The sequence below is a fragment of the Carya illinoinensis genome, chromosome 1, assembly GCF_018687715.1.
Source record: "Carya illinoinensis cultivar Pawnee chromosome 1, C.illinoinensisPawnee_v1, whole genome shotgun sequence".
Classification (NCBI taxonomy): Eukaryota; Viridiplantae; Streptophyta; class Magnoliopsida; order Fagales; family Juglandaceae; genus Carya; species Carya illinoinensis.
Genome location: NC_056752.1, coordinates 36627792 through 36746065, shown reverse-complemented (window position 1 = coordinate 36746065; position 118274 = coordinate 36627792). Strand labels below are relative to the sequence as shown.

Sequence of the window (118274 nt, the reverse complement as noted above, 5' to 3'; positions counted from 1 at the left end):
AAAGAAGCTATAAGCGAGACACTAGAGCTGTCAATGACAATATTTAGTGCCATGAATGTCATGGTTTTGGTCACATTCGATTTGAGTGTGCAAATTACAAAAAGGCCAAAGAGAAAGCTAATGTTGCTTCCTTGACTGATAGTGAGTTTGAGTCAAGTGACTCATAAGAGAATTCTCTCATTAAGAAAAATCTCAACTACAGGGCTTTCACTTCCTCAGTTGTAAGGAAAAGTCATAGCAGTGAATCAGTGGTTGAAATTGAGAGTGTTTATGAAAATGAATCCGGGAATGAAGATGACTTGCAGGAAATCTATGAGAAGTTGTATAAGAAATGTGTGAAATTGAGGAAACTCAATAAAGCACATATTGAGGAAATAGATTTATGCAAAAGAGAAAATGAAGGACTCCAAGGCAAACTAAGAGAAGCCATTGGTCTAACAGATGAGTTACAAAAGAGGAATGTGACTTTGGAAGATAAAGTGACAACTCATGAAAGTGAGCTAACTTTGTTAAATACTAAGTTACAGAAATTCTCCATTGGGACAAACCAGCTTGACAAACTCCTAAGTTTAGGAAAGTCCTCTAGTAATAAGAGTGGTTTAGGCTACTTTGAAGATAATCCTGATGCTCCTTCAAGCTCAAAAGTCTCTTATAAAAATGTGAGAAACACAATGTTTGTTCCTGCAATGACTGAGAATAGGAAGACTCATCCATCTGAAAAGGGTAAGAAACTTTTGTAAGTGCAAAAGTCTATCCTCCTCCCAAAAGACAAGGAGCTCGCAACATGAGCCTCATATGTCATCACTGTGGAAAGATAGGCCATATTAGACCAGACTGTTTTAAATTAATGAGTCACTTTGTGCATGCTCCTACATTCATTAAAAGTATAACTGTTTATCCTTCTAGAAGGGATAAGAATTACATGAATGACCCGAAGAATGTCTCAACATTCTTGAGACAAAGAGTTCACAAAGCAAGCCCCATGTGTCATCATCGCGATAAGATTGGTACATCCGACCAAACTGTTTTCAGCTTAGGAGGAGCTCCAAGAGAATTGAAAAGCCCTACTCAAGAAAATGGGTACCAAGGTGGATCATCCAAAAGGGAAAGACGCAAGCCACACATGGTTTTGGTGCTGTAGACTAACAGGTGTGCATTATATGCATCACATGCTTTACATGCATTTTCGTTTTATTTTGTTGTTGATGTTTATTTTGTGTTTGTTAGTTGTCTAGTTTCATTGTCATTGATTGCTGCCCTTACATGCACTCCATGATTGCGCTATATGATAGTGAGGTTGTTAATTCTAAAATCTAGGTGCATGTGTCTTTTGAGATTTGTATCATATACCTATGTTTTACAAAGGTTTAGAACATGAGTATCTCTTGTAATCTGTGACTGGCATCACACACTTCACTCCAAACTCGATCAATTGACATTTTGCCACTTGTGAGTTTATTGGGGAGGCAATCAAAGGTGGTAGGAAGCTCTACCTATATATAGAATTGACCACGGGCTAGATGACCTCATTATAGTTCACTTATGCAAAAATATGGTATCTCAAAAGGAAAAGAAAAAGTGATATTGTTATAATAAAAAAAAAAGGTGAAAAACAGAATAAGTTTTCTGTTTTCTTGAACATACTGAAACAAGTATTTAAACAGAAAGATTCAGGTTCTAGCAGCATTGGGTTTGACTTTCTGTATTTTGGAAGAGCTTCCCAAGCATTTATGGTTTTATGTTCAACCCAACCCCGCTCACGCTTTACGGTTGAAATTTCTTGATTGAGTAAGGACCACTTTAAACACGCACGTCTATATTCCTTGTGATACTTTGTTTTTACCTGCGTGTTTTATGAGAATATGATGCTCCTCTGCATTTGATATGTACTCTTGGTTTGAAAATTGACTTTCCCAGCATTTATCCAAGTCATGTGAGTGTTGTGTGTTTCAAAACTGGGCAAAATATGCATTTTTAGAGGTCTCGCTCAACCCTTACTCGACACTGCTTGAGCGACAACCGCTCGACAGGCTGCTCGAGAGTTTAAGTTCACTCGAGCGAAGGCTTGTTATAAAAGCCCTAGCGCCGCTCGAGCAGTGCACGTTTTTCTCTTATTTCCTTCTTCCCGTGCGTTTCATCTCCCTTTCTAAAAAATATTCGGTTTCCACTTGTGTTTTCTTCCGAAATCATCTCCAAATCAAGGTAAATCCCTTTCTCTTTTGTTTTTTCGTGGATTGGTGAATTTCTTTTGGATGAATTTCTTTTGTTTTACATATGGGTTTCGGATTGGGGTTCTTTGAGTGAATTTCTTGAAAGTATTCCTTTCTTTTGGTTTATTGAAACTCCTTTGGAGTAATGGTTGTGTGTTTTGTTATATTTAGGAGGCTCTTGAAACTCCCAAGGGTTTTAGCCCGAGTTTCTCACCTAGATGCACTCCAAGTGTTTGGTAAAATGCCTCAATTATTTTTGTTTTCTCTTTTTCATCATACGTTGGCATAGCATTGTTTACATACCTATTTCATGTCTATCCTAGTGTTGGGACGTCGTTTAACTTGAGATTGCATTGTGTTTGAAGGTGGTTTATTTTAGAAGGGGCATGGGTCTTGCATTGCTTTTAAAAACCCAACCTTGACTTAGTTGGGTAGGAAAATGGTTTTGTGTCTTTTTCATTAGCATGGTTGGTTGGCATAGTTGCTTTAGCATGGTCGGCATGTTTGGCATGATTGTTTTTAGCATGGTTAGTCATGGTTAGTTGGCATGCATATGGTTCATTTTGGACTAGGCATGTATCATTGGACTTGCATTGTTGGTTGGCATTGTTGTGTCAGCATGGTTGGCATGAAGGTCAAGCTTTGCATTTTATCATCATCATGCATTTGACATATTAGATATGCTCACATTACCTTAGCCTTGTCTAACGTCACTGACTTTGTATACAGCAAATCCATGTCTCGACGTGTTCATCCTCGCCACAACCCCCCTGCACCCACTCAAGCCCATTTTCGTAATGCATGGGCCCAGGAGTTGTATTCTCAGAACTTCTCTAAACGTACTCCTATAGTCGAGGGTGAAGTCGCTCTATGTGAGCTTGCCGAGACCATCATTCCTCGCATCTTTGAGTCTCGCCAATGGCAAGCCTTGACCACTGGTCATCCCACTCATTCTGTGGAGTTGGTTAGGGAGTTTTACTCCAATATTCATAACGTATCTGATGATGGCTCGTTTGAGGTCAGTTTCCAGAACATTCTCTTCCGGGTAACTTCGGGCATGATAGCGGATCTGCTAAATGCCCCTCGTCTGTCCCATCATGTGTATCCCTATACACGGACATCTCCTTCCAGTCCACAAGTCATTGCTAGATGTCTTTGTGGTCGGCCTAATAATTGGGAAGGGACGACCCCTCTTTCGACTGCTCGTTTTACACCTGATTAGTTCATTCTCAGTAGGATTGTTCTTACTAATTTAGATCTTACTAGTCATAATAGTGATGTGAGTCTTGACCGTGCCACTCTACTGTATGCCTTAATCAATGGTGTTTCCATTGATCTAGGAAGTCTTCTGTGTTGGAGTTATTCTTGAGGCATATCGATCCTCCAAAACACGGATTGGTTTGCCCTTAGCTTGTTTAATCACCCGATTGGCCCTCTCCCAGTCAGTCGTTTTACTTCCCCAAGAGCCTAGAATTGCACTTAAGGCTTTTATTGGTCGTAGGACTGTCCAGCTTAGTCGTGCTCACACCATCCCACACCCTCTCCTTGTTGAGCGCCCTCTCGCTCCCGCTTCTCAGCCTTTGAGCTCTCGGCCATCCAGTTCTTAACCGTCTACCTTGGCACCATCTACTTCGGCCCTCGGTTCGCCTGAGCCCAGCTTTCAGCAGGTTCTTGAGTATCTAGCCCGTCTTAATGTCCGGTTCGATACTATGGATGCTACAGATCACATCCTCGATGTTAAAATTGATAACTTGCAGCAGTTTGTGACCCAACATTTCAACAACATCGAAGGGCAACTTAATGAGGATGATGAGGATGCAGATGGTGATGATTGAGACCCTTTGGCTGTTGTGACGAAAAGAGGGAGTAGTACAGTACTAACTCAGGGGGAGTGTGGAGTGTTAATTGTACTAACTCAGGGGGAGTGTGGAGTGTTAATTGTACTAACTCAGGGGGAGTGTGGAGTGTTAATTGTACTAACATCAACTCAGGGGAATGTTGAGGGAAAAATGAGTGTATTGGCATATTCTTGTGAAAACCTATGTAAAATAGTGTTGTAACAAGTGTTGTTGCGGAAAGGCTTGAAGTGTGCTCGTTATTGGTCAAAACAGATGTGTTCGCTCGACCCTCGCTCAATAGGGTGCTCGAGCGAACTCAGGTAGATTGTACCGCTCGATACTCGCTCGACACTGAGTTTGAGCGAACTCAGGTAGAGTGTGCTGCTTGATCCTTGCTCGAAACTAAGCTCGAGCGAAATCAGGCAGAGTGTACCACTCGACCCTCACTCAATACTTCGCTCGACCCTCGCTTAATACTTTGCTCGAGCTAATGTTCCAGATCACTTACAATTTAGGGTTTTGAAGCGTCTCCTTTGATTGGAACTATAAATAGAACAGCTTAACTTCTATTCTAAGTGTGGAGAATCAGAGTAAAAACCCTAAGGGTCTCCAAGAACTTTTTAGAGCAACCTCTCCTCCACTTGGTTGATTCTCTCTTAGATAAACACTTCTCCATCACACCATACTCAAAATCAACTTTTACATAAGTCGATTGAAGTGGACATATTTGTTGGCCGGAAGAGTCCGGAGCTGCTGTTGCTACAGAGATCGAGAAGTTCTCGTGGGAAACTATAGAAAGGTCGGAGTTCCTACACTACATGCGTGCAGAGATTGAGTGGGTCACTTCTGGTGTTGCAAGCCAAGTTTAGCTACTATGAATGTTTTGTGAGTGTTTCTAAATTGGTTGTAACGAACTAAAATTTCTATAGTAGATTTGAGGTGGTATTTTACACTCAAAGTGGTTTTAGATTTTGAAGATATTCTTCAAATGAATTTCCACTCTGTGATCAAAATCATGTGTTGATTATTTGTGTTATTTGATTCATTTACTAATTGCTTGGTTGACCAATTTTCAAAAGGCCATAAAAATTAGATTACACCTATTCACCCCCCTCTAGGTGTAGTGTTGTGTAGAACCACTGCTTTTTCATAGTATATAATATATACTATAGTATATTTTATATAGTATATATAATACATTGAAAAACTAAACCGGAACCAGTAAAATCGAAAATACCGATTTAGTGGTGTAACATGTGTGATATCGATTATTCAAATTTTAAAACCAGTGTATACCAGTTCTGTTCTAAAATATATTTAAAACTGGACCAACTAGACTGGTTACACCTCTATGTAGGAGTAGAGTACCAACAAAGGTGGAAGAGTGGGTTACAATCATTCTTATGTATGGCGAAGTATTTGTGGTGCTAGGGACCTACTAAAAATAGTGTTCAGTTAGGAGAATACCTTATGGTAGAAAGGTATCTGTTTGAAAGGATAAATGGGCCATAAACCGATAGCTTATACAGTTGATGCAGACGCTAGAAAATAGAACTACAATCTTATAAAGGCTAAGTTTGATGAACACGATGTTGAAACAATCTTTCGAGTGTATCTTTGTATGGATAATAACAAGGACAAGAAGATTTGAAATTACACTGCAAGTGGTGTTTTTTAAGTGAAAATAGCATATCACCGACAAAAGATGTTAAGGCAAAACTTCAAAGGGCTATATCAAGGGTAGTCTATGGAAAAGAATTTGGCATATAAATACACCTATTGTTGTGACACTATTTATGTGGAAAGTTCATAACAACAGTTTATCTACAAGACTCAACTTGGTTAAGCAAACAATGAGATTGACAAAGATCTTTGCCCCATATGTGGCATTGCCAAAGAAGATAATAGCACATGCTCTTTGAAATTGTGTAACAGTTGAAGATATTTAGAATATTTGTCGTTGAAAATTACAAAAGATGAATGGAAATATGGTTGGCCTTGATTTATGCCTTGATTTATGCCTTGATTTAAGTGGTTGGTTTTCGTTATCCTTTAGTTTTTATTTAATAATTTGGCTATTTTTCTCTCTCTAAAATTAATTTTTTATCATTTAAAAAAGCATTTTCATTTTTACAAATTTCTTTAATCAGAAAGTGGCAAAGAATGTGGGTGAAAGGACCCTCCCCCAACCACCACACTTGCATGGGCAGGGTGGTCACTTTCTATCCCACTCGTAGCCCCACCTTGAGCTACTGTCCATTCTCCATAGTCTAATGAACAAGCGGACTTTTCAACCCATTACCCTACTTCGTCCAACCAAACTCCATATATACAAGGTTACAAACCCAAATCTTCATATCCAACCCCAACTCTTCAAATCCTACCCCAAATGCATAGATCCAACTAGAAATTAAAAAAAAAAAAAAAAAACATCTATGGAGAAGAACATCTTAACCACAACCACGTCTTGGTTGTGGGTCTCTGTACAGACCCCTGACCAAGCCATGGTCATGGGGTCATGGGCTTCTACAGCCCATGGCTATAGCTTGGCCTTGGGGCTCTGAAGACCCATAACACTACCCATGGCCGCAAGCCATGGCCGTAGGTTGTAGTCTGTAGGGATTGATGGCCATGGTCGTGGATCTCTAGGCCACAACTAGTTTGAGTTACCTATAATCGTGGATTTATGAGAAGAAGTCTAGAAAAAGGTAACGAGGAGGATGAGAAGACAAAAAAGATTTTAACTTGAACATTGGAGGGGACCAAGATAAGAGGAAGATTTTGACTTAGCCATTGGAGGAGACGAAAATAAGAAGAAGAAGTGAGCTGCAAAGTAAAGGCCGCTGGAGGTGACAAAGAGGAAGTGAGCAGTGAGAGATTTGTGGAAGAGAAAAAATGAGGGTAAACAGCTAATGTAAGGTTTGTTTGCTTTAAATAGTGGGGGTGGAGGTTGGGTACCCATGCCTGCATTTTATATATAAGATTTTGACTCATAATATCGGGCAGGTAGTTGGCCCGATAGCTTGTGGGTGCAGGCGGTGGGTTGGGTAGGCCCCTGTACCCAACCCAACCTATAATGGACACACTAGCTTGCTACTACATCTGGGAAATATGGCCTTCAATTATGAGATTTGGGTGGTTATCCTTTCTTTTTGTATAACTTGTGTGTCTAATGCGGAATCTTAAGAAGGAACAGTGCACTAATTTGTGAAAAGACTTTTTTGGAAGGTTTTGTGACCTCTTATTTTTAATTGCATTAGAATGGAAGTTCCAAATTGGAAATCACCCAATGTAGCTGATAACTAGGAACAATGCTACAGTGACTGACACTTTTGACTGATGGCACTTTTCGAGTGACGTGGCATGTCACGTGGCTATTTATTATTTTATTTGCAAAAAATCTAAAACTAAAGACTAACAATCGGTCACTCTCATTGGGAAAACTATCATTCTTCTAACTAGAGTGCATACTGGCTTTAAAAGTACATGTTTTCCTTGTGTCATTGCTAAGTTGGCTACTGACATTGGACAAGCCCATATTCAGTATTGATAGCTTTGAGGGATAAATGCCCTCCTTATACATGATGATTTTTCACTCAAGTTAAGTACTCGAAGGAACAAGTATCAAAAAGATACTGATAATGTACATTTCTAGTTATAGTGTGGCTGCTTGCCATGCATCCAAAAGCCAGTCCTAGTTAAATTTACTACCATCAACTCTATATGTTTAATAATATTGTACTAGCATATATATATATGGCAATGCTACTTAGTCCTATCATTTTGTTGCCTCAAAGTTATCACCAGTGTAATTGTACTTTTTTCTTTCTTTTTCTAATTTCAAACATCTTTTAATCATCTTTAAACATTTAATATATATATATATACAAATTCATTAGTAGTCACTTTCTTAAACATTAAAAAAAATAAAATAAAACAAATAAGTGATCAAAATGATGAGACCATATATATATAAAAGAATTATTTTTTTGGTATATTTTTCTCAATGCTAGATAGTCTTGCTATTTAATAGAGAAATGATATTTGCAGTCATAGAGTGTGTAAGGGTCGCGCATTTTCTTTAAAAAGTAAACAAATATGAGATCTGCATGAACAAATTAATTTTTTAAAATGATTGTGCGGTGCTTGCACAACCCTTGACTGTATGCATTACTGTATTTAATAATTGGAAAACTTATTAGAAAGAAAATATTAGAGAAACAGTAGAATCCGATACTATGTTTGTAAGAATGTACAATTTTTTATCAATAAAGCAAAAGTGGAAAAATGCTTTCTAAAGTCTTATTCCAATAAAATAATTCGAAAGTATTTATACTGTTTACAAAAGGTAAAACCAAATGATTGCAGTGGGACCTACTTTGACAAAGCAAATTAAATAAATGTCTTGTAAAACAATTATAAATTGTAATACTCCCCCTCAAAATGCAGAGTAAATGAAATGGACTCCTATTTTGCATATCAAGGTAAGAAACTGTTGACTACCCAAAGCCTTAGTAAAAACTTCAGCAAGCTGATGTTGAGAAGTAACATGAAAAGTCTTAATAACTTCAGCTTGAGCTTATCTTGTACAAAGTGGCAGTCAAGTTCAATGTGCTTTGTATGCTTATATAATACAGGATTGACAGCAATGTGTAAAACAACTGTATTATCACAAAACAGATGTGCACTATCATAATGAGAGACTCGAAAATCAAAAAGTAAGGTAAGAAGCCAAACAATTTCATAAGTGGTGGTTGCCATCAAATAGTATTCAACCTCTACTAAAGAACGAGAAACTGTTTGTTGTTTTTTAAATTTCCAAGAAACCAATGAATCTCCAAGAAAAATACAATAACTAGTAATAGACGTTCGAGTATCAAAACATGAACCCCAATCAGAATTTGTAAAAGCTTTAAGCTGAAGACAAGTATTGGCTGGAAAGAACAAATCATGACCTGGAGTAGATTTTACATACTATAGAATACGATAGGCTGCTTGCAAATGAGGCTTAGGTGGCTTATCCATATATTGACTAAGCCTACGAATAGAAAAAGTTCAAATTAGGTCTAATAATTGTAAGATATAAAAGTCTACCAAGAAGTCTTTGAAAAACTGTAGGATCAGCCAATAAATCACCACTGTCTTGACTAAGTTTCAGATTTTGCTTCATAGGAAATGATGCTGGTTTAGCACCAAGAAATCCAACATTTTCAAGTATTTCAAGTGCATATGTTTGTTGGCACAAAGAAATACCTTGAGGAGACCTAGCAACTTCCAAACCAAGAAAATATTTAAGCTGTCTAAGATCCTTTAGCTTAAATTTTGTGTCCAACAACAATTTCAATTGATCAACAAAGTTTAAATCATTAATGGTAATCAAGATATGATCAACATATACAAGAAGAGCAATAAAAGAATCACCATTGGAACGTGTAAACAGTGAATAATCAGCCTTGGATTGAGCAAAACTAACTTCAAGAATTGTAGTGGAAAACTTGGCAAACCATTGACCTAAGGCCTGCATCAAACCATAAGGGAACTTGTTTAATTTGCACACTTTATAGACTCATCTTAGTATGAAAACCAGGAGGTAATGTCATATAGACTTCCTCTAGCAAATTACCATATAAAAATGCATTATTTACATCAAGTTTGATCAATAACCAATTCTGAACAGCAGCTATAGCAAGTAGTGTGCGAACAGTAACCATTTTTGCCATAGGTGAAAAGGTTTCAGAATAGTCTAAACTTTCAAGTTGGGTGTAACCCTTAGCAACCAATCTCGCTTTGTAGCAATTAATAGAGCAATCAGCTTTATATTTGATTTTATAAGCTCATTTACATCCAATGAGTTGTTTTTTTTTTTTTTTCCAGAGGGTAAAGAGGTAACAGTCCAGGTATTATTGGTTTCTAGAGCTGTAATCTCAGCAGCCATAACATCTCTCCAATGAGAATGCTTGACTGCTTGATGATAAAACTCAGATTCAATATCAGCAGTGATTGTTAAAGTAAAACATCTATGTTTAGGAGATAAACAACGATAAGAAAAAAAATTATTAAGAGGATATTGATTACCTATTGGTACAAAAACAGAACTTGTGGAGTTTGATATAGAGTGTGTGGTAATAGAGTTACAGTAATAATTCTACAAATAACCAGGGGCTCCTTGGATTCGAGATGACCTATGGATTGGTAATGAAGTTGTATGAGAATTTGTGGATGAGTCTGTATGTGGAAGTGAGAGTGTGTTTATGGTTGTATCTGTAGAAAAAGAAACTCCAATATTGGGTAAGGTTACTGTTAAAGGCATAATAAATTGTTAAGATGTTGATGATGGACTTGGAAATGGCAAAGGGACAACTAGTGATTGTGCTGAAATGAATTTAGATGGACATACAAAAGGTAAGGAAAGAGATAATTTGAAAGGAAAAACATGCTCATGAAAGAAGACATGCCTTGAAGTAAAAGTGACTTTTGTAGCAAGATCTAAAAGCTTGTAACACTTTATACCAAAGGGATAACCTAGAAAAATACGTTGTCTTGCTCTAGGATCAAACTTAGACTGTGGTCTAAGTAAAGAAGATGTAAAAAAAAAAAAAAAAAAAATCGACATCCAAAGGTTCTAAGCTGATCATAGGTAGGAGGAGAATGCAAAAGTAACTCACAACGTGACTTATGGCCCAATATGGGTGTTGGCAATCATTTTATGATATGAGTGGCTGTCAAAATAGCATTACACCAAAATGGAAGAGGTAGATGAGATTGAAATACTAAGGCCTGAGTTGTGTTTAAGAAATGTTGATGTTTATGCTCAACAACAGAATTCTGTTGAGAAGTTTCAACACATGAATTATGTTGATGTAGGACACTTTTGGAATTGAGAAAAGATGACAATGAAAATTCAACACCATGACCAGTACAAGTTTTCTTGATTTTGGTATAAAATTGACTAATTTGAAGAATTGAGGAATTATAGCTAAAAATTCAGATTTACATCATAAAAGATATACCCATGTGGCCCGTGTACAGTCATCAACAATAGTTAAAAAATATTTGTTACCTTCAACTGTAGGAGTAGAGAAAGGCCCCCCAAACATCATAGTGAATGAGGTCATAAGGAAATTCAGAAAAATGAGGATTATTGGGAAAAGACAGCTTCTTTTGTTTGGCCAAAGGACAAACAGAACATGAAAGATGAGAATCTAATAGTTTAGGAACAAATTTATGGAGCAATTTCTTCCTTGAAAGAGAAGGATGACCTAATCTATGGTGCCAAAGTTCAAAAAGTGTACATTTTGATGAAGTTGAACAAATAGACAATTGTTTAGCTAAGTTTGAAGAAAATAAAGGTAAAGACTTATAGTTATGTAAATCACTGAGGAAAGAGCTTGATTGTTGCAATACATAGAGATCGACCTCCTTTTTGTCTACCCACTCCAATGAGCTTCTAGTGAGTCAGGTCCTGTATGAAAATAAGATCAGAAAGAAAGAACAAGTAGCAAGTTGGAGACAAAGTTAACTTGCTAATAGAGATTAATTTGAAAGAAAAGGCTGGAACATAAAGAACATTTCTAAGAATGAGATTGTTAGAAATATGGATAGTGACAATGTGTGTAACAGAAACACATTGTCCATTTGGAAATTTGAGTACTGTAGTGTTTACAATTGGAACAAAAGTGGAAAAAAATGAAGTAGAAGGAACCATATGATTTGTGGATGAAAGTTTTCCTTGAAATAGGAGTACTGTGTGAAGGCCGGCCAGAAAGATGCAGGTTCAAGCTAGCTATGTACTTAATTAGTAATTAATAATATAACAGAATATAATGCATGCGATTTAGACGTACATGAAAATCTGATGCCATGCATGCAACAGGCAAGGTGGTATTGGCATGAATATCATGGCATTTTCACCAGTCTCATACTGAAAGCGTGCGTGGTTCCTGAATATTTGCCGTCAATTAATTAATCCTAGTTAGCTCCAAGTAATTATTAAACTTGCATGCCTTAAAATATGAAAAAACATGTTATATGTGCATGCTTCCTCATTTTACTACTTTTATCATCCTCAATATCTATACATTCAGCTTATATATATATGATCATATTGTAATAATTAATGTATATTTATGGTTAGTTATTAATTACGAAAATAATAATTTTTTACTAAAATAAATTCATTATCGTTGCAAATTATATCTTATCATAAATAACCATATTTTGTCACCATCCAATCCGTATTAATTGTCGCTCGATCTGTAAAGGCCGGAAACAGATCTAATATTCCATGATATATACTTGGCTTGGAGTTTTTAGGAATTTAAGAGAACTATTATATATATAAGAGAACCGTTAGACGTAAAAAATAAAAATAAATAAATAAATAAAATAAATAAAAAAATTTAAAATAAATTTACAAATTAATATAAGTTTATATAATTCGTTAGATCTGTTTTTTAATAAAAATAATATTATAATCTGACAAACCACGTTAAATTACATCAATTTATAGATTTATTTTTATATAATATTTTTGTAATTAAAATATTTTCTTATATATAATATCTCATCTTTACTATCTTAATGACACATGGTACGTATTAAAAACAGTAGTCTATAACTCTTATGGTTTTAGCCCGAGCCTCTTGATCATGATGGCTAGCTACATTTTTTTTAATTAAATTAATTAGCCCTTTTTCCATTGCTGTATGGATAACTTCTGATAACAGAAATGATGCTTAAATTTCAATGCTTTTAACACGTACGTACGTACGGTACTCAACGTATAATTAATTGCATGCATGCATGTACCTGCCTGCGTTCTTTTTCGTAGAACAAGAAGTATATATATTTATAATTATAACTAATTACTAAGAGGACTATATATAGGATCTTCGAGAAAGAATATATAGTTGCTAATTCGTTGGCAATATTAATAATAATTTGTTCGAAACGCAAGCAATGCATATTGCAGCTTTAATTAATAATCACCGCTATTAATTCCACTTCCTTAGAAATCTCTAATTAATTACGTACCTCCAATCGATCTTGCCCGTTTCCACACACGTAGGAAGCTATATGTAGTAACTGCAGCTTGTTTCTGTCTGGCTCTCCTTCTGACTTTCCTTTTTCTTTTCTTTTTTTGTGTTTCGATTCCTTTCATAGCTGTAAATTAACCAGAGAGAGATTCATTTGATTAATAGGGAACAAAGGGAGAGAGAGTAAGAATTCAGAGGACCAGAGGCCTCGCCTGAGATTTTCTCCTCTCATCTCTCTCTCTCTCTCTCTCTGTGCGCGCGCGCGCGCGCGCAAGGGAAGCCGTATACGGGCGTTCTTCCTTTGTTCTTATCTTTTATCTTCTTTTTTTTTTTATTTTATCTTTTTTTGGTTTATGTGCGTGTGGCACCTGTTGTGGTAGTTCTTATATCGATCTTGAGGTTGGGTTTGTTGGTCTGATTGAATCAGCAGATCAAGATGGCCACAAACAGCACATCTACAACGGTTTGCCCCGCACCCATGAAGGCAACCTCGAATGGATCATTCCAAGGTGAAAGTCCCCTGGACTTCGCACTTCCCTTGGCAATTCTGCAGATATGTTTTGTCGTCGCTCTTACCAGAGTGCTTGCGTTCCTTCTTAGACCTCTCAGACAACCCAGAGTCATTGCTGAGATCATTGTAAGTGAGTTATAACTATATATCTTCATTGTTGGAGACAAAATCAAGACTTGAAAGAATATAGTTATCTTGATTTAATTTTTATAAGAGTTAAGATATTTAGTTTATTTTATTTCAATAGAATTTCTCTATAAATAAGAATATATGCCTTGATTCAATTAAAGCTGTAATTCTCAAAAGCTTTTTCCCTCGTTCTATCTTCTCCATCTTCCTTTTTATTATGCTTTATATTTTGCCATCTTTATCATCACATTTTTCTATTATATTTTATATTTTTATATCATCTCATTTGCTCGCCATAAGGGTAATCTATACGTACTTAGTTATATGTATAAAATATAATGCACGCAGGGAGGAGTATTGCTGGGACCTTCTGCATTGGGTAGAAACCAGAAATTTCTCCACACGGTTTTCCCTGCTAAGAGCATGACCGTCCTCGACACCCTCGCCAACATTGGCCTCCTCTACTTCTTGTTTCTGGTGGGTCTTGAGCTTGACTTGCGTTCCATTCGTCGCACCGGCAGTAAGGCCTTGGCAATAGCCCTTGCCGGAATCAGCCTCCCTTTTGTTCTTGGGATCGGAACATCTTTCGCTCTTCGTTCCACCATATCCAAAGGAGTGCCTCACGCTCCCTTTCTCGTTTTCATGGGCGTGGCCATGTCCATTACTGCATTTCCCGTCCTTGCTCGTATCCTAGCCGAGCTCAAACTTCTCACCACTGACATTGGCCGCATTGCTATGTCAGCTGCTGCGGTCAATGACGTTGCTGCCTGGATACTCCTCGCGCTTGCTATTGCTCTTTCCGGCTCAAACTCCTCTCCCCTCATCTCCGTGTGGGTTCTACTCTCTGGTGCTGCATTCGTGCTCTTTGCCATCTTTTTCTTGAAACCGGCACTTGCTTTGATGGCTCGCCGCTCTCCTGAGGGCGAGCCCATCAAGGAGCTCTACATATGCATCACGTTGTCCCTGGTGTTGGCTGCGGGATTTGTTACGGACGTCATTGGAATACATGCACTTTTTGGGGCTTTTGTGGTGGGAATAGTGGTGCCAAAGGATGGGTCTTTTGCTCGGGTGCTGATAGAGAAGATTGAGGATCTGGTGTCGGGACTTTTGCTGCCACTCTACTTCGCTTCCAGTGGGCTTAAGACGAATGTAGCAACCATAAGCGGAGGGCTTTCATGGGGCTTGCTAGTACTGGTTATATGCACTGCATGCTTGGGAAAGATCCTTGGGACAACGACCATATCGATGTTATTCAAGGTGCCATTCAGGGAAGCCTTAACACTTGGATTCCTGATGAACACCAAGGGTTTGGTAGAGCTTATTGTCCTCAATATTGGCAAGGATCGAAAGGTACCCCCACACTATTCCTTTCTATTTTCAAGAGCGTTATTGTTTAATTAGTATAAATAGTAGAAGTAAAATCTTCCCTTACAGAAGTAAATTTATAAAGCTTGTTGAAAATTGGGGAATAATTGGCAGTCAGGAAACACCAACTTCAATGACTTTCTTTTTTTCTATTCAAATTTCAACCTGTTCATTATAATGGTATGCTAGCATACATAGGATTTATATATGTAACGTCAATTAATGTTTCAAATTTTGTAGCTAATCTTGTTAATTGATTCACTCGTTTACACCACACACATCTTTCAAATATATGATCAATCTCATCATATAACTGCATGAAATATTAAAAGATACAAATTACTCAGATCCCCAACTATAAGTAAGCGCTCTAGGATCAAGAGCTTTAGATAGGATAGTAGTTAAGAATCCGAAAACTGATCAATGGGATCCTACGTTACTGATCTGATCGGGAAGAAGTTCTGGCTCATGGCCCAGATGTGGCTTGATCGTTACATATATATATATATATACACATGCTTAATTCCTGCAATATCTTCATTCAATACATTCATTTACATCAAATTATATAAATCTCGCATGCATGAAAAAGCAATTAGAGAACAGATCTATTCTTCAACTTGGCAACTTATCAAAAGTACCAAAAGACTTGAGAAGGCCGGAGTTATAGTACTAGAATTTAGAATTCTTGATCAACAAAGCTAAAGCTCAAAATATAATTGAAAATGATATCTTGTGGATACTATAAAATTATAATTTATCAGCTGGCAGCCACTCCTAATTTCCTATTTATAATATAAAGAAAAAAATGATGTTTCTATGATATAAAATTGGTTGTCTATGCCAATCGGTACTTTGGATCTGATGTGGATTATAAGATGATATAAGATGTGATCTCTAAATAAGAGAATCAGTTTCGAACTCCCCAATCCCAACCCCAACCCCAGTATGAAAAAAATGATTCTTTGCACTACAATCCCGCCACCAACGGCTCTCATTTTGCTTCCCTATACACAATTGCAGGTGTTGAACGATCAGACTTTCGCAATCATGGTTATGATGGCGTTGTTCACTACCTTCATCACCACCCCAATAGTGACCGCCGTGTATAAGCCTGCTAGGAAGGGAGCCCCCTACAAGCACCGGACTGTCCATCGGAAAGATCCAGAAACAGATCTCCGAATGCTGGCTTGCTTCCACAGCACGCGCAATATCCCTACCTTAATCAATCTCATTGAGTCTTCTCGCGGGATCCGTAAGGGAGGACGGCTTTTCATATATGCCATGCACCTGATGGAACTTTCAGAACGATCTTCAGCAATCTCGATGGTTCACAAAGCACGAATCAATGGTCTCCCCTTCTGGAACAACAAACGCGAAGACAAAGATCAAATGGTCATTGCATTCGAGGCTTATGGACAGCTCAGTAGCGTAATTGTACGTCCCATGACAGCCATCTCCTCTCTCGACAACATTCACGAGGACATTTGCACAAGTGCGCACCAGAAGCGTGTTGCCATGGTTCTGCTTCCATTTCACAAGCACCAGCGTCTAGATGGAGCCATGGAGTCACTCGGGGGCTCTTTCCATGCGGTGAACGAGCGCGTCCTCCGCCATGCCCCTTGCTCCGTGGGAATTCTGGTCGACCGTGGCCTTGGAGGTACGACACAAGTCTTGGCCAGTGAAGTTTCTTTCAAAATAGTGGTGCCCTTCTTCGGCGGACGCGACGATCGTGAAGCGCTGGCGTATGGGATGAGGATGGCTGAGCACCCGGGGATAATGCTCACTGTCGTGAAATTTGTGGTTCCATCAGGAAAACCACTGAGACATGGTCATGTTCCATCTGTTGGTATATCGGCAAACAAGATGATGGAGAACAAGAAAACATTAGAAGAAGCCGACAAATCAGACAGTCATGATGATCGAGTTCAGGAAGTGGAAGACGATCTCATCTTATCAGACTTCGTGAGTGCATGTAGCAACAAGGAGTCGATGTTATACGAGGAAAGGAAGGTTGAAAGTAAGGGGGAAGTGGTGGAGGCATTAAAAGCCTTGAACAAGTTCAATCTGTTTTTGGTAGGAAGAATGCCGCCAATGGCACGGTTGGTAGAGAGAAGCGATTGTCCAGAGTTAGGGCCGGTAGGAAGCTTCTTAGCATCATCGGACTTCTCGACCACTGCATCTATTATAGTTGTTCAACAGTATTCCCCAAACGCAAATCTCCAGCCACTGGTGCAAGAACAAGCCAATAACGGAGACAGTTATATTGAGGTGCCTGATACACCTATGGCAAAAGTATGAGAAATATATATATATATGGTTACTTATAAGTACGTACAATGCAAGTAGGAAAAGATCAGAGACATAATATAGTACATTTTCTTCCAAGATCACTCATGCAAGCTGCATGTGGAGGCTCTGATGCATGTTTAATGATTTATTTATTCACTTATGATCATGGCCGCGGCCTTCTGCTTTTGTGTGGAGTTTGGCCCGCAATAGAATTTACCATTCGTCAGGTTCTAATAAAACCTTTGGATATGAGACAGTTCAACATTAATGTTCTTTGATTTTGAGTACAAATAAGTCCAAGCTATAGTGGTGAGTGGTGGAAACAAGTACAGGTTAAGTGGAAAAAAAACTTTTTTCACCAATTTCTATAGTGACTCGTTGGTGGCATATAATTCATGACGAATAATAATTTACCCATCAGATTTTTGTTTCATGAAAAAAGTTATCTTTTTGCTACGAAATATAACTATAGCAATAAATGTTTTTCATCGTGGCAAATTCTGTTGCCAACCATTCTATTGTGGTGACAAATAGAGCATTATGGGTGAACCAAATATATAGTAAGTATTAATTTATAATTAGATTATTGTAGTAAATTGCAAAGGATTTCATTTAAACATTTGCTACTTATTTTAATAGATTTAAATCAAATATAACTACTCACTAAGTTATAATACGAAAATAAGATATATTAAGAATATTTAAATAATATTATTATTAGTTCTATATAAAAAACTCAAAATTGTTAAATTCTTTTCTACAATATACAATATTATTATAAAGTTAAACTAATTGTCACATTTTCTATCTATACACTGTGTTTTTTCGATATGCATTTGAACTTTAAGATATATACATTGTGTTTTCTATCTATACCCGGTCTACGTGGATTATAGGCTTGTGATAATAAAAGGAGTGGCAAAATGGAAAATAAGAAAGGAGTGGGTAAAAGCATATAAGCCACGTTAATGATGGTACAAATTAAATAACTTTTTACAGCGACTTTATTCCGTGGTAAAAAGACAGTTTAACTCGTCACAAAAACTATTTTCTCATTAAAGATTCATATGCTGCCCATATTTATTATTCAGGAAATAAGTTGGTCACAAATACTACGGACGTGGTAGGAAAAAATCTTTTACCATCAAACATTATCCACCACGACAATTTCATAGAAAAATGCCTATATTTATTCTCTCCAACAGTTTTGGTGGCAAAAGGCTATTTTTTCCCACGATATTATGCTGCGGGAAAAAAATTGGTGGCAAAAGCCTCCATTTGTTATAGTGAAGTATGTTTAGCTCTTGATCGTTTTAATAAGTAGTACCTCTACGCTGGCTTGATGTTGGATCGACCTATAAACTATATCGGGGATCTAGCTCAACAATGCATGACTTGAGTGAAAATTCGATAGAATGTTTGCTTCATACACATACCATGTTATAAGCTCGAGGAAAACTACAAGAACAATGATTTGATTTACTTGAGTTTCAAGACTTTGAGAGACCTGAGTTAACTGTCTATTTATATAAGACTAATGATTCATAATTTCTTAGAATACACCCCTTGAGATATTGAGTGATTCATAATGATTCATCCTAAAAGACATTTCGTATTATTGAGTGATCTTAATTAAGAGAGAAATTATTCACTCCATAACCAGGTAATTAACTTGTTGATCTTTTGATCCTCTTCATGTTCTTGAAGATCAATTAGAGAGTTCATCAGTGTGCTAATGATTTCATTAGTGGTTCTATTTGAGTTCTAGGAAATTGAATGCGACATGCTATATCTTTCTATAATAATAAGTGTCTATCCTACTGCTACAGAAATAAATAGTAAATTTTCATTCTGTTTTCGTGTGTGATCCGTATGTGTAATGTTGTGTCTTTTTTATCCTTATATTATGTTCTTTTATGTCCGTACAAGTGAGGGCTTTTGGCCTTTTGGTGCAAGCGTTCAGAGGGCCGGCAACTAGTCTTTTTTTTCCCCTTTCACGGTCTCTTTCATCTGCATCTTCTCTTTCCTCTTCACTTTCTCTTTCCTCTTCTCTCCGAAAGCAAATGTTTTCTCTCTTCTTCTCTTCGTCTTCTCTCTTCTTTTCTTTTGTTCTTCATGTCTTCATTCTTTCTATTCAAATTTATTTTTTCAGTGTTGGTTGCTTTTTTTTTCCCTTTCATTTCATTGTTATCATGTTTCCGTTTGTTAAAGCCATAAAGTTTTTTTCTTTATTTTTTTTCTTTCTCTTCTTTTCTCTTCTTCCTCCCTTCTCTCTGTGCCGCACCCCACCCCGAGCCCTCTCTCCTTTTTTACAACCAATGTCGCCGAACGAAGGCCATCGCCTCCCAATCTCCTCCACCACGCCTTAGATGCTGCGGATTTGGACCCACTACAGCTCAGCACTTAGATCATCCATGAATCTCAACCTGCCCCTCAGATTCACTGTCGCATGGTGTCTTCTCTCTTTCGGTAGTTTTGCCCACCATATTTTGCCTATTTTATGCCTTTCTTTTACCGCATGTTCTATTTTATCTTTGTGGGATGTGAATATGAAGCAGTTTGAATTTTTTTTGTTGTTTCATTAATTCTGGAATCAAAAGCTTAAGGAGGCGGAGCTTTAGCACCAAATAGACATTGAGGACGAAAGCACAGCCGGTATGTTTTTTATTTTTTTAAAATCTTTTTATTTCGGGGTTAGCAGACAGAAAGTTACAACATGCAAGTTGAATTCTAGGGTGGAAATTTTTTGAAAAGTTTGGCTTTTCTAAGTTACCTGTAGATTCAAAAATTTGGATGGAATTGGACTTGGGCAAAACATATTTTGATGATTGGAAGCATGGAGCTGCATAACTATCTAGAACATGAATATTTTTTTTTCAAAGTTATCGAGATTCATTCTTCATTATCATGCTTTGAATTTAACTTTCCATTGTCAATAAAGTGTAAATGGTGCAGTAGCCTTGAAACTTGCATGCGTTTGTTGTAGTCCTTTTCCATCATCAAGCATATTTTTAAATATTTCATTTTTGCAGGTTATTAAAGAAATTATTTAAAGTTGCCATGTACATGATTTTACAGATGTTATCTTAGTTCATGAACACCGTGGTGTACCAGATGGTATGACTGTAAGCCATCTACCTTTTGGTCCAACTGCCTATTTTGGATTACTCAATGTTGTAAGTAGTTTAATCATACTATTATTTCTAAACTTTTGTTTTGTCCCAGTTGCTTTGGGCATTGATGATAAAATATTTACTTGTAGGTTACAAGACATGACATTAAAGACAAGAAGACCATTGGAACAACGTCTAAGGCTTACCCACACTTGATACATGACAAGTTTTCAACTAAGGTGCCATATTATGAATGGAAAATTTATTTTCTAAGTTGGCTTTTCACTAATATACTTACAAAAAAACATATTGTGTCAATCAAAATATACTTTATGTCAAGAAAGCTAAATATTTAAAAATTTAGCCAAAGGGTCTGAATATTGAGGCTCTGGTGTTCTGGCTAGTAGTGTTAGTGTGTTCTGTACTAAGGGTTACTGCATATCTTATAGAATGGGGTAAAGTTCCAGTAGATGTTGTGTGAACATTATAAATGGTTTCCCTGTTATTAGCATAACACTAATAAAAGATGACTAGATGAAGTTTAAGAAAATAATTTGAAGGATTTTACTACTAGAAACATTAGGATTCTTTGTTTTGGTGGATGTTGGCTTCACATTATAAGTATGTATTTGTTTTTTACACCTTTTATCTTCTTTTGGATTTTTTGTTTTTTATTTGCATGCATGGGATATTGAAGCAGATGACAATTTTGCACCACTGCCTCAGTCATCTTTAGCTGTTGCAGTAGCCATCAATGGGAAAAAAATAGAGAGAGAGAGAGAGACCAAATATGCAGTAAAGTGGGCACTGGAGAAGTTTCTTCCTAAGGGAAAGGCTACCTTCAGGTTGATGCATGTCCGTTCAAGGATTAATTCAGTTCCCACACCTTGTAAGCTCTCTGCCTTTACGTTTATATGTTCAGGGGGTGGGAGAATTATTATGCAGCATTTGAAAAAAAATTCATGTCTCAAAGAAATTGCAAGTGTGAATTGATATATTGTGATGGATGGTTTAAGCCATTAATGCTGCGTACCAAACCATTGTTGCATCTGATTTGTCTCCAGCCTAATTTAATTGTTTATCTTTATTTAACTGTTATTACTTTTGTGTGCTGGTGTAAAATGGTGTAACTGAATGCTGAACTATCTAGGGATGCCTAGGAATTTGGACCATAAGTAAGGCAACATTTTCTAAAGGATTTGGTCTACAAGATGATGATGATGCTTAAATTTGTATGCATGATAATGCTAATGCTTTGAAAGCTCAACTTGATAAACAGAAAACTGTTGTTCAGAATCTTGTCTCTAATACATGGGTATGTCAAAATGTATTTGTCATTTGCCATTAATGCTGTTACGTTATAATTCATGCACATGTGAAGAAGCCATGTTTTGGTTTGTGTAATAAAAAACTCAAGTTAAAAACCATATCTTTATACTATAATTGCCAAGTAGATAGAAAACATTTTTACTTTCTTAATTTTATTTGAGAATGATCTTTTTTGTTGGTAGAATGCATGTAATTTGTTGTTATTTGTCAAAAAGGTATTTTCAATTATAGGTACTACGAAATTTAACGTTGATGTTTGTTATGATAAGTTGGATCTTTTTTTTTTTTTTGTTAGCATACATTATTTTGTTAAAAAAATGGTATTAATTCTGCTCGTTAAACCAAGTCGACATGCTAATTTTGATGTAATGAATTTTATTTTTTGTCTAGACACCAACATAGGCTTCTGATAGAAATGAACTATATGCTAGCCTATGCATCTGCTGAAGCTTCTTTGAGGCTATTATAGAAATTTTAACTCTTAAAAGTACCTCTACCCATTCAAGAATAGTTTCATAGTTAAACTTCCTTTACTACTTCTCACCAATGAATTACAACTTTAACGTAGCTTCATATTGGAGTTTTTCATGATTGTCATACATTTGCTTTTTATATGAACCTTTTTTTATTTTAAGTGGAGATAAATGTTTTATGCTATTTTGTGCCCCAGTTTCTCCTTCACTTGGTTAAAGTTTCTAATTTATTCTGTTCTTTCTCCAGGGTTAGTCTTAAATCACCTTAATCGCATGGGAGAAGAAAACATGCATTTCTACCAAAATAATGGAAGAGTTTCTTTACACCAGATGGAAGAGTTTCTATGCATTAAATTATTAATTAATCACTTTTTTTTTATTTTATGAAATGCCGTACTATTTTTGTAAAAAAAATTATTGCATGCAACTAGACAAACGTGTATTATTTATATTTTCATCTACATAACTTCATAAATATAATATATATGTGTGTGTGTGTGTGTGTGTGTGTGTGTGTGTGTGTGTGTGTGTGTGTGTATAATTACCACATAAATTTTGCCTCCACTAGGCAAACGTCCATTGGACGTTATATTCTACTAGTATATATATATGTACGTAAAACAAAGTTTTAGTAATCCGATATGTATTCGAACAACTATTTTTCTATTCGAGTGGATTGATCTGAGACGAAAATATATCATCTCCAAATAAGTAATTTATCATTTGAACTTATCATCATCTGTTGGAACGAACACAATTTTCCATTCGAACGTCTAATAGTAGTCCGAATGGACATGTTGGCGGGAGAATTGCATACTTTTTGGGCGCGAAATCAAAATCACCGTTCAAACTAATTCTTAAAGTAATGGGTTTTAATACATAGTTTATATTTGAGTTTTCTTGACAATCCAGTACCAACAAATGCTTCAAGAGATGTAGTTGATGATGTCACAATAATTTATACATCTGCAATCTTCAAAATATTTTCTATTATTTTTACATATTTTATATTAAGATCATCATATAGTTTGAGGACAATTTCAACCATTCTAGAATTATTTAGTATTTATTATATTTGAATCTCATATTTATTTCAATTTATTGATTTACATTTCTTGCCAAGTGTTCGAATCACACTTCATGTGTTCCAACATATTTTGCTCTAGAGGTGGGCAGCGGTGCCCTGCACCCCGCTAACCCTCCCCCGTTCACCCTGCCCCTACATGGCGGGGCGAGTAACACCACCCCGCATGGGCGGGGGCGGGGAGGGCCCAACCCCATCCCGCCCCCTACATATATATATTATATATAGAAACATAAATATTTATATATATTCAAAAGCATAAAAGTATGTTTATATATATAAATATAAATATATATTACAATTTGTTAGACTTGTTTACAAAATATGCATTAACAAATTTAAAAATTATATAGTTTAAAACTACTACACTACAACTTACATAAAATATGTACTAGCAAATTTAAAAACTATATAATTTTTAAATTATAGTCTTATTTACAAAATTTAAATTTACAATTTGGATCTAAAAATATATTTTTAATCACTTTTGGATCTAGAAATAATTTTTAAATATAAAAAAAAAGTAGTAGTTTTTTAAAGGGAAAATGAGGCGGGGCGGAGCGGGTATTCACTCTGCACCCCACCCCCGGGATGCGGGGGCGAGGGACGGATGGAAAAACCCCACCCTCGCACCATGCGGGGCGGGGTGTAGGGAGGGGGCTACCCCGCACCGTATGGTGCAGGTAGCACCCCTATTTTGCTCTATGTTTCAAACGGAGTACTGCTTCATATTCAAGCTAGTATAGAGTGAAAATGTAATGTTCAAACACATATAGTATTTGAACAAATACATGAAAATGTAGTATTTGAACAACTACATTACCAATTTGAACAACATATGGTCTCAGTATTCGAATGCTTATTACTCCTATTTGAATGATATATATTCAGTATTCAAACACCCTATTATCCCTTCGAACGATTAATGTCCAACCATTTGAATGTAAAATATATTTTTCGAATAACGACATTAGATCAAAATTGTTCAAACTTGTTTCTCTATTCGAATGCGTCATTGGGTGTTCGAACGAGATTTAGGGATGAAATAATTTCGTCCCAAAATCCTTTTCCCATTCAAACGGTCTTCGAATGGATCGGGTTGATTTTGTCGTAAAAATGTTTTTTTGGGACAATATTAGAATTTTCATCCCAAAAAGTATTTTGGGATGAAAAAAATTACTTTTTGAGAGGAAAAAATAAAAAGTGAATTATGTTGTAGTGACACGTGCCTAAGAAAAGATATAAAAGAATTCTAAAGTTTTAGAATTGTTATGGCCAGTGATTGCACTATAGTAATTAGGGGTGTATAGAAACCAATCAAACCAGCCGGCACCGATGAGAATCGGCCACCAGAGTTAGGAATTGTCTAGAATCGGTGGAGAATCGATCGGCTGAAGGTAGGAATTTAATAAAAACTGACATCGGCCAATTCGGTTCCGATTTGAACCAATTTCAAGCCGCCGAACCAGTTGATAGCAAATATATAATATATATATTATTTTATTTAAAACAATGTTGTTTAACATAAGTGAGTTAAATGACATTGTTTTACACCTAAAGTATAGAAAAAGAAAATACAAAACGGCACCTTTTGGTTTAATACACCAAATGACGTCATTTGGATTTAGGATTTATTACCCCTTCCCTCCTCCTTCTCCCAATTCTCTCTTTCTCAATTTCTCTTTTAGACTCTCTCTCTCTCTCTCTCTCTCTCTCTCTCTCTCTCTCTCAAGCAAGCAGCCACACATCATATCTTCTCTTTCATGTTGCCACTGAGTCGATCCACCTAGCCCGGATGTCATCTCTATAGCTCGCATTCGATCTCTCTTTCTCTCTTTCAGTCTCTCTCTACCATGTTCGTGACTTCAAAGTCTCTATTTCTACATCGGTATGATTTTTATTTTTTGAGTTTGTTTGTCATGAAATTTTACAATATAAATCAATGAAATTTTTGAAAATTTTCATATTTTTGACTTTTGTTATCAATCGGGGATCGTGATTGAGTTTTGGACCTTGGTCATCTTCTGGATTTGTAACTCTATGTTTGTGTTTGCATAACCAATTGGAAATCAGCAAACCAACCAGATTCATACCGAGACCAATATTGTCGATTTTCTCCCCCTTAATCGATCGGGTTCGGTTGGCACCACCTTCTTAAAAGACTGTTTGTGCAATTTCAATCAAACCGCACCGATAGGGTCAGTTTTCAACCCTACTAGTAATCGGTGATTCATGTGAGTCATTCATCATGATTACTGTCTAGTATTTATGTCTATCAAGATTTTGTGAGAATTTTAATAATTGAATGTGGAACTCATTTTCCTTGTGTCTTGTTAAGAGACATGTGTCTTCTATCTAATAGAAATTGGACCTCAACCAAGGCAATAAAGGCATGACATCTTCATGGAAATAGAAGATGTCATGCCTTCATTGCCTTGTATATATTCAACCTCTAGTAATGGTTGGACAAGTTGTTTTATGATGAAAGAAGAGGTTGACTGATTTAGAATTATTAAAAAAAAAAAAGAATTCCTAAAAGACAAAATTCAATATCAATAAACACTTCAAATAAAGAATTAAAGTCTTTTTTTCATCCAATTATTTATTAAATATGCCTCCTTATTTTCACATTCATCATTCTTGTAGTAGGAAAACAAGTCAAAACAAACCCGATTGACTTAACACTTGGACCATTGACGGTGGCGGCTACTAGGGGGTCGATGGCGTGGAAGGGGGTGAGTTAAGGTTACTAAAGTGAAGAAGACAAAAGCAAGAGGGATCGAGATTTAGAAGTGTAAGTGGAAGATGAAGGTTGAGTTACTTGTGGGCTAGGCTAATACTTGGGCTGTAGCAAAGGGGTTGGGCCTTGGGCCCCATTATCTTTTCTTATGTATGTTTTAATTTCAATTAAGTGTAAAAGGCTTCAGCCTAGTAGTGTAGGGCTTACAAGCCCAGTGGCTTGATGGGTGCAAATTATTACAATAGAGTTACTCAAAGAATTCTCTCAATATTTCCAATTTTCTCCTAGAGGACTAGCCCCTTGAAGTGAGATTCCTATATCTTCTTCCCTGCATGTTACAGAATGGTATCTAGCTTCAAGATGGCCTACATGGCTTCAAGAAGACCACGGAATCATAGTTGAAGACCTTAGAAGCAGAGATGTTGGCAATCAAGAAGCAATCTGACTCGGTGGTGCAGCAACTGGCACCTGTCACCTTGGAATTAAAAAAAAAGAACAATGGTCATCAGCAAGAAGATTCAACATCAGGAACCAACAGTAGATTTGAAAATTTTGGGGAAGGGGGAGGTGAAATGGTACCTAGATCAGTTAGATTAGACTTTCCCTCTTTTAATGGTGAAGATCATTTGGCATGGCTTTATAAAACAAATCAGCTTTTCATGTTTTATAATACTCTACCCCACCATAAGCTTAGGCTAGTGGAAGGAAAAACCATAGTGTAGTACCATGATCTAGAGGATTCTGGTGTCATTGTGGATTGGGAGTCTTTTGTGAGGGGTTTATTGATCATATTTGGGCCAAGCACTTACGATGACCCAATGAAAACACTAACCAAATTGAGACAAGTGGGGTCGGTGGAGGTATACAAAGTTGAGTTTGAAGTAGTATCAAGCAGACTTGAGAAATTGTCTGATAATCATAAACTAAGTTTTTTTTATCAATGGCCTTAAAGATGAAATTAGGCTACCAATGAAGATGTTCAATCCCCCTGACTTATTGACTGCCTTTAGTTTGGCAAAGATCCAAGAAGAACATGTGCGGATCAACAAGAGGGGTTTTTAAAGGCCAAACATACACTATGCTAGAACCTGGGGGTAATAAAGGGTGACAGAATCATGGTTAATCCTGTGAGTCTAGCAAATCTACTGGGAAGGCCTTAGCACATATCTAGACAATTAACCCTACTTGGATGAAAGAAAGGAGAGGTAGAGGTTTATGTTACTACTGTAATTCCAAATGGAATCTAGGTTACAAATGTAAAAATCCCAAACTATTCTTAATAGAGAAAGTGATAGAAGAGGAAAATGAGGAGTTGAGAGAAATGAATCAACTAGAAAAAGGAAGAAAATTTTGGATTTTTCAGAGATACCTAAGAAACCAAAAATTTCTCTACATGCTCTCATTGGCTCCTCAAACCCCAGAACCGTGTGAGTAAAAGGAAAAATAATAGAGTAGTGGGCTGTGATTTTAATTGATTCAGGCAATACCCATAATTTTGTGGGTCCTACAATAGTTAAAAGGTCTAAATTTCCTATTTGTGTGAAGAAAAATATGAGGGTTAGGATGGCAAATGGTGATCAGTTGTTTAGTAAAGGGAAGAAACAAGGAGTTAAATATCCAAGGATTCCTATTTTCCATGGATCTTTTTGTCCTCGATTTGGCTAGATGTGATGTGGTCCAAGGTGTCAAATGGTTACAAACTTTAGGCACAATTGTATGGAATTTTGAGAAATTGACTATGCAATTTATCTTGGGGGGCTGAAATATTATATTGTCTAGACTAGCACCAACTCAATGGTTAGAAGAAAGCTCCTGCAGGGAGAGGGAGAAATTAGAAACAATGGGTGTTTTGATACAATTATTATGTGAAGATGAGCTGACTTGGGAGACCAGGTTATCGACACCAATGCAAAAAATACTACAACAGTTTGAAGATGTGCTTCAAGAGCCAAAGGGACTTCCTCCTAGTAGGACCCATGTTCATACTATCAACCTACTGCCAGGGACAAAACTAGTGACTGTACTTCCCTACAGATAACCTTTTTATCAAAAGGATGAGATCAAGAAGATAGTACAAGAGCTGTTACACTCAGGGTGATCAAGGCTAGTCAAAGTTGCTTCTCCTTCCTAGTAATTTTGGTCAAAAATGCAGATGGTACTTGGAGACTCTGTGTTGACTACATCGCTCTAAATCAAGTGACCATAAAGGATAAATTTCATATTCCTGTCGTAGAGGAATTATTGGATGAGTTGAGTGGCTCTAAGGTGTTCTCCAAGCTGGATCTCAGATCTGGCTATCACCAGATACGGGTCAGACCTACTGATGTGCATAAAATAGCCTTTCGTACCCACGAAGGCCATTATGAATTTCTAATCATATGCACTATCTACTTTTTAGAGCCTAATGAAGGAGATTTTCAGACCTTACTTGAGGAAGTTTGTGTTAGTCTTTTTCGATGACATCTTGATCTATAGTAACAGTGAGAAAGACCATTTCAAACACTTGAACTTGACTCTAGAAATTCTCAAGAAACAACAGCTGTTTGCAAAGAAATACAAATGCCAATTTGGATGCCAGGAAATTGGTTATTTGGGACATTTGATCTTGGGGCAAGGGTGAGAGTAAACCCGGAGAAATTGAAAGCTATGGTAGATTGGCCTAGACCTAAGACTTTGAAGGCTCTAAGGGAATTTCTTGGGTTGATTAGCTATTACAGATGGTTCATCAAAAACTATGGAAGTATTGTTGCTGCCCTTATAACTTTGTTGAAGAAAAACAGTTTCAAGTGAGATGCCACTACTAAAGCTTTTAATAGGCTAAAAGAGGCCCTGACTCAACCACCTGTTTTAGCCTTACCATACTTATCTCTAAACCATTTCAAATTAAGTGTGACGCCTCAAGGAAAGGAGTGGGGGCAATCCAAATGCAATAAGGTAGGCCTCTTTCATTTCTTATTCAGGCCCTCAAAGGAAGAATCATTTTGTTGTCCACCTATGAAAAGGAATTCTATGCATTGGTTAATAGCCATCTAAAAATGGAGGCCTTATTTGCTGAAAAGATCTTTTGTGGTTAAAACTGATCATCATAGTTTGAAGTACCTCTTGGATAAAAAAATAAAAAAATAAAAAATAGGCACACTCATACAACAAAAATTGTTGAGTAAGCTACAGGAATATGACTAATTTGTGGTCTAGTACAAAAAGGGTCTCGACAATAAAGTGGCAGATGCACTCTCGAGGCAAAGGCAAGAGAACGGTTCTCTAACTCTAATTTCAGTACCTTTTGTAGAGTGGGTGGAGGGGATTAGGCAGGGGTATGATAAGGGTCCTGAACTACAACAACTAGTTAAAAAGTGCCAAAAAAGGCACCTAAACCAACATCATTCTATGAGGGAAGGACTATTGTTTTATTAGGGCAGATTATACATAACTACTGTTCCATAACTCAAGAACAAATTACTCCAGTTTGTGCATGAAAGTTCTTTCGGCCCTAGGGGAGGGGGGGACACTAAGGTTTTGACAAGACTAGAAGTGTAATCAGTCCAGTTTGGTCCTTTTTTGTACAAATTTTGGAATCGGACTGGTAACACCGGTTTTGCATTTTCAACAACCAATTTCGGACCCATTCTCCTCCTAAACTTGTACTTCTAATTTTACCGATTCCAGTTTGATTTTTCAGTTTTAATCAAGTGTCAATGTCATAAAAAAATGTAATTTTCTAATGTATATTAGTATTACTAATGTATTATACATTTATCAAAATGAATATGTTGAGAATTTATTAGTCCATAAAATGTAATTAATATATATTTTACATTAATAACATACGATCAAACAAATATTCATATTTAAGATAAAACTTTATGTTATTAATTATAATATAAAATTATTTTATATATAATTATATATATAATATTAAAAATTAATTTATATATATTTTGTAAACCAGTCTGGTCCAGTCCTGAAAAGCCAAGAATTGAAACTAGACCAAATTTAAAAAATGTAGGAATCGATTCCGGACTGGACCAGTTCAAAACCAAACCAACCGGTTTGGTCTGGGCCAGTTCTTCAGTTTTCCAGTTTAAATTTTCACCCCTAACCAAGACAATACTTAAAAGTAGGAGCGACTTCTTTTGGCTTGGACTTAGAGCTGATGTGCATAAAGTGGTGTAGAATTGTGAGACTTTTCAGGTGCAAAAAACTGATAATACCCTCCTTAGTGGGTTCTACAACCTTTACAAATTCCTTCATAGCCATGGTCTCACATTACCATGAACTTCATAGACGGGTTACCCATTTCTAATGGTTTTAGTACCATCTGTCATCTGGGCAGTGGTGGATCGATTGACGAAGTACAACCACTTTACTCCTTTGGGCCATCCATACTCAGCAAGTCTATGGCACAACTTTTCATCAAACACATCTTCAAGCTGCATGGCCTTCCCTATTCTATAGTTTTTGATAGGGATAGGACCTTCACAAGCTTATTTTGGAGAGAGTTGTTCTCAGCTCAGGGAGTTTAGCTGGCTTTTAGCATAGCTTATCATCCATAAACTAATGGTTAGTTTGAGATTGTGAACAAGTGTCATAAAACATGCATATGAGGTACTTTGTGGTTGAAAAACCCAAAGACTAGGTGAAACGGGTGCCACTTGCAAAGTGGTGGTATAACACCAGCACCCATGCCTCTAGCTAGACAACACCTTTCGAGGCCTTGTATGGGTATAGACCTCATTGACTTCTGCCTTACAACCCATGACTCATTAAAGTTGAGGACGTGGATCTATCCTAAGAACACAAGACTAGATCTTACAAACCCTAAAACCCAACCTCAACAAAGCCCAAGAACGCATGAAGAAAAATGCAGATATGAAATGGAAAGAGCAAATTTTCAATGTCGGGGACTTGGTATACTTACGATTGCAGCCTTACTATCAAACCTCCGTTGCCCAACGTCGAAACTGGAAGCTGGCTCCATACTACACCGACCTATTTGAAGTGTAAGGTAGGATCAGATATGTGGCATATAGACTGAAGCTTCCAACCAGTGTGCAGGTCCATCCAATCTTCCACATCTCGCAACTCAATGAGAGGGTGGGAGACGGGATCTCAATGGCGCCACTCAATTACTTGCAGTGAATAATCAAGGGGTGCTATAACATGAGCTGGAGGAAGTTCTGAACTGAAGAATTAGACCTGTTAATGACCTGCCGGTAACTGATCTACTGATTCAGTGGCAGGGACAGAGTAAGGAAGACACATTGTGGGAGAATCACTATAAATTAAAATCAACCTTCCCACACCTTGTGGGCAATGTGTTTTTAATGGATGTGGTAATGTAACACTTGGGCTACTGACGGTGGTGGCTACTAGGGGTCGACGACGTGGAAGGGGGTTATAACCCCTAGGAGATTTGCTCGGGACCACACCTCGACACGACTCATGGAGGGTCAGGATAGTCACATGGCTAGCCTGCTTGCATGTCTTGGCTCAGACCATGACACGCAGCGGGCAACCATGGAAGCTACTAGACGTGCGCAGACCATGTGTATAAGCTTGTGCGTGCCCTTGAGCGTGCACCTGTGCGCATGCATGCGTGCCCCAGCACCACTTAGCAAGGCTAGTGGCGCACCCTCACAAGCATGCCATCCAGCGCACGGCGCCAACCCGTGCCTTGCAGGCAAGGTTAGTGGCGTGCCCCCACAGGCACGCCATCCAATGCACGGCTCCAGCTTGTGCCTTGTAGGCAAGGCTAGTGGCATGCCCACCAGGCATGCCAACCAGCACACGGTCCAGCCCATGCCTTGCGGCCCCATAGCCAAGACCGTCAGTTTGAGCCATGCATGCTCATCACCCAGGCCACCAGATTGGGCCATGTAGGACCACTGCCAAGCCACTTGACTGGGCACCACAGCAACAGCACGATAGCCCACCATCAGGCCTAGGCTTGGCACCATGCCATGCCCATTATTAGCAGGCCATGCACAGCGCCATGCCGTGCCCACCACCAGACCAACGCGTGGCACCATGCCATGCCATGTAGCAAGCTGCAGACCGAACCATGACTAGCTTAGCCGTGAGCCATGCACCACTATAGCCCACCATGGGCATTGCATTCTATGGCCACCATGGCTAATTTATCCATTTTATTATTTTTATTTATTTTATTTAAAGACTTGTTAATTATTATTTTATTTATTTTATTTTAATTTGCTTGGGGACCTTTTGAGGGTTTACACTTTGTAAACTCTATAAATAGGACCTTTAGACATTTCATTAGGATCTTTTGGCATTTTGAAAATTGAGTGGCCGGCCATAGAGCTTGGAGATTGTCATTTTCAGTGCTCATGCACTTGGACTCTTTTGGAGTGCAATTTGTGAATCCCCAAGGAGAGGATCTTCACCGTGCAATTCATAAATTGGTATTGATTCAATTTATCCTTTAATATATTGAGGTTTCCTTTCAATTCTTTGTGCAATTCGTGAATCAAAAATTGTTTGGTTCCTTTGTAATTTTCATTTTCTCTTTTTGTGTTCTTGTGGAGTTTTGTTGATTGATTTGGAGTGGAGAGGCCGAATCCTCCATTGGGATTTCAGTTTGTGTTGTGGTTTGATAGATCTCTTGTATTCATGTGATTTCTCACATGTTCATAAGATTTTCTTGAAGAATCTCATCTCCCAAACAAGCAATTCGACTAACCCTATCATTTGCCTTTTCCATCACCTTCAATTGCCATAAACCACAAAACCCTAGCCCATCCTTTTGCCCTACACGTCCCCTATCAATTCCCATAGCCAAACAAGACCAAAAAACCCTAGATCTCACAACCCACAATTCGGCCATAGCCTCCCTTTCCTAGCCCATCATTGGCCGAAATCCTAGATCCTAAAAAGTCTCACTTTCCTTTTCCATCTATAATTTGATTGGTCAATTACCTTTGATTGGCTCACTCAAATCTCATCTTCCCACCAAAACACGTTTCCCTTATCCATCCTACCCATTTTCGGCCAACCCTTATCATCCTAGATCTCAAATTTTACATTTTGAGAATTTCACAATTCTTAACTTTTAGGATCTCACAAGCCACCTTTGCCCTAGCCGAATACACCTCACTAGTCTTGACTGAACTCTCATCAAATCTAGCCTCACTCACTCATCTATAAACCCTAGCCAAGATTACCCATCATCCAACCCTAGCACACAAGTGGCGCCTAACATACCAAGGGTCACTTAGCCATGCACCATCATCACCCAAATCATGATCACCTAATCCAAACTCCATCCATACTTCCCACCATAGAACCCTAGCCTCATTACACCCAAGCTCATTTTAGGCTACAAGTGATCTACACCAAGCAAAAGAGTCATATTTGTCACTAGAGGAGCAACAAAGTGAGGTTGGACCCTTAATGTTTGGAGGCTTGACCAAGGTCTCCAAAAGGCGAGTTTGGGTTACTGAAGTGAAGAAGACAAAAGCAAGAGGGATCGGGACTTAGAAGTGTAAATGGAAGATGGAGGTTGGGTTACTCGTGGGGGCTGGGCAAATACTTGGGCTACTGCAAAGTGGTTGGGCCTATGGCCCGTTATCTTTTCTTATATTTGTTTTAATTTCAATTCAGTGTAAGGATTAGCCCAGTCGTGCCCATGGCTTGATGGGTCTTTTATGATTACCTGTTATTTTCCTTAGGTAGGGTACTTTTAAATTTTTAACGGCTTGAGGTTTATGCAAAATTATTACAATACAGTTACTCAGAAAAATTATCTCAATATTTCCGGGACTCTCCCCTTGAAGCGAGATTCCCTTCTCTTCTGCCCTGCGTGTTACACTGTTACATGTTACATTGACTGAGGCAGTAACCCCAAAATTTTCTTATTCCCCTATACCAAATCCAAGCAAAAAGTAGAAAACGCGGTAAAATGGCCGCCGCAAGAGCATCGGGATTGGTAGTACCACGGCCGGTGACCTTCGTGACCGGCAACGCCAAGAAGCTCGAGGAAGTCCGAGCCATCTTGGGAAACTCCATTCCTTTTCAGTCTCTCAAGCTTGACTGTAAACTTTACTCTCTCTCTCTCTCTCTCTCTCTCTCTCAACTAATTTTTATTTCTTTATTTTTTTTAATTCTTTTCATATTTCGCAGTGCCAGAATTGCAAGGTGAACCCGAGGATATTTCCAAAGAGAAGGCTCGTTTGGCTTCGGTTGAGGTTCTCTCTCTCTCTCTCTCTCTCTCTCATGTTCTGTACGTACGTATATATTTCCAAATTTTGATCTATATGATTTTGAATGGGAAGGTGAACGGTCCTGTACTGGTGGAAGACACTTGCCTCTGTTTCAATGCCTTAAAGGGTCTACCCGGTACGTAATTTTTTTCCCTTTTCAAGTTTTCCTTGGGTGCCATTTAGGTTCATTTATTATATACACGCATGCATGCATCTATTAATCATCTTTATAGTGATTGATCATTGATTTTTTTTTTTTTTTTGGTTGCTTGAAACTATTGCAGGGCCATACGTGTAAGTTCTATTTTACTCTCGTTCTTAGTGTTGAGGTGAACTTCTGTATCTCATCAATTTTTTGAGGGCTCTTGCCCATGCCATTTGTGTCTGCTGGATTCAATTCTTTACTTAAATCATCATTTATAGGACGAGTAACAGCATTATAAGAATCTTAATGGCAGAGAATATGAGAAGGCATTCTTGAAATTGATAAAAAAAGGTGCAATGGATATATGGAACGGAAAAATAAAGTTCACGCATTCTATTCATGAAAAAAAAATGTCTTGCTGATTTTTGTTGGCCGATTCTTGACTTGGGCGAGGCATGTTTGTACTATTGATTTGGGCAAGGTGTATTTGTGTTCTTGATTTGGGCGAAGCGATTTGTATTCTTGATTTGGGCATGGCATATTTGTATAGAAGTCATTGATAATTGTGCATTTATGCTTCGCTGTTTTTCTTTCTTTTTTTTTTTACAATTAAGAATTTTATTAATAGAAATCTATGTGAAGCCCAAGTACAGAGTTATGCTTCACTGTCAAAATGCAGTACTTTTGCCAGTTACTTAACCTGTTAATAGTAACATTGCTTTAGGAAAAGATAGTCAACCATCCTCTTATGTGGGAATCCATTGATGCTGTTAACATTTCTGAATTCCCAGGCTCAATTGTTGTATTCAATGGGTTGTAGTATGTTTTGTCAGTTACTTCAGCTGTTAATTGTAGTACCTCACCTGTTAATTATAGCGTGTTTTGTCATGAAGAATATGAAATGAAAACTTCTTTGTTCTGTTGATTATAGAAAGTTCTTGTTGTCGGTTGGTCTCAGGGTCTTAGCCTTGCAAATTAATCATAAGATTTAATATGGTTTCCGAGTATAACCCTCTAGTGGCTGAATGACATAGGAGGTTTCCCATGGAAAATCACTCTCTGGTACTTTGTTATGGCGTACTTATGTCAATGCTGAACTGATGTTCCTGCATCTATCAGGTCCATAGGATTTCTTGCCTTCCTTTCTTCTGTAATTTTCTATTTCATTTAATGGTTATTCAAAGTACCCAATTCTCTTTTCCCTCTTCTCCTTTTCGATCTTTCGAAGTGCTGTAGTAAGTAATTAATAATCTTTTTTTATCACTTAAAAAATTATGGGATGGTTGTGATAGGTTATTCCATTAAGGATAAGGACCCCTCACGGAGTGGTGCATTGCGTGCAGCTACACTTTTAGATTGCCTGCATGTTTTTTTCTTGTAAGGGTGTTTTTCTTTACTTAAATTAGTCACTATTTAGGGGCCTAACTGGTGATGTTATTTAACTCTCTAGACAGAGTGTTGGAGGGTGGTAAATGAGATCTCATGTTCTCGAGAAATTGAATTTTTTGCCCTTTATTAAGATGTCAATGGACTCTAATCATAACCTTAATTGGTCCTTCTAGAATATAAGCTCATATGTGGCTTAGGTTAATACAAAGGGTATCAAAGCCAAGCCAATTATAGTCAAAAGTGTAGAACTTGTGTCATGCCACCCATAATGGAATTACTTGATGAGGGTGTCAAGAATTGAAGTTGGGATTGACATGATTAGATTTAATTGATCGAAGCATCATTAGAAGCTTGTGGGGATATCCATATGTGGGATGGAGTTCCTTGCATCCAAAGGAGCATTGGGAGGTATTCTTATTATGTGGGATAAGAAGGTGAATGAGTTTACTGAGGACTGTATTGGGAACCATTTGATGGCTTGTTCTTTTAAGGATGTGGAGGATGAACCCCAAGGGGTTGGCCCAAGTGGTGAAGGCCTTGGTCTTGGAGTATCAGTCCCTTCAAGGTTCAACACATCATGGGTGCAAACAATCCTTTAGGGCCACACCCCTTGATGAAAAGCCAGCAATTTAACTAGTTTCGTGTAGGGAAACTTCCAAGGGTGCGGTGCACAGAAACGGGGTTTACTCTGCAGGGGTGGCTCCCTTCGGGCCTTGCCTCGGAAAGGTTTCCCAACATTTAAAAAAAAAGAAAAAAAAAAGGAAAAAAAAAAAGAAAACAAAAGAAGAAGAAGAAGAAGAATATGGAGGATGGGCTTGACTGGGCTTTAATTGGTGTTTATGGGCTGAATGCGGACAGCAATAGGCAGGATCTATGGGTTGAGATAGCAGGTTTGTGCAGTTGGTGGGACTTGCCTTGGTGTATTGGAGGTGATTTTAATATCACTCGGTTTCTGAGTGAAAGATTGGGAGAAGCTTGGCTTACTCATGCTATGACCAAATTCACTGAGTTTATTTTTTATTTGGATTTATTGGATTTACCTCTGACTGGGGGCATGTGCACATGGTCCAGCAATTGGGCTTGGTCTTGTTTGGATAGATTCTTGGTATCTCCTTCCTAGGAGGCTTAGTAAGAAAAATGGGGAAATTGTGGATTATCTATAGTTACATTGTGAGGTAGCCATGTTTTTTCCAGATGATATCTTCAGCCAGATTGGTGTGGCATGGGTTATGCCTAGAAGGGTAGTGGATATTTTAAGTGTTGGAAAGGCCTCAAGGACAACATTCGCATTGTTGCTGTGTGGAAAATGATTCCTTGTTTTATTATGTGTCTTTGGATGGAGAGAAATGGCAGGTGCTTTGAAGACCAGGAGTGTCCCTTGGATGAGTTGAAGAGATTCTTTTTCAACATTCTATTTTCTTGGGCTTTTGTCATTGATTGTAATGGGGCTAGTTTTCATAATTTGCTTGTATCCATCACTAGTGCTTAGTTGTTTCTAGGTGAATTTCGTGTATACTTCTTGTGTACTTGAGCAATGTCTTTTTCTATCAATAAAGTTCTATTCTTCTTAAAAAAAAAAAAATAAGTGGGGAGATTTTACACCCTGGATTGAGTATAGGAGGATGGTGAATGACATCCCACTTTACCTAGGTGGGAGAAGTTTTTATCATTTGTAATTATTCCAAAGGGCTGCAATTGTAAAACTGACTAATTTTATTTTAGAGTGCAAGCCCAAATGTGGCTTCGACTTTCCTTGGTTTCGTTATGTGTCAGGCCCTTATGCTATAATGGGACATCAGTATGATGTATTCTTATGATAGGATATAGATGGGCCCTGGTATGCCTTTAAGAAGTGAACTACAACCCTAGTGACTACACTTCAACATGCGTACCTCAATTACTCTAAACATTATACATTGATATCAATAGGAAGCCTGGGAGAAGAAATCTTTTGTGCATGATTGGCACTTATGTATCTCTCTCTCTCTCTCTCTCTCACACACACACACACACACACACATGCAGATTACAGCACTGGTTCTATTTTGTACCCTTATCCTTCCATTCTCCAGGAAATAATCATGTGATTTTGAATCAGCATGATATGAGCAACTTACTATCCATAAATATTGATTTGTGTTTTTAACCTCATGTGATTGGGTCCATTGGCCTAATAATCAGCAATTGCAGATATCCGTTATTTTATTTTATTTTTCCTGTAGGACACATGACAGTTAATTACATTTTCTCATCACTGCCCTTCTTGTGACCTTAAAACATGAGCAATTTCCTTCTTGCCTGAAACACATGTTTGGAGTACAAAACTTCTTCATAGTGTAAGTCATATGCATTTGCTAATTTTAGAAGCAAGAGGACTATGCAACATTCCTACCAATATTGTAAGGAGTCTATCATTTACTTGGAGGAAAGATCTCCAAACATGATATTTCTATCACACTCTTTTATATCTGCCTTTATAAGAAAGGCAACTTTTTCACAAAGATTTTTTGCCTCACCCAATTGTTCAAGCGATTGAAATGATTTAGGAAAAAAATGGTTCTGGTAAAGTGGTTCAGGTTGCCCAGCTGTTTAGAGCAAACTTGATGCCCCTAATGATCCTTGTTAATTGTTATAAGTCTCATCATATAAGAGGTCCACATGGGAGTCGGATCATCAGAAACATTTTCTGATGTAGGAGAGTCTATCAACATCTCCATTCTAGTGGACTTAAGTCGGGAAAATGAGTTGTTTTAGAAATGTTAAATATTGAAGAATGGGGATTAGGTTTTGTAGCTTGAATATGGATTGGAAAAATCAGATGTAAAGGGTGAAAACATGGCTGAAAGTGAATCCAAGCATTTTGCTTGATTTTTATGAATGAGATGTTGAGCTGGGCAGACCTGTTTATAATTAAGATAAGTTTTGGGGGAAGTATCGAATCATTCCATGTGCTGTCATGCGCTATTCCATAGGTTTCTAACTTTCTCAAGTTGATCCTTGTAGGTCGAGCTGTAATCAAATGGATCCATCCATCCATATTTTGTCAATTTATATCAGTCATGCACCCAAAGAAAAAAATGGGATGGTTTCTCTGTGGATGGATAAGGCAATCCACTAGCAAAGCTTGGAGATTTGACCTCCATGTCCATCACCTCCATTGGCCGTGGGGAGATTTTGCAAGTTTTAAATTTTTTTCTTCGGGGCATGACTAATATTTCACAAGCGATCTACTAGAAATTGACAAAATATGGATGTAAGGATTTATATGATAACATATATACAGCACAAATATATTTGATAGAATTCGAGATTTGATGAGCTTTTGATAATGTGGCAAAGCATATTTACTGATTTTGATACTTAGTGGAGTTCTTTTCTTGGCAAATGGGACTAAAGATGGCATTTATTGGCTTTTAGTTTATTTTGTAGAATGATATGGTGGGAAAATCTCTTCTGATTCTATTTTTTATGATTTGGAGCTCTATCAAGTTCAATCTTTGGTCTTCATTGTTATCACTGGTCGTTTGTGTTCCTGACTTTCTTGCTTTGACTCTGATGATTAATTTCTAATAAGGACATTATGCATTGCAGCAAGTGGTTCCTGCAGAAGCTTGGTCATGAAGGTTGACACTGCTCTATTGCCTTTGTTCTTTTGTTACACTTTTTATGCCCAGCTGCTTCGATTTTTACTTGATGCTAATCTCAACTCTTGTAGGTCTGAACAATATGTTGATGGCATATGAGGATAAGTCAGCTTATGCTTTATGTGCATTTTCTTTTGCTCTTGGGCCCAATGCTGAACCAATTACATTCCTGGGGAGAACTCCGGTACAATTTTGTAGTTGTGTATTACATACTTCTGATGAGCAATTAAGATGTACTTTAAATTTATTTTCAGCGGTTGTACTCGAGTAATCTACAATGAATTTGACCATCATAAAACATGCATGCTATTGTTTAGGAGGCATGCTTATTCTGCTTGAACTGAAGTATGAGCAAGTTTGAGATGTGCTTTTATTTGGTAACAATGATAGCTCCACAGAAGATGTAAGTTGGTTTACTTTCAAAACCAACAACATAGGCTATTTTCAGTTGTTTAAATTTTTAAATGGTCCTTTTGGCCAAAATCATTATAAGAACTATTTGAAAAGGAAACGATGGCTTTGCAAGTAATTTATTTGGCCTAGTAGTCCAGATTTAAAAATATACCAGGCATTGATGGTCAGACCTGATTAGTTGAAGTTATAATTCTTGGTAACCTTCTCAAATAGAACTGCCAGGTAAGGGCTGTACAAGGGAACGAGAAAGGGGTTTGAGACTCTTCCCTTTCCACTTACAACATAGGGGGCTGAGTCTAGATACACTTTGCTTGGAAAGTCATGCCTTGCACTTGTCTGGGCCACACAGATAAACCCCTTTATGGACTAGAGTCTGCTAGCCATATTTTTATGTTGGTGAAATTATCAGCTGGGAGAAACATGAGTTTTGCACTTGTTAACAGATGGGATTTAGCTACTTTTTCCCAACAATATACAATGACTTTGTTTATTTTTTATTCCCTTAAACCTTTGTCCTTAACTTCTTGGAAAGATTAACTTCATGCTTGTTTTGTGGCTGATTATTTTGTTTTGTTTAATCTGATATTTGTAATTGAGCAAACAATGAGCGAACAGAAATTTTTAAGAAGCTGATATTCATATCAATGGGACTTACATATTATTTATGGCTCACTTGTTAGGGGAAGATAGTTCCTCCAAGGGGACCTAATGATTTTGGATGGGATCCTATTTTTCAACCTGATGGCTATGGGCAAACGTAATCCCATGCCTCCCCCGATTTGATTTCTGCTGTTTTGTATCAATGCTCAACAGTAATTTCAGCCTAATTGTAGTATTTGTCTTGCTACAGTTATGCAGAGATGCCAAAGGAAGAGAAGAACAAGATTTCTCACCGCTCAAAGGCCCTTGATCTGGTAAAATCTCATTTTGCAGATGCTGGATACACTTTCCAGATAGACTCTGTCTGAGCCAGCGACATATTTTTCTTGTTGCAATTGCATAATGTATCTTTTGACAACTGCAAGCTGTTCATCTCAACATTAACGCTTCTACTGTAGACAAAAAACTATAGACATTCAGTTGGGGAAAGAACAGAAAAGGGAAAGAGAGTAGGTTTCCCATTTCTTATCTAATTTGGGTGGAGAACGGTGAGTAGCGTTCTTATCAAAGAGAGATTGTGGTTGACATTATCATTATTTTAGGGCTCTTTATGAGCACGCTCAGATGGAATACCAGATAGCCAAATGCATTTTGACATACTGATCCCATGTTTATTCACTGATCATGGTTGCTAATGGTGTCTCGTTATGAAATTTTGAGGTTGTGTGCCCATACGAAAATTCAGTGACCCAAGAAAGAGAGTATTACTATTCATGGAGAGTAAATGCGACATGAAATTTGACCTTGCAGCTTGTCGTCGCATGAAAGGAAGGATCCACAAAGGTTGGCATTGTGATTAACACAATGGACAATGCTAGGTTGCACACAAAATGTGCAAATGGTTCTTCTTCTTCTTCTTTTAACATACTTAATAAAAATAAAAATTCACTAACAGTCACTTTCTAACCATTAAGAAAAATTTTAAAAAAATTAAAATATATTAGTAGACATATTTGAGATTCATACTAGAATTTTTTATTTTCTTAGAGGATGTAAAGAGACTCTATGAAGGGATTATACAAAAGTAATTTTACAAACTGACGTGGTTTATAAAAATAATTTATATTTTATTATAAATTAAATCTGATGAATCGTATAAAGTCACGTCAATTTTTGTAATTATTTTTATATAATTTATTTGTAGTTGTAGTACTCCCAAACTACATTGGCGGAGTGACTGAGGAAGAGTAGGATTCTTTGCCAAATTACTGATTTGCAGGATATCTGTCCTTCAATTTTTGAACCAACAGTTGCTTTCGGCTGCCAAATAAAGTGGCTGTCTTTCTGTTACCTAATTTCCTCAACAATTTTGGCAGCTCTTGATCTTTGAGGGCAAAAGGTATTAATGTTTACCAATTTGATGGCTATAAAGTATGGGTAGTGGTACTTGTCTCAGCCAAGGCCCAAGGTGTTATATAGTTCTACCCAACTGCCGGCAGATGGTGGCACCCTCATTTCTTCTGTTATCAATATGTTCAATCATATGGCCCAAAGGGGTAAAAAATATAATTGCTTTATTATGTTTTATAATAAGGTTATGTTTGGATTTAGAAACCGTTTCATTTCATTTTATTATTATAATTTTTTTAAATTTTTTTATAAAATATAATAAACAATTCAACTTTTTCACATTCCAAAATAATAAGTAGGCAAAGTATAGAGCAGAGTCACAACTGCAGTTGAAGGATTAGGCCCTAAACAGGAGTTAATTAGCAACAATAAACCATGTTATCAGGTACTATCAGACCATGACTGTACATGCGATAGTAGTTAACGGAAGGAAACTTCTCATATCACGTTAATGGAAGGAAACTTCCTCAAGGCCGCCATGAATGGTCTTCTGGCCGATTGGAAAAAAAATTAATAAAATAAAAACATAAAAAGAGCCCGATAGAAGAAAGAACAATGAAGGCACTCATATGTACATGTTTGGATATTGCTGGAATATCTTGATCATCGTACCTAAAACTTAGTGGTGTGGTGTTTATAGCATATTCTCATAGTTGTGTTTTTACTCTTGTAAACTCTTCAGTGGAAACCAATAAGAAAGGGAAAACCTTTTGGCTTTTGTACATCATAGACATGGTTTCATCGTGGCCATGGTAAAATCTTGAGTTCTCTAACGTGATATGAGAATCACATTCGAATGCCAGGCCCTAGTCAAATCCTAAACCTTTTTAATGAGTTCCAAACTTAAGTTGTTTTCAAAATTTCATTTTGAGTTCGACAATGAATTTTAGAACATTATGGATACTTTGATTTTGTATGATTTAGTATGGAGGTGAATAAGAAAAATAGGCCACGTTAGGCTTATTGAGGAGTGAATATAGATTGCTATGACCTAACAATATTGACGTGTTGTGTTTTCTTGTCTTTCCTCTTTTCTTTTCCCATCTCAATTTCTCTATCACTAAAACACAAGCCTCGCAAGTTGGAAAAATGAATGAAAAGGGTCCCATCTCTTAAAGAGAACATACTCCTCACATGCCGCAGGGTCCCCACTCATATACAATTCATGAATTTTACATCATCAAACCTGTGAATTAGGTCTCAATTCTCATTACTGCCTTGGGTTCGGGTCAATCGAGTCGTTCAGTTAGCCATGAACAAATCACCACAGACATGTTAAGAGTGGGGGTCATCATCGTTAAGTCTTTGCCTAGAAGCAAACTGGTGGGGGATTTGAAGTGCACGTGGGGGTTGAGTCACTGCTTCATGTTCTGCATCTACTTTTTCCTGTTTGAGTTAAATGGGTTAATATTGTTGCTAACTATGGAATGTTTAGGGATTTATTGGAAGTTCTTGTGACTACTCCTTTTCATTTGTTTTCACTTTACAAAATGGGAACTCATGATTGAGCAGAAGAAGTTCCTCGACAATCAAAAGGTGAAAAAGTTAAAGGTCATCATGTGATGTTAGTAAGGTCGTTAAATGAGTTAATGTCATGTGGGTGTGCATGGTGCGCACATGGAAGAATCACAAATGCCGGTAGAATAAAGAACATCGACATCTGAGCATAATGATAATAATAACACCACAAAGATAACACACAATCTCAACCCAAAAAGTAAAAGATTGCTTGAGTTGATTGCCAAGGAAAAAGCCAAAAGGAAAAAGAGAGAAAAGAACATCACTGCTATTGCTATGCATCATCATCTGTAACAAAAGTCTTTTGGTAATTCCAGTTTGACATTCGTACTTTTTGCTTGTATTACTAGACCCAAAAAAATAAATAAACACATCGAGAAAAGGAAAGAAGAAGAAGAAGAAAAAAAAAAAAGACACGAAGAGAAACTCAAATCATTCAAATGCTATAAAACCAAGAGACAACAGCTTGTGGGGACCAAGATTGACACTGGAAAGATACAGATGGAGGACCAATGGTGGTTAGAAGGCTGAGAGGGGCAAGAAGGAAAACAAATGAGAACAACGCTTCTGCACCAGCTCCTAAAAATAGGGTTTCTTTCATCAAGTTGAAGCAGGCCGAGGTTGAGAAGTAACAGAGGGATCAACAAACTGGAATTTTGGACAAGGGTGCAACAATATAATGACATGTGTAAAAAATGTACACTTGTCAACATATGTGACACAGGGAGATGATGAAACATTGGATGTAATGTGGATATTGGATTCTTGCTGTAATATAGTAATATTGAAAAATCAAACGAAGAGAATGACTCTCTAATGGCCTGTTCTTGGGCCAATTTAATTGACATGGGATGGATGACACTAGCACTGGTGGCCTCTGCGGCAACCAAGTGGACCGGCACCAGATGTTATAGAGCCGACCATAGAAGACGACTTGGCACCCAAGCTTGAGGCCTTGGCATAGCTGGCTGAAGCTCCAGCTCCTGATGGAGTGAAATAGGCACCATTCAACAACAAATCCCCCTCTGATCTCCAATTCCAGCCCTTCCACTGGGTTTGAGCTGTCTCCACCCTCTTTGTCACCTGCCCAAGGCAATGTATCATTCACAATCAATGAATTTAAGTATGTGATTTTGCCTCATTTTAATGACAGAAGCCCATGAAACTGACAGCAACAGGCTATGAGTTATATGCAATACCTCTTTTGCAAAGGGATTGGTTGGTGCAGCATATCTGTTACCCTGGCTATTGATGGTGGGTTCAGCACTTCCACCAATGGCATACATCTCCCAGTGAGTGTAGTCATTGTTCACAACATGGAAGTATCCGTGTCTACACCTGGAGTAATAATATATTGGAATCTTGTCAGATTAATCAAACGCATTATAGAAAATTAGCCAAAACAACCTGAACAAAGTCTTCTTTTATTTCTTCTTAAATAAATTCTCAGCAGCATATTCATGTTCCAGTCGGCAACCACAAGGCAAAATCATGATTTGAACAAAACTTCTTATCATAATAAAGAGTGAAAGATGCATGTATCAGCAGGACAGCATCTTGACACCGGTAACATGAGGAAATTATTTTCTCTGTAATAGGCAGAAGTAAAGAAAGAGAAAACAGAGAGTTTTTAATATGAAAAATAAAAGTAACATGGTACCTTGGCATTCTCTGGATAAGTCCCTCTCCAAAATGGTTGTAGGCAATGGTCACTTGCATCTGCTTGTCTTTTGTGTAAGAGTCGCTATGGCCCAACAGCATCACCTTTTTTTTTCCCCCGAAACATAAATAACAGTGTGAGTGTTCCAATTACAGAAGCACATTTTAACGAGATAGTCAAGAGTAAATGCAATCAAACACACCTCATTGTGGTGGGTAAAGTGGTTGTTGGAAATGGTAATTGCAGTTGAGCCCATGACAGCGTCAACAAGGCCATCGGCACAATTGGAGAGGGAATTGTGATCAACCCATATGTGACTCGAGCCAAAAATGGAAATGGCATCGCCATCAGCCATTGTCCTCCAACCAAAGTGACTTGGGGAGCTCCTCACCATGGCATTGCCAGTTGGCTTGCAGTCATGGATGTGCAGACCATGAATGATAACATTAGTAACATATTGGATCGTGATGCATCCTCCATTAGCAATGTGGACATTGACCCCACGGGCGTCAATGGTCTTGAAGCTGTTCATTATGAGCTCCTGCTTCAATTTTATAACCATGTCACGCTTGAACACAATCCAGAGAGGCTTGTCCTGGATAACAGCATGGCGCAAAGTGCCAGGCTTGGGGTTGACAGCGTCATTGTCGCTGGAGTCGGTGACCACATAGAAGCGGCCATCACGGCCACCTATGGCATTTCTTCCAAATCCAATGCCACAGTCTGCAAGGCGCTTGCGGTTACGATGCCAGTTGGGGTCACAGCGCCAGCAGTCGTCAATGGGATTGCCGGTTCCGCACGAGAAGAAGCCCAGCTTCCTTCTCTCAGTGCTATTGCGGATGCTCCTGCCATATCAAACACACTGATTTAATTCCCACCATTAATGTTCCAGAAGCAGTTCAAATATCGTTTAAAACATAGGATATATGCAAAACTGCTTCTTATTCAGTATGTTAATAACTGTCTCAGGCGAAAGATGCTTCGGAAATTCAACTATTTGTTCATGTTTATTGTTTTCAGTATTATTCTGTAACACAATTATTAGTGTGAAAAGACTGGGAATTCCTCTGTAGTGTCGGTGGTTATAATTTTCCTCCTCTGCCTCTTTCCTCCTATTAATTTGGGTTACACCTACCAAAATCTGAGCTTTGAACAGGCAACGTACAAAGACAAAATAAAAATAACATTTTTCCAATGATCACAATTGGGTCATTATCAATATAATAGAGTAACTGAGCTTTTCTTCCCACTGCTTGGCATTATGTTATGCAGAAATAAATATTCAACCACAACGGATGACAATAATTATAATAAACTTGGAAGGATGCTCTAATATCAACAGGTTTCTGTCAATATCATCTTTTGACATGGAGCCACCCATTTTTGGAAGAGCTTGTATCATCTTTGTTAGCTACTTTTACAACAAAGATATTCCACATCCACTCGTACAATATAAAGCAACTTTCCAATCAGATTACAAACCGACATGATTAAAAAGTTCAATGATTCTTCAAAAACAGTTGCCTATATGGAGTAGAAGTAGATGTATGAGCATTCACATCCTCTATTTCTAAATATGTATGCTCTCCTAGTGCTTGAAAAGGTACAGTCCTTTGCCGACACGGTTGGATGCATAAGAGTATTAGAAAGCAGTCCTATACATTTAGTATTATCACTTTCTCTTCCGCTAAATAGATTATGGGTAAATCAGGGCTGTGATAATGTTTTATTATTAATAAAAATGAATTATTTAACAAAATGTAGTTTTTGTTAACGTGTCTAACAAAATATTTTTTGAAAAAGGCTGTCCCATATTAAAAAAGTACATGTTTGTTTTATAGCTTGAAAGAAAAAAAATAAAAAGGAAATAGACGGATGCTAATAATACTCTTATGCATCCAACCGCGTATGCACAGAAGCATTGTACCTTTGCAAGTACTAGAAGTGCAAGAAATACCGGGATAGAGGAAGAGACAGAGTGAAGGGACTGTATCTAATGTACGAGAGACACGGATCTCATTTCACCAGGGCATGGGAGCGTGGGAAAGAACATGATAACTTGTTATCTCAAAATGCCTTGTCAAGGAATAGCTATCATCTCAAAATTTTTATTATTTTTATCTCATTCTATTTCATTTTTTAAACATAATTCAAATATAAAATTCTTAAATTCATTATTACAATTTTTTTAAATTTAATCATTATAATTTTTTCAAATTTTTATATAAAAAATAAAAAATAATTTTATCATTTTAAATTTTTAAATAAAAATAATATTATAAAATTATATTTTAATAATATTTTAATTTTATAATATTTTTATTCGACTTTTTCTCTTGTTTCTCAAAATTTTAAAAATACTCAATTTAAATTATCACACTTCTATTTACAAACTATCTTACTACTATTTATAAATATTTTATCTTATCTCACTTCCTAAACAAACCCTTTAAGACAAAAGATTAGTATGAATTAATATAGAACATAAAAAAGAATAGGAAAACGTTGGTAGACTTATTCCTCTCTTTTTTTTCCTCTCTTTTTGAGTAGCCTCACTGTAGAAAAGTTAACAACAAAATTAAAGACCTCAAGGGCACAAAATGCAAATTAGAATGAATCAAAAGTACAACATGTTCAAACTCATACACAAAGAAAAACTAGTTAATGTGTGGGTGATTCTCATTAACTGCTAAGAAATGTGCTGCAACCAAACACTTCAAGAAAATAGCAAATGGGTAGGTATTGAAAAATGTTATTTTTATCTTGGATTTAAGGTAAGAATATGATTTTAAAAAGGCATGATGACTGATGAATAAGAGTAACAACAAAATGATGATTGGGCTTTATAGACGTGAATAAAAGATAGAGAAAAAATGGTGAGAATTACAGAGAGAAAATAATAAAGAAGAGAGAGAGAGAGAGGCCCACATGTCGACCATGGAAGCAATCTCGTCTGGATTATCCACTGCATGCTCGTTGAGTCCCTCCACCTCTATATCCGAACTGGAATAACCAACCGACACACAGCCCCAAAAAAACAAACAAACATTAATTAATTACCGTAACAAACAAGGTACAAAAACGTACAAAGTAATTTCCAAGTAGGGGTATATTATCTACGTGGAAAATTTAGAAAATGACACGTGTGTATATGCGGAGCGAGTAGTGGTAGATAGAATGGGAATTGAACAATGCTACAGCAAGTACAGTTGGGGACAGAGCTAGTATTAGTGTTGGTGCGCAATGCTCGAGGTCATTTACTCACTCCCCCCCTCCTCTCGAATAAAAAAAACTAAAAAATACAGTTTCTAGAGAGAGAGAGAGGGGGGGGGGAGGGCAACGACGAGCCAGTCGTCGGCGGCCAAAAAAAAAAAGAACCCTAAAAAAATTAAAATTCTTTCATTACCCCCCAGTGCCCAGAGGATATTCTTACAGAATTTTTTATTCTTGTTTTCCCTCTACGTAACTAAATAGATGAATGTTATATATCATTTTATATTATACATTTTATATATTAAATATTATTTTTTATTTTATTTTATTCTTATTAAATTAATTAAATTATTCTATTTATCATCCACACATTATATATTTATTATAAAAAAAATAAAAAAAAATAAAAATAAATGATGTGTGAAGTATGAAGATGATAAGAAAAATTTTCTAAATAACAAATACATTGGAATTTAAGTGATTGTGTGATGGTAAATATGGGAATGTGTGAAGAGAGAATTTCAGTGTTCTCTCTTCCCTCAATCCGTTATTACAGGGAAGGTATCCAAAGAACAAACTTAACGGAATAAACGATCCAGATCAAGGGATCTGGATCTCAACGGCTGAGATTGTTATCTTAAGGTTGGACACGACTGTAACGTGAGAATTATCCAACGGTCTAAAACACAACACACTGGACAAAACCAACGGCTCAGCTCAGCAGTGATGTTAACGTTGGGCCGGGTGGTTTGTTCTTTGTTTGGTAGCTCAGCCCCTAACAGCTTTTTGAGAGAGTTAAATATATTGTCACTGACCTCGCCACCATTGACGAGTTGTTGCTTGAGCTCTGCAATTGTTCTGTACCTCCATTGCTGTAAAAAACGAAGGAAAAAAAAAGTCAATATCTGAGCCTAAAAGTATCATGAAGGATTTGTACGGGTCGTGAGTTTAGAGGAGACGCCATTACACCTAATCTAGCAGAGGCTTTAATAGGAGTATTATTAATGTGCCATTTTTGTAGGGGGAGGTTAGGTGGCCTGAGAGAGAAGATCAAGAAATGCGGGGAAAAAAGTTCACATGAAAGCTTGGGGATGAAAGAGCATTAGTTAATGGAGTCCGCAAAGGCGGTCAATGAGGAGCAGTGTAAATGTACATTTAACATGAACTTTATTTGATTTTTACTTTGTTCCAATTATTTCACAAAAAGAAGAGAAAAACCACGTAATGTGCTAAAGCGCCAGATCCCGAAAACACAGAAACATCCCGAATCCGAAGGAATGGCCGGAAATGTGATGCACAAAATCGAAACAGAGGAAAATCTCGCTCTGCTTCTCACAATGTACTCTACAAAACTTCACACACACACAGAGGAGGCAGAGGTAGAGAGAGAGAGGGGGGAGGGTGAGTGGTTGTGAAATTTAAAGAGGGAAAATTACCTGGTTTCTGGGATCTGGTCAGTCCTTACCGTAGCCATTGCCCCAACGAACAACATCATTACCATCACCACCGAGCACAGCCCGACACATTTTCTGGACGCTGCCATTGTCTCTCCCTCTCTCTCTATCTGGGGATATGTGTAGTCGAGGGAAGAGACCGACACGAATACAGAGGAGAAGTTAGCAGAGGAAAGCAGAAGGAAGGGGAAGAAGAACAAGTATGGGAGAGAGTCAGAAAGTCATCCTCAAGAACATGGCTTTTATAGGCCGATAAAGCTAAGAGACCAGCACCAAAACCAAACAAACGAAAAGAAACGTTTCCCTGCCGTTAACTAACTGTTTCTTTTTTCCTTAAAATTAAATCATTTTCGGTTTGACTGGTTGTGCGCAGTAACGACGTTAATTAACTCAGTTATGTTTACCCTGGTTAGGTTCAATACAACCAACTCCCTACACAAAACGAATCGAACCCCAACCCAGGGGCTCCACTTCTTCTACCAATCAATTAACCCTAACGGCACTTTTAGCCACCATCCCTAACTGCCACTAACCGTTTTACACTTTCATCGAACGCCACCCTTTCCCACTGGCCACTATTGTTCATGTCCGTGCTTCTTCTGAGCGTCTAACAGACTTTTTAACAGTTGTTAACTACCGTAGCTTTGGAGTGACACGTCAGCTGTTCCTCCGTCACGGTAGGATCGGAGGGGGGCAAAGTGAGGAGTACGGATGTCACGGCCTTGCTCGCTGAATTTGCGGTGATGAAAAATAATTAAAATTAAAAATTATTCATTCTATTTATTTATTTATTTTGGAGAATTTAATATAGTTTGTTTAATATTTATGAAGTGTGAAGTACATGTTGCGTGGAGGGACATGTCATTCTTCCCAGGCGGCAATCACGGCCTCGGCATCCTTTGAAGTTATTTGACTCACCCAACATGCTTCAACCATGGGAATAATAATGCTTACAGGCTGTTTTTATTTACTTTTTTTTTTTATTATTATTTTTAATTTGGAAATTTAATTTATGGGGTTGGCTTGAAAAACTGTCCATTCGATCGGTTTAATTAGCTTGAAGTATCAATCGGAAGAGGTCGGCGATGGATCGATCAATTCAGTCGGAAATCTATAAAATAAAATAAAATTATATTCAGTAAAGTAATAAAAAAATAATTTGTCAAAAATAGGGAGAATTAAAAGTAAATTGGGGTTGGAAGATAAAAAAGGGGGGGGGGGGGGGGGGGGGGGGGGGTAAATTTAGAGGAGGATATATAGGTAAAGTACTGGGCCTCTAGATCATGAGGAAATTAGGAAAGAGATGATCAGTTGGTATGTATAGATGGAAGTTGGGATGCTTGCACTGTAATATTGGATTGAGGTCGTTCCAACAAAGTACTTGAATACGAACAACAACGTTGATGATGATAGACAATCTCAAAAAGAGAGAAGTTAGAAGATCAAATAAACAAGCAACGAGGCAGCTACGTACGTATACGTACATAAGTACGTACATCTGCGAAGGTGCAAATGAGAAAACAAGGCAAAGCCTTATAAGCGCGCCTAATAAACTAAACTAACTAAATATTTCAAACAAAAATAACTAAACTAACTTAAAATGGGTAGCTCTCATGTTTTATATAATATTCTAACGTACGTACTACTGCATGTAGCCGCTAAAACATTTAATTTTCATATATTAAACAATGTGGTTTATTTTATCAGTACTTAAGTTTTAGAAAATTTGTATCATGCATACAATAAAAAATGGTAACCGTACGTTATGGGCAGTTATGGTTCCTGCAGGCCAGTAATTGGATATGATCGGCCGGCCGGGGATCACACCAAATAAATCACGTGATTTTGCACACTACATGGGATTATGTTCAGGAAAAACCTCACGTACGTACTACTGCATATATATATATATAGTACCTTAATAATTTCTTGGTTGCTGTGATCTTCAGATTTATTTAATGAATAGAAACAAAGTAATTTTATATATAAGAAATTAAGTGGAGTAGGTAGTAGTAGTGTTACGATGTGTAATTAAATGTTGGTTGTATATAATGTGAAAATATCTCATTTCCAGGTAGCTTCCAAAATGTGGGAGTTTATAATAAATGCATGCAGCTAGCCTTTTGTCCTGCATGGTTTTCATGCTAGCAGCTTCAATTTGGCTGCAGGTAAATTAATTAAGGTCAGTTTTACCGGCAAGGTTTTTGTCCTAAGTGATCATATAGGTATGGACAGTTAATTACTTCATTAATTTGGCTTTAAATTACTGGTCAACAAATTAGTTCTTGTAGTACATATATAAGTTACTTTTATATATTTTTTTTGGTACATTTTATTAATGTGATTGATTGAGTTACTATTTTTTAATATAAAATAATTATTTTGATCAATCACATCAGTTGAGTATTCAGAAACTATATAAAGTGATTGTATGTAGCATAACTCTATCTTTCGGAATTAGCTCTAACAAACATGCATGTTCTACCTTAATTAGTTTGATATTTGATTTTCTTTAGACTTGATAGTATAAATATATATAGAGTAATGCAACTCTTCATATATGCTAAATCTTGTTATTCCAAATCATACTTGATGCATGTAGGTGTCACATATTTCAATTAGTTTCTTCTAGCTATCAACTGCTTTAAATTAATGACATTAATCAATTCTTAAGTACGTACTTAATTAAGCTTATATTATTAACCGTTGGTTCTAATTTGAAACTAGGGTACATAAACGAAATAGGCTCAAAGAGTCGAGCCAAGTAAACTAGCCAGCCCGGCCAGGGAGTGTGTCCATGCTGGTAGTTTCCCACTCACTTGGCACGACAGTAGTACTACTATATACCCTTAATAATCTTATGACACACGTACTACTGTTTGTAAAAAATGAAGTTTCAATACATATATATATATATATATACACATTCAATCTAATTTCAATATGTATTCATTCCCTTGAGCTAAGAAATGAAGTTCGATCTGTCCTCGTAATAATGTTTTATGTGTTTAGATGACTTTATAAATCATCGTAGGACTAAAATCACTTATAGTAATGTTAGATACAGTTCTAGAGTGTGTAAGCAGTCTTGCACATTCAATTTGAAAAAAGGAAAAAAAAAAAAAAAGAGGTATATGATTTAAAAATACTTTTTTTCATGTGGATACTAAATTTATTAATTTTTTTCAAAAGGAATACACGAGACTTGTATACTCCGAACTTAATGTAAATATTATTTCTCTTTAAACCCCACACGAATCCCACCAGAGTTATCTTTTATTTTCTCTTCATAACACAATTAAACACGTCAACATTCTTCAACTGTTTATCATGAATCCGGTCGATTGAATCATCAAAGCCAATCATATGATGGGTCACATGATTCTATATATATATATATTTCCTTTAGTGTGGTGAGAGTTGCATAAAGATCAGTACTCGTACATCACGGGATAGGCACTAGATCCACCTCAACATGCATTACATTGTCTCTGCATCTTGGCTCTTTCCTTTCCTTTAATGTACTGATCAGACTAACCTTTTTTTTTTTTTTTTAAAGTGTAATTAATGGCCATAGTATTCATTTAGAATTTTCCAATTCTCCGCCATAACTCCTTTATAAGCTCTTCCAAAAACAACCAACTCTTGCCCTCACATGTTTTTGGTACGTAATAGAACAGGAAAATTAACGCGGGAAAAGAAATTCAAATAGTAAAGGTTTTATGGTAGAACCAAGAAGAAGATTGGAATATTAGGTGTCATTCTTTTTCCTTAGATTCTTCTTCACATGCAATTAATAATGCACAAAAAAGAAATGGGTAATTTCTAAAATTTTCAGTACTTTTCGAGCCCATGATCTTCATCAGTACTATTTAATTAGTATTTCCTTTTTCATGGGCACCATAATGTTGCCATGCAACAAGCAAGTGGCATCCATCATGGCAATTCTCTCACGCCTAGCTACACAAACGCCTCCTTTCCCTCCTATTTACGGTTCTACCCTCATCATCGTGTACAAAAAGGTACACACAAACATTATGATCTGCTTAAATACCCGCCCCCAAGGACCATTGATTATATGTGTGGACCAATCCAACTTGAGTTAAGTTTTGACTTTTAAGCTGAGAAGTTAATTCAATCCATGAGTTTAGAAGTAGTTAAACTAAATTATTATGGAGGTTGTGTTGCATGCGCTTATTATCAAAGGGATTCTCCGTAGTATCCAGATTTCTAATTTTAATTTTTTTACTCAAATATCTTCTACCATTCAAATAACAGAGATAAACACAGCATGCAAGCCTTACTGTATTTAATTTTGAATTAAATGTCAACACACATATAGCATCTAATGCAGTACTAAAATCGATCTATATGTTGTGTTTATCTCTTCCTGATTTATAGAATTTGTTTGAGGTCGAACAATTGTAGGAAATCTCAACTCTTTCCAAATCATTCATGAAATGTTTATCTTCCTAAAAAATGAATAGACGAGATTTTTGTATTCATTTGTGTTAAGATATATAGTAAATAATAAAATCTACTTCTTCGTAGATATTAGCTTAAGATTTTAAAACAAGTAATGATTTCACATAGTATCAAGAGCTAGGTTATGAGTTAATATGAACCCTAACTCTACATTTTATCCCATTTAATTAAATATTTCATGTGTTGGGTTACCTATTGAGAGAGAGTCATGTTAAGATATAAAATAAACAATAAAATTTACCTCTTCATATTAGCTTCGGTTTTTTAGACAAGTGATAATTTCACAATTTACCTTAATTCCAAAGCTGCTTCATTCACTCTATTAATGAGATTCATGCAGATCTAGTATCATTTTCATAGGATATAAGTTAAACTCTATTAAACTCTTGATCGAATTGATAGCTTGAGTACTCATGCTCATAATTGGGATGTATACATATAATTAATAATTTGGTGAATTAGGTTGCTTCCAACCTTCGGGAAGAAATGTTTCCATAATTGAATACCATCTTTTGTTTCATAATTTGATGATGCCATAACACTATGGTAACAGTGGTAAAAGGCTACCTAAATTCCCGCATTTGTAAGTTGATAATTAATAGACAACGTAAAAGTCTCATCCTCCCAACTGGAGCTCCAAATGTTTGGCGCCGTGACCCACAACTTTGCATGACGTGGATATGATCAAGTTAATTTGAGTAAATTCACACTGACCTGGATCTGAGAAAACTATAATGGCATAAAATCCAAATCGATTTGCGAGCTCACGATCGAGTTCATGACCTATATGACCCGGTTATTTTCAATTTGAGAAATAAATTTAACTTTAAGATCAGTTAATCTATTCTTAAGTCGGCATATGTAAAGTACGTACACCATCGGCCACATAATTATTGAAATGGAAAGATTTGATTTATAAGATTCAAATTTTAAAATTTATAAGTCAAATCATTAAATTATGTGTTCTATCCAAATGCGAGAACCATATTCAAACCAGGCACAGCCACCCCCTATATATAAAAGAAGAAGTGTACATGTTTTACACACCGATTTAATAATATTAGAATTTTACTTATAAAGCTGTAAGCAGCATGTCGCCTGCTTGGGTCACATTAAATTATAACCTGTTTAGTTAATCATGTCAGGCTAAGGTTAATTTTTATATAAACTAAACCCAAATGATCTGATTGACAGCCTACATGCGTTATTCCCAACCCCATCGATCCCCTTTGTTCCCGTAAGGTTAGTTTGCATATAATTTACTTATAAAGTTAACAAGCAGCGATCATTGCACGGATCGATAGAACAATATTGGGTCAACCATTGAGATGGTTCCCATTAACTGCATGTTGCTCAAGGAGGATGTGTATGCGTAATTTCTTCAAATTTAGTTAATCATGATTAGGTTCCTTCCTTAGGGAAAATTACAACCCAACTTTCCTGCTCTTTCGCTTCATAATAGTACTCTCTTTGCTTGATTTGTTGCAGCATTGATGGGTAAGATTATAGATCGAGGCCCACAAACTCAATGAGCCAATTCCATACCTTCGCACACACGCCACAGAGAGAGAGAGAGAGAGAGAGAGAGAGAGAGAGAGAGAGAGAGAGAGAGAGTTGTTTGTGTGTTAGAGGGGGGGGGGGGGGGGGGGGGGGGGGGGGGGGGGGGGACAGTGTTAGGGGGGATGGGATTGCATGCTTTATACACTTTTTCACTCAATTGCATCTTTTCACATAATGAAAAGGAAAAGAAAGATTTTGTAGGCCAAACATGTTTGCATTGTAACCAAAAATCTGGCGGGTCTAATTAAGCTCATTACCAGCTTTTTTTTAAGCGTCTACCCAAAGTGAAGTGCAGCCGGGACTTGGGGCATGAGTCTTGACTGGCCTCAAAAGTGTGCCAAGGAAGGAATGCTCTCTAAATTAGTAAATTATATTATTATATAGATCAAGGCCAGGCCGGGACCATTTGGAGTGCACCAAGAATTCCGGCAATCAGGCGGTCATATAAATATATATATTTATTAATTAAAAGGTTTAAATATTAGTTATTTTGGCGATCAGCTTATTCTTAGAGCCTAAATATTAATCCATGGCATAATGACATATATGCTAAACAAAAATTCTATTTACAGTCAATTTTTACGTACTCTTTTACACATTTTAATGATGTGATATATGAAATATTAAAAAAAATTAATGCAATCAATCACATTAGTAAAATACACAAAGAATACGTAATAGTGACTGTATGTAACATTACTCTAGCTTTATTCTAACAACTTAATGCATGGGGTGCCTGGCTTTGGATTAGGTACCTCAAAAACTTAACGTGTTATACCAATTAACCAATTAATGTCTTTACCAAATTACGTACCTAATTAAGTACGTATTTAACTAATATTGTAGAGTAATAAATGAATACCGATTACCTACTCATTTAATCCGAGATTACTTGAAGCCACATGATATATATGTAGGGTGGCTGAATACGTAGAGGCTAGCTAGGGAGGTTAACAGGGATAGATGAGGCACCAAATTACCATGAAATTTAAGCACCCTACCAATCTTTAATTCAAGAATATTCTTTAGCGGCTCGAAATATTAATCATGCTCGATATATTAAACCATGATTAATATTTCAAGCCAAGATCAACTCAGTTTAGCCACATTATATATCATGTGGGGCTACGTTTGGTTACAAGACCCAGCTGATATCAATTCAGTTCAGTCTAATTTTAAACTGAGTTTAACTTCCAAACACCCATCTCTCAAATTATTAAATTTATCTCAATTCAAAACCTTTGTACATATGGAACCCACAACTTTATTCAATTTTTCTTAAATATTATTAAATTCATATTAACATCTAAACTCATCTTAGGTGATCCCTATAAAAATACTCATTCTATAATCTCTACTCATTACTATTCATAAAAAACTTAATTCAACTCAGTTTAACTTAACATTCAAACGCAGCCTAAAATATGCATTCCAAATAATAGTACGTACTTGCATTAATTATGAACGCTTAGTTTCTATTTTTAATAAATTTTTTGGTGACCTTTTTATTTTTATTTTCTTCTTATACCTCGATGAAGCTTCTTGTGTGAAAGGAGGAAATTTGGCAGGGACCCACACCAACTTGTTCAGATAGTTAATATATATATATTGTGAAGTAGATGAATCGAAGAAGATCAATATTAAAATTAAAGCCTCGATCATGCAGTACCGTAAGAACGTTCAAAGTGTATAGAAATATTCATTGTTATCTGCCAATATATATTTCCGACTCCAAAGATGCTGAAAAAGAGACATACTTGAATCCTCGAAGTAATTATTATTGGTTACCATTTGAGGCAGATCGATGATTTTCATTTGCATTTCCTATATTGAAAATATTTCTGCATATGATCAAGCCTATGAAAATAATAATATTACCAGTTTACACTACAACAAAAATTATTTTTTGGGACGAAATTGCTTTGGAACGAATTGGAAATCGTCCCAAAAAGTGAGATTTTAGAATGAAATTTGAATTTCGTTCCAAAATAACGACGGAATGCCAGACCGTTCGAACGCATTCGAATGCTATTCTTAGGAACGAAATTTTTTGTCCCAAATAAGTTAACCGTTCGACCGTTAATGATTAACCATTCGAACGTTTAATTGTTACCATTTGAACGTAATATTGGTGCAATAGGCAAAATTATTTTGGAGGGAAATTGACAAACCGTTCGAACGTTAAATTATAAACGTTCGAATGATGCATATTCATCGTTCAAAAGTTTTTTGAAGCGTTCGAACGTGGTACCATTCGAACGGTAAGTTAATACCGTTCGAACGTATTAACTGAAAATTAATACCCTTCCCTAATTAATCCAAATTTCATGATAATAAATGTTATTTAAATGTAATATTCGGTATTAATTATATTAAATATAATAATTAATTCAATTATAATATATTTTAACTGTTAAATATATTAAATGCAATATATTTAATGCGCTTATATATTATTAAACACTATATATTATATTTATAATTTTTTATATATATAGTATATATTATATTATATTTAATTAAAATATATTATACTATTGAATATTATATAGTATATAGTATAAGTTATATTATATAGTATAATTAATATAATATAGACTACTATATACATGAAACTATGTTCATGTATTTATATAACATATATATTATATGTGATATTAACTAATATATATATATATATATAATAGTATACGTATTACATGACTTGTTTAGTATATTTTTCATATTATATTGCAGTTATAGGCTAATTAGATGACACTCTCTATTCTAGCACTATAAATGACACTATATATACTCAATTTTAGTTTTTGTATCATTATAATACACTCTAATTGCTAGTAGTATAGATGACACTATATATAATAGTAGATATCCTATTATTAAATAATATTATAATAATAATATAATATAATAAACACTATATATATATATGCATGTGATACATATAACCCTATGCTATGATACCATATATATGTTATATATAATAGGTTAATATATGTACTTGACTATAATACTAGATGTAATATGATATTTTATACTATATATGTTACTAAACTATATAATATATGTTTGATTATATATTATATAGTTATATTACTCTGTCTCTAAACTATAGTATATTTACAAGTTATTATATTTAAAGATATAGTGTAAAAAAAATACAATAAGTAACATTTTAATTTGACGTTTGAACGGTTTAAAATAACCGTTCAAACGTATAAGAAAACGTTCGAACGGTAATTTTCACGTTCGAACGTTTAATTAGAGGGGAAAAATTTTCCCGCTAATCTATTTGACGTTTGAACGTTCATTAAATAATCGTTCGAACATCAATGTTCTACATTTACACGACAGAACCTCACAATCTCGCACTCGTTCCAGTCGACTTCCAATCTCTCCCACGCTCATTTTCTTCCAACCAACGCCATTATTCTTCAATCCAGCCCTCAAATATTACTAACTTCTATCAATCTCTTATATTTTCGGATTAAGAGGTTGTTTTTACCGTTTGGTGAAGAGTATTTAAGTTTTGGGCATAGGGTACGGGTGAATTTTCCGGTTTATCTCTCCAAATCAGGTATTCTCCTTAAATATATTCTCATTTTAGATTTTATATAAGTGTTTTCGTTTGCTATAATGAGTTCGTCATATAGTTTGCTGTCTTTTGATGTAATTTGAATTGTAAATGTTGAGATTTTCGGAGGTTGAAGACGACTGTAATCTGGAATTAATCCGTTCGAACGGTATTCGTATGCCGTTCGAACGTATGTCCTTAGATCGAACAGTGACTAGCACCGTTTGAACGTTATGTTGGTCAGTGTTAAAATAATTAATACTTTAAATGCAGGAATTGAATTAAAAATTAATTATTTATAATCTACATTTAATAATACTTAAATACTTAAAAGATTAAAGTAATCAAATGAGAATGAATTCAATTACAAATTATCTAAGATTTAATAATACTTAAATATTTAATAGTTGAATTATTCAACTATAGGTTAATACAAATAGTTTTGTTTTAATAACACAAAAATACTTAATCTTTGAATTAATAAAATGAATTTTAAATAAAATACAAATAATCTAGATTTAATAATACTTACATACTTAAAAGTTAAAAGTAATCAAATGAATTTGAATTAAAATATAAATTCCGAATTATAATTAATAAAATGAATGTTAATTACAATACAAATAGTTATAATTATTAACTAGAATGTTAATTACAATACAAATAGTTATAATTATTAACTAAAATGTTAATTAAAATACAAATAGTTATAATTAATAAAATATTTTGAAAGATATAAAACAACTATCTAATTATTTAATAATATAAATACTTAATTAACATATCTTGCATTGTTTGTTTGATACATGTTATATTGAAGAATTGGTTGCAAAACAACAAGAGTTAGAGACTCAATTGGCGAGACAATGAGACATGGAAATGCACCTCAAATAACATGAAGAAGAACAAGCAGAGTTCAGGAGAGATATGCAACTCCAAATGCAACAGTACAGGCCTCCAACCAACTGATGGTTTTTTAAGTCTAGCTTATGACATTATTTAATTATGTATGAATAATGCTAGTATCATGGTTATTTATTTCTTCGCACTTATTATAAAACTTTTGTGAGTAATTAAACAGTTCCTAATTTATGTTTTTCAAATATTATGGATGTCTATTTATTTTTTTTTATAATTATTGATTTTAATAAAAATAATATCCGTTCGAACGACCTTGTCACGTTCGAACATTAATGGGTAGGCTGTTCAAACGATAATGTACCGTTCAAACATTAATGACCAAACCGTTCGAACGATACCAGATGCTAAAAAAAAACGTTCAAACGCAGGTGATTACCATAGCGTTCGAACGTTGATCAGCACCGTTCGATCTCTTCTACCGTTCGATCTGTTCCTTTAACGTTCGAACGTAATTCTATTGATCGTTTGAACGTATCTTGATAACCGTTCAAAAGATACATTAACGTTCGAACGGTAACTGAGAAGCATTCGAACGTTATTCTGGAACGAATTTTAACCGTGACAAAAAAGGTCATCGTTCGAACGGTATCAAACGGTCAATTTCAAAATCGTTCCAAAAGATATATTTTGGGACGAAATTGTGATTTTCGTCCCAATATATCTTCTGGGACAGTGATGTTGGGACGAACTTGGGACGAAATTTTTTCGTCCCAAAAAATCTTTCGGAACGAAATCTATATATTTTGGGACGAAAATTTTCATCCCAAAAAATGCTTTTTGTTGTAGTGTTAAATTTTAAGCCAAGCGTGCGCATATATATATATATATATATATATATATATATTTATATGTATGTATGTATGTATGTATGTATGTATGAGAATTATAAAGAAATTGCACAAAAGTATATTCACAAACTAGCGTGACTTGATGCAATACGTTAGATTGTAAAGTTATTTTTAATGTAAAATAGATCTAAAATATCACGTGAAACTATGCCAGTTTATGAGTTTATTTTTGTGTAATCTTTATGTATATGTGGCAGTTATATATATATATAAAATAATATTTACAGTTTTAAGATGTGTAAATTTCACTCATTTAAAAAAAACAAAAAAAAATGGATAAATCTGAGATCTACATGAAAAAAGTTATTTTTTTAATATATAGTGGACTCTACTCTTTTTTCAAGTAGAGTATATGATGAGCTTTGTAGATTGTATAATTATATCTAGCATTACTAATATTTAAATTAATATATGGACTTCAATCGGATTTTTTAAGAGTGTTCTTAATTTTAATTAGGTCAAGATTCTCTAAAATGAGTGACGCAAATATTTTCCATTTCAACGATCAGTATTTATAAATTAAAGATTGACATTTTGAGATGCGCATGATCATCATCGGTATTTATAGCTTTAGTATGTATATATGTGCTAAATTTAGTAGCTAGACGCTAACATGAATATTGCATGGTCTGGCGCAAGTAATTAATAAAATCTCAACCATTAAACTTGAAATTATTAAGCCTGCAGCTTGGTTGAGAGAGAGAGAGAGAGAGAGAGAGAGAGAGATTCCGATCCGTAAATCAAGGTGGAATTAGAGAACAGAAACCATTCTGATCAGAGAATCGTTGACGATCCATCTCGTTTTCCTCCCATTCTTTCATATCTATACGGTACTGTTCGTTGCATATAATTCCCTCATAGACATTCCAGTTGACTGCACGCTTGAAAATTCATATATATATATATATATGACTTGTATTAATCTGACATGCAGCTATTAATTAAGGAAATCGATTTTGTTCTGTGATTCCATTTTCATGGTTCCCTTCATTGTACGTACGTACGTACGTCGTGAACATCATCTATTCTCAAAATAAGCTAACAATTAAATTGATGGCCGGATTTTGACGTGACCGACATGATCAATAATATAAATGGAGATGTTAGGGAGATATATATATATATATATATATATGGGCATATTAATTATATGTATTTTTACAACTCGACCGCAAATGTCTCAACCATACACCAAGGTCGCACGTGATGGCCGGTATAAACTACATCTTGCATTTAAGATTGAGATGTGTATAATTTGGAAAATTATGAGGATGTTGTTGTTCTCCTGCGACGACTGCCATGTGCATGCAGGTGGAATATATATATTTATATATACTAGTAGTTGGGCAACGTCCAAGGGACGTTCGTCCAGTGTATAGAAATATTATTTTTATTAAAGAAAAAATTTTGAATAATAATGTAATATTTTTAGAAAAAAATATATAAATTCTAACATCAAATAGTAAAATAGACTTAAATCAGTTTTAAAGCATTTAGAATTTATAAAAAAAAAAGAATCTTGAAACAAACATGTGCAGCACAGGAGATAAACTGTTAACAGTAAAGGAACGTGCATAGCACGTTTTCTTAATTTAATAAAGCGATTATTTTTAAAAAGTAACATAATTTTTATAAAGAAATAAAATACTAAGGTTTTTATAAGATATTATTATTTGATTTTAATGTTTCATAATGAATTTAAATTGATAAATAAATAATATTTTATTAGGATAATTGTATTCATAAATGTAGTTGGTAAATATATTTAAACTTAATTATTTTACATTTCTCTTTGTTTATATAAGGAATGAATAAAAATTTTAAATCACATAAATAAATTGATATATAAATTATAATTTATATAAAAGATCATATATATATAATAGAATATAGAATATATATTTATATAATTTATATAGATATATATAATAGAATATATATATATATATATAGATATCTAATATACCTCATAAATAAATGATCATCAATGCATAGGTTACAGGATTATGCATGCTGCATGAATTTTAATAATTATGAATTTATTCATAAGTGATTGGGGAGAGAGAGATTAAAAAATTAAGAACTTTTAAGAAGAGAGAGCTACTTTAATTTATTCATGTAACTAACGGCGTTAATTTTAACGGTAAAACAACAAAAACCGTTAAACCAATAAAATTCCGTTAGATAGACACTTTATATATATAAAGATATATGGGGTATCACTTATCCCAATTATCTTTTCCATCCTTTTTGCATATATACACAACTGGAAATGCATTTTTTTTCTATTTTTAATAAAATAAAACTGAGAAGACGCACCAATATGCATGATATTATCTTAAAAATTTGATAAGTACTACGTAAGGAAAAAAGTATAGATATCCTCGGACAAAATGATTTGCGTGTCTGTTTTTTCTTTCCAAGTTTCCAAGCAGCCAAACAGGATGACACCCTAAAAGCTAGCTTGATTCCTATATATATTTTAGAATCGGTGTTCAAAGTTCAAACTGGAAGTATGGCCGCCAAGGCCAAACCGGCCCCCAAGTTTGTGCAAAATTAGGCGGGTCTCTGCTGCATGCCAAATTCAGGGCAAGTAAACGAGTTCGAAAAGCAAGAGTCAAGAGTACTCAAGAGACCAGATATCATATTTTATATCTTTTAAACAAAAAAAGTAAAATATATTCAACAAAATACAGTGGAGGCCAATGGTGGGACCCAGCACCAGCCAATCACGAAAGAAGTATTGCACAGTAACTGACCACACATGCAGTCTGCACGTGGCCAACCCATGCAGCGTCCATCAAGGGGCAGGAGAGCACAAAGTCCTTCGGGTATGAGTTTTACTACATACAAGCACAATCGCGTATTAATCTGTATATTAATATTGATTTATTCATACTTAAAATTTAAATTAACACTGTTTTTAATAAAATTTACTTTTTGACGAATCACATCATATTGATGCACAGATTAGTACACAATTATGCTTGTAACTATATTTTTCCTTTAGGTATATATGCATTGGCAAGCAATTTCCACTTTTTTTTCATCCTTTTCTGCTCTTTTGCTTACTTCCGTATTCCTTTGTTCAGCCTGTCTTTGTTTCCGCCTTTAACATGTATATAAATAAATAAATAAATAAAAACTTTGCTTGCAAGCTTGCTTGCGGAGTGATTGGCGGGGCTTTCTTTGAAATAGGAACCAGACCTCCCGAAATTCCTTCTTTTTCTCTTGCGTTCTTTTATTTGAAAGGAACAAGAAAAGGCAAGTGACACATCTCCCATGTGGTTATGAGGTTGGTTCAACCATCCGGCCCCCAACCAGCTCAAGAATCTTCTTTCTTTCTTTCTTTCTTTCCCACTGACTTCTTATCCACATGATGAAATATACAAGAAAGATTGAGAGAGTGATAGGTATAAGATCTAGTTGTTTACAACTAATACTTGTTAGGTGTGGATCAAATCAAAGTATAAAAAAGACAGGAATTCCTACATGCAAGGTGGGGTTTTGCAAGAGCATGCATACAATGGTTTATGTGTATATATAATCCACGAGAATTACACATATATCGGGTTCAATAGTACCCCACCGGCCACTCCATATTAATTTCTTGTTTTCAGTACTTTCCTTTTTCATGGGACCGGACGACTTGTATATGTTTTCTTATTTTAAGGAAAATATATTTGTAAACCTCTACTTTGTCATCCTTAATCATATTTGTTGGTAATATTATATATTTTAATTAATAGTTGTATTCATTTAAGTGATACATATATCAAATTAGGAAATTTCTATATATCATACTATCATCTCACTTGCATCTTTCTAAGTAAAATGTGTCACATTTACCACTATTGAATGATTATTTATTGCATGCTTCTTTATCATCAAGTGATAGTAAATACGTCACATCATATATAGTAAGATACAAATGGGATGATATTGTGGTATATAACATTACTCATAAAATTATGACTTAATTAAAGTATATCGTATCAATCAGCAGGTATGACTGTAGATGACAAAATCTAAAATAAAAGGTACTATTGTTTTCATCTATCTAACATAAAATTTTCACAAAACACCACGCGTATCACAATTCAAAACCTATATATATAATCTCGAAGTATATAATATATAGCATTCCTATTTCCTACGTAATTTCATGTCAAACACTCATGTAAACGATGATACAATTACGTGACTCGCAAACTAGTCTTAATTAACATCGTCATAATTAAACTGATTCAAAATATTAGATGTTCTAGGTACTTTGATCCAAGGCTTCACCGTCACATGAATGCATCCTTGGTATATAGAATTTCATATTTTTAATGTTAATATTGAGGCCCCCACAACGTGATTTTAATTTGCACTCGATCGGATTAGTGGGCTTGATGTTTTCAATGCCCGGCCACCAACCTCCTCGTTCGTCCATTTCAGTCTAGCTAAGATGTTTCAGGCCCACAGACACAGACACAGAGAGGGAGAGAGAGCCTAACAAGCCATTGTTCTTTTTCCTTTTTAAATTTTTTTTTTTTAAGTTTTACTTTGGTTTAGTTAAGAGCGGATAACTTTTTCATCTACTTGGACATCGGGCTTTACGAGCTAATACAATTGGACCCGAGGATGCTGATATCATGGTCATGTAAAAAAGGCACAAATGTGCATGTGAGATTAAAGTATATTGAACCTCGACTACTGGTTATATATTCATGTCCTCATGATCCCATGGTTGTTTGCCTAACTAAATTAAAGTAACATTATGGGGTGATGGACCAAGGAGAACAAAATGGGAATTAGTTCATGATGTACAGTACTCGAAACAGCCTTTGACAAGAGGCGCCATCGCCTTTGATGCTACTAACCCCACAATCACATGGGTTAAAATCTTTGTTGCCCATGAACCAAAGATTCTTGTAATTCCCTAATAATCCATATTGTATTCCACCAACCAAGAACCACCTAAGAATATATAACATTGTGGGCTCCATAATCTTGTAAATATTCTAAGGTGGACTTTAGTTCCTCATATCATCATGAACCGTTCTTTGATTACATCTTACTGTAATAATTACATCACCTCCCATGCATCAGCTGTAATGCCAAAGATCAACGTACTTTTTATTAATGCACTTTTTTGCTGTCTTAATGTATATATATAATATGTTATCTTGAGTCCCAAATTAATTAATTTTGGAGTCGTCATTTTTAAAAAGTCAACAGTGTTAAAAGTGACCACCAACAGATTCCTTCTTACCGTCAATGTGTGATTATTTTCCACTAAGCTAACCAATCTTTTCCCTTTTCAATGTCTTAAATTGATACTTTACAGGTCTGTCTATTATTTGCACTTTGTAGATAGATTAAGTCTTTGATTTAGTTGAAGAAGATGGAAGTTGTTTGAGCAAGTAATTAGGACCAATTCATTCACCTATATGAGATTAACTTTGACCTTTTGCAATTATTTCTACAATGCAGAAGAACTTAATTCGCTAGATGATGATCTCTAATTGTTCTCTTCAATGCAATTAGGTTGATAATTTTGCCAATACTTATCCGATCGAATGCAAGACTTTGGCATTCCATTAAAGAAATCAAGCCCACATCTTTTATGACATTCGGCATCGATTCTTTTATTGAGCAAGAACTTAATTTCGAAAGCTTGTTTTTAAAATGATTGAAGGTAGTTGTAGTATTTTGGACACATCACACATCTTAACACAGGAGTTGTGATCATGACTAGCTAGTCATGATTCTATATATTATGCGGATCGATCGATCCTCTACCAAGTTTTGCAATTTGGTCATGATCAAAGTGATAAAAGAAAACAAGTCATCAGCCTAATGTATATTTCCTACGTGATAAAAGCAAGAAAACAATATATATATTTTAATTTCTTTACTCATGATGTTTGATGTTTCCATTAACGTACTTAATTAATTTTTAGGAGACGAGTGCATGTCAGCTGTGATCTTTAAGTGCAATATATACCCAGAAGTTATACGTACGTACATGCTACATATTATCTTCCTTACTTTCTCACAATATTCCCCATCGCAACTCGTGCTCGTAAATGATCGATGTTCAACACCACGCGGTTTTCTCTCGTGATTTTAGCTGGCAATGCAAGTCTTGCCGGCCAGCTGGATCGGACTGAATTATATATAGTCAAGTACTAATCCCTAATCTTGAGGGTCAATATTCATCTAGTTAATTTAATTGTCTTGGCTCCGATATATCCTCCACAGGCGCTGCTTTAATTTATTGGTCTCGTTTCTTCTGTTCCCACTCTTAAAACTAATCCTTCAATACCATTCATCCATGCATGAATCTTTTTATTTCTAAGCAAGCTCGATATATAATAATTAAGAGATATACAAATACATGAGTAAAGGGTAGGGGATCCCGAAAAACACCTTTCTTAACTAATGCAACACTATATATATATATATATATATATATATAAAGAAAGAAGCACTAGAAACAAATAAATATTTTATTATACCCTTTATGCTAAAGAGGGAGCCGCACAAAGTAGCAGTTTTTACATAAGGAAAAATATAGTTGCAAATACAATTGTGTACTAATTTGTGCACCAATATAATGTGATTGATCAAAAAGTAAATTTTATTGAAAACAATGTTAATTTAAATTTTAAGTATGAATGAATCAGTATTGATACACAGATTAATACGCAACTGTGCTTATATATAACAAAACTCTTTACACAATTCGAGAGTAGAATTGTAGTTCCATGATTGTAGATGATGGTGATTGTATTGACTACAGTTATCTTAAAGTATTGGTTGTTGGGGGAGTCTGCTGCCACGTGTTCACGATCCTGTGACCAAATAGGATAAATCTTATAATAAAAAGTCAGATAATCCGAACGGATCGTAGTTCATAATTTTTAATTACTAGTTATTCATTTAGTACTTAATTATCTTTTGCAATCAATAAATATTGATTTGCTTAGAAGGGATCGAGGATTTAAAAAAAATTAGCAGTACCACTACTTCCTATAAAATTAATGATCATATACATTAATATTGCATGCTTCCAACATCGACAAAGACAAATTGAGGGTTATGCATCTAATTATAGTGCTAGCTAGCTACTAGTACTCAAAAATGCCTGCATGCAACAAATAAGAGCTATAACAATAATGGTCATATTTCTTTCCCATTTTTCTTTGATCTTACAAAAGTAAATTTATAAACTGATATAATTTGATGTGATTTGTTAAATTATAAAGTTATTTTTATCATAAAATAGATTTAACATATTATATATATGAAACCATGTCAGCTTGTGAATTTATTTATATAAGATCTCTTTGTAACTATAGCATTTCCATATTTCTTTTTCATTTTTATTTCCACCTCACTAAATTAACCACATTTAGAAAAGAAAGGAAAAAGAATATTGACACCCGTGCAAATCAAGTGTCGGTGTGCATTATTGACATGAGGGAATGGAAAACAAAACTATATATATTTTCTTTTGCTCCATTTATTTTGACCTCTAAATTGTCCTTGTAATGTATTGACAGTCCTAGCTCCTTGATTATACGAATATGCAAATACATCAATTAAGAAACAATGTTTCCCTCTGCCTAGTTCTGGTCCCATGCTGCGATCTACATAATTTTCTACTATCGTTTTCAATTTTAGTCCATCTTGATGAGGAGATTGGCGAGCTTGTGTATGACGATAATGAGACTGATGATGTGTTGTATGCTGATGGTCATGAGACTCTGGTCGTTTGCAAGAGTCTACTGACTCCCAAGGGCGATTCAAGGGACGATTGATTGAGAACCAATATTTTTCACATGACTTGCACAGTTACAGATAAAGTCTGCAAAATGACCATTGACAGCGGCAGTTGTGAGAATGTAGTGTCCGAGGAGGTTGTTCAGAAATTACAGTTGAAGACGGACCATCATCCTAAGCCATACAAGTTGTCATGGCTAAATAAAGGCAGTGAGGTAATAGTTGATAGGCGATGTCTCGTGTCTTTTTCAATTGGTAGAAAATATTTCGATAATGCCTGGTGTGATGTTGTGTCTATGGATACATGTCATGTATTATTGGGTCGACCTTGATAGTATGACCGTAGTGTCATTCATGATGGACGAAAGAATACGTATTCCCTTAACATCAAGGGAAAAAAGATTGTATTGGCGCCTCGGCGGGAAGGACTCACTCCTACCTCAGTAGCCAATAATTCTAACCTGCTTTTCATGTCCAGGTTTTTAGATGAGATTGAGCATGGAGATGTGGTCTATGCTTTACTACCTTGCGAGAATAGTGCAATAGAAGTGGATATAGAGTTACCAGTAGAGGTGCAGCGGCTGCTAGCAGAGTTCTCTGACTTGATGCCAAAGGATCTTCCTCCTGGGCTACCGCCTATGAGGGATATTCAGCATCAAATTGACCTTATTCCTAGGTCAAGTTTGCCGAATCGACTAGCATATCACCTCAGTCCCAAGGAGGCTGAAGAGTTGCAGCGACAGGTGGTAAAGTTGTTGGAAATGGGCTATATCCGAGAGAGTATGAGCCCATGTGCCGTCCCTGCCCTGCTAGTGCCAAAGAAAGATGGTTATGGGCGTATGTGTGTTGACAACCAAGCGATCAACAGAATTACAGTGAAGGAAACTATATCTAGTTAGAGACCGACTCAATGATACCATGTAAAGGATTAACACTGCTATTGTTTTTAGAGAATTCTAAATCTCATAAAATATATTGATGTACATAGCAAGTTTTTATACAAACCATTTGAACAACCTAATTATGGAAAGCAGTAACGTAAAATCTATATTTACATAAAGTTACAGCCAAATAAGAAATTGATCCTAGAATTATGCTTTCACAAATCTTTGCTGATTTTACTGTGTCTGTTGACTGTGGGCTGGCATTGAGTTGGCTGTAGGATCTTCCTTGATAGTATCACTGCTTCCTATAAAATTAATTATCATATACATTAATATTGCATGCTTCCAACATCGACAAAGACAAACTAAGGGCTATGCATCTGATTACAATGCTAGCTAGCTACTAGTATTCAAGAAAGCAGACATGCAACAAATAAGAGCTATAACATTAATGGTCATGTTTGTTTTCCATTTTTCTTTAATCATACAAAAGTAAATCTACAAATTAATATGATTTAATGTAATTCATTAAATTATAAAACTACTTTTATTGTAAAGTAGATTTAACGTATTATATGAAATTATGTCAATTTGTAAATTTATTTATATAAGATCTCTTTCTGGCTGTAGCATTTTCATTTTTCTTTTTTGTTTTCATTTCCACCTAACTAAATTAACCACATTTAGAAAAGAAAGGAAAAAGAATATTGACACCCGTGCACATCAAGTGTCGGTGTGCATTATTGACAGGGAATGGAAACAAAACTATATTTCCTTTTGCTCCATTTATTTTGACCTCTAAATTGTCCTTGTAATGTATTGACAGTGCTAGCTCCTTGATTGTACGAATATGCAGATACATCAATTAAGAAACAATGTTTCCCTCCGCCTAGTTCTGGTCCCATGCTGCGATCTACATAATTTTTTAGTGTCTTTTTCAATTTTAGTACATCTCGATGATCTGCAGTGATACCCCTTGGAAGGGGACCTCCTCTTTTCATAAACCCATTGGACAACCTTAATTTGGGCCTAAGTGCCCCAAACACCCTAGGTCAACAAGCCTTGAGCCGAGAACTCAGCCTACTAAAATAATAGGGTGATAATCATTCTAAAATCTCGAATAAGTTGTAATATGTTAACCACTCTAAAAGGTAATGGAAGTTCATGCAGCTATCCTGTTACTCGAATTTCAAATGAGAGATAAGAAGGTTACTAAACCTAAAAGGGGGCATTGGGGTTTTATTTATATCTGCCCATGTATGACAATGAGATCTTCTACTATTTCTTAAGAGATTCTTATTATTTTTTCTGACTAAGGTTATATTTGGATAGTGAGGTGATCTTAAATAATCTGTTAATAATAGTGAAAATGTAATTATTAAATATTAAATAATAGTGAATAATAATAATAAAAATATTAGTGAGAAGTATGTAAAAGTTAGTAATAATAAAATATTAAATACTACCCAAACACAGCCTTAAGCATCGAAGGCGTTTCTACGCACTCCCAAGCCTCCTCCCTTTGGTTGCAAGTGATTTCAGCATAAAACACATCCATAACACTCTTGTTTTTCCAATTATTCAACTCATTGTAATGGTTTATAAATAAGAAAAATAGTTTCCTTCTTTACCAAAAAAAGCATTTAATTATATTATATATATATATATATATATGAGCGCGCATGCACGCATGGAAGCGATTTATCCCACGAGTGTGTCAAGAGCACATGATTTCATGTGCAATCATTTGTACACCCTCTACATATATATATATATATATATATATATATATAACAACAGCACTTCATATTCCCGCGTGTAGAGAGAGAGAGAGAGAGAGAGGGTGCGAGTGGCAATGCTGCACTTTGAATAACATAATGGGTTCGTTCATGCAAGGTTGTCAACCATTTAAGTTAATATCGGAGTTAAAATCTTGAGAATATACATTAATTAATTAATAGTAATTCCATCTCTACCAATCCAAGCGAGTAATTAATACGAATAATTGGTGGACTCCTTTACTCAGCTAAACGTGCACGAGGCCCAGACCAACTTCCCTGGATCGGGTCGTGCCACTAATGGACCCAGATTTGGCCACACTAATGTAATTTTACTCTTTTTTTTTTCTGAATTAAATATGATATTAACCTTTTGAAACTGTCATAGTCGCATCCCCAAACTTGCTTATAGCAACCCTGTGACCACTTAAAAACACTTGCAAATAAGATTAATAACGGGAAAATATTATATTATTTGCACTTGAAAATGACAAATTGTTGTATTTTACAATCTCAATTTTAAAAATTCTTTTATTTAAATATTAACTGACTGCCTAAATTCAATAAATACTCATAATTTAAGATATAAAGTGGCAAATTACGGATCTAAGATTTAGACATATTATTAAATGGAGGCCCAATATATAGAGGTACCTGTGGCGTGGGGTTTTGGCCCAAACGCGTGCTGACAATGATATCTGACCAAACTTGCCGTTGCTTGAGACTGACATACAACCCAAATCATGAACTCTGTACAAACGCGCATTCGTGGGAAGGGAAACAGGATATTCTCACTTACCCATCCCACATATGCCAAAGCAGCCAAACTTCATCAACCCCCCCAAACCCAACATCTCCATCTCGAACTACCAAAAACATCGAAACTCTTTCCGTGTCCGCCATACAAAAAATTAAAGCCATTGGTATTTAATGTACCAAGAAGGCAAGAAGTAACAGCAACAAACAAGAAAAAAAAATAAAAAAAACAGAGGCCCCCCAATGACGGATTGTAAGTTATGGATCCCTCTGACCACTTTCTTGATCATAACAATGCTGGTTGTAACTGAAGCTCGCATACCCACTACTTTGGAAGGCCCATTTAAGCCAGTGACTCAACGCTTAGATCCTTCTTTGCGTAGAGGCAGCGATGACTTGCCAATGAATGATCCAAGACTCAAGAAGAATGTCACCTCGAACTTCCCAGAACAGATAGCTCTTGCAATTTCTTCCGCAACTTCAATGTGGGTTTCCTGGATAACTGGTACTTGTCTGTGCAATACTCTTCTCTTTTCTTTTCTTCTTCTCTCTCTATTTTTCTCTCTTTTTTCTTTTTTTCTTTTCTTTTTCTTTCCTTTTTTTTCTTTTCTTTTTTTCTTTTTCTTTTTTTATTTTATTTTATTTTATTATTATTATTATTTTTTTTTTTTTTGGGAGTTGGTAAATTGGGTTTGCCTGTGTTGGTTTAGGGGATGCTAAGGTTGGTTCAAATTTGACCGAGCTTGATACTTCGTCGGTCGCGAGCGAGGTCTGGTATGGGAAAAAAAGTGGCAAGTATACTAGCGTAGCGAAAGGGGTTTCCACCGTTTACAGTCAATTGTACCCATTTAAAGGCCTCTTGAATTACACTTCTGGTATCATTCACCATGTGAGGCTTAAAGGTATAAGTTCCGTTTTTGTCCCAATAACTTAATTTTCTATATCATACTTATTGCAAAAACTCAATTTCAATGCTATAAAACTGGCCTTAAACTAACTATGGTCCGATGAACATGTTAGTGAGACATTCTTAGATATTTGGAGATGACTAAATATATTATGATTGGCAGGCTGAATTTGCTATCTTCCGTTTATTTGTTCTCCTTTCTCGCGATCAATGCATACCACGTCTTCAAATCTAGCATAATTTTGCATTTACATGACATGATGATGGTTCAATTTTAAGGGAAACGAAATGATAATTTATTCTGGGAAGCAAGCTTTTTATGTGACTAGAGAACTGCTTAAACACAGTATTTATTTAAACCACTTGCCTAAATTATTTACCTGCTTCTAAAATAACATATTTTGAAACCTGAAGTTGTTGGTTCCAGTGGTCAAGTCTGAGGAATGTTTTGGCCTGAATTATGATTTTTGCAGCTTGTAGTAGTTTGCTAACCTGTGCTCTACTGAATTTCATAACTCCATATTCTTCATTATTTACCAATCCACTATTTAATCCGGTAACTAGATCTTTGACTGCGAGAATTCAATCACCTTAAGTTAAGAAACTTTTGCGTATAAAAGCAATTACAAACCATATCACCGTATAACAGGTGGCCGGATGGTTATGTATTATGCTCTAAAATCTCTATTCTCAAAAAATGCTTTGTCGATTCAATATGCGTAGATGGTCATCTCATTAAACAGTTAAACACACATAAGAGACTAAGGGCTCGTTTGAACACTTAGAATATCTCAAAATATTTGAAAATAGTAGTAAAAATTTTTGTGAATAATAATGAAAATTGTTTGAGTTAAGATGTTTTATTGAGTTTTTGAAAAGGAGAGAGAAAAAGTTGAATAAAAGTCTTATAAAATTAAAAAAAAAAAATTAATACAATTTTTGTTTTGAAATTTGAAAAAGTTGTATTGTTTATTGTGTTTGAAATTTGAAAAAGTTGTCTTATTTTTTGTGTTTTGTTTGGAAGTTTGGAAAAGTTGTATTGGATTTTGTGTTTGGATAATGATTAGGTAATGATTAGATGAAAAAGTTGAAGATTCAAATTTGTAAAGAGTTTTGTGTTTGAGTAATGTTTGGGAATACCTCATTGTCCAAACTATGCACGTGAGATAAGGAGACTGCACCAAGTTGAGATTTGCCATTTTTTTTTTTTTTTTAATCAAATCTATTAAGTTCAAAATGTTCTATTTTCTTCCAGGTCTTAAACCAAAAACAAAATATTACTTTAAATGTGGGGATAGCTCTATTCCAGCTATGAGTGAAGAGCATGTCTTTGAAACTTTTCCAGTGCCTAGCCCAAAAAGTTATCCCAGTCGGATAGCAGTTATTGGAGATTTGGGTCTCACAAAAAATTCTACCACAACAATTGATCATTTGATTCAGAACGATCCTTCAATGATTTTAATGGTTGGAGACCTAACTTATGCAAATCAATACCGTACAACTGGTGGAAAAGGAGCTAAATGCTTCTCATGTGCATTTCCTGATGCACCTATCAGAGAGACGTATCAACCCCGTTGGGATGGGTGGGGAAGGTAACTTTTATGCAACTTGTAAATCATTTCTGTGCAAGTGGATAGTGGGTGAACTCTTAAGATTATTATTATTATTATTTTTATAAGTAGACTCCTATATGATTATGCTGTTACCAAGTTCTGCCTCTTTAAGTTTTATTTTGCTTCTATTAGATAGGTTACGTATTTCTTTTTATTGTTGAACTCATTATAATGACATGACAGTCTTTCACAGAAACAATTATCAAACCCTGAAAAGCCCAGAAATGAAGTTGCTGGTAGATATCATGTGTGGAATCGATGGAGGAAGGATATGATCAGAACCCACTCTACTATCTAAGCAATAACTGAGGTTGACTGACAGAGAAAAAAAATCCTTAAATGCATTAAGACAATGAAGTTTTTGATACAGATTGAGTTCATGTTTTAGTGCATAATTTACCAGATGGATGGTAGGACGGAGGGAGAGAGGGAGTTGATGAGAACCTGCATTACTAGCTAAAGCAATAACTGAGCTTGGATGACAAATAAAAAAATCGTTAAATGCATTAATTCAATGCATTTCTTGATAAAGATTGAGTTCATGTTTTACCTATCAAAAAAAGATTGAGTTCATGTTTTAGTGCATAATTTAACAGCTTTCCCTTTTTGTTAGAAATGCCCATAAAGACAGTCGTTTCAATCTTAGGCAATGAGTTCACTTAGTAAAAAGTGGTAAACAGAGTCTATATGGAATGAAAGTGATGCAGGGAGATCCGAGACAGATGATGCTAAGCTGTTAGATTGCACCTTGATGGCGCTGAGATACCATGAGTTGGCAGATCAGCGCAAAGGCGGAAATTGATTGTGATATGTTCCTAATTGAGACCGTTTTGAGTGCATTTCAGTCTTTTTGCCATAACTTTGGCTACGGGCGTCGGAATCGCGCATAAGACCCCAATTCGGAAAGCTCTTTTCGGCGCACACGCTGTCCACATTGAGCATAGCTCCATGTGCCCTTTTTTCGACCTCAAATTCTGCTGTTTTCCTATCCGAATCACTAGTTTTAGTTTTTTTTTACTATTTATGATAATATTTCGTTTGTCAGTTAGGAAGTCATTTTAAATCCGATTTGGGTCCCATTTTTTGCAGATTGCTTATTTTATTTTGAATTTCAATTTGGAGTGATTTTCGGGATTTTTCTATTTTTGAAAAAATTCGGATAAACACGATTTTTGGCTATAACAGTCCGGCTTGTGGACTAAATTTTGATATTGCTTGATTTGATAATATTCAGTTAAACCCTAGAGATTTTTCTCTCTGTGTTTTTGGGCGATTTTCTCCTGTTCTTCCCTATGAATCATCTGCTGGAACTAGCCTGCAGGATAATCGCTATTCTGTCCGGCATCAGTTGGCATAAGAGCTTCAACATCTTTCTGGAAAATTTCATCAGTTTCAATGGCTGGTGGTCGTGGTCGTCATGGGCAGGTTCCGAATGAGGAAGCCCAACGCCGTGATCGCAGCGTTCAGGATGCGATGATTGAGGATTTGCAGAGGCAAGTCGCCGAATTAACCAAGCGCCTTGCGGCGCAAGATTTTGAGGATCATGAGGCCTCTGATCACGATTCTAATTCCACTTTCAAAAACCCATATCACAATCGTGGTATATTCCGGAAGCACCGTAGTCAGGAGGAGCGTCATGGAAACCTCGGTTTTTGGATCGATCTGCCCGAGTTTTCTGGTACATTACATGCCGAGGGATTCGTTGATTGGATTAATGAAGTAGAGCATATTTTTTATTATAAGGAAGTTCCCGATCATGTGAAAGTGAAACTGATCGCCATCAAACTCGAGGGCAGAGCATCTGCGTGGTGGGAGCAGTTGCAACTTTCACAAGACAGGCAAGGCAAGGCTAAGATCACTGATTGGGAGAAGATGAAGGGTCACTTCCTTCCCTTTGGGTACATGCAAACCTTGTTTCAGTGACTTCATGTGTTGAGGTAGGGTGCGAGATTAGTCGATGATTACACATAGGAGTTTTACTAATTGGTCACCCAGAACGATTTCTTTGAGACGGAGGAGCAGATGGTGGCACAGTATTTGGGGGGTTTGCGCCAGCCCTTGCAAGATGTCCTCAGCCTTCACTCATTGTGGAATGTTTCGGAGGCCTACCAGAGTGCACTTGCTATTGAAAAACAGCAAAATAGGAGACCAGTGATCAGGAGTGATCAAAACAGTCCGCCAGTTCACCCTCAGGATTCACGTCTTGTCCAGCAGTCCAACAGCCACCGCAGGGTAATTCTAACCCTTACTATCAGATATTTTCGTTGTGGTGAACAGGGGCATAGAGCGACTGATTGTAGGAAGCCTGCTAATCAAGAGGGCAAAAATTTGTTGATTGAGGAAAACGTGGTAGACGAGACTGAAGAGATTGGTGAGCCCGTGTATGACGATGATGAGACTGATGATGTGCTGTATGGAGATGGTCATGAGACTTTGGTCGTTTGCAAGAGTCTACTGACTCCCAAGGGCGATTTAGGGGACGATTGGTTGAGAACCAATATTCTTCACATGACCTGCACAGTTGCAAATAAAGTCTGCAAAATGACCGCTGGCAGCGGCAGTTGTGAGAATGTAGTGTTCGAGGAGGTTGTCCATAAATTACAGTTGAAGACGGATCATCATCCTAAGCCATACAAGTTGTCATGGCTAAATAAAGGCAGTGAGGTAATTGTTGATAAGCGATGCCTCGTGTCTTTTTCAATTGGTAGAAAATATTTTGATAATGCCTGGTGTGATGTTGTGTCTATAGATGTGTGTCATGTATTGTTGGGTCAATCTTGGCAGTATGATCACAGTATCATTCATAATGGACGGAAGAATACGTATTCCCTTTACATCAAGGGAAAAAAGATTGTGTTGGCGCTTTGGCGAGAAGGACTCACTCCTACCCTGGTAGCCAATAATACTAACCTGCTTTCCATGTCTGGGTTATTAGATGAGATTGAGCATGGAGACGTGATCTATGCTTTACTACCTTGCGAGAATAGTGCAGTAGACATGGATACAGATTTACCAGCAGAGATGCAGCGGCTGCTAGCAGAGTTCTTTGACTTGATGCCAAAGGATCTTCCTCCTGGGCTATCGCATATAAGGGATAATCATAGTCAAATTGACCTTGTTCCTGGGTCAAGTTTGCCGAATCAACTAGCATATTGCCTCAGTCCCAAGGAGGCTGAAGAGTTGCAACGACAGGTGGTAGAGTTGTTGGAGAGGGGCTATATCCGAGAGAGTATGAGCCCATGTACCGTCCCTGCCCTGCTAGTACCAAAGAAAGATGGTTTTTGGTGTATGTGTGTTGACAGCCGAGCGATCAATAGAATTACAGTGAAGTACCGGTTTCCAATTCTCCGCCTGGATGATATGTTGGATCAGCTATCCGGTTCTAAGGTCTTCTCAAAAATTGACCTTAAAAGCGGATACCACCAGATCAGAATAAGGCCTGGAGATGAGTGGAAGATGGCGTTTAGGACGCAACATGGGTTGTATGAGTGGATGGTCATGCCTTTTGGGCTATCCAATGCGCCCAGCACGTTCATGAGATTTATGCATCAGGTCTTACGACCTTTTATGGGAAAATTCGTTGTAGTTTACTTCGATGATATCCTCATTTATAGTCCGACGTGGGCTTCACACTTCGATCACCTCCGTGCTGTTTTTGAGATGCTGAAAACGGAGTGCCTGTTTGTCAATCAGAAGAAATGTTATTTTTTCACTACTTCTGTGACTTTTCTTGGTTTTGTTGTGTCTACTGATGATGTTCGTGCAAATCAGTCAAAGATAAATGCAGTCTTGGAGTGGCTCAGGCCAAGGACCTTACACGACATCTGAAGTTTCCATGGATTGACATCTTTCTACCACCGGTTCATTAGAAATTTCAGCACTCTGATTGCCCTTATCACCGAGTGCCTCAAGGGGTGTGATTTCCAATAGTCTGAGGAGGTAGAGGCCAGTTTTCAACTGGTCAAGTAGAAGATGACCGAGGCACCAATTTTGGCACTCCCTGATTTTGACAATGTGTTTGAGGTAAATTGTGATGCATTTGGCGTTGGCATTGGTGGTGTTCTGAGTCAGTCAGGGCGTCCGGTTGCTTTTTTTCAACGAGAAGCTATCGGGATCCAAGAAAAATTATTCCACTTATGACCTGGAGTTCTATGCCATAATTCAGTCCCTGAAGCATTGGCGTCACCACCTAGTACAAAGGGAGTTCATTCTGTTTACTGATCATGAGGCCCTGAAGTACATCAATTGCCAACACAAGCTAAGTAGACGGCATGCCAAGTGGGTGGCATACTTGCAAGAGTTCACCTTTACACTGAGGCACCAAGCAGGGAGTCTGAATCGTGTCGCAAATGCCCTGAGCCGTCGTACCTTACTCCTCACCACCATGAGTACCAAAGTTGCAGGCTTTGAGACTTTCACAGATATGTATGCAGCTGATCCTTCCTTTGGAATGATATTTCAGAAGGTAACTGATGGTCACCGTCATGATTTTGTTTTGCATAATGGGTATTTGTTTCGTGGATTGCAGTTGTGCATTCCAGATTGTTCATTGAGGTAGCAAATTATAAGTGAGCTTCATAATGAGGGACACTTTGGCCGAGATAAGACATTGGCCATTATCTCTTCTGACTTTTATTGACCCAAGTTGACTAGTGATATGACCCATTATGTGGACCGTTGTTATGTGTGCCAGCGGTCTAAAGAAGTTTTCACCAATGCGGGCTTATACACTCCCTTATCTGTTCTTGAAACTCCTTGGTTCGATATCAGTATGGATTTTGTATTAGGCTTACCCCGCACCCAAAGGGCCTCCGATTCTATCTTTGTTGTGGTTGACAGGTTTTCCAAGATGGCCCATTTTGTAGCTTGTAGGAAGACTATGGATGCTATCCAGATTGCCCATCTTTATTTCAGGAAGATTGTGCGTTTACATGGTGTTCTTCGATCTATCACTTCAGATCGTGATACCAAGTTCATCAGGCATTTCTGGAAGAGCCTGTGGGGGAAACTAGGAACACAGTTGAATTTTAGTAGCGCCTACCACCTCCAGACGGATGGTCAAACCGAAGTGGTGAACCGGAGTTTGGGCAACCTTTTAAGGTGTTTGGCAAGAACTAAGCCGAAGCAGTGGGATTTGGCATTGCCTCAAGCAGAATTTGCCTACAACAGATTGAAAAACAGAACCACAAGCTTAAGCCCATTTGAGATTGTCAATGGTCAGAACCCATCTGGGGTGCTGGACTTAGCCCCTATTCCATGTATAGGACGTTTCAGTCCTAAAGAAGATAAGATGGCAGAGCATCTTCGGGGTATCCATGAGCAGGTGAAACAGACCATTCATGAGAGCAATACCAAGTACAAGACTTGGGTTGACAATCATCATCGTTATATACTTTTCGATGTTGGTGATTTTGTTTGGGTTGTATTAACTCATGATCGTTTTCCTGTTGGCGAGTATAATAAGCTTAAGGATCAGAAGATTGGACCTTGTGAGCTAGTGCAGAAGATCAATGATAATGCTTACAGGTTGTGCCTTCCCAGTCACTTGAAAACTTATGATATCTTTAATGTGAAGCACCTAAGTCCTTATTTTGTGGATTCTGAGGACACTACTCTGAACCCGAGGACGAGTTCTTTCCAACCTGGGACAACTGATGTAGGGGGATCCGAGACAGATGATATTGAGCTGTCAGATTGCACCTTGATGGCGTTGAGATACCATGAGTTGGTAGATAAGCACAAATGCGGGAATTGATTGTAATATGTTCCTCATTGGGGCCGTTTTGAATACGTTTCAGTCTTTTGGCCATAACTTTGGCTACGGCCGTCGGAATTGCGCATAAGACCCCAATTTGAAAAGCTCTTTTTGGCGCGCATGCTGTCCACATCGAGCATAGCTCCATGTGCCCTTTTTTTTACCTCAAATTCTACTGTTTTTCCCTCCTAATCACTAGTTTTAGTTATTTTTTACTATTTATGATAATATTTCGTTTGTCAGTTAGGAAGTCAGTTTAAACCCGATTTTGGCCCGATTTTTTGCAGATTGCTTATTTTATTTTGAATTTCAATTTGGAGTGATTTTCGAGATTTTTTTATTTTTGAAAAAATTCGGATAAACACGATTTTTGGCTATAACAGTCCGGCTTGTGGACTGATTTTTGATATTGCTTGATTTGATAATATTCAATTAAACTCTAGAGATTTTTCTCTCTGTGTTTTTGGGCAATTTCCTCCTGTTCTTCCCTATGAATCATCTGCTGGAACTAGCCTGCAGGATAATCGTCATTCTGTCTGGCGTAAGAAAGCTAATAGACTGAACTAGTCTTCTTGCGGCTTTTTCCAGAGTTGAAAGTGGTCATTTTTCATATAATTGTTAGGTGGTGAATATTGGGTAGATCTTTGATAGTAATTTAGCTTCAGGCATAATGGCCAGAACCCTCCTTTTTCCTATCAATGGTTTATTGTTTGTCACTACAGGAAGTAGACACGAAAAATAAATCCTTTATTACAAAATAAATTATATTTTAATGGGTGATTTGTGGCCAATTGATAAATAATCCCGGTGTTTCACCTGCTTAACTTGTTTGAGTTTTCTTAGTCATTTTGAACACATTGGAAAATAAGTCCTCTTAATGCCTTGAGGTTCTTTTTCTTCTCCCCTTACTTTTATGCATTTTATGAAAGGCTTACTTGCAGCACATGAATATAAGGCATTTTTCTTTCATTTTGAATTGAAAGAAATCAAAACTTAAATGAATTATCTTAATGGCTCAGAAAAATTATTTCTTATAGAGGTTCTGGAAAGTAATAATGTCTTCCTTATATTCCCTGTTCAGTGATAAATTTTAATTTTTCTAAATGCTGAAGCCGTAATAAAATGTGAGATTTCTCATTCAACATGTTTCCTTTGACTAAATCTCCCTCTCTCACCTACAGGTACATTTTATTCCATTCTTATGACACCAAACTTTTCTGCATATTTGTCTGCTCAATTAACGTTTTTTGCTCCAGAGTACAATCAGTAAGGTGTGATGTAATGTCCTAGACCTGAAGTTTAGCTGTTGGGTAGCAATGTGCTAATCCACCCACTTGGGTGCCACCAAACATCCAGTTTATTTGTTTGAATGTTATATTCTTGGATGTTTTATATATGAAAACAAAATAAATTTTGCAAACTAACTTGTCTTAATGTGATACGTCAGATAGCTTTGCAATAAAAAAAACTTTACAATCCAACGTACTATAGAAAGTCACATCAATTTGTAAACTTCATTCTGTAGGATTTCTTTGTAGGCCAAGCTTTTGTCATAGAAATCATACAACCAGCTCCAAGGACAGTGCTGGTATCCATGCCATATGGTTCATCAAAGTCTATGTAAAATATTATAGGCTGATTTGTGGCAGTTGTTTTCGTGTGAAATCTAGCATTCTTCTAAAGTTGTCCCGCTTTTCATGATATATTATTCTATCATTTTTGTAAACTTCCATAGCTATGCATGTCCTTAAGACTCAAGTTACTTTCAACAAAAGAGAAGAAAATCATATGTAGTTACAGAAAAAGGAAGAATATTTTGTCCACAAATTAATCTTGTGGTGAACACATGTTACATTCTTTTTCCTCTGCAAACACTTAGAAACTTGAATCAGTTGAAATAGAGTGAGGATAATTTTGAACACTTTTTGAAAGTTCAGATTCATGGAGAAGTTAACCTCAAGAGTTCCTATGATGGTCATTGAAGGCAACCATGAGATTGAGCCTCAAGCTGCTGGGGTCACATTCAAATCATATATAACGCGATTTGCAGTTCCCTCAGTGGAGAGTGGCTCTAAGAGTAATTTCTACTACTCTTTTGACGCTGGAGGAGTACATTTTATCATGTTGGGAGCATACGTTGACTACAATAGTACTGGTAACTAATACATCAACCCTAGATTGATATTCAACCCAAACTCCTCCAATTCTTTTTTTTTTTAAATCAAATAATGTTGCAATGCCAAGAGTATTTCACTTTTTTCTAGGTGCTCAATATGCTTGGCTAAAGAAAGATCTACAATGCATAGACCGCACAGTAACCCCCTGGCTGGTAGCTGCATGGCATCCACCTTGGTATAACAGCTATTCTTCACATTATCAGGAATTTGAATGCATGAGACAGGAAATGGAAGCAATTCTGTATCAGTATGGCGTCGATATTGTTTTTTCTGGTCACGTAAGTTGAAATATATTCTATCTATCATTGAGTAAAACATATGATTTGTAATCAAGGACGTGCTTAATTATCCAAGATATTGACTGTGGAGCTGAAAGTTTGTTATATTCTGTGACCTTTAAAGTTTAGCTTAGTTTAGTTGGGTTTTGTTTTAGCATTGAAGATTTTGTATCTCTTGCTCAATCCCAAAGTTAAATTCCTCATTGGTGCTTTCAATTTATTTATACTGATCTTTTAACTAATTAAATAAGCACCTTTTCTAACCAATTATTCTCTTAAGACACTTATAATGGATGGCTACTGAACTTCCACTGAAATTAAAATTTGTTCTTTCATAGATAATGTCCCCTTATATGGTGACCTTAGCCCACATCTCGGTATTGTGAAGATTACAATATTTTACACGGAAATAAATAAAATGCTTTGAAGAGTCATGACTGCACCTGCTGTGGCAGATTTTTCAACTACTCATTGGTGGATATGTCTCTCTCTCTCTCTCTCTCTCTCTCTCCAGGAGTCAAAGGACCAGATAATGGGTTTACTTCGTTTGTCTATTGGGCCTGATTGATTATAACTGCATTTATAGTAATTTATTTTATTTAGTTTGTGAAACCACGAAGATGATTCAAAGAAAATTTTAATAAAGTCACTCGCTAAGGTCCCCCGCCTTACCTTTCAAACCATAGACAAAATCCAATAAATGTAGAAATATTCTTTCACAAATTCAATTTTAAACTAAGGTTTCTTCCTTGAATACAGCTTGATAAATTGTCTCCTTTGCAGGTGCATGCTTATGAGCGGATGAATAGAGTTTATAACTATAAATTAGATGCATGTGGACCTGTCTACTTAACAGTTGGAGATGGTGGAAATATTGAGGAAGTTGATGTCGATTTTGCAGATGACCCTGGAAAGTGCCCTTCAGCTGCAGACAACATACCAGAGTTTGGAGGTACATGTCATTTAAATTTTTCATCTGGTCCTGCTAAAGGCCAGTTTTGTTGGAACAAACAACCAGAGTGGAGTGCTTACAGAGAAAGCAGCTTTGGGCATGGAATACTTGAGGTACGGTCTTAGCCTTCAAATCACACACTTCTTTGGTATTTCTATCCTAGACTATGGGTTAGTTATCCCCAAAGTTTATCTCTACAGCCCAACCTTAATCCCTCTTGTGATTATATATGGAATATCTACAAAAATTTAAATATTGAGTTGCCACTTGCCCCCAGAAATTATTTATGTTCCGTAATCCTTCAATACTGGTGTTGATGAAATTAGAGAAGGGATTAATTTTAACTGGAAACTATAGAGATTTACTTTGAAGTACAAGAGATTTAGGTTTAGTAGGACTAGACTGGATATCCGGATACTAGAAGTTCACTGTTTTATCCATGCACAAGGTTTGGTAAAGATAGGTGTAAAAGGTGGGGATAATGATTAGATAATACCGAGATACTTAAGGTGACTGTTTTTGATATCTTGGTTTGGTCATTGATAAAGATGATTGATGTGAAAAACAACCATTTCATCATTCAATTCGCTTCATAAGAGACGTACAAGCCCATTCCCTGCCGTAGGGATTATTGTCATATTTAGTTGGGCAGCTCCTAAGACCTAGAGAAAGAATAGGACGTGGGCATAAGGCACAACTGACCCCAAGTTTGGGATCTGATTTGTAAGATTATTTACATATCAATACCGGTGTATGACTAAAAAAGAGTACACAAAAGAATATATTGTCAATTTGGACGCACATATAAAAGAGTGGTGTACCTCGGCTGGCTACCTTCAATGAGCAGGCTTGGTAGTTCCTATGGTTCTCTGTCATGTGTAGAAGGTTTGAGTAATTTGATTGCTTGTATCCTGATCACTGCAAGAAATTATGCTTTTTGTGGTGACAAGATTTCGTGTTGGTACACAAATTTAATAATAAAGGTTCGCATAATTTAAATATAAAAGCATGAACGACTATGCTGTGGCTCAACAGAAAGTTCACACTTATCTTGTCTATTTGGAGATCTTGCATGGCCATTGTTAGGCCTTTTAGTCTATTTTTTTAATACTGTAATGTTTCATGATTTTTGCTTCATTCATATAGTGGGAATCCTTTTCTCTCAGTTCATTAAATATCCTACCGTTTCTTAATGCAGGTTGTGAATTCTACTTACGCCTTATGGACTTGGCATAGGAATCAAGACCTATATAAGGAAAATAGTCATGGCGATCAAATATACATTGTGCGGCAACCTGAATTGTGCTCTACACTTATAAAAGTGATTTCTTAGGCACCAACGTTTTGCATACTGAAGCTTCTCCTCCTATTTTTATCAAGACAAATGTTTATACCTGTTCACAAACCAATATTGTAACCTGCAACGTAAAAGTTGTATTTATGATTTATCACTAAATTAGTTAGTCACCAAAAAAATAAAAATGAAAATAAAAAACTGCAGCAAATGCTGTTCTTTTCTTGCCATAAGCTCGTGTGGTAACTTTTACTGGTTAATGGTGTTGCTAAAAAGTCTGGTCAGAAAATGTAGGTGGTGGTCTTATTCTCTGTCTCACACTTGCAGCCCTCTCTTCTGCTTTCTCCGGCTCCCCTCCCTCCTCTATCAGTTTCTACTGCTTGTGGCCACCACCACTCTCAATTTGTAAGCTCTCTCTCTCTCTCTTGGGGTGAAAAAAATGTTCTCATACTAAATTTTTTTCTCTCAGATCTTTCTCTTCTCACCACTATTAGGGGCTCTATCTCTGTTTGCCACTCTCAGGCATTCTCTATCTCTCTGTATGTGATCTCAGCTCTGTTCCTTCCTCTCCTTCTTGTTTTTATTTTGAAATTCAATTTAACAATAGTTTTTTCTTTTTTTTGTCTGTTCCTCTTTGTTTTGCTTTAAAAAAAAGGCTTAATGGGGGCATTAGGCGTTCTCTTGGTTCAATCATCGGCTCTGCTGCTGCCCCCCTCCTATATACTTTCTACTGGAGCTATTAATTTCCTGCTTAAACTATTTAGTAATTGTTTGGTTAATTGATGCAAAGCTATCTCAAAATTGTTTGGATTTTTCATTCGATTTTCACTGCGTTTGGGAATGCTTATTTTTCCAATTTAAGTATGAAAGCGTTTATCCACTGTTGGAGATGTACAAGTATTAAACTTTTGTGCGTGTTGGCAGTTAAGATTTCAATTGATTTGGTGCTGATTCGAAGTCAAACTTTAGAGTAACTTTCTCTTTTTTCTTTCGGCTGATTTGAAGTCAAGTTCCCATTATTGAAAATTTTTGGACTTGATAAAATTTTCTCCACATTATCTCATTAATGACGAGACTTGATGCATTATATATGTAGATATTAGTGAGAACCCCTTCATTTGAGATCAACGATTCTTATACCAAAAAGTATGAACTTGGTGGAAATTTTGAAGCATTGGAATCTACAATCTAGTTTTGTTTGTCACCTCTAAGTTTGGAAAGCTTTGTAAGACTTTTTGAGGGTTTGTTTGGGATTGCGGTAGAGGTCTAAAAAGTGCAATAAAACGGTTTAAAGTGCTTAAGTAACAAAATTTACTCATTTACTCATTTGATAGTTTTAAATCAAAATATTTCTAAACTAAGAAAAAGTAGAAATACATGTTTCAACAAAAGCACTTCAAAAAAAGTAGTCCCTATTTTACCATATTATGTAATTAACAAACTGATTCTCATTATTTTAACATAATGATAACTTTGCCTATCAAAATTTTTCATTCTTATCGTATCATCTTCTCTTCACTTATGGATCATTGAAGAGATTTTCTTTTTCATTATAGTTATTGAAAAACCTATTAGACTATTTTTATTATTATTTTATTATAATATTTGATTTCTATCTAGGATATGCGCTTTTATGTCATTTCTACAACAAAAATGATTTTTTTTTAATTTATTTCTAAACAAATCTAATATTTTTAAAAGTGTTTTAGGTTTACAGATCCTAAACAATAAATAGTTTTTTAATGGTAAAGCTTTTAATGTTAAGTTCTAAATTATAAACCTTAAGTTAAAAGTAATATTTTCTACCGCAACTCTTAATATGCACTAAGTTCATCTTATTTGAATTTCAACTCTACTTTCCCTTATAACACTACTTCCCCTTATATCTTCGTTCATAATTATAAGCTAGTTTTAACCTCCAAATAAGATAATTCAGTATGTAGAGGATATGCCAACAGCCTGTGGCCTAATGGCACAAGATCCACATCTCTAAAATCGAGATCATGGATTCTATCCCCCTCTCCCAATGTATCAAAAAAATTATATGGAGGATATGAAATAATGCCTTAGTTGATGATGCTACTTTTCATCTTCAGATTATTACCCATTTTTCAATTTGCACTAAATTATGAAAATATTTCAATTACTATCTTAAACTAACAATATGTTTTACCTTGAACTCTCCATTGAGATCGTTTGATTGTAAGATTCAGCTAAGATCAATTCAGTTCAGTCTAATTTTAAGTTGAGTCTAATATCCAAACAATCAACTTTCAAATTACTAAATTCATTCCAACTCAAAACCTTCTTACATGTGAGATCTATAATATTTTTCAACTCAATACATCTTTCTACATGAGAATCATAACCTTTTTTAATTTTTCATAGATAATACTAAATTCATCTTAACATTCAAATACATTTAAACTCATTTTAGATGAGTTTCACATAACTCACTCTACTTACTCAATTTACTACTATTCAGTTCAACATCTAAACAACAGTCCATCCTTAGGAGGTGGCGCAAAATAGAGTTTCCCACCACTTAATGAAAGTTTGGCACCTTCTAACTGTTAGATATATTCTTTTCTTCCTAATTTTCAAAACAGAAATTAATTGTGTAAGCTTAGGAAATATAAGTTCAGTACAAGAACTTACAAGCTTTTTGAAAGAACAGCGAACTACTCGAAACAATTAACGGATTCCATTATTATTATTTTTTTTTTTCCAAAAAGCTTGCACATTTTAAAATGATATTTAGTCATGTTTTTAGAACTGCAGTAGAAAATATAGCTTGTAAGCTATTTTGATGAATAACTTTTAGCTATAAGGACTTAAGATAATCTATTATTGATGTTGTTAAATATACCTTCGAATATGATGTGTTTGTTTGAAAATAAATTTAAAAAGTGATTTATGAAGTAGAAATGAAAATTATTTGAATTTTTAAAAATTATTACTATATCTTTAAAAGTTTTAATTATCTTAAAATTGTATAGATATTTTCGTCTATTGAAAACATTTTTAAAATCCGAATTATGTTTCACATTATTCAAAAAAGCACATTTCAGGAAAATCATCAAAAGTAATTTTTTGCAAATGTACGTTTTAGTTTATTTGAAATTCAAAATATTTTTATATGTAACATCCAAATAACTTAATTTTTTTATTAAAACATTTTTAAAATTATTTAAATACTTTTTAATATTCCTAACGCAACTCCAAACATAAGCTTAATAGTTAACATTACTCGTTGCTCTTGACTCTTATGTACACCTCCAAAAATCCTTCCCTCTATTATTGAATTAAGACAAACACTCAAATCAATTTCAATAAGATCATAGATGCCTTTGCCTTTGTCTCTTTTGTATATTTTCCATTAAATCTCTGACACAGAATCTTCCTCTCTAAAACAAGAAGTAAGAAACAAGAACCCTTTTTTTTTTTAATCTCAAAGAAACAAAAAATAGTTATTTATAAGAATGGAAAAGACTCACTTATCCTTAGCTCTGACATTTTTTATTGATTGCCCAAGAACAACCTGAATGGATCCATTTTGGGTTTTGAAATTTTAAGATGGATGTTTGGGAGTGATGAGGATATGACATCTTGTTTTGTTAATTTGTTGTTATTTGTGTGGATGTCTCTTTAGAATAAGTATCATTTATTTTATTAAATAATAGATTTAACAACGTCGTACGCCGTCGTTTTCCTTAACTCCTATAATTGCTAATTTTAAAATATTTTCCGCCTAGTTTTTCCTTTCTTTATTTTCTTGACCGTACGGAATACTTAAGATAATATTGAATTTTTGTCCATTCCTGAAAATAAACAATGAATATTCGATTTTACAACGTACACAAAAACAAAAGGACAACAAAAGAAAATAACAATAATAATAGTAATCATTAGAAAAAAAAAACAAGAGGGTTGATTTATTTAACGAGAACGGTTATAAACACAAAAATGTTATATAAAAATAAATTTATAAATGAACGTGATCTCATGGAATATGTTAAATTTATTTTCTAATAAAAATAATTTTTTAATTTAATGTAACACATCAATCTACATCATTTTATAGTTTACTTTTATTTAATTTTATTTTTTATTAAAGTATTTCACTCATGATTAATGTTATACACTGTACTCTCATCATACTAAATAAAATGTAGCACTTTCATCACTATTAGATTATAAAGAAGTATATAATAAATAATCATTCAATAATGATAAATATGTTACATCTTATTTAATAAGATGAAAATAAGATGGTAATATAGTATATAAAATTTTCTTTCACTTGTTTAACACAAGATCGAGGTTAGCCTCACCAATCGGTCGCATTCAGATGGCACTAACTCTAAAGGATACAAGCCGTCAAGAGAAATGTTATGCATAGAGGGAGGATTCAGAGCCAATGCATTTTGTATGCACCGTACTCAATTGCTATTTCGCTAATGTTGCCCATGTGTGCTAGCTGCGCGCCCAACTCTACTATAAATTAGATTGATAAATATTCTTACATGTTTTCACATTAATCTTACATAAGAAATTATTGGATTAAAGTTATAACTTTGACCCGTCTAATTTAATTTGATAACGGACTCAATATGTGACATTTATATATTTAATAAAATTTATCAAATTTGTGAATTTGACGTGGATTTAAATGAAATTTAAGTTATAGATTAAGAGATTTGATTGGCAGGTTGCTTACATACTATCAAAATAGAATTTGATTAATAATGAAAAATTCTACTCATCATCTCTATACCACATACATTTTTATTTTTTATTTTTAACAAGGATATGCTATAAGGATTATGAGTAGAAGAACTCTTAATACAATAAATAATAACACATACAAAATGTCGATCCAACACATTGCACTGGATGTTGTATTTCCCATGCAATTAAAAAAGGACAGTGCTACAGGCACTGTTGGTGGCTCCCACTAGCTAGGCAAAAAAAAAAATGTATTTTTGTTTTTTTTTTTTTAATTTTTTTAATATTTTTAAATATTTTAAAAAAATATAAAAAATTTATAATAATATTAAAAAAATTCTTAATCATTAAGAAAAAAAAAAAAGGAGTGGTAAGCTCCAGCGGGATCCCCAGCATTTTCCATTAAAAAATGTTGGGTGTTCCATGCCCATACAGTTTGGTCAAGAGTTGCATCTTGACTAATAGACTAGTTGTTGAAGTTTAGTCAAGAGTTGTAGCTTCCACCGTCCATGGTAGTAGTTAGCAAATACTTGCTGCTAGAGCATCCCATTGTCAAGATTTGTAACTGCTTGTTCTTTGAAACCTCGCTTATAAAAAGAGAACATTTTTAGTGCAATGTGCCGTGGTGTGGGAAGAAAGTACAACAAGTCTCAATGAAAAAGAGCTAAAAAGAGAAAGAGAGAGAGTTAGGATGAACTCTAAGAAAAAGAAGAGAGTTGAGTTGAGTTGAGTAAAGTGTGACTCTTCTTCTCTGTAATATTTTCTGTGTTCCACTATATAATAATGAGGCTCTTTCTCTGTAGATATAGGAAGTTGCCAAAATCACATTAAATTCTTTGTGTCACTATGTGCGTGTGTCTTGAATTTCACTATGCAAGCATCATATTTATCTAATATTGCCTATGGATCACAACGATTTCCCCAACAAAAAATAATCTCTAAGTATGGATTTTATCCTATATAAAAATAAATTCCTCACATTCATATCCTATTACAAGATACATTATTCATTATTTTTTGGGTTTTAAATAAAAAAGTAATACTATACACCATTCTTATTTTATTTTCATCTTATTAAGTAAGATGTGTCACATTCGTCACTATTGAATAATAAAGAAATATGTAATAAATGATCATTTAATGATGATAAATATGTCATATCTTATTTAATGTAATGAAAATAAGATAGTAATATAATGTATAAAATTTTCTATTTCTAAATAACTCAAATCAATATATACTATTTCAGATATCGAGCTAATCCAAAATGGAATAGAGGACAAAAGTCGCGTGATCAGATTTCCTTTCATTGTTTACGTAGATCATTTTAATATGGAGTAATACAACCATGCTCCTAATTTATATTATTCATTCTGTCCTCTTGACGTGTGTCACACGTAGCTTATTAAAAAAAAGTTAAAAATTATATATTCAAAAAGAATAAAATAATATTAAAAAATATTAAGACTAAAATTATATATTATCTCTACTTTTTATGTTTATATTTTTATTTTTTAATAAATTAAGTAGCACTGTGCCATATTAAGAGATTAGTGAGTTAGAAATTATGGGATAGAACAGTGCTATTCTGTCACTTGCACTTGACCGCTGCATGTTACCATTAGGCTGAAATCATCCTACATTTTTTTAAAAATTTTTTATTCATATTTTTTATCATTTTAAAATATTTTAAAAAATATAAAAAATTAATACACTAATAGTCACTTCCTTAATTATTAAATAAAAAATTAAAAAAATACAAAATACATCAAAATGAGGTATCAAAATAAAATATCGAAGTAACATTTTTGTATGGGATACAGTAACTTTCTCATTAGGACAATGCTAGGGATACAATGAGCCCTGCATTGTACTAATAGTGTAAATTATATATATATATATATATATTTTTTTTTCTAAATATTTTTTAAATTCATTTAAACATTTTAAAAAGTAAGTTTTATAAATTTATTAAAAAATTCTTCTTTACCTAACTAAAAAAATAATAATCATTTTTAAAAGTAACCTTTCTCGTTGGAGCATTTTCATTCTCATTAATAGGACGGATGGACGAGGTAAGCAGCAGCGTAGCTATCAGGTACCTAATTATTAGCCACATACTTAGTATATGAAAAATAAAAATGCTATAGCCACCGATACAGTGTCATAAGGATTTCCACCGATTTGTATTTTTATTTGTTTTAATATTTTTTTAACTTAATGATTAAGTAAGAGTATTTTAATAATTTTGTGATTTTTATTTATTTTATTAAAATATTTGAACTTGTAAAACAATGTTTGAGAAAATGCAAAATAAAAGAAATTTTTTTTAACGTTTTCGGTAAGCATCATCGATGAGGATCTCGGTAACTGTAGAATGTCTCAAACACAAAAATGCTATAGCTAATGAAAAATGATGAACTCACTCCCATTTTCGTGACATTTAACATAATAATATTTTAAAAAGAGAAATTTTTTTTATAAAATATTATTAAAAAATAATATCATTTTCCAAAAATACCTGAGTTTATATACATAAGCAGCGCATGGGTGTTCAAAGTGTGTCTCAGATTCTTTCCTTCGAACATAAAAATAGGAAGAGCGAAAATGGAGTACAAGAACTTGGGACGGTCGGGGCTGAAGGTTAGCCAGCTCTCGTACGGTGCGTGGGTGAGCTTCGGCAATCAGCTCGACGTCAAGGAGGCGAAGTCGCTGCTCCAGTGCTGCCGTGACCATGGCGTCAACTTCTTCGACAACGCCGAGGCCTACGAGAATGGCCACGCCGAGGAGATCATGGGCCAGGCCATCCGGGAGCTCGGGTGGAAGCGATCCGACGTCGTCGTCTCCACCAAGATCTTCTGGGGCGGGCCGGGACCCAACGAGAATGGTCTCTCCAGGAAGCACGTCGTCGAGGGGACCAAGGCTTCCCTCAAGCGCCTCGAAATGGACTACGTCGATGTCATTTACTGCCACCGTCCGGACTCAACCACGCCGATCGAGGAGACCGTAAGGGCAATGAACTACGTGATCGATAATGGCTGGGCCTTCTACTGGGGTACCAGCGAGTGGTCCGCCGAACATATCACCGAGGCTTGGAGGATCGCCAAGAGGTTGGATTTAGTGGGGCCGATAGTCGAGCAGCCTGAGTATAATTTGTTGTCCCGAACAAAGGTTGACAGCGATTTTCTTCTTTTATTTTCTGGGATTCTCTAGCTTCTATATTGGTTCCCTGGATTTTCCCAAAACGTGGAGAGTTTGTTCCTTCAACTGCATGCCCTTTTGCTGCTCTATATATATATAAATCATCACGAGCAAATATTGGAGCAGTTACAGCCCTACGTGCACATATAAAGCTATATACAAACCACAAAGACACACATCGATCGATCACACATGCAGTTATACATCCATGTATAAGATACTAGATTTATTATTTATGATTTTCTTAATTATGAAGTATTAATGGATGCAGGTTGAGTCGGAGTACCTTCCTCTGTACACCAACTACGGCCTTGGTCTTACCACATGGAGCCCACTTGCTTCTGGAGTGCTCACCGGAAAATACAACAAGAAAGTTATACCGCCCGATAGCCGGTTTGCATTGGAAAATTTCAAAGTTAAGTTTTTGTCTTTTGATCTCGATCGTGTACGACGTAGTAGTGTTTTGGTTTATTTTATGTTTTCATAAATTAATTCTTTATTGTTGTTCACTTTTACAAGCTGCTATATATATGATCTGCTATTGCTTCTGATCTACTTTCAGTTTATTTTTAGTTCATTATTGAATGCTGATTTGAGTAATCGAATCATTTTTGGCGCTGTTTCTTGTTGACTTTAACTTCTGACGACAAAAGAAAAATCCTATAGGCTATAATCTATGAATTGAAACGTATATAGTTCTCTTATAACTGAGAGTTTTAGTTACAATTAATATTTACCTTTAAAGGTAAATATATAAATAAACAAAACATTACAAATTAAATTAAAGAAACAGTGGGGGAGGAGATCTCCCGTCTGCCCCTCTGTCGCTGGCAGCTCTCCTAACCTAAGCAACAGGGGTTTTAAATGGTTGACGTGCCGAATGTTGTCAGTGAGCATTTTTTACCATAATTTTGAATGGTCAACATTTGAACCCTGACTCATGGGTTCCGTGGCACGGGCCCATATCCCTAGCACCACTCACCACTATCCCATAAGTATAACCAATCAAGGCGCATCCCGTCACAACTTCCTATTCGGAGGCCATGCCTGGGTTGGCCCGTTGGGGCTCCCCTCCATGGAGTAGACCTCCTTCCATTCACGGTATTGGAGATTCGGAGACTATCGTTTTTCTTTTTTTTTTTTTGGGTAACTTTTATATTAAATTTTCTTTTTTCATGTTATAGTGATTTTGTTTTTTGTTTTTTTAATTATTAGGCTTCTTTTAATCTGATTTTTTGTTTAATTTTTTATTTATTTATATTCAGTTTTATATTTTTTTTTTAGTTTTTATCATTCTAATTTTTTGGACGTCTTTTTAATGATTTTTGGATTTTGGGAAAATATTCTTATGTTTTTTTTTTTTCAAATCTTTTTATAGGCTGACTGGCATGGACTCCATGCAATTGTGCATATGTGAACATGTGTCTATCTATAATTGGATCATACATGAAATGGATTAGGCTATGTGACAACCTGCTTAAAATAAATCTAGTACGAACTAGCTTAATTGATGAAAATATTTAATAATAAAAATATTGAAACCCAAAGAAATAGAGGAAGAGATTAGAGCATCTCCATCCGGTTCTTCAAAGCACTAAAATTCCCATAATTTAGGATTTATTTTGGAATTTTAATCAAAATACCCCCCACATCCAGATCCTTATTTTAGGGAAAAGGTTTAGGGAATAAACAGTAAGTCCCCATATTTGGGGACTCACTATTCAGTCCCTAAATTATTTTTATCAATATTTTATTCTAATATATAAAATAAATAATTTTTCAATCATCTACACTTTCTCTCATACTCATATTTATTATAGTTTTAAATAATAATTTTAAAAATAATTTAATTAATTAAGAAAATATAAAAAAAATTAATTTTAAAAATATTATCATATTCACAAAAAAATAATTTAAATTTTTGTTTAAAATATTCACTAGAGTAATAGTTCAAAAAATAAGAAAAAATATTGAGTAGTTAAATTTGTAAATAGAAGTGAAAGAAAAAAGTAATAAAAAAGAATAGAAAAATATTATTTAATAGAATAGAGATAGGGATGGGGAATGGGATGTAGGAGGTTTTTGAAAAATGAATAAAATTTAGGAAAAAATTTGAGAAAATGTGATTTTGAGTTAAATTTTAGGGATGGGGATGAGGATGCTCTTATAAACCAGACCACCAAGCTAGAGAAGATCTTGTAAAGAATAGTTTTATATGATTTGACCCCGTTTTGATGGTGAAAATATTTCATTCCATTATTACGATTTTTCTAAATTTTTATACAAAATATAATAAATAATTTAACTTTTTTAAATCTCAAAATAATAATAAATTAAAAAATAATATTATAATAATATTTTATTCAACTTTTAATTTTTATCTCAACTTATTATCTAAATCGCAACTTAACCTATAAAGCAGCCCAATTTTTGTTTCTAATACTATACCATACCTATAAGTTTAGTACGTGGAATGCAGACCACTCCTCCTTGTTGAGAAGGGTATCTCATATTGCTTGTGGACAAAAATTTAGGAATGTTTATAAGGAATGAGTAACCATCTGATCTCGTTGAACCGCTTTTATGATATGAGTTAGGTCTATGAATTTGTCATGATCTTAGAGCCAACCACATGAAAAATGACAAATAGGCGCCCACACTACTTACCTTGTGATAAAGACTAAAAAGAATATTAGCCAACATGTGAGTAAGAGTGTTGAGAAGGGTATTCCACATTGCCCGTGGACAATAATTTGGATATTTTTATAAAGAATGAGCAATCATCTCTTGTTAAACCGGTTTTATGATATGAGTTAGGCGCATGAATTTTTTCCCTTCAGGTACGATGAGTGTTTTTTTTTTAATTCTTCATTTAATAGTTATTTTTGGATTAATGATGTTTTATTTTCTGCGCTGTTCTGCTTAGCGAAACTAAGATAAAATTTTCTTTTTTCTTTTTGAAAAAAAAAGAGGGAAAAAAAGAACAAGACCGGGAAAAGTGTACTACTTACTAAAGCTTTTTACTTTGTCATAATTTGCAGTATCTATCTAATCAGTCGTTGGATGATGACTTGCTAAGAAAAGTAGAAGGTCTAATGCCAATTGCAGAAGAACTTGGAGTGCCATTATCTCAACTTGCAATTGCATGGTGTGCTGCGAACCCTAATGTCTCTTCCGTTATTACTGGAGCAACAAAGGAATCCCAAGTGAGTTATAAAAACTTTCATTCTTCCAAACATATCTTATCTATTGTTACATGACAGGCCACGTTTGTTTTCGTATGTTGTTTTGTTTGATTGTCGTGTGAGAAACAATATAAGAGATATTAATGTGAAATCTTTTTGTATGACCTATAGCACTAACTAAAATATGATCAAGTGACGATGGATGGTGGATAATATATATGTGATAGACGTTTTAGTGCATCGATTCAAGTAATATGTTAGAAGGTTTAATCCAATTATCATATTAGCCTCGTTTGTCTTTATAGATAAGATGAGATCATGAATTGAGATGAAAGTTAAAGTTAAATAAAATATTACTATAATAAATTTTTAAAATATTATTTTTATTTTAATATTTGAAAAGGTTGAATTGTTTATTTTATTTTATATAAGAATTTAAAAAATTATAATAAATATTAGATAAGATGAGATAATATAAAAGTTATAAAAATAAACTAGACTAAATATTAATTTTAGTGTATTCTCAAATATTTGCAGAGGCTGCCATATTGATTTTTATCCTTGTCTTCTGGTTTCATAGTTTTTAAATCTTTTTTCTATGATACATCTTTTTTATGAGCAGCATGTGAGCATAAAATCTGATCACTGAGTATATATGTTGGCTCGGCCGTAGGCCCGTAGTGAAAGGCTAAGGTTGAGTTTAGGCGGTAAAGTATTTTAATCTTTACTATTTTTTATTTTATCATTATTTTTAACTTATTTTTTATTATTTTATATTATAATTTAATATTTTTATTTTTGTTTTTTCATTACCATTCACTTATTAACTGCGTTATCTGATCGACAGAAGATTTCGGTATAGGCGTAGCAGGCTCCTTTCCCTTTATCCTTTGTAATATAGAAAGATAATCTAAAATAATAATAAAATTGACACGACGTTTCAATGTAGTGTATACTGATCTCTTGGTCTCTAAATTATAAATTTATTTTTATTTAATTTTTTTTTATAAATATACATTTATATATTATTTTTATGATTAAAATATTTTTCATTTTCATTATTAGCCAAATTATGACGAGAAGTTTTGTTGTGCGTAGATTGAAGAGAACATGAACGCTATTGATGTCATCCCACTGTTGACTCCAGCTGTGATGGAAAGGATTGAGATAGTTGTTCAAAGCAAGCCAAATTAAGCGTTGCTCAAGTTTGATCCAATAGGTGAAACAATAATTTATATATATATATACACGTAAAATGATTTGGGCATGTTTAGGGCATGCAATTCTCGTGTATCTATATATATATATGTATGTATGTATGTATGTATGTATTGTATTATTCACACTTTGCATGTCCTAACTCTTATCTATCATCATTGACACTTTATTGAATGAATGCACTCTCTTCTCTATTATGCAATCCCATGCAAGCATTCCAATCAAGTTGTATGTAACGTAATTATTGGCTTATCTTTAAGATTCGATTTGGATAAAAAAATAGAAATTCTTAAATTTATCTCATTTAATTATTATTTTAATCCAATTTAAATTTTAAAATAATAATAAAATTTCATTTAATTTTCAATTTTCATTTTATGTCACTATCTATCAATTTCTAATTGATGGGACTTCATGCGTATCTTATCTACCGTCTTGATTACTAGTGGTGTCATTAATATATAAAAAATTCTATTTATCATTTTCATATACTATATATTATATATATTTTTTCTCTTATCAAAGATGTGATATATGAATGATGAATAGAAAAATTTAATATTTTAAGAATAATAAAAAAATTAAAAATAAATAAAAAATATAATGTGTAAAAATAATAAATAACAAACTCTTAATATATTATATAATAAATAATAGATTAATTGTCATCATCTGTTATTTGTCTGATGTGTTTTGAATATTATTACGGACACATGGTCGTGTCAGTGATTTCATGTGGGAGTAGTTAAGCAAGTAGTTAATTAAGGATGCTGATTGCTAGGCTGTATCATGCACTTCTTCCCCGCCACGGCCCCCACCCCCCAACTTTTGAACTCTGAGCTATTATTACCAATATATTTCGTTTCGTAGATTCAATTAGGATTCAATATTATGTTTAATTAATAATTAATGCTCTTCCTTATTTTTATTAATCTTAATCACCAATTCTTAATTACTAATAATTAAAAAAAAGGTATAAATTAAAACTCGTGTATAAATTAATGATTTATTTGATTTCTTTTACCCAAAGAGTTGGCAGAATAGATAGATTATAGATAAAAATTATTTTCTATCCTCCCTTAAAAACAAATAATGAATATTTTATTGATAGTTCTTTTTTTCTTTTAAATATATTTTTAAAAAATATAAATTTATTAATAATAACTTTTCTAAACATTAAAAAAGATAATGTACTGGCTATAAAACCCAAACTAGAGATGTAAAAAAAAATCGATAAACTAGATTGGACCAGACCAAACCGGTAGGATTGGTTCGGTATCGATTTTATTTTTCTTAAAATCGGTCAAAATTAATCTAATTAAATTTTTTTTTTCTAAAATCGAATCGGACCTGAAACAAGTAAAATTAGAATATCGATTTAAGAGAATAATCGATACATAATTGATTTTGAAAAATATAAAACTGTATATATCTTTTCAATCCTAAATTTTTTTTAAAATCAGATTAAACCAAACTGATTACCTCCCTAATCCAAACAGACAAAAAAGAAAACAAGAAATTAAAAAAATTAGTCACATTCAGATCGACACTAGTGCCGCCGCCCGCACCTAAAGAGTACTCAGATTTCAAAACAACAAAATAGTCATTTCACTATTTTTATCCACGCGTCGTAACTCGTATGAGTCATATGTAATTGGCACCGTAACACCCAATTTGCCACTGCATCCGATCGCACCACCCTTCCCCTCTACATATGAGGAGGACACGGAAGCACGCCTGTTCTAGCTGTCTCTCACATTCTCTCTGAAGTAGAGAAAAAGAGCAAAGCGAGAATGCAGTACAACAACTTGGGGAGATCGGGGCTGAAGGTGAGCCAGCTCTCGTACGGATCGTGGGTGAGCTTCGGGAACCAGCTCGACGTCAAGGAGGCGAAGACGCTGCTCCAGTGCTGCCGCGACCACGGCGTCAACTTCTTCGATAATGCGGAGGTATACGCCAATGGCCGCGCCGAGGAGATTATGGGCCAGGCCATCCGGGAGCTCGGGTGGAAGCGCTCCGATATTGTCGTTTCCACCAAGATCTTCTGGGGCGGGTCGGGCCCCAACGACAAGGGTCTCTCCAGGAAGCACGTCGTCGAGGGGACCAAGGCCTCTCTCAAGCGCCTCGACATGGACTACGTCGATGTCGTTTATTGCCACCGCCCGGACTCATCCACGCCGATTGAGGAGACCGTGAGGGCAATGAACTACGTGATCGATAAGGGCTGGGCCTTCTACTGGGGGACTAGCGAGTGGTCCGCCCAGCAGATCACAGAGGCTTGGGGGATTGCCGGGAGGTTGGATTTGGTGGGGCCGATCGTCGAGCAGCCTGAGTATAATTTATTGTCCCGTCACAAGGTCTGTCATTTTTCCCTCCTTCCTTTTTTTAGTCGGGATTTTTCATGTTATTTTTCGCTGAATTGTTGCTTTTCGGAGTTTTGACAGCAATATATTGGTTTTTCTATTTTTATGAAATGCGTTGTTGTTTTCGAGGGAATAGAACCCAGATGTGATATTTTTGATTTAACTGATGCTCAGTGTTTATGGATTTGTTTTCCGGATGGGGATCGTTTGTATAGTAGTTCTGGGGCCGGAATTTCTTTTGATGGAGATGGCGTTTTTCTTCTTTCAAATTGATGGAAACTTCCATTATTACTTCTCACGTTTGGCTTACACTGGGATTCAATTTAGCCCTCTACTCTACTTTACAGTCTGTCGCTTGTCAATATGAGCGATAGGCACATTCCTCATTGTGCCTCATCTTGTCATTTTTTTTTTCTTATATGCTTTAATACATACTTCATTCTGTTCCTTCCCTAATAATAAGAATCTGAAACTGAACTTTACATTTGATTCGCTATTTTCGTGTCTGAATATTTTTATACATCTAACTGCAATCACTGGGCTTGGTCAAAGTTTTGTCGGATTCTGTAGCTTCAATAGAGGGACGGCATTAATTCTTTACCTACCGCAAAGGAACGGCAGCTCGCCAACGTTTTAGTTCCTAGGTTTTGCGCTAAAGGTGGAAAATTTTTACCCTCACGTATTCGCCTTTTCTTATATGGTGTTTCCTTTATCGAACAGTTTCTGCTCTGTAAGTCATAAGCAATGGATTATGGAGCAGTTGCAGCAATATGTGCATAAAGCTACATGTATTTTTTATCAGTGAAATAAGAATTTTATTGACAAGGACTAGGCATAGCGGAAGTACATGGGACATTTATACAAGAACAACACCTAAGCATAAGTGACAAGCTACGTGTATGCCACATGCATTTGTCTATAAATAACTGAGCTTTGTTTATGATTTCATTCTGAATGGCTGCAGGTTGAGTCTGAGTACGTTCCTCTGTACGCCAACTACGGCCTGGGTCTTACCACATGGAGCCCACTTGCTTCTGGAGTGCTTACTGGAAAATACAATAAGAAAGTTGTACCCCCCGATAGCCGGTTTGCATTGGAAAATTACAAGGTAAGTTTCTTCTGGATTGTATTGTTATGTTCTCTCTTTCATGACTTGGTTTTCTATGTTCCCAACAACATATTTGTTCACTTCTAGCATTATTACCACTCTGCTTTCGTATCTTTTTTTACCTCACTATTGAATGCTGATTTGGGTTGTGGATTCAGTTTCTTACCGTTTCTTGTTGGCTGAACTTCCAAGAATAAATATGATGTAATCCCCTTTTCATAGAATGTATATTCATGTAGCATGTGTGGTGGATCAAAATTGATTCTGAGAGCAGTGCCTCTGAATGAACTTCACCATTGGCATATATGTATAATATGTGCTGCTAATTGACCAAGAGTTGTTTTTTCGCCCTTTTTTTTTGGGGGGGGGGGGGGGGGGGGGGGGTGGTAGTTATGATGATTTAGTTACAAAGTATTTTAATTTTGTGAAGCGTGCCAGCTTTTGTTCCTATGCTGTACAATGTTGTCAAGTTTAGTAGGGTGCAGGTACTTGTATGATGGGGTTTTAAATTATGGCTTCTTTTAGGATGAGCGATATTTACTTTTCATCAGTGTTCTGCATAGTTAAACTAAAATATCACCCTTTGCTTGGGAGAAAAGAAAGAAGGGTAGAATGTAAAGCTGTTACCTTTTCCTTGTAGAATCTCGCTAATAGGTCACTAGTTGATGACGTGCTGAAAAAAGTTGAAGGTCTGAAGCCAATCGCGGATGAACTTGGAGTGCCATTATCTCAGCTTGCAATTGCATGGTGTGCTGCGAATCCGAATGTTTCTTCTGTTATTACTGGAGCAACAAAGGAATCTCAGGTGAGATCTGAAGTGTTCATCTGTTTGAAATGTATTTATTGTTGGATGAAGTGACATTTACTTTCGTATGGGTTTTATTTGCTTATTGTCCGGTTTGCAGATTGTCATATGTAGTGTTGGCATATTTCATGAACGGCACTTTCAACCGAATTGTATTTTTAGGGATTACACTGTCTATAAAATACATCTTATAGGGATAACTTTTATAGTCTCATAATTATTTTCTGGAGAAATAATTTTCTGGGGAAATTATGTTTTTTATAAAAAAAAATTATTTTCTGGGGAAATAAGAACAGAATGGGCTTTTCAGAGAGAATGCCATACTGTATTTTTTTTTTTTCGCGAGAAGATCAGAGAGAATTGCATCAGAACGATAAAACACTGTTATTGGAGCTCAAGGATTAGGTTCATCACCAGATCTGAAGGGTTTTAGTTTGTGCTTGAATCATATCAGAAATACAATCCTAAGCGTGTGTAATTCTTTCACTTGAGAGTGGAAGTACAAATATTGTAATTTAAAATGTTGTGAACAAGGTGATGAAGCACACCTTGGATTTGGAGCATGGTATTGTCAAAAGGGAAGCAATATTTATGGTTGTATCGAACTTTGTGCAAGGGTGAATGGTACAACATTAAGATTATAGTGTGGCGGTTACATGTTCTGTAATTTTTATAGGGAAATGATTTGTAGAGTCCTAGGATATACAAGTCTCGTGCACTCCTTTTGAAAAAATAGGCAAACCTGGGATCCATATGAAGAAATCTACTTTTCATGGTTTGCACCACCTTTTTCAAAGAGATTACATATGATTTGCACCCTAGGACCTTATATAGCGTTACTCATTTTTGTACTTATTTTTCTTCATAGTGAATTCCATTTTGACTAGATAAAGTACCCAAGGTATTTCCCCATTTTGGGTTTTTCTCGTTAGCAAAAGCTTTGTGTTTTGTGTGTGATTGGTTCATATATAGCTGATTGACATACTCTGTATGTATTGATATATGATTGAGATGATTACCAAAGTTATCACTTTTGTTTGCACACAATATATCCATGTTACTGATTCTGCACAGAAGACATGTTTGATAGATGGAACATTAAGAGTTATATCAAAAGCAACATCATAATAGTTCTAAATTGGTATAATTGGTCATTTTGACCTATTTACCACCCTCTATGGTATTACCCATAGATCTGAAATCAACGCTTATCTTTCGAATTTGTTAAAGAAGACTGGTAAATCATGATGTTACCATATTTGTGCTCCAAGGCATCCAATTTGTTTTCAAACATGCTTGATACATATTTTATATTACTCAGTGCATTTTGAAAAGGGCTTTGTGACGTCTTCCGTGGATGACCTTCCACTGTGGTTTGCCTCCAAAATTTCTCCTCTCAGTTTAGGGCTCATTTGGACAGTTGGGAGTATATTTGAATTATATGAATAGTAGTGAAATAGTTTGAGTGCGTTTTGGGAAAGGAGAGAGAAAAAAAGTTGAATAAAAATATTACAAAGTTAAAAAACTGTTTTTTTGATAGGTAAGTTAAAAAACTGTAGTATGATTTTCAATATTATTTTTGTTTTAAAGTTTGTAAAAGTTCTATTGATTTTGAAGTTTGTAAAAGTTGTATTGGTTTTTACGTTTGGATAATGATTAGATAATATGATTAGATAAAAAAATTGAATATTTGAAATTAAAAATGTTTGGAAATGAAATTATGATAAGTTTTTAGAATTTTGAGAATTTCATGTCTTATCTGTACAAATGCCCTTGTAATCTTTAATTTTCCACTGTACTTTTGCTGTTTATTTATGTGGTATTTTACTTTTCTTTCCTTTCATTCATGGTTCCTTACAACTCTCATTTCAATCTATGGATAGATTTGTGTTAAAACTCAGAAGTCCCTTCCAAAGAGGTGGCAATGGTTTACTTTAAAATATGTATTAAAAGCTTTATTGAAAATGCATGTATAGCTTTGGTTCTAAGAAGTCAAGAAATGATTAACTTAGTAAGCATTAAAAAAAAAAATGTTGGACTCTGTTTTCATGGCAAATTAATGAGAGCTGTTTTCCCTCTGTAGATTCAAGAGAACATGAAAGCCATTGATGTCATCCCACTGCTGACTCCAGCCGTGATGGAAAGAATTGAGGCTGTTGTTCAAAGCAAGCCAAAGCGTCCAGATTCATATAGGTGAAACAATATATCCAACAGCTCCTCTTTTCTGCACATTGCGTGGTAGACTCCATCGTTCCAGATTCATCCCCCGTTGCTTATAGTTTCTATTCATCTCAAGTTACTTAGTTCTCCTCTCTCGGTTTGTTTTTAGGTGTTGGGTGCAAAATATGTTTGTTGCTAATTCAAGCACTGTCTTGATTATTTCTTTCGACGTTTTTTTTTTTTTGGGATTAATGTTTTTGTCATAGCCACTGTGTTGATTGTTTGGAGGCAACAGAATTACAGATTAGTAATATATTATTTGCAAATTTATGCCAATCGAAGTTTCTATGCACTTGCATGCCCTCGATCGGCATGTATCACTTTGCTCCTACGAGATTTCAAGGACTCCATTTTTTTATTTATTTTAAATTCTTCGAAGTTGGTTTATTTTTTCTCCCTGTTGCCTATGCACATGCACATTATTATTATTATTAGGAAAATTCTATATATTATACTACTATTTCATTTGCATCTTCTTAAGTAAGATGTGGTATATTTATTACCATTAGGAGGAGGAGTAGGAGGAGTGTTCGTTGTTGATCCAACCAAGACGCATGAAAAAGTAAAATAGAATAATTAAGAAGTGAGGAAGCCAAATGGATAAATATCAGAAGCTGCAATATTCAAATAGATGCACATGAAAGAGTTACATCCGGGAAATTAAAATCGAAAAAGTAAGCAAAGATGCAGCCCCAATTAATCCATCCAATATTTAAACATAAAATGATTTTGGAAGCTCAAGAGAAAATATTTCCTGAGGAGCCATGACTCATTTGACAACATAAGAAAGAATGGAAAATAAGGTTTGTGCAATTGCTAGTAGAAGCAATAAGATAACTGCTAGAACTGAAAGCAATGCCCAAGGGCTGTTGAAATAATCATGTCTTAATTTTGCCTTCCGTACATTCCAGCGTTTGTCACGATGCTTGTTCACTTCCTTGATAATGTCAGCATAATAGAAGCCGTTGCTAAAATGGGTGTAGCTACAAAATTTGTTGAACATGTTGGAAACAACTTCATCATCACCCATCCAACTATTAATTATTCCTTTTCGAGGAAGTAATTCGACATCCTTTGAAGTGTTAATCAGATAATCCACGAGGGTTGCAAAGTCGGTAAAATAATTGAGATCAATATGTTGGCTATGTTGCTCATAGGCAATTAGATTTCGGAAGACTGACTCCGTGTTATCTACAATATTCAAAGGTGGAATTTCCATTACACCATTGTTGAACTTTATGTGAAACAAGTTATCTATCTTTGCCTTCTTGAATTTGACTCCAGCCTCTTGAAGCTCTCTGACATTTGGTATTGGCTTCCACTCTTCCCTCTTAGCTTTAACCTCACCAAGTAGAACATCCCTAAGTATCTTTGCCTTATGAAACCCAAATCCACTCATTCGAAAGTATGTAGCATAAGGTATTGAATTCCAGTCTTCATTCTCGTTTGGATGAGCTAGATTCTTTAACTTTTTTGTCTCTTTGGGTTCAACACTTCTCTTTTGTGGTCTTCGCTCTTTAGATGAAGGATTGATAGCTTCATGTACCAGACCGAGTAGATGCTTTGTGGTTGAAACATAATTTGATCCATTGACATCCAAAACAAACGATATCTCCAAAGAAAGAGAAAAGAAAGCCAAGGCACAGTCAAGAAGATGTCGTGTTGAGACACTCTCATGGTGAGCATTATCAGGATATTGTTGATTGTGACCCTCACTCATCTCAAACAATTCAGTAAGAATGAAGAACGGCAGTTGATTTTCAAATAACAGTAGATCACGCATTATGCCATTAAACATCCAATCTGTTTGGAAGATTGGTTCATTTTCAACGGATTGGGAGATTGTATCAAGTCTCGAACCCTGGAGGATTATGTCACGTTGGATGCGGAACAACTCAATGATGAAACACCCATCAATTAGCATCATTTCTACAAACTCATCTTTGGATAATTCAGGAAACTGATCTGCATAGAATCTACGAGCTCTTTCTACCTTCCTATCATGGCTGTGATGTATCTTTCTGCACCATTCTCACCCCTTCTTTTAAGCATTTGATGGAGAAATCTCAAAATTTGTGCATTTCCATAAAACTAAGGTGATCCTTTCCATGGTGATAAGGACCAATGGCAAGCAGATCAGGTTCATATGCCTTGGCATTTATCTCGCGTAAACGATGGTACTGCACTTTAAATACATAACAATCTTGATCAATTGGAGTACTATCGAGGTTGACCAACCTTTCGTCAATGGTGATAGCATGATAAGCTCCATCAACAGACATCTATCTTACTCTAAATATCAGAGAATAGTTTGTCAATAAAATTATTGCATTTCAAGCACACCAAGCTTTTCCACAAGATGCATCTTAGAATATAATGAAGATCCTTAAACACAACATCAACAACCACAGTACTGAACGTTATTAATTAAGAAATTAATAAGTTATTTTACATTTTCTTATTATAATCTTGATTCTTGAACGACGGCTCAATTTGATAATCGCAAAAAGAAGAAGGATATGCTTGTGATAAAATCTGAGATTTTAGGGAATAAACAACAAAATCTACTCATGTCATTTAATGATAAGAAAGAAAATGGAATTTGTTGAAGAGAATGATAAGAAAGAAATATTGAGGAAAGCTCACAGCGCACTCATTCTTTCTCTTGGAGACAAAGTTTTGAGAGAGATAGCCAACGAAGACTTCGCTGATGGAATCTTGCTGAAATTAGAGAGCCTCTACAGGACAAAATCTCTGGCCAACAGACTGTACAAGAAAACAAAGCTCTACACATTTAAGATGTCAGCAGGTATATTGATTTCTAACCATCTCGACGTTTTTAATAAAATTATTTTAGATTTGGCTATAATTGGTATTAAAATTGATGATAAAGATCAAGCAATTTTATTGTTGAGTTCTCTAGATAATTCTTATGCTAATTTGAAAGAGACCATGATGTATGGGAGGGAAACATTGACCCTAGATGAGGTTTAGGTTGTATTACACTTCAGGAAATTACAAGCCATGTCTGAAATAAAATCTGAAGTTGGGGAGGGCTCGACTGTGAGGGGGAGAGCTGAGAAAAGAGGTCAAAAGGGAAAGAATAGTAAAAACAATGTGAGGGATAAGTCTAAGGCTAAAGGGAAGCAATTAAAATGTTTCTTGTGTTATAAAGAGGGGCATTTAAAAAGAGATTGCTCTGATAAGAGATCTAACACAGGAAATGGGTCTAAGAAGGAGGGGGATGCCTTGGTTGTGAGTGATGGGTATGAGAGTGCTAAGATTTTAAATGTGTCCGAGGTTGATTCAGGAAAAGAATGAATCCTTGATTCAGGATATTCTTTTCACATGTGTCCTCATAAAATATTGTTTGAAACTTTCACTAGTTTAGATGGGGGGTTTGTGATGCTTCGCAACAGTAAGTCTTGTAAAATCTAGGGTATAGGGTTGGTGAGACTAAGATTCCATGATGGTATTGAAAGACTCTTAACTGAGGTTAGATACATACTTGAATTAAATAGGAACCTAGTCTCATTAGGTGTGTTAGACCAATCCAGGTACACTTTTAAATTTGAATCTGGATCTTTGAGGGTTGTTAAGGGTTCACTTATAGTGATGAAAGGAGTCATTAAAAATGGGCTTGTATACCCTCATTAAGAAAACCCTTATAGGTGAGGTTTCTTCGATTCTAGAGAAGGGTGAGGATATGGTTGTTCTATGGCACAAAAGGTTAGGTCACGTGAGTTACAAATGACTTTTAGAACTCCATAAACAGGGGTTGCTAGGTGAGAAAAAAATTAAAAATTTACCTTTTTTTGAGATTGCATCCTTGGAAAAGCAAAAAGGGTAAGCTTTAAAACAACCACTCACATTACAAAACAAACCCTGGACTATGTGCACTCGGACCTTTAGGATCCAACTTGGGTCAAATCACATCGAGGGGGAAGTTATTTTCTCTCTATAATTGATGACTATTTCAGAAAAGTGTGGCTGTACATTCTTAAAAATAAGAGTGCCACTTTTGAGAAATTCAAGGAATTGAAGAAATTGATAGAAACTCAAGTAAGAAGGAAGGTTAAGAACTGATAATGGACTTGAATTTCAAGTGAATTAAATCAGTTTTTTCAGATGGAGGGTATGATTAGACATAAAATAGTAAGGGAAACCCCTCAACAGAATGGCTCGGGACTTCCTAAGTCTTTTTGGCTGAAGTTGCCATAGTTGCAGTCCATTTAATTAATAGGATTCCTTCTTCAACCATAAGGTTTAAGACTCCTCAAGAAATGTGGACTGGACAACCTTCTAACTATGACTACTTGAGGGTATTTGGGTGTGTTGTGTATGCTCACACCCGAACTGACAAATCGGAACTGAGGGCTATGAAATGTATCTTTGTAGGGTACCTTGAGGGAGTAAAATGGTACAAGTTATGGATTGATGAGCCATGGATACAAAAATGTATCATTAGTAGATATGTGGTCTTTAATGAACATGAAATTGCTCGAGTTAAAACTAAAAGACTTGAACCCACTTAGGATACTAACCTTGAGAATATACATCTTGAGATGGAGCAACTTGACAATAATTTGAGAAAATTAGAAAGCCAGGATGCTGAGTCTTAAACTTCCACTTTAGGTGATGAGGACCAAGGTGGAGTAGTTCATACAATTTGATCAGTGATAGAAAAAAGAAAAAAGAGGGTTATAAAACCCCCCAAGAGGTATGGTCAAGCTGAACTGACTTTGCATTGACCGTAGCAGATGAAGTTGTAGAAATGGATTCTAGATTCTACAAGAAAGCCATGGAAAATATTGAGTCTCATAAATGGGTACAGGTCATAGATGAGGAAATGAATTCTTTGAAAAAAAATCATACTTGGGAAATGGTTGTTAATCCTAAAAAGGCTAAGCTAGTAGGGTCTAAATGGATCTACAAAAGGAAAGAGGGCATATCAAGAGTTAAGGGTCCTAGGTATAAGGCTAGACTGCTAGCAAAGAGATTCACTCAAAAGGAATGGATAGATTTTAATGAATTTTTTCACCTATTATTAAACATAGTTCAATGAGGTTAATTCTATCCTATATTGCTTATGAAGATTTACACTTAAAGTAATTAGATGTAAAAATAGCTTTCTTGTATGATGAACTAGATGAGACTATTTACATGCAACCCCTTGAGGGTTATGTAAATGAGTCCGACATCGATCATGTCTGCTTATTTAAAAAATCATTATATGGACTTAAATATTCACCGAGGCAATGGTACAAAAGATTTGATTCTCATATGTTGGACAATGGGTTTAAAAGGAGTCATTATGATAGCTGTGTGTATTTTAGGCAGTCTAGAGACCACATTATCTACCTACTCTTGTATGTAAATGACATGCTTATAGCATATAGGGATGCCGATCTAATTGAGGAGGTCAAGTGTATACTGAAAACAAAATTTGAGATGAATTAACTTGGGCTAGCTAAGATGATATTAGCTATGGAAATCGTTGGAGATAGGAAAATAAGACTTCTCTATCTATCTCAGAAAAACTATATCACCAAGATCCTCAATAGGTTTGGTATAAAACTTGTTAGCACACCAATAGGACAGCATTCAAAACTGTCAATAAATCAAGCCTCTAAAATCGAGGAAGACATTAGATTTATGCAAAGTATACCCTATGCAAGCATGGTGGGAAGCATCATATGGTGTGCTCTAGACTTGACTTAACATATGCTATTAGCATGGTAAGTAGGTTTATGAGTAACCCTAGGAAGTCACATTGGCATGTTATGAAGTGTGTATTACAGTACTTAATTGGAACACAATGTCTAGGTTTGAGGTTTGGAAGGGATGTGCAACAAGGGAGTGAGTTAGAGGGATTTGTGGGTTCTGACTATGCTGCTAATTTGGATACTAGAAAGTCTTTGTTTACGTATGTATTTATAGCATTTGGAGGGGCTATTAATTGGACAGCTAATTTACAATCTATAGTTGATTTATCAACAACTGAAGCTGAATATATTGCTATGACAGAAGCAATAAAAGAGACTATGTGGTTAAATGGTTCTTCACATGAGTTAGGCATATTTAAAGGGGTTATCATAGTTCACTGTGATAACCAAAGCACTATACATAGACATAGACATTCAGTATACCAGGAAAGGTCTAAACACAGACATTCGACTTCATTTTGTGAGGGATGTAATAGCATCTTGAGAGGTTAAATGAGAAAAGGTTCCAACTAAGGAAAACTCTTCTGATATGATGAAAAAATCCTGGCTATCTACCAAGTTTAGGAATTGCCTAAATTTGATTAATATGGGGAGCTATTAGAACTCGGATTACTTTGTAGGAACAGTCTAGAGGAAGAGAAGATTATTTTGTAAAGATAAAAGACTTGTCAAGGTAGAGATTTGTTGAAGATGTGTCAAGTTTTTAAAAAGTGAATGGATGTATACGACATTGCCATTTTTCATTTCTCTGTATTTTAGTAATGGCACCTTTTGTAAATATTTGATTCAATGGCGAACTTGTAAATATGTATATAAGGCAAGTGTGCCTTCGTGAATAAAGTAGCACAATTCACATTACCAATTTGGAAGCCGCGATCCTGGGAAAGAAACGGAAGGGGTTTTTTCAAACCTTAGTCTTACCAAAATCAAATTGGAGCTTGAGGAGATGATCAAGTGTGTTTTATGGTGTGATATCATTAGAGGATAATACAAGGAAGCCAATCCATATTTTGTAAAGTGATCAATGGTTGTAAGTAATTATAAACTCAAGTTTTTGATGCATTCTTCAATAATAAAGACTCTTAGACTGTTCCTGCCATGGATGTAGATCATTAGGGTCGAACCACGTAATTTCTTGTGTTGATTTCATATTTCTTTTATTATTCTTGCTTTTATTTTGATCTTGCATGAGTATATACTGTGATTTCAGGTTTTTAACGTGTTTAAAATAAAAAACTAAATCGAACACCCTAATCATATATTTTCTTGGTGTTTTGGTTGTCTAGTGTTCAATATTAATTGCATTTTACAACCAGTTACATTAATTTAGTTCTTTGAATATTTGTTTGTGAGATGTCTGAAATTATAACAGTGATAATTCCATTGGCTCGTACTTTGTCACGAAGAAAACTGAGGAACGGTGCTAGTTACACATGAGTTCTTATGGGAGACAATTTTCATACATGGAAGAGGTCCATGTCGGTGGCTATTAGTGCTAAAATTGAATAGAAGCTTGCCTAGACTTGCTGAAGATGATCCATGTTTCTCTGGTTGGATACGATGCAATGACACAGTAACTTCTTGGCTTGTAAATTCCCTTTCTGAAAAAATATCTTCAATGATTTTGTTCATGGAATATGCTGTTAATATATGAAAAGAATTAATACATATTCATTTTGCTCAAAATAATCAACTTAGAAATTTTCAAATAAGTAAAGATCTTTCAGCTTAAACTCAATGGAATAATTCAGTTACTCTATACTATTCTCAACTAAAGGGTTTGTGGGATGAATTGTCAACTCTCAAACCATTAAGGGTTTGTAATTGTAAACTAGTATGTACTCGCAAAGCCACAAAATCTTCAGTAGCAGATCAACAAGAATGATATGTTCTTTAGTTTTTAATGGACCTCAATGATAATTATTCGCAATTCAAAGGACAAATTTTGTTAATGCAACCTTTCCTTCCTTTAGCAGATTTCTTTCTCTGACTTTGCAAGAAGAAAATCAGAGAGGTGTGAAATTCCCGAAGTACTCTTATAAAATCACGAAATTGTCTACTAATTTTTTTGAACAAATTGGTTATATCTAAACATTATGATTATTAAACGAATCAAATACTTAAAAAAAAAAAAAACTTGCATAACACAATGATTGGTTACGACGGGAAACCCTTTAAAGAACTCTTTAAAAGTAAAACTATATAGGGCAGCCAAATCTAGAAAAGTTGATCGTATTGTTTGAAAATCAATTACAAGTAATTTTCAATTACAAAATCTTTGTAACTTGACTCTCTTATTTATCTAGACAAACAACCCATTTGACTTTTATTGTAATAGCAGCCAAAATCTCTGGCGATCTTTAAACTATTGCCTTCCCTCATGGAACTCCAGTGGTTAAAATCCAATCAATGATCCTTTACACTTGAAGTACGATCACACTTAATGAGAGATAAACATACAAAAATTTTTCAAGAAATTTTCTTACCAAAATATGCACTAGAAAGTACTTTAGAAAAATGTAGATCTGAATCTCTACAGATCCTAACCAGTAGGATCCCTTAAATAAACAATCTGAAAAGAGTTTCAGTTCAAGTAATTCTGCTGACGGATAGAATCTGTCGTGAGGACGTCTCTTGACGAATTGGTGACATTTTGCGATAACTCTCTTCTTCAGTGACTGATTTCTGTTAAGGTTCTGTTCTGGATAAATGCAGATCTTTATGGACTCGGTTTTTACCTAAATTACTTATCTAAATAATCTCTAAGACTTCTAGATAAACTCAATGTTATTTAAAAATAAAGTCGATAATTATTTTACATTCATCCAAAAATTACAAATATAATGATAAGATAAACCTTATCATTTAGTCATCTAATCATAGCCAACTTTTGTCCTTACAATCTCTCCCTTTGACGAATTGGTGACAAGACCAATTTGATGAATATAATATAAAACCTGTCAAAAGCAAAAATAACAAACCAAGAAACTGAGTAGAGATTCCAAACAAATAATCAAGAATAAAACAATAATGACATAAAATAATTTTCTAGTCCAACATCAAATTTATGTCCAGCAAAATTAAATAAATATCATTCAACTCCCCCCCCAACAAATTCATTTAATCAAATTCATTGAACTCCCCCTCAACAACACACTTACTCAAACTCTCCCTAAATTTCACAATACCAAAATATTTCAATTTGCTCTTCCAATACTCCCCCTTTTTATCACTAATCCGACAAGACATGATGAAAAACTCGGAATAGTCTCAACTTTCCACACGGACCAATCACACTTATGTTATATGAGTAAGATAACCATAGCAAATATGCACGATAAGTAGTGTGACTTGGTTGAGGAATAAACACAAACACATAGTATGCACTGGGATAAAATCGAAATGTATAATCACATAACCTATCAAAAATCGTCCTCAATACATGCATAAAATAATCTCATATGAAAAAATATTCAAGTATTCAAAGTATTCTAGCCCCAACATTATGAAACATCAATCCAAATCCCAATCACCACACACACACACACACACACACACACACACACACACACACACACACACAGATATATATATATATATATATATATATATATATATATATGCACTGAGCCCTAGACTTAGAGAAGGAGAAGGATTTAAAAAAAATAGGAGTCTTACCATGATGGAGAATTGAGTATCAATCCCAAAAAAATTGAATGAGATGTGAATGAAATGCAGAGGGCACAGGCTTGCGTGATGAGGCTAAGGTCCTGTGAGTGTAAGTGATTTCGAGAAAAAAAAGGGGAAGCCTGGGCGCTTTAGTAGTGACTTAAGTCACTTGAGTCACTTAAGTGAATAATGCTTGTGCTCGTGCCTTGAGCTATATAGTCCCACTAGGACTTATACCATTAAACCAGAAAACATGTCCCAGACTTAGACCAACATCCAAACTCTTACTTAAGCATCATAACTACCAACACTTACCTAAAAATATATATATATTCTATATTTTTATCACTTTATTTATTTTATTTAATAATAAAAAAATTAATTTAACCTTTATATATATATAAATAATGAAGCAAGTAACATGCTTAGATCTATCTTAGTTCAAACACAGTGCCACTCACAAAACAAATTCAATAGAATACTCTCTTATTTGCAACAATTACTATCGATGTTCACACCTCATAAGATCATCATTGTTAAGTTCAAGTGGGTGTGTGAATGAGTAAACTTGTAAAGTAGCAACTCTTTATTTCTTTGTCCTTTCAATATATTTTTGATAATATTATTCATGAGTATTTTCTTCTCATAGATACTCATAACAGTTTGTTACTCAAATTTTCCTCCGCTACAAATGAGGGTAATTAATAAAATTAGGGAGGGGTCACTCGCAGACCTGAGGCCTTAACTCTTAATTAAAAAAAAAAATTAGAAAAAGCTAGCCTACCAAGAGCCCATGAGGATTGAATGCCCATTATGCAAGAGTGCAACAGAGAAGGGGAGAAAGTGAGAGTATAAGCTAATAAAACTTGATTCAAACATAAACCAAATATGAGACATAAGATTGGAGGATAAGACATAAAGTAAGGGAAAGGGACTTCAAGAGTGGGACGAGGTAACATATAGAAGGGTTAGCTTGTGCGGGGCTAGGATTGACTTCTAAAGGAGAGAAAAGAACCGGAGAACTCCAATACCATTTTCCTAGAAAACTTTATGAGAGTGATTGTAGAAAATTTAGAGAGGGTGAAGAGCTTTTATTCAACCATTCTCCTAGACAATTCAGAGAACTCCAATACCATTTTCCTACAAAACTCTATGATAGTGGATTTGAAACCAAAGATCCATGGAGATAGCCACAATGCCGAAGCACTTAAATGATTATTTCCTTTACTTTCAGTCGTTCATCATCACCACATCATAGAAGATGATCATTCGACCATACTATTGATGTTGTGCTTCTGACCTGTCCAAAAATCACACAAAATGATAGAGAGACAATATTTAAGTAGTTCGGCAACTTGCTTACGTCCACTGGAGTGGAAACTCAGTATTTTCAATAAATTTGTACAAAATTACAAACACTCATAAACAAACTCTCTATCTCTCAAAAGGCCTTTTATTATGTGTTTTCCTAGAACCTATATTTTGTCCTCAGCCCTCTGCCTTGATCGCTCACCTTAGTGAGAATAGTTTACACCATTGCAAAATATCTCCTTTTATAGGAGAAGCCTATCTAACGTAGCCACCATTGTTGACAAATATGAATAAGTTTCCAGTAGTTATCCTTGACTGTTGGGAGGCTACTGCAGCCATCTAGGACTAGTGGGAAGCTTCTCTTCGTGGGTGAGAGACTGCATGTTCACATGGGCATTTCATACTTGGGGGGTTTCCAACAAAAAAAATGCTACACATCATCCTACACCACACACTTTATATATTAAAATATTATTTTTTTATTTTTTTTTATTTTTTATTTTATTTTATTCTTATTAAACTAATTAAATTATTTTATTTATCATCCACACACTACATATTTATTATAGAAAAAATGAATAAAAAATTAAAATAAGTGTGGTGTGTGAAGTGTGAGGATGACAAATAGATTTTTCCTTCCAACAATCACCCCCTCTACCCAAGTGTGCCAAACTAGGATGATACAAATGGTTGCATCCTTCAAATGATTGCACTCCTTCACTAGAATGCTTGTTAGCCATGAGAGATTTTTGCTATCAAATACATCTGTAGGTGCGTCTTCAAATGGATATTCAGATGTCTTTCCAAATGCATCTTCAAATGCATTAGCATTGTCTACATCCATAGAGCTTGCAAAGGATTTTCTTCAAAGGAAATTTACAAGTGCTTTACTACAAAATCTCAACTCTCTTGGATTCTTCTTTCGCTCAAGTCCATGAGTCTACACTCATGTACACCTTGAGCAAACTGAGCTTCACTCGAGCCATAGCCAAATGAACAATCTATCTGGTGCCTTTACAGCTTTCAAACCAGGCTCCAAAATCCTATAATCACCAATCTCCAACTTGAAGACTAGTTCTCAACATGCTAGCCTCTATCTCTAGCATGATCCCTTATCATCTCTACAATTTTATAACTCACGTATTCAAGTTAGAAGGCCAACTAAAGTGATGCATAACTTTAGTTCATCACGTACAGTTCTCTTAATCAACACATCTATATAGGGCAACACATCTCCTATTGCATTGGGAATCAATGGTCTCACACAGACCTTGATACATATCAGAGAACCTATTGTTGAGGTCGCCGTCTCTGATTTGGGCTATTGACTCATCATCCTACTGTCGTCTTAGTCGATGTGCCCATCTTATGTGTAGTCTCTACTAACTTCGACTTAAATAATCTCTATTCTTTCAAGATTTTTTCTTCATACCGTAGTTCACTACCTTCAATCAGCAGGATATAGTTTAAGGTAGTAACTACCATGGAAGTCTAATCGTCTTGACAGTCATGAATTATCAACTTTAGGTGTAGATATCCCTGGAACATCTGACGTTCTGTTCCCATCTCTCACACCTTTGCTTCATGTTATGGTCTAGGGAGATTTTTTTAGATTTAGGTGAGGAAAAGTAAAACTGACTTCCTTTTATTTTCTCATCTAATTCGCACTACGATTACCACGAGCCAAGACCAATGAATCATTTGTGACATTCCACGCCTTTTTGAGAAAGCACTACTGAATGATTGCTATCTTCAAGCTGTCCTTAACATCATTACGCACTGCAAGAAATACAATGTCATGTATTTCTTCAGTCACTATATTCACAGCATTATTCTCAGTTTTCTCCTGATTTTAGCAGTCTCTTGTGGCCTTTTTTGCCACAATTCCTAACGAGTCATCTGTTGTCCAGATCTTGACTTGCCTTTGCCCTTATTCTTGGACTTTGACTAATCCAAGCTTCTGCCTTGATTATCAACATTCAAGACCAACAAATTCGAGATCTTGCCAGAATCTCTTCTGCGCACCTCCTCATCTAGGATAAGATTTCTTACATTATAAAACTTCAACTTCGACTTCTTTGCAAAATTACTCATACTCATTCTCATGACCTCCCAACTTTTTTACCACAACGCTAAATACTATTGGGCAACAAAAATACCTTCTGCCTTTTTTTGAAGTTGAACAATTTCTTCATCAGCACTTTGTTATTTGCAATTGGCTTTTAAAAAAAAGCTACAATGAGATTCGTTGCGATTCTCATCTTAATAACATTATGTTCCATGGGTTATATGACTGCCAAAATCTGTTGATATAACAAGTTAATCAACATCGTCCAATGATCTAAAGTTTGCTTCTCAAACTTCACGATCACAACTGGCTTAAATCAAGTCCAAAAGAACTGAGTCTGGCTGAATTGGACTTCAACTAGCTAACATCAAGTCCAAAAAAAAAAGAGTTTGGCACGACTCCAATTGGCTAAGATCAAGCCCAAAACATATGAGTCTCACACGACTCCAACTGGCTGAGATCAAGCCCAAAACAAATGAGTTTGGCATGACTCCAACTGGCCGAGATCAAGCCCAAAACAAATGAGTTTTGCATGACTCCAACTGGCTGAGATCAAGCCCAAAATAAATCAGTCTGTCACCACTCCAACTAGCTAAGATCAAGCCCACAATTGATATGAATTCTGAATGGTCTAGATCATTAGTACTAATGGCGAATCTTAACATTTCCACCGTACGAATGAGTTAGGAATTATCCAAATAATTTCTCAGCACTATTTGATCATCACAATTAGATTACATATGGCGTAGATCAAGCCCAAAATGATCAGCAACTTATGGACGGTTTAGATTGAAAGTACCGATGGTAAATCTCAATATTTTTACCGTACAGATGAGTCCAAAATGATCAAAATAATTTTTCAGCATTATTTGATCATCACAATTGGACTACAAACGGCATAAATCAAGTCCAAAATGATCTGAATTCTGAAGAGTTCAGATCGAAAGTACCAATGGAGAATCTCAACATTCCCACCATACAGATGAGTCTAGAATGATCCAAATAGTTGGAAAGCACTATTTGATCGTTGAAATCGGACTCCGAATAGCTTAGCACTAGCCCAAAATGATCTGCAACTTATGAACAGTTCGAAAGTACCGATGACGAATCTCAATCCCACCATACGGATGAGTTTGGAATGATCCAAATAGTTTGTCAGCACTATTTGATTATCACAATTGGACTACAAATGGCTTTGATCAAGCCCAAAATTGATCGAAATTCTGAACAGTTTTGATTGAAAGTACCAATGGCGAATCTCAACATTTCCATCATATAGATGAGTCCAGAATGATCCAAATAGTTTGTCAGCACTATTTGATCATTGTA

General features: G+C 35.4%; 8 protein-coding genes across 10 annotated transcripts; 6 read left to right on the top strand and 2 right to left on the bottom strand.

Moving 5' to 3' along the window:
- Positions 1-13175: 13175 nt before the first annotated feature.
- On the top strand, positions 13176-17656 carry LOC122316581 (cation/H(+) antiporter 19). The gene is made up of 3 exons (XM_043133223.1): positions 13176-13720; positions 14072-15073; positions 16112-17656. Exons 1-3 carry the CDS (start codon positions 13520-13522, stop codon positions 17387-17389), a joined length of 2481 nt encoding a protein of 826 aa, XP_042989157.1. The 5' UTR covers positions 13176-13519; the 3' UTR covers positions 17390-17656.
- Positions 17657-33816: 16160 nt separating this feature from the next.
- LOC122316578 (inosine triphosphate pyrophosphatase) lies at positions 33817-41187 on the top strand. Its single transcript, XM_043133210.1, has 8 exons — positions 33817-34170; positions 34259-34323; positions 34411-34474; positions 34623-34632; positions 39464-39495; positions 39588-39700; positions 40611-40687; positions 40781-41187. The coding sequence occupies exons 1-8, from the start codon at positions 34038-34040 to the stop codon at positions 40896-40898; spliced, it is 612 nt and encodes a 203-aa protein (XP_042989144.1). The 5' UTR covers positions 33817-34037; the 3' UTR covers positions 40899-41187.
- A 2513-nt stretch (positions 41188-43700) lies between these two features.
- Positions 43701-50009, bottom strand: LOC122316570 (probable pectate lyase 8). Its single transcript, XM_043133197.1, has 7 exons — positions 49768-50009; positions 49147-49203; positions 48047-48121; positions 45321-45963; positions 45119-45222; positions 44658-44796; positions 43701-44541 (listed from the first exon to the last, which is right to left on the bottom strand). Exons 1-7 carry the CDS (start codon positions 49872-49874, stop codon positions 44320-44322), a joined length of 1347 nt encoding a protein of 448 aa, XP_042989131.1. The 5' UTR covers positions 49875-50009; the 3' UTR covers positions 43701-44319.
- Positions 50010-69041: 19032 nt separating this feature from the next.
- Positions 69042-69848, top strand: LOC122294651. The gene is made up of 2 exons (XM_043103586.1): positions 69042-69164; positions 69285-69848. The coding sequence occupies exons 1-2, from the start codon at positions 69042-69044 to the stop codon at positions 69846-69848; spliced, it is 687 nt and encodes a 228-aa protein (XP_042959520.1).
- A 2532-nt stretch (positions 69849-72380) lies between these two features.
- On the top strand, positions 72381-86223 carry LOC122316552 (purple acid phosphatase 23). Of its 3 annotated transcripts, none has more exons than XM_043133168.1 (10): positions 72381-72872; positions 73078-73269; positions 74530-74866; positions 82580-82797; positions 82907-83097; positions 83881-84162; positions 85248-85370; positions 85671-85748; positions 85813-85882; positions 85999-86223. In XM_043133168.1, the coding sequence occupies exons 1-10, from the start codon at positions 72611-72613 to the stop codon at positions 86124-86126; spliced, it is 1881 nt and encodes a 626-aa protein (XP_042989102.1). In that variant the 5' UTR covers positions 72381-72610; the 3' UTR covers positions 86127-86223. The 3 variants fall into 3 exon arrangements, with proteins under 3 accessions (XP_042989102.1, XP_042989112.1, XP_042989119.1); XM_043133185.1 differs by having other exon boundaries at positions 72382-72872; positions 85838-85882; XM_043133178.1 differs by lacking the exon at positions 85671-85748.
- A 6419-nt stretch (positions 86224-92642) lies between these two features.
- On the top strand, positions 92643-97877 carry LOC122302513 (probable voltage-gated potassium channel subunit beta). The gene is made up of 4 exons (XM_043113812.1): positions 92643-93242; positions 93544-93687; positions 96314-96478; positions 97556-97877. Exons 1-4 carry the CDS (start codon positions 92679-92681, stop codon positions 97649-97651), a joined length of 969 nt encoding a protein of 322 aa, XP_042969746.1. The 5' UTR covers positions 92643-92678; the 3' UTR covers positions 97652-97877.
- Positions 97878-99369: 1492 nt separating this feature from the next.
- On the top strand, positions 99370-104447 carry LOC122316546 (probable voltage-gated potassium channel subunit beta). The gene is made up of 4 exons (XM_043133160.1): positions 99370-100032; positions 101003-101146; positions 101787-101951; positions 104035-104447. The coding sequence occupies exons 1-4, from the start codon at positions 99469-99471 to the stop codon at positions 104146-104148; spliced, it is 987 nt and encodes a 328-aa protein (XP_042989094.1). The 5' UTR covers positions 99370-99468; the 3' UTR covers positions 104149-104447.
- A 321-nt stretch (positions 104448-104768) lies between these two features.
- On the bottom strand, positions 104769-106587 carry LOC122316539 (UPF0481 protein At3g47200-like). Its single transcript, XM_043133147.1, has one exon. The coding sequence runs from the start codon at positions 106096-106098 to the stop codon at positions 104941-104943; it is 1158 nt and encodes a 385-aa protein (XP_042989081.1). The 5' UTR covers positions 106099-106587; the 3' UTR covers positions 104769-104940.
- Between the last annotated feature and the right edge of the window lie 11687 nt (positions 106588-118274).

What these genes read in the sequence shown, in the direction of transcription:
- LOC122316581 (XM_043133223.1), top strand. Translation starts at nt 13,520, where the DNA reads ATGGCCACAAACAGCACATCTACAACGGTTTGCCCCGCACCCATGAAG. An exon ending in GAGTCATTGCTGAGATCATT is followed by an intron (nt 13,721 to 14,071) that starts GTAAGTGAGTTA and finishes TAATGCACGCAG; the next exon opens with GGAGGAGTATTGCTGGGACC. An exon ending in ATATTGGCAAGGATCGAAAG is followed by an intron (nt 15,074 to 16,111) that starts GTACCCCCACAC and finishes ACACAATTGCAG; the next exon opens with GTGTTGAACGATCAGACTTT.
- LOC122302513 (XM_043113812.1), top strand. Translation starts at nt 92,679, where the DNA reads ATGGAGTACAAGAACTTGGGACGGTCGGGGCTGAAGGTTAGCCAGCTC. An exon ending in TTGCATTGGAAAATTTCAAA is followed by an intron (nt 93,688 to 96,313) that starts GTTAAGTTTTTG and finishes CATAATTTGCAG; the next exon opens with TATCTATCTAATCAGTCGTT. An exon ending in GAGCAACAAAGGAATCCCAA is followed by an intron (nt 96,479 to 97,555) that starts GTGAGTTATAAA and finishes TGTTGTGCGTAG; the next exon opens with ATTGAAGAGAACATGAACGC.
- LOC122316539 (XM_043133147.1), bottom strand. Translation starts at nt 106,098, where the DNA reads ATGATGCTAATTGATGGGTGTTTCATCATTGAGTTGTTCCGCATCCAA.
- LOC122316546 (XM_043133160.1), top strand. Translation starts at nt 99,469, where the DNA reads ATGCAGTACAACAACTTGGGGAGATCGGGGCTGAAGGTGAGCCAGCTC. An exon ending in TTGCATTGGAAAATTACAAG is followed by an intron (nt 101,147 to 101,786) that starts GTAAGTTTCTTC and finishes TTTTCCTTGTAG; the next exon opens with AATCTCGCTAATAGGTCACT. An exon ending in GAGCAACAAAGGAATCTCAG is followed by an intron (nt 101,952 to 104,034) that starts GTGAGATCTGAA and finishes TTCCCTCTGTAG; the next exon opens with ATTCAAGAGAACATGAAAGC.
- LOC122294651 (XM_043103586.1), top strand. Translation starts at nt 69,042, where the DNA reads ATGACCATTGACAGCGGCAGTTGTGAGAATGTAGTGTCCGAGGAGGTT. An exon ending in GGCTAAATAAAGGCAGTGAG is followed by an intron (nt 69,165 to 69,284) that starts GTAATAGTTGAT and finishes CGACCTTGATAG; the next exon opens with TATGACCGTAGTGTCATTCA.
- LOC122316570 (XM_043133197.1), bottom strand. Translation starts at nt 49,874, where the DNA reads ATGGCAGCGTCCAGAAAATGTGTCGGGCTGTGCTCGGTGGTGATGGTA. An exon ending in AACTCGTCAATGGTGGCGAG is followed by an intron (nt 48,122 to 49,146) that starts GTCAGTGACAAT and finishes TGGTTATTCCAG; the next exon opens with TTCGGATATAGAGGTGGAGG. An exon ending in CCAATCCCTTTGCAAAAGAG is followed by an intron (nt 44,542 to 44,657) that starts GTATTGCATATA and finishes TGCCTTGGGCAG; the next exon opens with GTGACAAAGAGGGTGGAGAC.
- LOC122316578 (XM_043133210.1), top strand. Translation starts at nt 34,038, where the DNA reads ATGGCCGCCGCAAGAGCATCGGGATTGGTAGTACCACGGCCGGTGACC. An exon ending in CTCGTTTGGCTTCGGTTGAG is followed by an intron (nt 34,324 to 34,410) that starts GTTCTCTCTCTC and finishes TTGAATGGGAAG; the next exon opens with GTGAACGGTCCTGTACTGGT. An exon ending in GCAGAAGCTTGGTCATGAAG is followed by an intron (nt 39,496 to 39,587) that starts GTTGACACTGCT and finishes CAACTCTTGTAG; the next exon opens with GTCTGAACAATATGTTGATG.
- LOC122316552 (XM_043133168.1), top strand. Translation starts at nt 72,611, where the DNA reads ATGACGGATTGTAAGTTATGGATCCCTCTGACCACTTTCTTGATCATA. An exon ending in ATATTGTTTTTTCTGGTCAC is followed by an intron (nt 83,098 to 83,880) that starts GTAAGTTGAAAT and finishes TCTCCTTTGCAG; the next exon opens with GTGCATGCTTATGAGCGGAT. An exon ending in CAGGCATTCTCTATCTCTCT is followed by an intron (nt 85,883 to 85,998) that starts GTATGTGATCTC and finishes TTTAAAAAAAAG; the next exon opens with GCTTAATGGGGGCATTAGGC.